At 32.6% G+C, this 142,660-nt stretch overlaps 16 protein-coding genes, 1 long non-coding RNA gene and 2 pseudogenes across 30 annotated transcripts in view; 13 read left to right on the forward strand and 6 right to left on the reverse strand.

Moving 5' to 3' along the window:
- The first annotated feature begins 2,867 nt into the window (after positions 1–2,867).
- On the forward strand, positions 2,868–6,362 carry LOC123923983. Its single transcript, XM_045976739.1, has 2 exons — positions 2,868–3,183; positions 3,730–6,362. The coding sequence occupies exon 2, from the start codon at positions 3,851–3,853 to the stop codon at positions 5,897–5,899; it is 2,049 nt and encodes a 682-aa protein (XP_045832695.1). The 5' UTR covers positions 2,868–3,183; positions 3,730–3,850; the 3' UTR covers positions 5,900–6,362.
- A 3,802-nt stretch (positions 6,363–10,164) lies between these two features.
- LOC123924605 (serine carboxypeptidase-like 50) lies at positions 10,165–12,029 on the forward strand. The gene has a single exon (XM_045977552.1). The coding sequence runs from the start codon at positions 10,266–10,268 to the stop codon at positions 11,637–11,639; it is 1,374 nt and encodes a 457-aa protein (XP_045833508.1). The 5' UTR covers positions 10,165–10,265; the 3' UTR covers positions 11,640–12,029.
- A 3,823-nt stretch (positions 12,030–15,852) lies between these two features.
- Positions 15,853–17,779, reverse strand: LOC123921813 (40S ribosomal protein S26-3-like). The gene is made up of 5 exons (XM_045974493.1): positions 17,637–17,779; positions 17,447–17,539; positions 17,253–17,337; positions 16,932–17,065; positions 15,853–16,153 (listed from the first exon to the last, which is right to left on the reverse strand). The coding sequence occupies exons 1-5, from the start codon at positions 17,637–17,639 to the stop codon at positions 16,076–16,078; spliced, it is 393 nt and encodes a 130-aa protein (XP_045830449.1). The 5' UTR covers positions 17,640–17,779; the 3' UTR covers positions 15,853–16,075.
- Positions 17,780–21,200: 3,421 nt separating this feature from the next.
- LOC123920847 lies at positions 21,201–34,163 on the forward strand. The gene is made up of 14 exons (XM_045973173.1): positions 21,201–21,293; positions 22,327–22,881; positions 23,579–24,802; positions 24,935–25,262; positions 25,450–25,705; positions 25,820–26,036; positions 26,143–26,495; positions 26,575–27,105; positions 28,038–29,205; positions 29,289–29,642; positions 29,873–30,110; positions 30,443–33,000; positions 33,115–33,317; positions 33,494–34,163. The coding sequence occupies exons 1-14, from the start codon at positions 21,201–21,203 to the stop codon at positions 33,966–33,968; spliced, it is 8,553 nt and encodes a 2,850-aa protein (XP_045829129.1). The 3' UTR covers positions 33,969–34,163.
- Positions 34,164–39,107: 4,944 nt separating this feature from the next.
- Positions 39,108–42,677, forward strand: LOC123919499 (crooked neck-like protein 1). Its single transcript, XM_045971417.1, has 4 exons — positions 39,108–40,394; positions 40,498–40,563; positions 41,372–41,516; positions 41,613–42,677. Exons 1-4 carry the CDS (start codon positions 39,640–39,642, stop codon positions 42,321–42,323), a joined length of 1,677 nt encoding a protein of 558 aa, XP_045827373.1. The 5' UTR covers positions 39,108–39,639; the 3' UTR covers positions 42,324–42,677.
- LOC123919500 (crooked neck-like protein 1) lies at positions 39,244–39,573 on the forward strand. Its single transcript, XM_045971418.1, has one exon. The coding sequence runs from the start codon at positions 39,244–39,246 to the stop codon at positions 39,571–39,573; it is 330 nt and encodes a 109-aa protein (XP_045827374.1).
- A 489-nt stretch (positions 42,678–43,166) lies between the features above and the next one.
- Positions 43,167–46,414, reverse strand: LOC123921789. Its single transcript, XM_045974466.1, has 3 exons — positions 46,327–46,414; positions 45,943–46,174; positions 43,167–43,937 (listed from the first exon to the last, which is right to left on the reverse strand). The coding sequence occupies exons 2-3, from the start codon at positions 46,108–46,110 to the stop codon at positions 43,713–43,715; spliced, it is 393 nt and encodes a 130-aa protein (XP_045830422.1). The 5' UTR covers positions 46,111–46,174; positions 46,327–46,414; the 3' UTR covers positions 43,167–43,712.
- Positions 46,415–48,065: 1,651 nt separating this feature from the next.
- On the forward strand, positions 48,066–52,485 carry LOC123924657. Its single transcript, XM_045977611.1, has 4 exons — positions 48,066–48,303; positions 48,567–48,648; positions 50,524–50,716; positions 52,098–52,485. Exons 2-4 carry the CDS (start codon positions 48,595–48,597, stop codon positions 52,226–52,228), a joined length of 378 nt encoding a protein of 125 aa, XP_045833567.1. The 5' UTR covers positions 48,066–48,303; positions 48,567–48,594; the 3' UTR covers positions 52,229–52,485.
- Positions 52,486–55,061: 2,576 nt separating this feature from the next.
- On the forward strand, positions 55,062–63,878 carry LOC123921065 (nuclear pore complex protein NUP133-like). The gene is made up of 8 exons (XM_045973462.1): positions 55,062–55,460; positions 55,560–55,690; positions 56,625–58,421; positions 59,174–59,892; positions 59,975–60,127; positions 60,921–61,248; positions 62,090–62,160; positions 63,233–63,878. Exons 1-8 carry the CDS (start codon positions 55,273–55,275, stop codon positions 63,782–63,784), a joined length of 3,939 nt encoding a protein of 1,312 aa, XP_045829418.1. The 5' UTR covers positions 55,062–55,272; the 3' UTR covers positions 63,785–63,878.
- On the reverse strand, positions 62,873–65,600 carry LOC123921066. The gene is made up of 2 exons (XR_006813906.1): positions 64,655–65,600; positions 62,873–64,123 (listed from the first exon to the last, which is right to left on the reverse strand). It is a non-coding gene; the product is annotated as an uncharacterized LOC123921066 (long non-coding RNA).
- A 1,377-nt stretch (positions 65,601–66,977) lies between these two features.
- Positions 66,978–73,159, forward strand: LOC123920848 (histidine kinase CKI1-like). Its single transcript, XM_045973174.1, has 7 exons — positions 66,978–67,016; positions 67,207–67,443; positions 67,666–68,331; positions 69,289–69,688; positions 70,313–70,890; positions 71,180–72,373; positions 72,953–73,159. The coding sequence occupies exons 1-7, from the start codon at positions 66,978–66,980 to the stop codon at positions 73,157–73,159; spliced, it is 3,321 nt and encodes a 1,106-aa protein (XP_045829130.1).
- Positions 72,662–77,654, reverse strand: LOC123921415 (putative calcium-transporting ATPase 13, plasma membrane-type). 4 transcript variants are annotated; one of them, XM_045973942.1, is made up of 3 exons: positions 76,872–77,654; positions 74,083–76,383; positions 73,465–73,932 (listed from the first exon to the last, which is right to left on the reverse strand). In XM_045973942.1, exons 1-3 carry the CDS (start codon positions 77,286–77,288, stop codon positions 73,684–73,686), a joined length of 2,967 nt encoding a protein of 988 aa, XP_045829898.1. In that variant the 5' UTR covers positions 77,289–77,654; the 3' UTR covers positions 73,465–73,683. The 4 variants fall into 4 exon arrangements, with proteins under 4 accessions (XP_045829897.1, XP_045829896.1, XP_045829898.1 ...); XM_045973943.1 differs by having other exon boundaries at positions 73,469–73,932; positions 74,083–76,380; positions 76,872–77,650; XM_045973941.1 differs by having other exon boundaries at positions 72,662–76,380.
- A 9,816-nt stretch (positions 77,655–87,470) lies between these two features.
- LOC123921416 lies at positions 87,471–93,597 on the reverse strand. Of its 11 annotated transcripts, none has more exons than XM_045973951.1 (10): positions 93,084–93,597; positions 92,225–92,253; positions 91,816–92,132; positions 91,594–91,683; positions 91,350–91,385; positions 90,846–90,905; positions 90,206–90,242; positions 88,771–88,889; positions 88,259–88,339; positions 87,471–87,814 (listed from the first exon to the last, which is right to left on the reverse strand). In XM_045973951.1, exons 3-9 carry the CDS (start codon positions 91,906–91,908, stop codon positions 88,298–88,300), a joined length of 477 nt encoding a protein of 158 aa, XP_045829907.1. In that variant the 5' UTR covers positions 91,909–92,132; positions 92,225–92,253; positions 93,084–93,597; the 3' UTR covers positions 87,471–87,814; positions 88,259–88,297. The 11 variants fall into 11 exon arrangements, 9 of the variants coding, with proteins under 9 accessions (XP_045829907.1, XP_045829906.1, XP_045829905.1 ...); XM_045973950.1 differs by having other exon boundaries at positions 91,816–92,043; positions 92,225–92,289; positions 93,084–93,595; XM_045973949.1 differs by having other exon boundaries at positions 92,225–92,289; positions 93,084–93,591.
- Positions 93,598–98,212: 4,615 nt separating this feature from the next.
- On the forward strand, positions 98,213–99,756 carry LOC123920458 (chlorophyll a-b binding protein 215, chloroplastic). Its single transcript, XM_045972710.1, has 2 exons — positions 98,213–98,450; positions 98,927–99,756. Exons 1-2 carry the CDS (start codon positions 98,305–98,307, stop codon positions 99,576–99,578), a joined length of 798 nt encoding a protein of 265 aa, XP_045828666.1. The 5' UTR covers positions 98,213–98,304; the 3' UTR covers positions 99,579–99,756.
- Positions 99,757–102,441: 2,685 nt separating this feature from the next.
- On the reverse strand, positions 102,442–109,623 carry LOC123920855 (annotated as a pseudogene).
- A 9,127-nt stretch (positions 109,624–118,750) lies between these two features.
- Positions 118,751–123,848, forward strand: LOC123881407 (histone H3-like centromeric protein HTR12). The gene is made up of 5 exons (XM_045930090.1): positions 118,751–118,942; positions 119,039–119,160; positions 120,395–120,469; positions 122,667–122,742; positions 123,534–123,848. The coding sequence occupies exons 1-5, from the start codon at positions 118,894–118,896 to the stop codon at positions 123,587–123,589; spliced, it is 378 nt and encodes a 125-aa protein (XP_045786046.1). The 5' UTR covers positions 118,751–118,893; the 3' UTR covers positions 123,590–123,848.
- A 1,877-nt stretch (positions 123,849–125,725) lies between these two features.
- Positions 125,726–126,677, forward strand: LOC123920857 (annotated as a pseudogene).
- Positions 126,678–130,020: 3,343 nt separating this feature from the next.
- On the forward strand, positions 130,021–132,135 carry LOC123882056 (F-box protein CPR1-like). Its single transcript, XM_045930841.1, has 2 exons — positions 130,021–130,347; positions 130,680–132,135. Exons 1-2 carry the CDS (start codon positions 130,256–130,258, stop codon positions 131,947–131,949), a joined length of 1,362 nt encoding a protein of 453 aa, XP_045786797.1. The 5' UTR covers positions 130,021–130,255; the 3' UTR covers positions 131,950–132,135.
- Positions 132,136–139,154: 7,019 nt separating this feature from the next.
- LOC123920461 (heat shock protein 90-6, mitochondrial-like) overlaps positions 139,155–142,660 on the forward strand; it is a 5,751-nt gene continuing 2,245 nt past the window's right edge. The window contains exons 1-12 of the mRNA XM_045972713.1: positions 139,155–139,439; positions 139,909–140,088; positions 140,165–140,238; positions 140,809–140,934; positions 141,018–141,111; positions 141,210–141,293; positions 141,385–141,528; positions 141,629–141,742; positions 141,882–142,010; positions 142,106–142,210; positions 142,370–142,510; positions 142,608–142,660. The exon at positions 142,608–142,660 is cut by the window's right edge and continues 40 nt beyond it. Of these exons, the coding sequence (XP_045828669.1) occupies positions 139,332–139,439; positions 139,909–140,088; positions 140,165–140,238; positions 140,809–140,934; positions 141,018–141,111; positions 141,210–141,293; positions 141,385–141,528; positions 141,629–141,742; positions 141,882–142,010; positions 142,106–142,210; positions 142,370–142,510; positions 142,608–142,660 (1,352 nt within the window). The 5' untranslated portion in view covers positions 139,155–139,331. The remainder of the gene's footprint in view (positions 139,440–139,908; positions 140,089–140,164; positions 140,239–140,808; positions 140,935–141,017; positions 141,112–141,209; positions 141,294–141,384; positions 141,529–141,628; positions 141,743–141,881; positions 142,011–142,105; positions 142,211–142,369; positions 142,511–142,607) is intronic.

Below are 142,660 nucleotides of genomic sequence, written 5' to 3' on the forward strand. Positions count from 1 at the left end.
ATATTTGCTAAAATATAAAAATGTGTAGTTATAAAAGGTCATTTAGTTGTGTATTATGTTCCCTTGGAAATCCTTAGTCCTATGGATGATCGTATCCCGCAAATCGAACTAATCCAAACCGAAATCACAGAAAATCGCATTTAGTTTTAACCGCACGGATCATTTTTCTTCTACACCACGCAGTTTAATTTGGTTTGCGGTTTTTATTTCAGAAAACTGAACCAAACCAAATCAAACCGCAATATTTAACTTAACTTTTCAATTATTGATAATCAACCCAAATTAAGTCCATAAAACAGTAGGCTGTCAAAATATATCATTTCATGCGATCTAGAACTATATTTTTGGTATTAAAAATAAGTTATTATATATATGCAATTATTATATATGCATATTGTATAATGTAAACAATAAAATAAATTAAAATTTTTTATATTTATTTTGTAACAAATTGGAAATATTGTCATTTTTTTTATATCGTGATAAACCGCACAAACTAAACCAACCTAACCGCATTGGTTTGGTTTGATTTGGATGAATTTTTAAAAACCAACCGAACCAAACTGAACCGCATGCATTTTTATCTCGCGGTTAGAATGACTTTTATATTCAAAATCGAACCAAACTGCACCGCGAACACCCCTACTTGATCCCAAATAGGTCGTTTTCTTATTCGTCCATCTCCTCTCACATGGCTTATGTAAATAGATACTATAGTACAACATTATTGAGTGCAACCAATTAAAAACTTAATTTGTGTCAAAAAATATAGGTCTAAGAATTTCATATTTCATGTAGGTCTAAGAATTTTATATTTTATAGTATTTCATATAGGTCTAAGAATTTTATATTTTATATAAAAACCACCTGATTTAGACTTTAGAGACTCATATAAAAAGTGTGAATAACACTATCCTATTGTAAAATTTCTCTCCAACAATTTTGCAAGTCTATATATATTAATTGACATTAGCAACTTCACATCAGAAATCTCATGTCCTGAAAAACTGGTCGTTATACCACTCAGAATTGGTTAAATCGTACTCCTCGACAGAAATGGTGAAAGGTTCCAAAATCAATCTTCATATCTAGAGATATCAATTTATGACAATAAAAATACGCACTATTTAATAGTACTAACCAATTCAAATGCCCATCTAAAACAGTTATATTACATATTAGTATTTGTATGTTTCCTTTTTAAAATAGAAACAAAGTAGTGCAAATAAATGATGAAAAATATTATTTCGTGGTGGAACTTTAGATTACAAGATTCATTTTTCTTGAAAATCAGAGGAGAGTTAATAAAAAAAAAGTACATATGATCTGCATCTAAAGATTTACGAATGTTCTTTTTAAAAATATTAGAAAAAAAAAACTAAAGAAATGGACGATACTTGCCTCATAGAAGAAGCATAAGATACCTTTCTTTTTTTATTTATTTCTGGGAAGTAATATAGATGCTACTAGTAATTTGGTATAAGGTTTTTACCGCTGTAGTTAATTTTAATGGGTGTCCAGGACATATAATAAAAGGATATTCACTCAAATTTAACACTGCTAAAATCCTGAAAATGTTGAATTTACAAACAAACTCACATCATTCAAGTAAATAGTAGAATACACATATGTCTTTAGATTAAATGAGATGAAATCAAACAACGTTGAATTGAGACAACAAAATCATTAAAAAAAAAAAGTAAACCTAAAAATCATCTAATATATATGTCGAAACCACTTATTTAAATTAAAGGAGATAAAAATATGCACATGGGTGATTTCAGATAAGAAAAAACCCGAAATCATCTATTTCCTACGAAAAAATACGAAAAACTTAGAGAGAATGCGGAACTTAATTCTCCTGATAAAAATTAGGGCGGACACAAAAGATAAGACTTTTACTACTTGAATGAGTTGATTGTTAATTACTACGGTAGTAATTTCTCTCAAGGTGAGATTATTACTATCTTCTTGTGTTTCATATAATAAAGAAGAAAAATTTAGTTCATTAAAACCATTGATGTGCAATTAATGTTATATTTTTGAAATTTATCAGAAATATAAATTCATTAATAATTTTTGAAAAAATTATTGTTATATTTTTTGAAATCATCAACAAAAAAATATAATTTTTGAAATTTTCCTCTAAATATAATTTTGAGTTTAAATAATAGACAAAATTGACCAACAATTAGGTAAGTGATATATGTCTCTTATAGAGATGATCAATAAATTATTCGAAAAAGATTATTCGACTCTATAACGACAATAAAAACTTTATACTAGTATATAAAAGTAATAGATAAAATTGGGATAAACCTAAAACTAAAATCAAATAATGTGTACAATAATTTGTAATATAACCATTTTTTAATGTAATAGTAAAATGTAGAAGATATCAACCGTGTTTTTTTTTTCTTTTTTCTGTTTATAACATAGTTGATCGAACTATGATCTTTACTTCTTTAATATACTATTCAAATCTCTTATCATCAGACCAAATAGAGTCGCTTATCAACCATATTTAAGCATAAGAGGATGCAATATAATTATTTTATTTTAATTCTAACTCAAATAAAAAAAAAAAATCTAACTAAAATTCACTAGCTATCACTAATATTGCTCCAAACCATTATCCAACTTAGCACTAACTACACAACACGATCTCTAACTTCTAACACCCACCAAAACCATAAATAAATTTATTCTCCAATAAAATAAAATAAAAAACTAAACACAAAACAAATGTTTTTAATATATATTTATTTATTATTAAAAAAAAAGGTAAATTTATAATTTCCATTATTACGCACCAACGGTTCACATTAGCATGTTCCAACAACCTCAGTAATAAACAGCGTTTACTTCGTTTGAAAATTATTATAATTTCTTTTTTTAATTTTAATTATTTTTCTTTACCTTGTCTTTCTAATCTCGGCGATTGTCTTGTCGGAAATTCATAACCACCACTTTGTTCCAAATCCGACCCACTTCACTTTCTTCACAACCCGGATCCATTTCAATTCGACCCATTTTCCACTATCATTCAATCTTCAACCTTTACCACAAATCTCACTCTTTTCAGTGAAGTTTAGATTCAGCTTTTTTTTGCTTCAGATTTCAATTACACGTGGCGATCTGGGTCTTCTTCTTCAACACTTCATTTTATCATTTTCAATCTCAGTGAGTATTTTTCTTTTTATTTATTTATTTTTTGAATTTTTGAATGTTTTGTTAGCGCTTATTTTAACTGCATCTGGGTGGTAGTTTTTTTTTTTAAAAAAATAAATAAATAAAATTAAATATGATAAAAAAATTGGAGTTTTTTGTAATGGGGTTTCGATCTATGTGCAAAAGATTTAAATTTTTTTGTTTGTTTGTTAAATCTAGGTGAATTAGTTGTTAACAAAAAAAATTGTTTTTTTATTAATTTGTAAAAATGATGAATTATGAGATGCTACTTGATTTTGAATATGGAAAGTATTTGGCTACTTGTAAGATTTAGGAAATAGATGGAAAAAGAAAGTCGTGTTTAGCTACTTTTATGATTTACTTAATTTATATGTAAGATAGAAAATTGTGTTTCAACTTAATGTCTTGATCTGTTCATTTTAATCCATAATTTAGGTTTGTTTATGTTGGTTAGTTTAGTGAAAATGTTTGTGATTTGGTGTTTTTTGATGAATGTTGTGTTAGATTCATAATTAACATTTCTCACTTTTTGCTTAGTTCATTCTAAAACTGTTGGAAAACATGGAAATGAGGTTGTATATGACATTCGAAACGTTGTTGGGCCGATCGTAGCTTATTTTTCAAGTTGAGTTGAGTTGTGAAGTGATTTGGTTCCTACATGGAAGCAAATAAAGAGGAGGCACTTAAGGCAGTAGAGATTGCTGAGAAGAAATATGCTCAGAGAGACTTTGCAGGCGCAAAAAACTATGCTTTAAAGGCGAAAACACTTTGTCCTGAGTTGGAGGGTATATCTCAAATGGTGTCCACATTTGATGTTTACATTGCTTCTGAGTTCAGACATAATGGTGAACTCGATTATTATTCAGTTCTCGGATTAAAACCTACTGCAGATAAAGAAGCGGTTAAAAGACAGTACAAGAAGTTGGCAGTGTTACTTCATCCTGATAAGAACAAATGTGTGGGAGCTGATGGTGCATTTAAGCTTGTTTCCGAGGCGTGGACTTGGCTTGACAATGCCATGCGTAGTTCTTACGATCGTAAGAGAAATTATGCTTCTTTTCATGCTACAGGTTATAACAAATGTTCCAATTTGTCAGCCTCTCGTAATAGACTAGACACGTTTTGGACAATTTGTACTTCTTGTAAGGTTCAGTATGAGTATCTACGTAAGTATGTGAATAAAAAACTCTCATGTAAGAACTGCCGTGGCATTTTCATCGCTGTTGAAACTGGAGCAGCCCCAGCAAATGGTTCGTTTCCATATACACCTTTGCCGTATGTGCCAGGAAATGGTTATGGAAATCATTCATTTGACGGGGTTACATATGTTCCTACTAATGCCACCTATTTTAATGGGAATGGTGTCCCAGGATACCGTTCTGGACACGGTTACGAGTATGTTTCAAATGTTTCGTTTCAGTTGGGCTCTGCTGGACTTATCCATCAAAATGGATCGGCCACTACCTTACCTGCTGGTTCCGTATATCGGGTTAATGGACATACAAAGAGGGGAAGACCAAAGGTCAAATCAGGAGTCAATGGAAGGCATCCTATGGTGGAGACTGTGGTCAATATAAACTCGCATGTATCTTTTTCCAGCAATGAACCACAGGAAGTTAAGCCAGGTAGACCTGAAAAGAAACGCAAAGTTACGGTGGGATCCGATTTCAGAAATGGCTATGTCGAGAAGGGTTCAAAATGTGCTTCGGAAGCAGTGGTTTCAAATGGCCAGAAGGTTTCCTGTGTAAATGAAATTCAAACCAAACATTGTTTCATGCCACCTCCATTTGATGCGAGAAAATTATTGATTGAGAAAGCCAGGACAGTTATTAGGAAGAAACTCGAAGAGATGAAGCTGTCATCTGAAGTTGCAACTCTGAATGAGAAAGAAAAAGCACAAGTTGATGTTTGTCCAGTCAAAAAAGAGACATGTAGGAGAGCACCTCTGAATGTTTCTGGCCTTCCGTTGGAGCAAGGAAAAGTCAATCCGATCTCAATAACTGTCCCTGATTCTGACTTTCATGACTTCGATAAAGATAGGACAGAGGAATGTTTCAAGCCAAAGCAAATATGGGCCTTATATGATGAGGAAGATGGAATGCCGCGATTGTATTGTCTGATCCGCGAGGTTATATCTGTTAATCCATTTAAGATTCATATCAGTTACTTGAATTCCAAAACTGATAGCGAATTCGGCTCAGTAAACTGGCTTGAATCAGGTTTTACCAAATCTTGTGGAAATTTCAGGGCTTGGACTTCAGATATTGTCGACCAAGTTAACATATTTTCTCATATTCTAAGCCGAGAGAAGGCTGGTCGAGGTGGTTGTGTTCGCATATATCCGAGAAGTGGAGATATTTGGGCTGTTTATCGAAATTGGTCACCAGATTGGAACCGATCTACACCAGACAAAGTAAGGCATGAATATGACATGGTGGAGGTGCTTTATGATTACTCCGAGGATCTTGGTGTTTGTGTTTGTCCCCTTATTAAATTATCCGGATTTAAAACAGTATACAAAAGGAATCCTGACAACGGTGCCGAAAGATGGATACCGAGAAGAGAAATGGTACGCTTTTCTCACCAAGTTCCGTATTGGTTACTCAAAGGGGAGGAAAGCAATTTGCCGGATCGGTGTTTTGACCTTGATCCAGCTGCAACTCCAGACGGGCTTCTTCATAATGCTACAGAAGGAAATGCTTTGTAGGTTATATTATAAAATGGTGAAACAATTATTTAAGTTTGCACTTTTAGCATTCATGTTATTTTAGATTTAACTGCACACTATGTCACATTTGGTAACATATCAATGTGATTTGAGATTAACATAAGACATTTTAGGAGGGTGATACTTTGATTTGTAAGATTTGTCTTAGACTTTAAGATCTAGTGATTGCTTGTTGCCATATGAGGTGTAAGGTAACTCTTGATGTAAGACTTAAGGACACATTGGCATTGTAACAGTGTTTCTGACCAGCTGACCAGTATTTGCTGGTTAGGAATTGATTCAATCAAAGGCTGAAACCAAATTTAAATCCTACAATCTTGATGTGACTGATTCTTCTTTATTGCAAGTTTTTTTTAGCTGTATCTCATTAGTGGTATGAGTATGATTATAGAGTTACCACATCAGTTTCTCTTTATTTTTAAGTTACATTCGTAAATTATGATATTTTCAACTTCTCTTAATGACAATCTCCAACATAACAAGCAGCAACCTTTTTTAACTGATATACTCTTTTTTAACTTTTATAACTCTAAAATATAAGCTAAAACCGGTTAACAAAAGTTGATGTATTCTGTGTAAAATTTAAACTAAATTTATTAAATTTTGCAGACTTATTTTTGTTTATATTTTGAGATAGAGAGAACATTAATATTGAACTCCTTACTCTAACAATTGAAAAAGAACATACATGCATGATTTTCTAAAAGAATCTTCATTTTAAAAATTCATCAAATTTTGTTATTTAAACAATAGCATTTACGTGGAAATGCTCTAAATAGAAAATGACCGATTAATTGGTTAAGGTATTTACAGCACATTATTCTCCACATAAACTTACCTGAATCATATGAATTTCGGATTACTTGGCAAGTAGAGGTGGGAATAGGCTAGGCCGAGCTAGGCTTTGCCAAGCCTGAGCCTGGCCTGTCAAAAAATCGAAGGTCTGAGCCTGGCCTGTGGCTTATCATAGGCTTAAATTCTAGGCTTGAGCCTGACCTTTTGAAAGTCTGATGTGGCCTGTTAGCCTGTTTAAAAGCCTATTTCATATGAACATATTTAAATAAATAATTATATTTATTTTGAAATATACTTATGAACTAATAAAATAATGTTCCATTTGATATTTTAGAGAATTTGACTATATATGTCATCATATTTCAATTCTAGTTTATAATAATACATTTATATATGTTAAAAACTAATGTAGATTAATAAACTTAAATTACTTAAAAAGTTAATAGATTTATAATTTAATCAAAGTATAAATTTTAATATATAAATAATAATCGTAATAAAAATATTATTCATGTTAACTTAAATAGGTCGGCCTAGTAGGCCTCAAAGGCTTTTTTAATGGCCTGCGGCCTAGCCTTTTTAGCTAAATAGGCTTATAAAAAAGCATTGGCCTGCTCTATTTAAAGAAATAGGCTGGCCTGGCCTGAGCCTATGTAGGCTAGGCCTTAAGGCCATGTAGGCAGGCCTGGCCTGTTCCCACCTCTATTGGCAAGGTAGGTATTTAGCAGTTAGCACATTATGTGATGGAATTTTATTTTTTCACTTGCTTCCTCTCTCACTCTTGTCCTGCTAATTCAGCCCCAAAACCATCAATATTCCCAATTGTTCTTATAGGCCTTCAAGAAATTAAGTTGCATGCAACTCATTAGTATAGAGTAAGTTTCCTTGTAGTTGTTAGAAAGAGTTGTGTACAAGTTTTTTTAGCTGTATCTGATTAATTGATGTATGAGTATGTGTAAAAGCTGAAGCATGGTTATAGAGTTACCACATCATTTTCTCTTTATTTTTAAGTTACATTTGTAAACTATGATATTTTCAACTTCTCTTAATTACACTAGCCACCTCCTTTCAACATTATTAAGAAGGCTTGATTAGTAAAATGGTCCTTAAAGATATTTTTGGTTTTAGATTGGTCCCTTAAAGAAAAAAGGTCCAAATAAGTCCCTTAAAGAAAAAAAAAGTCTGAATAGGTCCCTTAGAGTGTGTTTGGATGAGGGAATTTTTTGAGGTAAAGTAATGTTTTGAGGGAATTCAAATGATTTGAGGTGAATTCCATTGTTTGGATGAAAATTTGAAGAATTTTCAAAATGATTGAAATTTATGAAGTATTTTTTTTTTTTTGATAATCAATTTATGAAGTATTTTGTTCAAGTTAAATTTAGAGAATTTCAAAATGACACCTAAAACCAAAGAATTTGAAATTCCTTCTTCTCTATAAACTTTTAAAAATTACTAATTGATCGTAAAACCTAAAATTAGCCGAAAAACCTAAAATCGACGATAAACGCTAAATCGGCCGAAAATCCAAAAAATCGGCAGAAAAACCTAAAATCGGCCAAAAGCCCAAAAATCGACTATAAATCCTAAAATCGGCCGAAAACTCAAAAAATCGGCAGAAAAACCTAAAATCGGCCAAAATTCCAAAAATCGACTATAAACCCTAAAATCGGCTGAAAATCCAAAAAATCGGCCGAAAAACCAAAAATCGACCGAAAACCCAAAAAATCGGCCGAAAACCTAAAATCGGCCAAAATCCAAAAAATCGACTATAAACCCTAAAATCGGCCGGCAACCCGAAAAATCGGCAGAAAAACCTAAAATCGGCCAAAATTCCAAAAATCAACTATAAACCCTAAAATCGGCCGAAAACCCGAAAAACCAAAAATCGACCGAAAACCCAAAATCGGCCAACATCCAAAAAATCGGCCGAAGAATCTAAAATCGTCCCTAAACCCAAGAAAACTCGGCCGAAAACCTAAAATCGACCCAAAATCCTGAAATCGGCTATAAACCCCAAAATCGACCGATAAACCTAAAATCGACTATAAACTCATTTTTCGGCCGATATTAGGGTTTATAGTCGATTTTTGGGTTTTTCGGTCGATTTTAGGGTTTATAGTCGATTTTTGAGTTTTTTGCCGATTTTAGGTTTTTCGGCCGATTTTTTGGGTTTAGGGTCGATTTTTGGGTTTTCGATTAATTTTTTGGGTTTTCAGCCGATTTTAGAGTTTATAGTCGATTTTAGGGCATTTGGTCGATTTTAGGTTTTTCAGCCGATTTTTGGTTTTTGACCGAATTTAGGTTTTTCCGCCGATTTTTCAGGTTTTCTGCCAATTTTTGGGTTTATGGTCGATTTTATTGAAATAAATAAAATTAAATGAAGGAAATTCAATTACATTATCCAAACAAAGAATTTTACAATTGATGGAATTTCAACACTTTATCCAAACACTGGAATTTGAAAATCAAGGGAATTCAATTGAATCAATTGAATTGCCTAGTATTTAAAATCCCTTGAATTTCTAGAATCCCTCATCCAAACACACTCTTAAAGACATCTTCGTTAATCAGTTTGGTCCCTAAAAAGAGGTCTAAATAGGACCAAACTGATTAACGGAAATGTCTTTAAGGGACCTATTCGGACTTTTTTTTCTTTAAGGGACCTATTTGGATATTTTTTTTCTTTAAGGGACCAATCTGAAACCAAAAATGTCTTTAAGGGACCATTTTATTAATTAAGCCTTATTAAAAAATTAATTTCAGAGTGTTTTTTAAAATAAGGGTCGTGTTAAACTGTATCTCCGACGCACTTGTTAAACATACTAATATGTATAGTGTTGTACAAAGCACTTCACCAAATTTATTTATACTAATTGTTAAATGTGATTAGATGTCTCTCTCCTTAGCTCAAATAGTAAAAGTGGTGAAACACGTGCATATCGAAATTTACATCGAGGTTGACAGAATTACAGGAAAAAGTACTCCCTCCGTCCCAAATTATAAGGGAAAAAATGCCATTTTTTTGTCTCAAATTATAAGAGAAAAAATCATTTTCAAGAATGTTTTTTCCTTATTTTCATAAAATTAAATGCAAATTGCATTTAATTTCTTCTCTCTCTCATTTTCTCAATAAACAACAACCAATAAAAATTATTTTTACATCTTCCCATACAACTTATTCCAAGGAAAACCCACAAAATCATACTTCAAATTCTCATATTTTACTTTTTCTTAATAAGTGTGATTTTTTTATTTTCCCTTATAATTTGGGACGGAGGGAGTATATTGTGATTCAACATCAAACATGCACAACTAATAGTAGGGTGACACTGCAATCCAACCTCAGTGCAGAAAATACTTTAGGGATCAAAAGTTGTTGAAAATTTTTAAAGGACTAAAAATGAAATTTAAAATATTTATAGGGACAAACATATTTAACAATTTTTATTTATAATAAAATAATGTTTCATATACTGCTGGAAGTCAACGGGGAGAGACAAGACACCCTCATGTGTGTTTCATATTTCTTGTCCTTTGTAGATTAGATTAGATGAAGATGAAGAAGAAAAACTCAAAAACCCTCTTCATCAATACACTCATTTTCTTCTCCTTAATACAATTTCAAACCTCACTCTCACTCTCAGATTCTTCAACATCATTTCCCAAAGAAGCACTTCCTACAAAATCAGGTTATCTACCAATAAGTCCTACATCAACTTCCTCAATTTTCTACACATTTTATGAAGCAAAAAACTCAACTTCACCTCTCTCACAAACACCACTTCTCATTTGGCTTCAAGGTGGCCCTGGTTGCTCTTCCATGGTTGGCAACTTCTATGAACTAGGACCATATCTTATCACCAATTCACTCACCCTTCAACCTAACCATGCTTCTTGGAATAGAATATTTGGCCTTCTTTTTCTAGATAATCCCATTGGAACTGGATTCAGTGTAGCATCTACCCTACAAGAGATTCCAACCGATCAAACCACGGTCGCGGAACATCTTTTCGCGGCTATAACAAGGTTTGTTAAACTTGATCCTGTTTTTAAACATCGTCCTATTTATATTACTGGTGAAAGTTATGCTGGAAAATATGTTCCTGCAATTGGTTACTATATTTTAGAGAAAAATGCTAAGTTGAAAGATTTTGAGAGAGTGAATTTAGCTGGTGTTGCAATTGGTAATGGTTTAACTGATCCTGTGACTCAAATGGTTACTCATGCTGATAATGCTTATTATGTTGGATTAATCAATGAGAGGCAAAAAAATGAGTTGGTAAAAGCTCAAGTTGAAGCTGTTGAGTTGGTAGAGAGAAGGAATTGGAGTGAAGCAACTGATGCGCGAAACCGTGTCTTGAATCTGTTGCAAAATATGACAGGGTTGGCTACTTTGTATGATTATTCGCGGAAAATTCCTTACGAAGACTATTTGGTTGCGAAGTTCTTGAATATTGATGAGGTGAGAAAGGCCTTAGGAGTGAATGTTGATGAATCGTTTGTTTACGAGAAATGCAGTCACGTAGTTGGGGCTGCATTGCATGCTGATTTGATGAAGAGTGTAAAGTATATGGTGGAGAAATTATTGAATGAGGGGATGAGGGTTTTGTTGTATCAAGGTCAGCGCGATTTGAGGGTCGGTGTGGTTCAAGTCGAGGCTTGGGTGAAGACTATGAAGTGGGAAGGGATAGTTGAGTATGTGAATGCTGAGAGGGAGATTTGGAAGGTAAATGGAGAGGTAGCTGGTTATGTACAAAAATGGAAGTCATTTACTAATGTTGTGGTTTTAGGAGGTGGACATCTTTTGCCTACTGACCAACCTTTGAATTCGCAAGCTATGATTGAAGATTGGGTTTTGGAAAAGGGTTTGTTTGGAAATGTGTTGTACTCAAATGTATCCACAAAATCTTTGTATGATGAGTGATGTCTAACAATTTGTGATTGTTGAGTATGGTTCATAGACAGAGAAGGTCGACAAGGGGCCGTGGGGGAGCCGAGCGAGCGTAGCAAGTGAGGCGAGACACACTTTGCCGAACTGCGTAACCAAGTAATCGTGTTCGTTGTTTGCTATTTGCATGTCCTATTTCTCTTTTGTTAATAGTTGCTGTTCTAACAGACGAAATTTTAAAGGTAATAAAAAGGTTTAAGTTTTGTTTCTTGTCAATAAAGACCTTGAGCGAAAACCACTAATAATAAGGACATTCCAATCATTGGAAAATTTACTCAACAATACCAGGGTTCTGAGTTTTGTTATAATCTGAATTTCATTCACAAGTTTATATTTCTATGTGATTTTTGTCAACTATGCATCACACTTTCTAATCTTGAAAATAACAAAGACTATAACCTGAATAACTTCTCTCTCAAGGGATTGGTATTCAGATTCTGACCAATATATTTGTGCATAATTGTCCAAAACTCTCGTTAACTATGACAAACTACTGTTGAGGACATGCTGCAGAGTTATAATCTTATAATTGCGGTACACGCTATATATTAATGCATTGTTTGGCCTTCTCATCAAGTTCATGATTCTTAGACTTTGTTATTTCAGACAGGGAAATTGATTTCTTTTACTGTTGTGACTTACTCAACATACGTGATTTCATAAAGAAAGAGAGTTTTGAAAAGGATCAATCGGAGTCAGGAAGCGAGATTTCTCTAAGTTAGCATTCTCTTCTTGTCTCTCTTCCATGATCCATCCTATATGTATATACCTCATCATAAAACTCCTTCCACTTTTAGCAGATTATGCAGATACTTCTAGTAGCAATTATTTGACCATTGCAGTGTTGAGGACATATAAGGACTTTGATGATATGGGTGATGCACAAATTGTTCTGCTTGCACAAGCAATAACAATGTATGAATGTATCAATGACTATTACATTTAAGCCATGGATTAGGAGCCGGAATTGTTAATTAAGACTTAAGCACGCGAGGAGAACTCAACCCAAAAGACTAATCCAATAGGTGGGAGAGCCTCGTGGCTTAAGAACCAGTACCACATCGACCACTTCTATCCACTCAATGTGGGAAGGATTGGAACAAGTGTGTTCGATAAGAGTTGGTTCAGCTCAAAACTCCGCTTGAGTTCAACATAAACACTTTTTCCAGTTCAAAACTCGGCTTGATTTTTATACATTAGTTAAGAAAATTATTAGGTTGACAGTAGCCAGGTTATCCTAGCAGAATTTCCTGGTGTATCAAAGGATAAAAAAAACATAAACGGTCAACACAGTATATTAGGATAAACTAAGACTATGTACTTTTAAATATTTGGATACTATGTTGTTTTAATTATTTCAGTGTTGAATTTAAGTCAATCATACTGCTATAGTAAATTTGAATTAAATAATGTGGTTGAACTGATAAGTATCCAAGTTTGTTGAACTATTTGGAGCCAAATGCATTTTTTACCGAAAATAAGGTACTAAAACAGCACGTTATTTCTCAAACCAGCGATTCCGAATCCATTTCGTTTGCAAAGAACGCTGTTTCTTTGTATTCAATTAAAGCTTAGAGGTTGAGGATTGTACTAATAACAGAAGAAAAAATAGAGGTTGAGGAATGTACTAATAACAGAAGAAATCTCAATATACCAGTCTCTCCTAATGTACATTACTAATGGAAGCAGTGATTAAATCATATTGGTACATACTATATATTAATGCATGTCTTGATTATTTGGCCTTCTCATCAAGTTCATAATTCTTAAACTGTTATTTCAGACAGGGAAATTTATTTCTTTGTCCATTGTGACTTACTCAACATACACGATTTTGTAAGGAGAGTTTCGAAAAGGATCAAATGGAGTCAGGAAGTGAGATTTCTCTAAGTTAGCATTCTCTTCTGGTCTCACGTCCATGATCTATCCTATATGTATATATCTCATCCTAGAACTCCTTCAACTTTTAGCAGATTATGCAGATACTTTCTAGTAGCAGTTCTATGACCATTGCAGAGTTGAGGACACACAGGGATTTTGATGATATGGTTGATGCACAAATTGTTCTTCTTGCACAAGCAATAACAATGTGTCAATGACTATTACATTTAAGCCATAGATTAGTAGCGGGAATCGTTAAGACTTAGCACATGACAAGAATCCAACCTAAAAGATTAATCTAATAGGTGAGAGAGTGTCATGACTTAAGTACCGTTACACATTGAGCACTTCTATCCACTCAATGTGGGAAGGAAAAGAGTCGAACCAGTGAGCTCGACTCGATAAGAGTTGGTTTAACTCAAAAACATGTCATTTTTTTTAGAGCTAAAATCAAAATTTGACATATTTTATCTATGGCCATAAGCATAACACTAAGGGGGATAGTACTACTCAGGCTAAGTCTTCTATCTAAACTTAATGTCTTAGTTTGATGACTACACTAAAATAATTGGTATTCTTTTCTTCCACTTCAACTATGAGAGTACAATGTACACACTCATCCCCTGTATCAACATCCTCCATATTAACCCTAGTCATAATTTTTAGGTTCTGTACTTAAGATTGTGACTTTATATAACCATTGAAAATGAAAATTTTGTAACTTATAAACAGATTAATTCACTTCCAGCAACTACTGAATATATGGGTGATGGATATATCATAGTCCCAATACTAATGAGGGAAGAAACATCAGCAGTTGAAACATCATCAGGTCAGGTGTTGTTAATTGAACAGAAGATGTAGTTTGGTTGATGAAAGTATCACCAACCATCCTAACAACCCAGCTGTTTTGAAAAGATGGATACTCAAACTCAAAGATGGATACTTTTTTTTGACAGTATCAAAACAAGAGTTAATCTAATTTGTTTATATTTATTATTTTTTTAAACATCAAAACAAGAGTCAAATGGGTTGGCCCGGCCCAGCCCGGTCCGGTGGGCCAGTCAAAATAAATGGGTTAGGCTGCCTGACCCGATTATTATTGGGCTAGCAATTATCAAGCCCGGACCGACCCTTCTGGGCCTTGTGGGCTAAAGGGTCAGTCTAGCCCATTTCATTTTACCTTTTTTTTTTTTTTTCTTTTTATTCAATATTTTTTATATCATTTCAATGTATTAGTTCTTCGTAATTATCAATTTTATTGAAATATTATTTGATGCAAGTGTAAATAATTTTTACATCAACACTAAATATCAATTAAACTCTAATTTTAGGTAAATATACCCCATTTTATTAAACTTACACATTTAAACAGATTTTTATAATAACTTATCAATTAAATTATAATTTTTCACTATTATTGTTTTTACAAAAATCACATTAATATGTTTTTATCAATTAAATGATGTGCTAATGGGCCAGCCAAAGCCTGGTGGGCTAGCCCAGCCCAGCCCGATGTTCATATGAGCTAAATGGATTTGACCCGAAAAAGCCCGATTGTATTTTGGGCTAGATTTTTTAGGCCCAGCCCACACAAGACCCGTTGGCTAATGGGCCGACCCATCAACCCGACCCATTTTTTACTGCTCATGACATGCTATTGTGATGAATAATTAGTTGTACACTTTGTCAAAAAAACTACAAGCTCAAGTGGTTAATGAACTTAAGTGTTAGCATATAAACAAAGGAATTTGAATTGTTATTCGTGATACAAATACTTTTAGCCTATGTTTGGATTTGCATTTTGTGCTCAATTATCACATCCCAAGGTGATTTCAACGTGATATTAGCGAAGCAACCTTTCGTAGCTTTAAATATGTGTCTGGTGGCTTTTGGACATGGTTCCAAACAGCTTATTGATGGCATTCAAGCAAAATCAAAGACTTATCTTTTTTTGATTTAGTTATTGCTAATTATCAAAATATTAATAGACTAGTGTATTATCTTATACTTCGAATCATGTTTAAGGTTCTGTTAATGGATCGATACATATGGAGAGAAAGAGAAGGATGTGGTACAGATCAAAAATAGTGTTAAATGAGAAAAAATAGAATGTGTTACTAATTTTTATTAGTTAATATTTTAGTCAAATTCATAGTTTAACTTCAAAAGTGGCTTACTTAATAGAAGTGACTTCTCTGTTCTTGTAGTAGTTAAGTCTCAGCCAAAATGAGGAAGCCATTACTCAAGTTTTATAAATTTTAATTTTTTTTCCCAAAGGTTTTATAAATTTCTACAGATGAAACAATTTCAAAGGGCCATATCATTCAATTGATAAAGGAAATAGAATACTGTGAGATTCATAATATAGTTCAAAAACTAAACATATATTAAATGATCCAAAATAAAGGCCTCGCAATAACTAAAGTTCACAATTGCACGTCTACACGAAACCAAAAATTTTAAAAACAAGCAAAGGAAATTGGGTTCTTGACATAACACTGATCAAACACAACCAAAACTCTTTGTTTCTAGGTACGGACGGGAGCTCCTCCAGCTACAGCAGGGCGAGGCGCTTGTCCAGGCTGACCTGGTCTTGGTGCGTCATCCTTTTAAAAAACAAACAATAAGTAACATTATTAGACACCAAAAAAGTAAGCCAAATATACAAATATATAATTACAAAAAAAAATGATCAACAATTTCCAATAACTTCACATCCACAGAATCAAAGATGATGATTGAAATAAGGATGGAGTGGAGGAATATAAGATATATTGTTTGGTTGTAACCAGTAAGAAATGGGATAAGAGATAAGCCTCTCTTTGCAGAAAAAGGTTTAATTAACTTTCTATGTCCTAATAGTTGTATTACAAGCTAACAAAGAATAATTATTGGACCAACGCCTATAAGATTTAATTAGCTTTTTTACATTTAATCAAAGAAAACTTATTGGTCTAATGCATACAAGATCTAGTACTCAAGGGAGCTAGAATCGTAAAGGATTTTGCTCCCGGCAACTCACTATGTAAAGCAAATTGAAAGTGAACATATCACTCTTATGCACTCAAAAGCAACAATATCTATGTCTTCGCATTCTAGATTACGGCATGAAAGACACTGAAAATCTACAAAAACTATAATGTGCAACGGATAAAGCATTTGAAAAAGAACATAAGAGAAACCAAAGTTTCATATATCTGATTAATCTCATATTTGTATAGCTAAAAACCCAACAATGGAACATACACATCCTTTTTCAATTAGATTATATTAGAGCCTAATCTAAGTCATTGCCATTATCAAAGTTAATGTTCAAAAGGTGATTCAATGACTTAACTTATTGATAACAAAACAGAAAATGTAAAAAGAGAGTTAGTTAATTACCCTGCGCCTGACGAAGCGCTGTGGAGGGTCACGCTTCCTCCTATCGGTGCGAGATCTAACCCTCACAACATGAGAGTGAATAGCACATGAAACACAGTACTGCATCTTCACATACAGCTTGGGAAGAGTGTATTCTACAAATCACATTAAAATAACATAATAATCAATTAATAAAACAACATATGCATGAATCAAAAACATAATCAATTAATTAATGAAACAACATGCGTATGAATCAAAAACATAACCAATTGAGCAAACAACATAGTATTCATCAAAAGCTAAAATTAACAAAAACAAAGATACAGATAAGAATCATACGGTCATAGACACAAGCTTCCTGAACATCTCTAACCGCAGCTTGTTCAACAATGTTCCTAACCAAAAATCTCTTGATAGCCTTGTCCTGATTTTTAACAACCAAACACCAAAACATGTTCAATTTTCGATTCAACGATAAACAAAAACAGAACTGCAAAGATGGAGAAGTAAAATTAACACACATATATATATACCTTGGGACAGCATTTACCACAGTTGGAACAACGAATGAATTTGACATGGCCACGACCATGTTTGTTACGACCACCATTCCTACGTTTGAATGTCTGAAAAAACAAATTGATAAAAAATATGTTAAGATCTGAAAGTGAATAATAATAATAATATAGAAAATGATGAAGAATGAAGATCTATCTCACTAACCATGGTTGAATTGAAAAAGCTTCAAGTTTGCTATCTCCTTCGCTGGTTCGCGGCTAGGGTTCTGCAGAACTTGAATAACTGTGATGAAATCTGGTTCTGTTTTTTTTTATATATCGATGGGTATAAAGCCCAAATGCTAGGGTTTTTTAGTTTTCAGGCCCAATTTTCCTAGTACTATATTGTTAAATAAACAAAAACAAAAAAAAACTTCTCTATAATTAATTTCTCTATAATATATCACCAAAAAAAACAAGGGTCTAATAATAATAGACGATGGATGTATATAAAGGTGAACTTATAACGTCGATGAATCGAAGGAGAAGGATGAAGTAATAAAAATAATACTAATAAAATAGTTTAGGATTATTTTTAAGATTTAATTGATATGCACTGACGGTGTAAAACTTGGTTGATATGACACAGCAAAATGGTGATTATTTATTGGACGATCGTGTAAAACTATTTTACACCGTCATTTCATATCAATTAAACTCTTATTTTTATTATGAAAATCAAACAACTATGATCGTGCGAATGTAGTTGAGAGGAAATTAAGATATTATGATTATGATTGTTTAGACTTTTTAGTTCTACTCCATGAGATAGAGAAAATTAAAAAGGTTATGGAGACTCGGGTGGAATGATGTGAATTTGTTAAACTTTTTGAGAGAAAAATTGATTTTAAACCTTGTACGTTTTAATGGAGGGCTTTGAATAGGTAAACTTATTTTTTTCTCTTTTTAATTAAAGACACTATTTTTTAAATCAATTAAATGTGATTGAAATATTATATGACCATTTATCATGTTATTTTTTCGATTTTTCAAAAGATCAAATATATTTTAAATATAGACTTGAACTTCCAAAATTCTACACTTCAAAAAGTCCTCGAAACAAACTCTTAGAAATTAGACTCAAATGGACATGGCTGAGAAAAGGGATCATTATCATTCCTTAATCTTGGTTGAGGATTTTTCCATGTCATTTTCACTAGTGAAGAAGACCATTAAGATTTTGACTTTCTATGAAGGATCATGTTTTAACAAAGATTTAACTTTATAATTTATTTATATTTTTCAAAAATGCATTTCATTAAGCAACTAAATCAACTTGAACTTACGTCAAAAAAAATAAAAATCAACTTGAACTAACGAGCCAATACAAGGAGTATAATCTTTTTAAGCCAGACCAAATTTATAGAATCTATCACAAACCTAGCTAATAAATGATGAGCAGGAACATTAACAAAACCTTTAACATTGATTCAAAGTAAAAGAATGAAAGTATTTAACAATCAACCAACAACTAAACCAAAATAAGAGAAGTATTTCAATTTTGCATGAAAGAATGAAAGTATTTAACAACCGATGGCTCGTGGGACTAATTCTTCGCTTCACAGTAAGTGCAATAAGTGGTAGATCTAATTAAAAAGACGTTAAATTATATTAAAAATAAGAGTTTAATTATTATGTACTAGTAGTGTTTTACGGTGTCAATGTACCCAAAAAAAAAGTGTTTTACGGTGTCATTCAATCACATCGTTCAAATTTGACAAATATGATTAAATTTTAAATTAAAAATATTTAAAATGGGAAATGAATTAATGTGATTGAATGATTGTGATTTTTTATTTATAAATGAGTCTTTTAATGTTGAGTGTTAGTATGAAAAAATTTCATGCTAAACCTGTAGATTGTTAATGGGTTTCTTGTGTCTTTTTCTTTGTAGAGTTACATAGCTCATTCATAACTCATATAAGTCCCTTTCCTTGCTAGCTCCTTTTTTGATGGTTTCTCTCCCAACCCCCCTCAATTCTTTTCTACCCCCTGAATTTCCGTTTTTACCCCTGGAGGGTACTGCGGTTTATATAAACCGAAATAAGCTGACATTCTGATAAATTTCGGTAACCACTTACCGAAATCTGAGACATTTCGGTTCGCAGGTACCGAAACAATTATTTCGGTAAACTTCTACCGAAAATGGCCTAATTCCAACGACCAACGTACCGAAATCTATGACATTTCGGTTCGCAGATACCGAACAAACTGACGTTCGTTTTTTGTGTACCGAAAACGCTAATGTTCGGTTTGCAGTTACCGAAATGGTCTAATATTTGGCTTCGGTGAATACGAACCGAAGTTTTTTGGCAAAAATGTTTCAAACCGCAAGGGGCAAATTTGGATTTTTGGGGGGTAGAAAAGAATTGAGGGGGGTTGGGAGAGAAACCATCTCCTTTTTTTATGTATGGCCTATTTGGTGCAATCTTTGGCTTCTAGTACCTGCCTGCACCCATGCTCAAAACAGTGAAACACATGACTATATATGAACCATGAAAAGGTTTTTATGGCCTGTTTCGTTATAGTTTCAAAACTAGTTTTAAATTTTAAAAAATTGAATTTTTGTGTGGAAATGAAGCACATTTTATGAGTTATGACCAGTTGTTTATCACTCAGTGCAAGAAGAAGTGATTAGTCACTACGGTTGGCTCAATTGATAAGGATAGACTACTTCCCTCAGAAGTTGTGTTTTGAATCCCGTTACCGATGTGAGAGCAGTGTTTCTGAGCGATTTGTAAGTACCTTTGTAAGCGATCGAAGGTCTCGAAAGCCTATCTTGGTCCGTGGTGGTGACTTTAGCCGAACTCACCCAAACTTTAAGTTACAAATAAACTATATAGATTTTAGCGTAATAATGATAAATCTTAGTGAAAGTGAATGTAATTTGCCTGAGTATTAATAAAATCTCAACAATGAAAGGAAAATTAAAGAGTCAAAATTAATAAGAGAAATAAATCACATATTAAAATGTTAGAAGTAATTATTATTAAAAAAAATTAATATTACTTCATACCCATTTTAAAGTGACAAATATATAAAAAAAATGATGAGTTATCAAAGACAATCATATATTAATGCTACCAGAAAAAAAAATAAATCACACTACTGTATTTCTAAAACCAGCATATGAATGTTAAAAAAAAGTTCATATACTCTTTTCCGACGTGATTTTGGATGCGTTTGATTTGCAAAATTGTAAATACCAGACATACCGGTATATTAACAGAACAAGATAGTATCAGACATGACAAAACTACACCGAAAAAAAAATTATATTTCAAAATAAAATAAGTATTTTTGTATTTTTTATATTTATCATGTGGATAAAAAATTGTCAAGTACAGTGTAGTTCAATAAAAAAAACTATTGTTTTTATCTATCTCTTATGATCTTATTTTGTCCAGTGGTTACAACAAAAGCTTACTGCATTTTTTAAGGGATAAATCGCACCCTAATAAATGCTGCAGCTTACTAGTAATAATTTTTTACAGATAAGGTGGAAAAGTAAAAAACACAAAACAACAAAAGAATGAATTTTGAAGGCCAGCCTTATAGACTTAGTCCCCAAGTCTCTCTGCACACTGAAAGTTGATGCACACTGAAACAATATTTACAAAAATCCATTGGACAAATGAACCACTTTTAAGAATCATCACACTATTGAAACCATTTTGAGATATTTGGTTACAAAGGAAGCACAAATCTTGTTCCATCTTCAACCAAGAAGATGACAACAACAAATGATGATCCAAACTTTACAGATATCATGTTTTCTTGGTCTCTTCAAGACATTTTCAACCAAGATTTGTACAAAGATCAGGTTTGATGTTTACTAAACACTTTTGTTCTTGTTAAAGGTGTCACCTTTTCTTAATCAAATACTATGTTTGGTTTAGTAATGTCACCCACAACCACAACAGTAGTAGCATTTATTGTGAAATGAAAAGTTAAAAACTTTTTATGGTGTTTCTACTAAGACCAACATGCCATTAGTTTGTTTCACCTCCATTTTTAAAAAGCTTTTGTAAAATTGCATTTGGTTCAGTGTGAAAGGGAAAAGTTACAAACTTGGTGTTGTGTGTGGTTTGTAAGATTGCATTTGGTTGAGTAGGAAGTGAAAAGTTTCAAACTTTGTATGGTGTTTCTAGTTTCTAGTAATAGCAACATACCATTAGTTTGTTTGCGTTTGGTTCATTGGGAAGGAAAAGTTACAAACTTTTTAGGGTGTTTCTACTAAGACCAACATGCCATAGACCAACATGCCATTAGTTTGCTTCACCTCCATTTTAAAAAAGCTTTTGTAAAATTGCATTTGGTTCAGTGGGAAAGGGAAAAGTTACAAACTTTGCATGATGTTTCTAGACCAACATGGCATCAGTTTTTCTTAGGCTCTGTTTGGTAAAATTAAGCTATAAGTTGATAAGTTAGCTGATGGCTGAAAAACTAGTAGAGTGAAATTAAAGTGTTTGATAAATTTAGCTTTTATAAATATAAAACGACATAAAAGTACATGATTATTTTATGTGAGTGAGTAGTTATTTTTGTGAGTGAGTTTGTGAAATAGTGGCTGGTTCAGTGGGAAGGGAAAAGTTACAAACTTTGTGTTGTGTGTGGGTTTGTAAAATTGCATTTGGTTCAGTTGGAAGGGAAACGTTTCAAACTTTGTATGTGTTTCTCTAGTAATAGCAACATGCCATTGGTTTGCTTCATCTCCATTATAAAAAACTTTTGTATTGTGTGACACTGCTAAACCAAAAATCTATGATTTTGAACATGCTATTAGTTTGTAAAACACAAAAAAGCTATGATTTTGAACATGCTATTAGTTTTAAAATATTGTTTGTGTTTTACAGGTGAAATGTATTGAGCTAAGATTCAAGTCTGCTAGTCATTATTTTGGGTCCTATGTGTATCCATTACTGGAAGAAACTCGAACACAACTGTGCTCGAGTATGGAAATCTTACAAAGTTCACCTTTTGCGGAAGTAGTTTCACTTAAAGAGGCACCTGATACTAAGAATAGGATGTTCTACAATGTTAGAACTAACAGATGGAGAAACAGGTCATCAGGTCATGGAAATCAAATGTACAAAACATTGACTGGCGATGTTTTTATTTTAGCTGATTTTAAGCCTGAAATTGTCGACGATTTACAAAGGACGGGAAAAATGTGGACTTTGGTAGTGTCAGCTGGGGTTGTGGAGGAGGAGACCAATGATCATAATGTGGAACTTATGTCTTCTTTCAAAATTCTTCCATCGAAAGATATTGATCTCGTTGAAGTAGGGCAGAAGTCTATGTTTATGATATTTTTGACAAATATAACCCCCAATAGAAGAATATGGGAAGCCTTGCATATGTCGCGAAATTCAAAGCTAATCGAGAAAATTTTATGTGCTGGTGAAGAGGTAAGAGTTAATTTTATGTTACTTGTTTTTTCTATGTTTCACGTGTTTTTTACTGTTTCCTTTTGTGTCCTTGAGATTTGGTGAATGAGAAGATTTCACTGGAATGTATTAGTCTTTACTCTATATGATATATATCACTAACAGATTTTGCATTAACAAGTATATAACTTAACAATTGCTAATATTGTCATGTTGGAAGAAAAAGTACTGCATAGTTGTTATTTCACAAGTGCCACAACCTTGCACGCTTACAGGTATATGAATTATGCATTGTGTATACATAATCTCGTAAAGATAAAGGATTATAATAATGAATACGTGAAATTGAGTTACACTTATATTAAAGAAACAGTTGAGTTTATCACTATCAAGTTGCTGTAAGAAACAATAATGAATGAAACTACATACTACCCAATATCTTCTGATTGACATCATAAATGAAATTGAAAAAAACAAGTAACATTATAAATTATTTGAGATCAAACATTGATAGTGTTAACCTATATCAAAGCATAACAATGTAATAATGTCAGGTTTTTAATTGATATTGTTTTGATATTCAGTGTTGATTTCTTATGTTGCATCACTCTTTTTACTATGAAGTTTATTATTGTTGTTATGTGGACTGCAATGTCTAAGTACAACAATTTTTCAAATTTAATTTTTTTTATGACTGATGGATATATGCTTGGCACAGGTTGAGGAAAATTGTGATTACTGCCATCTGCAGACTGATGTTCTAAGTCTAAAGGATGACACGGCATATCAAAGGTTAATATCTGATTTGAATGAGTCCCAGAAAAATGCAATTTCTGCTTGCCTTTCTTCCTCTCAATGCAATCATCAGTCGACCGTGGATCTTATCTGGGGTCCCCCAGGAACTGGAAAAACCAAAACTTTGGGCACTTTGCTTTTTGCCCTACTGAAGACGAACTGTAGGACTCTTGTTTGTACCCCCACAAATGTTGCCATTAAGGAAGTTGCATCTCGTGTCTTAAGCATGGTGAGGTCATCCTTTGATGGAAATTCTGATGATTTGTTCTGTCCATTAGGAGACATTCTATTATTTGGGAACCACGATGAACTTAAAGTCGAGGAGGAAATCAAAGACATTTATTTGGACTATCGCGTCGAACAGCTTTCTATGTGCTTTAGACCTCCTATTGATTGGAGATATTGTTTTGGTTCAATGACTGATCTTCTTGAAAATTGTGTTCCGCACTATCATACATTCATTGAAAATGAGTTGAGAAAGAAACAAGAGGGAATTGATGATAAGAAGACTAATTGGACTAAAGATGATAAGGCTTCTGATTGTAGTGAGAGCATGTGCAAATCTTTTCTTGAGTTTGTGAGGGAAAGGTTTCTTGAAATAGCATTACCACTCAGAAAATGTATATCTGTCCTACGTACCCATGTATCCAAAAGTTATATCGGGGAAGATATCATTGAAGGTTTAGTCTGCCTTGTTCACTCCATTGATTCCTTTCAATCTTTGTTGCTGCAAACTAATATTGTTTCTGAAGTATTGGAACAACTATTTTGTCCTCCTGAAAGGCAACAACCTTTTTCTTTTGAGTCTTCTGAGGGTGCTGAATACTTATTGAACAATAGAAGAATTGAATGCCTGTATTCTTTAATAACCCTGGAAGATTCACTTGGTAAACTCGACTGGCCGGATGTTACACATGAAGAAACAATCAGAGTATTCTGTTTACAAACATCCTCATTAATATTTTCCACTGCTTCTAGTTCTTTCAAGTTGCACTCTGTTGCCATGAAACCACTAAACGTTTTAGTGGTTGATGAAGCTGCACAATTGAAGGAATGCGAATCAATCATACCTCTACTACTAAAAGACATAAACCATGGAATTCTTGTTGGAGATGAACGCCAGCTACCAGCTATGGTTGAAAGTAATGTATGTATTCTGAATTTATTTCATTTTACTAAATCTAATATCCATGGTCTCTACATCTCCATTTATTCGAACATAGATAAGTTATCAGTTTCCAGTTAACACTAATGCTTGCTTATCCATTATTTGTTTTAGGTTTCTCTTGGAGTTGGTTATGGAAGAAGCCTATTTGAAAGGTTGGATTTATTGAATTATCCAAATCACTTTCTCAATATGCAATACCGAATGCATCCGGCAATAAGTTCCTTTCCAAATTCACAGTTCTATTTAAACCAAATTCTTGATGGTCCAAATGTTATGAGTAAGAACTATAGAAAGAATTATCTCCCAGCGCCAATGTTTGGTCCATATGCCTTTATTAATATAGTTGGTGGCAGAGAAGGATTTGATGATGCTGGGCGAAGCCGGAAAAATATGGTTGAGGTTGCTGTTGCTATAAAAATAATTCGGAAGTGTTTCAAAGGTTTGTGTTTGTTTTTGGATTTTCTTTTTCCTTGCAATGAAATATGGAGAATAATTGATTGTAAAACTACATGGCTGTGAGTGGCTTAATTTCTGGAGTTGTGCCTTCGGGTTTAGGGTGATTACTATGAATGCTTTTATATAATTCTGTAGTTGTTAATATTCTGCCTTTTTTGCCTGGTCTGTAGTGTGGCTTGACTCAAAAGAGAAGCTCAGTATAGGTGTAGTTTCTCCATATGCCGCCCAAGTTGTTGCTATTCAGGATGCACTTGGACAAAAGTATGATAGGTATGATGGATTTGATATAAAAGTGAAAACAATTGATGGCTTCCAGGGCGGAGAACAGGACATTATTATTTTATCAACTGTGAGAGCTAATGCCAGTGCGTCACTTAAGTTCATCTCCAATCACCAGAGGACCAATGTTTCTCTTACAAGGGCAAGGTAGAACTTAAGTTTGTATTTGTTTTTGTTCATTCCCAGTCACCTGAGGACTGGTATTTTTCTTACAAAGGCAAAAGACGTATGCATTAATGTCGGTGTTCTGATATTCAACAGGCACAACTTGTGGATTTTGGGAAATGAAAAGACCCTAGTAAGTCTGGATAATGTCTGGAAAGATTTGGTCCTTGATGCAAAAAAGCGTCAATGTTTCTTTGATGCTGATGAAGACAAAGATTTGGCAAAAAGCATTTTGGATACCAAGAAAGAGCTAAATCAGCTTGATGACTTGCTTAATGCAGATAGTGTCATTTTCAAAAATTCCATGTGGAAGGTACTTGGATTATAAATCTTGTAATTTTACTTATTGTTCGTGTTCTTGATATCCTAATCATCTACTTGAACTTTAGTTTTCATTCTCACCTTCCACAATTTTTTAGGTTCTTTTCAGTGACAACTTCTTTAAATCATTTAAAAGACTGCGATCCGAGCAGAAAAAGAAGTCTATCATTGGACTCTTGTATAAACTTTCTAGTGGATGGAGACCAAAAAGGATTGAAGTGGACTTACATTGTGGAAGTTCATCACAAATGTTAAAACAATTCAAAGTTGAAGGTCTCTTTATTGTTTGTTCGAAGGATATCGTAAAAGAATCAAGGTACACTCAAGTTTTGAAGATATGGGATATCTTGCCTCTAGAGGATATCCCAAAAGTAGTGAAGAATCTTGATAATATATTTGCAAGCTACACTGATGATTTTATTAAACGCTGCAGTGAGCAATGTTTAGAGGGGTAAGTTTTTTGAGCTATATTCTATATCAACAGAGCTGTTTTTAGCCAACTCATAGAATGTGTTTTGCTTCTTTTCTAGGAAAATTGAGGCCCCGCTGACTTGGGAAAGAACAACAGATATTATCAAGTTTAAGAACATTGATAATCTTGGAAATGAAGCTGAAGTGAGTAATTGTGATGAAAGACTTTATGTTGAGAATTCAAAAGTTGAGGAGAGCTTGTTATTGATGAAATTCTACTCATTATCACCAGTTGTGGTTAGTCACTTGCTTTCTCATCATAACATCGATGACTTAGATCTGCCGTTTGAAGTATCTGATGAAGAGCGTGAGATAATTCACTTTTCTAGAAGTACATTTATATTGGGGCGCTCTGGTACCGGCAAAACCACTATTTTGACCATGAAGTTATTTCAAAAAGAGAACTTGCACCATATGGCTCTTGAAGCAACATATGGAATTAAAAGTAGTGAATTTCCTTGTTTGAATGATGATAAAGAGCATGAAGAAAGCTCTAATGGGAATGACAGACCTATCTTACGCCAATTATTTGTGACAGTGAGTCCTAAACTATGTCAGGCGGTAAAAGATCATGTTGTTCGATTGAAAAGGTGTTCGTCCTCTACATCAAACTATCTTTATTTCTTAGTTTCTTTATTTAATTATTTCTTTGTTTCTTTCCTTTTCAATATAAATAATGTGAAAAATATTGTTTGAATTAGGCACGAGCTGGCTAAGTTTGGAATAATCTCCTTTATAGTCTATCTGATCCTTATTTGCATGTGTCTATATGTTTGACTTTTGATGTTCTTCGGATTTATTAAAACTGAATTATTTAATTATCATTGTATTTTATACATATCTTCAAAGTAAAAAAGAACTTGTTGAAAGTTTTTTATTATATTTCTGTCCTTTTTTACATGTTGATCGTTGAATTTGTTTTCATCAGGATAGCGAACTTTTGTGAAACTTGGAGTTATGTAAATTTTAAGCGTATGACTATATTGATGTGATGTTTAGGGAAAGGCTATTCCATCTGTAAAAACAATATGTTTTAGGATAGCGTTTAGCGAAAGACTTTTCTACTAATCAATATTTATTAGTAGGCATCAATAAGCTTTTTGTTGGTATGAATAATTTCACAGATTGTTTTGATTTCCCTATGGACAGAAGGTGGAAACAATGAGAAATGGTTTTTTTTTAGAGATTTTTTTTTAAACTATTGTAATATTTTTAATATAACAAATATGGTTCCAAAGTGAACAAGAAATCAAATATGGTTCCAAAGTGAACTGCATGATATGATACTGCTTAATTTTTGACACATGAATTGGTGTATCCAAAGTGAACAGCATGGTAATTCTTCAATGAGATAATAATTTTCATGTTGTTTAAGTTTTAGAAATTATGCAATGGTGTTGAAGTTACTCTATTTTGAGTCTTTAACTCTAGTAATCATTATAGTATAATGTGTGCAAGTCTGTTAAATACTTGAAATAATGTGATTCTCATGTGGTATTAATAGATCATGTTTTGGATGCAGATCCATATGTGGTAGCAATGTCTCTGCTGAAAGTAGTCCTATTGAGGAAGATGTTGATGTTGATACATCAATCCAGTTTAAGAATATACCAGATACTTTGATTAATCTTCCAGCCAACTCATACCCACTTGTGATAACATTTCAGAAGTTTCTAATGATGCTTGATGGGAGTTTAGGGGATTCATATTTTGAAAGATTTGGTGTAGAATCTGTTGCTTTAGAGACCTTGATGAGGAAGAAGGAGGTGACTTATGACAGGTTTGATACAATATATTGGCCGCATTTCAATTCCCAGTATACTAAGACTCTAGATCCATCTAGAGTTTTCTCTGAGATCATGTCTCATATAAAAGGGGGTATGCAAGCACTAGAGCATGGTGATGGTAAGCTAAGTCGCGAGAGTTATGTTTCCTTGTCTGAAAACCGAGCATCAAGTTTGAGCAAACAGAAAAGAGAGGTGATATATAATCTTTATCAAAGCTATGAAAAAATGAAGATGCTCAGAGGGGATTTTGATTTAGCTGATATTGTATCTGATCTTCATCTTAGACTCAGAACTAAAAGATACGCGGGTGATGAGCTTCATTTTGTGTATATTGATGAGGTGCAAGATCTAACCATGAGCCAAATAGCTTTGTTTAAATATGTATGCTCAAATGTAGAAGAGGGTTTTGTTTTCTGCGGGGATACTGCACAAACAATAGCAAGAGGAATTGATTTTAGGTTCCAAGATATAAAATCTCTCTTTTACAACAAGTTTGTTCTGGAATCCAGGAAAAGTTCATATAATCAGGGAAATGAAAAAGGACTGGTTTCAGATACTTTTTTATTGAATCAAAACTTTCGGACTCATGCTGGAGTGCTGAAATTATCCCAAAGCATCATTGAGCTTCTTTCTCGATTTTTTCCTCATTCTATTGATTCTCTCAAGCCTGAGACCAGCCTCATTTATGGGGAAGCTCCCGTTGTTCTTGAATGTGGAAATAGGGAAAATGCAATTGTAACGATTTTTGGCAATAGTGGACTTGTCGATGGGAAAGTTGTTGGCTTTGGAGCTGAACAAGTAATTTTGGTACGTGATGATTCGGCGCGGAAGGAAATTTTAAGCTATGTAGGGAAACAAGCTCTTGTTTTAACCATTTTAGAGTGCAAAGGCCTCGAGTTTCAGGTTGTTAAAAGATCATGATATCTAATTCAAATTATGTTATTTTTTATGTCTTTTTTGTGATGGTATTCTTTGTTCTTTCCCAGGATGTGTTGCTCTACAACTTTTTCGGCGCTTCACCTTTGAAAAATCGCTGGAGGGTGATTTATGAGTACATGAATGAACAAGATATGCTGGAACCTGCAGAATCAAAGTCTTATCCAAGTTTCAGTGATTCCAAACACAATATTTTGTGTTCTGAACTCAAGCAGCTTTATGTTTCTATAACTCGTACAAGGCAAAGGTTATGGATATGTGAGAATACAGAGGAGTTCTCAATACCTATGTTTGACTACTGGAAAAAGAAGGGTCTTGTGCAATTCAAAGAATTGGATGATTCTCTTGCCCAGGCAATGAAAGTTGCAAGTAGTCCAGACGAATGGAAGTCGCGTGGCAAAAAGGTTTGCTTTGCTTCCATAATGAACTAATATTTTCGTTATGATTTCATAGTACTGAATTAAATTAGTTTATCCTACACTTTTTGCTTTAGCTCGAATCCTACTTCAGTCATCATGATTTATTGGGTTCTTATTATAGTTTGATTTGCAACTTACAATATATGTGTACCTCAGATTATCTATCTACTTTTTCCCTCCAAATGATAATGTATCATTTGACCACTTCTTTGCAGCTATATTATCAAAACAACTTTGAAATGGCAACAATGTGTTTTGAAAGAGCAGGAGACTCTTATTGGGAGAAAAAGTCTAAAGCTGCTGGTCTTAGGGCAACTGCAAACCGTTTGCATGATTTTAATCCTGAGGGTGCAAATGCAACCCTTAGAGAGGCTGCTGAAATTTTTGAAGACATAGGAATGGCGAATTCTGCTGCCCAATGTTTTTCTGATTTAGGAGACTTTGAAAGAGCTGGTATGAGCTTTTGAGCTTTGGTACTTTAGTGTTAAATTTTGTGTTATTTTACAATAATTATGTAGTAGCATTAGAGTTTTATATGTTTGTCTACTAAGAAATCATTTTACAACACAAACAACAAGTTTATCTTGAATGGTTAGATCCCGTGTTCATTGGCTGAGGTTACCTAGGCTGTAGACTGGAACTTGCTCAGCAACAGTGAATAAGGAAGAATGTTTTTGTTTTGTTCTTCTGTTCATTCTCTACTATTTTTCTCTTACACATTTTTTATGCTCTCTTATATTAATGATAAATATTGTTGCTAAGATCATTCTCGTTTCTGCTTTCAGGGAAGCTTTATTTGCAAACATGTGAAGAGTCTGATTTGAAAAGAGCAGCGGATTGCTTCAACTTAGCTGGATGTTATGAAACAGCCGCTCAAGTTTATGCTAGAGGCAGTTTCTTCTCAGATTGTTTGACGGTTTGTGCAAACGGAAGATTGTTTGAGATTGGCTTCTCTTACATTCAACATTGGAAACAAAACAAAAATGATGACCGTGGTATGATTAAAAGTCTTGATCTCAACACAATAGAACAAAAATTCCTGGAAAGTTGTGCTCAAAATTATCTTGATCATAAAGATACCAGTTCCGTGATGAAGCTTGTTAAAACTTTTCACACAATGGATTCGAAGCGTGTCTTCTTACAATCATTGAATTTACTGGATGAGCTTCTTGTGTTAGAAGAGGAATCAGGGAACTTTCTGGAGGCAGTAAACGTTGCTATGATGTTGGGTGATATTCAACGTGAGGTTGATCTTCTTGGAAAAGCTGGTAAATTCAAGGAAGCTTTTGAACTTCTGCTTTTCTATATACTTGCGAATTCTATTTGGTCTTCAGGAAGCAAAGGGTGGCCTGTAAAGCAGTTTGCACAGAAGGCTGAGCTTTTAGGAAGAGCCTTGTCATTCGCAAAACAAGAGTCAGACAGCTTCTACGAGCATGCATGTATGGAAGCTGAAATATTATCAAATGATCATAAAAAGACTTCTGAAATAATGATTCGTTTGAAATCTTCTCGCATCCATGAGAGTATCAGAGGTGAAATATTATGTTTGTGGCAACTTTTGGATGTCCACTGTCATCTGAATAACTCTAAATACGTTTGGCATGACAGTGTGATTAATGATGCTGCTGTTGAGGGAATGATTTTGGAGAACCATCTTTCTATGGAGACATTGTTTCGTTGTTGGACATGTTGGAAGGATACCATTGTTCTCATATTGGAATGTCTTCCAAGTTTTAAATCCCCGGATACTCAACAGCTTAGCAGTTATGCAAAATTTGCATTGAATTATTTGGGTGTTCGGAAGCTAACTTGTAATCTGAATGAGGTTTACTCTTTGCTCGTCCCTGATGCTAACTGGGTTATAAAATTGGGTGATAGGTTTCAAAAGAAGGATGGAAGGCTAGTTTCTGTTGATGTTGATTCATTAGTTTCTTCTGCCCAGAGCTATTGGAGTTCAGAACTTCTTTCTGTTGGCATCGCTGTTTTGCGCAACCTTGATGCACTATACAAGTTTTCAGTTAATACAGACCTTTCTGATTTTCAGCAGTTTCAGTCTTTGTTGCATATCTACGAAGTCTCGGAATTTCTTCTTGGATCCAAATGTTTTAGCCACACCCATGGTAACTTGAAGACTTTGGACAAATTTCGCAGACTTCCAATCGACCGTTTACTTCGGTACATAGTTCACCTAGACTGGAAGAAATCTCTAACAAAAGGCATGGTCTTTATAAGGACAACTGAGGCTTGTAAAGATCTGGTGAAAAAGACCATCTGCGAGAACATTAGGCTGAAAGATAGGCTAACATACGGTCAAATTGGAAGGGTTGCAGTTATGATTCTTGGTACAGCTGGTCTGCTTAATGAACTGTATGCGGAAATTATGACCAGATTTGAACATAACATACCCTGGAAAAAATTCATTCAGCAGTGGAATTCATCTCAAGAAATTTCACAAGGAAGTGATTCATCTGCAGAGCTGAATTGCGTGCTCAGTCTTTATGAAGCTCTGGAGTATACTTACAATGTGAACTGGATGAAGGAAACTGATTATCTATCACCGAGTTGTTTTATGTATCTGGTTGAACGGCTTCTGCTCTTGGCATCATGCAGAAAGGGGCTCATGTTTGCTACTAAGTCATCTTTCATTGAATGGCTTAATTACCAGGATGAAAATTCACTAGCAAATTTGAGTTTAACTCCAGGTATGAATATGACAAAGGCGCATAAGTTCATTGCGCGTATCATCCAAGAGTTGATTAATAATCAAAATGGTAGCATAAATTGGCTGAGGAAGTCAAACTTAGATGTGAAGAGTTGTTTACCACTGTTTGTCCTGAGATTGGTTGTCTCATTATGTTTGCTTCACCTCAGCACAAGGAAGTATTTAGAGCCACTTTCCACTTTGTTGGGAAAGAGCCATATCACCTCGCAACTGCCGTTGGAATTTTGCAATGTTCTTAAGAGAGGAAGGGAAGTCATGGATTTGAAAGTCATTGCTGAGGCACTTAAAGTGATTGACAATCCCTTGGTTATTGTCAAGTTAGGCAACAGTTCTTCAAAAATTATTTGTCCTGATGCTGTGTTTGTAGATTTGATGGTCTGCCGGCAAAAAGAGCTCATATTGCAGATGTTGTTTCCGGATAAAGTCGACAGTGTTGATCGGGAAAATGCAGAAGTTATGGTTGAATCTTCTGACTCAAGCCATGTTTCTGTTTCAACGGACATGTATACAAATTTTGACTTGGTATGGGATAGCTTGGAAGACTTACTTTCAACAATTGAGAAAGCCGATTTTAATAGGGAGTCTCCTGATTCCAATACGATGAAAGCCTTAATTATAAAGGTAAGCCAAATACTTTTTGCAGATTAAATACAAAGTTATAATAGGCTTCTTCTATCAAGGGTTTATCAAAATTGTTGTTTATTTTGTGTCCTCACTTTTTTCATTTTCTCTCAGGGTTGGTTGAAGTTGAAGTCATCCCATCTTCTGGATCTGTTGGATACCTGCTTAAAATTTCTGGCTCAAGAATATAAATTTAATTTTCTTGTGCAACAAATCCCTGGTGCTACCCTTGAAAAACAAATTGAAGCAGCCGAGGAGTTGGCCTTCTTTGATGAAATTAAGCAACTTTTTTCCGCATTGAATGCGAGAAATGTGAGGTAATAGTTAGATTAGTTTTTGCATTTCTGTTATGTAACAATTTGTAATTAATGTCAGTAGTTACTTAGTTAATAACTAACTTATAGTTACTTTCTGTCCTAGCAGCAAGCAATTTTTGAATTTTGTAGTCACGGAATTGCTTTTTTGTTTGTTTGTTTGCTTGTTTCTTCTTCAGTATGACAAAGACTAAGAGGATTGCAAACAGCATTTTAGTTGAAGAACTCGCGAAGAAAATTCTTGCAAAACGACCAAAAGTTGAGAAAAATTTGAAGAAGCTTACAGGAAAAAGGACTGCAGCAGGGAATGATGATGAGGTGCAAAATGTCGACTCAGATGCTGACTCAGATGTTGACTCGAATGTCGACTCAGATGAATCAGAAGAAGATAGCATAAATGATGTTCAGGTGCAAAAAGGTGTTCAGGTTCAAAATGTGGCCAAGAATTTCCATGGAAAAGGGAAGAAGAAAAACAATAATCCCAAGAAAAACAAGGGAGGGAGAAAGAGCTGTAAGATGGAATGTCCTTCGGAATGTGCTTCGTGCATGCGATACCATGATGATCCAGAAGCTCAGAGGAGTATCCGGACATTTAAACTCATTCAGCCTAGGGAAAATGTTAACATGTTCGTTCGGGACTGTGGGGGAAGCTAGCTTTATGTAGCACTGCAGTATCAAGACTTTGACATTTTCTGAAGTATTACTATTAGTAGTAGTTTGACATTTGAACTCTAAATGCAGTGGAAATTAAACATGCTTATATGCTTATTAGTATTACTTTATCATTTCCAATCAAATTTAACAGGTTTCTCATTTTCTATTAATGCATTGATTCCTCTATTCCTTCAATTATCACAACTAGAGGTTGAAATATGTTGGGTTAGGCCAGATTTTTGTCTAAAATGGCTTTACTTAAAGGGGTGATAGTATTGATTCACTACAGAATTTAATTCCGCCAAATGCCAATCTCATAGAGGTTGCCTCATTTGTTAGAATCCCATTGAATCTGACTCTAAAGGCAATATTAGCATAGCTGACATTTATAACATAATCTTAGATTGTTCTGATATTTTATCTATGCTTTCTAATTGTAGTGTAGCTTTTATTAGAAGATGCTAAAATGTAGCTGACACATAGCTTGGTGGGGTTAGGAAAGAAATTTGGTTCTAGTTCTTGGGTGGATATGTCCCAAAACCTGCAACTACTGCTGTTTGTAAGGATTTGCATTCTATCAATTGAATGAAAATGTCTCGGTCTTTTACTTGCATTTTTTTTAGATTGTTTCAATCTACCATTATCTTGCATTTTCCTTTTAGAATTTTAAGTTCAAAAAGTCATTTGAATATATCATTTTGTATAATTGTTTCAAATTGTGCCAACAAATAAGAATATAAAAGAATAATAAATTTGTTTGGTAGACTTGAATAGTTTAGAATGATTTCCTTATTATTCACAATGAGGTTATGCAAACTTATATACAAGGGATTATCTCTCTATAAGGAAAACTAGAAAATAAGGAAACTATATCAATGCTAATAAATGGAGAATCATCAACAGGTAGTACTGTAGTTTTTGTGATTAGTAATTACACAAAGGTTGGTTTCTAAAAGATTCAAAACCCGGAGTCGCTGGTGGCTAAGGTGCTAAAAGGCAAGGTATTTCCCAAAATCAACCTTTCTTGAAGCTAACCTTGGTCACAACCCGAGTTATGCGTTGAAGAGTTTATGGAATGCTAGACATGTCATGTTGCATGGCTGTAGATGGGTGGTTGGCGATGGAAGCAATATTAGTGTCATGGGAAATAAGGTATAGAAAGGGAATGGATTCTATGATGGCCTTTAGTACTACTTAAGCATCACATTTAGGCATGCTATTGCTGTCATTTTTCAGGTTCTGGTGCACATAAAATTGGTAACAATCCTGCCACATATTATACGCTTGTTTCCCCATATGTTCCGTGATTAATATATCATTATTCCACACCCAATTATTCCGATCTGCAACAGTATCCACACCATTACTGCCACCCGACCTGCTACTAGACAGTCCTCACAGTTTCATATTTTCGAACAACACTGCTGCAGCAGATTGATGATTACAAACATGATGCTGAACCACGTTCAACAAACCTGCAATCTGCCAACATTCTTTGCTCTGGCAACAATCATAGAAAACATTGTGGATTGACTTTAAGATAGATATTTTTCTTCCTAATCCTTAAAGTTAGATACAAATTTGTAACATAGGTAATAAATTAGTTGTAATTGAGCTAGAGTTAGATACAAAGTTGGGTTATATTTCTACTCCAGCTGAATGTGCTCATCATTTCAAACTACTAATATGATATATGGAAGGAAAAATATGTTCTTTTGATGTAAGGTTAAACTTAAAAGTTAAGACCATTTGATTACAGAAAAAAGCCTGTGGATATGAGATTTAGGCAAAGTCTGTATGCTATAGGATAAACTGCAATCATGAAGAAAAAACAGTGGATTACAACACAATACAATTAAATGCAATTCAGGCGAAGTTTGTTGTTGCGTGCTCTATTGTGACTTCCTTCAGATACATTTGATTTCTTTCACAGTAATTCTCAAAACAACGAAGAGTGAAGGAGAAGACTAAGCACAGTTGGAGAAGTTGACTTGTTGCTCAAGAAATGGATACATTCACCACAACAACAATCAACCTATAACATATATGTGAGTAACTTATTGGTGGAAGGAGAGAAGAAATGGGATGTTGCAAAGATACAATCATTGTTTTCTCCTGATATGGCTGAATCTATCATGGATGTACCCTTATTTCCCATGATTAATCATGATAAGTTAATTTGCGATGGAGACAAGAATGGTATGTACACTGTGCGTGCAGGTTACAAGCTGGTTATGAAAGAACTGTTAAGGAGAGATAGCAGCTGTGTACATGGTAATTGGTCAGCACTGTGGCATGTTCAAGCCCCGTCGAAGGCTTGCCATCTAGCATGGAGAGTGTGCAGAAACTGTATCCCGACGCAAGAAAGGTTAATACAGCGACATGTTGAGTGTTCACCGTGTTGTCCTCTGTGTGATGAGCATGTTGAGGATGCAGTTCATGTGTTTCTTACCTGTTCAATCTCTGTAATATTTTCTTTTTGATCATTAATAATTCTTTTCTATTTTCTCTAAAATTTGGTTCCTAACAAATGGTTTTCCTTGAAGCAATTTCATTTGTTGTGCAAAATGGATGGGATAAGATCATATTTGAAAGTGATTCACAAATCTTGGTTGATTGTATTCATGCTAATCAAGTGGGAGTGTCTGAGTTTAGTTATATCACTGATAGAATAAGAGCTAGTTTATCTCGTATTAACAACTTTGAGGTAAAGTTCGTTCGGCGACAAGCGAATATAGTTACTCACTTGCGAAGGCAGCCATGTCTTAGGCTAGTCACCATGTGTTAGATATGAGTTCTCCTTGTATTGAATCCTTGCATTTGACCACAATTTCTATAAGTAAATGTAAATAATAAAGATAGAAAAGTCAAGATAGTAATGATTATTGTGCCTCTCATATTGGAAATCTTAACCAAGACTTAGAAGTTCAATGTAGAAATATTGATGTACATAGAAGACGACAGAAGAACCAACGCTATGAGTGCAACTTTGCATCCAAGAATCAGGAACCATACATTCTAAATATGAACACAAAAAAACAAGGCAATGTTTATTGAAATTTGAAAGCAAATAACATTAATTTATATTCATCTAATATAATGGATGAGTCACTACTAACTACTACACAAGATTAGTTACAAAAATTGGTGACATAACATAATTCCTCGCAAACGAAATAAGAGACAAAGATTTATCTCTCATGAAACTCAAATTGATGAACATTAAGGATGGAATTTGTAACAAAAAATTGTCTCTCTGATTAAGCTCATAACTTCTTTTTTTTTTTTAAGGTAAACACATTTCATTAATTAGCAGCAAAGGAAGGTACAGGAGGTAGATCAGCTTGAAGCTGATGTGGGAGAGATTCCATCCAAGTTTTGGAGCCAATACTCCTAGATAAACCTACTAGCTTATGAACTACAACACATTAGAGCTCCTTCTAACATAATAAACAGATACAAATTCAAATTGTTTCATCAACATTTTACAATCTAAAATAATAGAATCAATAGCAGCTATGCAGCACTTGATGTTGAGACTGTTGACAACTACAAGCTGCATCAGAGGCTAGGGAAATGCGCTTCATATTATGATTAATAGCAAATTGTAGGCACCAACGGACACCCAAAGCTTCCGCCACTAACAGCTCAACTTCAATGTTGTTGAAAAGGCATGCCGAAGCTCGGACAGCAGCAGATCCGTCGAGACAGACCAGTCCCTAACCAGTGGTACCACCTGCAAAACAGCCAGCATCAACAAATAGACAATTTTCTGCTACACTAGGTTCAAGGTTGCAGTCCAAATTGTTAGGATGTGTAGGGATATTGATCTTTTTGCTGCATGTACCCAGTTCATTAACAAAATCCATGGCTTGTTGAGCGATATCAATTGGGTTGAGAGGCTTGTTTTTAAAAACACATTGATTTCTACCATTCCAAAATTTCCAAAGAGTAGTGCAAAAATTCTCATAGCCATGTGCTCATTACATTGCAGTCCCTGTAACAACCATGCATTTATATTCATATTTTGAGGAATGTGATGGCCTAGCTGAGAAGAACTTGCTAATTGACAATGCATAAAGACTCATTCCACTTTGACATAGAGGGCAAATATTTTCCAAAAGAATTCCTTTTTTTGACGGATTATCTCTAGTTGGAAGGATATTCTTAGCTAATCTGCACATGAAATTTCTAACTCTATTTCGGATTGGGGCTCTCGAAATTTCTTTCCAGAGGGTGGAGTTATGTGAGATTGATTAAAGATACTCATTCACTTCCAATAATTGATAGAATATGCAAATACAAATTCAACTCATCCAACATTAATAGCATACAACGACAAAATACCTACGAATAATATGATAAAATCAAAATGACCGAAATATTCATATTTTCGGATATGCAAACATTGACGTCCAAATCATTAGTTTGATCTTTCAATATGAACTTGATAGGGAGGACCACAGTTCGATCCCCGCAACTACGATCGGAAGGGGGCTGCTGGAACAACGGAAAAAAAACGCCGCACTAAGACGATGAAATAAAAAAAATAAAAAAACTAAAATACTTTATTTTTTTGACAAAAAAGAAAAACCTAAAATACTTAATTATGTGAAAATCCAAACTATTTATTTGTTTCTACTCAAATAAAAAAAATAAAAAAATAAAAAAAAACATTTTTTTCGCAAAAGATTTGATGAAAAAAAAATTTAAAAACCGGTTTAAGATTTGATGAAAAAGATTTTGTTTCTACTCAAATAAAACATTTTTTTTCGCAAAAGATTTGATGACTAAAAAAAATAGCCAATACGTATCGGCTATTTTTAGGGAGTTAGGATATTGGGCTAAGATATAAAAACCAGTTTAATTAATTTAAGAAAGATTTGATAAAAAAATACTACTCCGTCCCAAAATATAAGCAAAAGTAGGTCAACAAAAATAAATGTATTTGGTCCAAATCTTTAACCAAATACATCAAGTTTTTTTGACCCATATTTACTTATATTTTGAGACGGAGGGAGTAATGTTCAACAAGATTGTGTCAATCTTTTTTTTAAGAAAGATTTGATCAAAAAATAATCTTTTTTTAAACCGTCATATAATGATATAAATACTCACAAGTTGTGTTGTGTTGTGGTCACAACTCACAACACCCTTTCTTCTAACTTCTACTTTCTACTTTCAGTCTCCCAATTCGCGCAGTTTTCTTCCAAATACAATTCCACTCCGATTTGCCGCCGCACCGGAGATTATTCCGCCGCGATCTACATCACCAATGACTTCATCTCCTGCGTTGCGTTATCTCACTCCAAAAGACACTGATGTGAAGCTACCTCGACAAATTCATGTTAAGAACAAAACACCAGCTCCGATCCAAATCACCGCAGAACAGCTTCTTCGCGAAGCTAGGGTTCATCAAGACTCTGTTATCCGTCCTCCAAATCAGAAAATCAATGATCAAATTGAACTCAATGAGTATCGTCTCCGAAAACGGAAACATTTTGAGGATTTAATCCGGCGAAATCGATGGAATGTAAGTGTTTGGGTTAAATATGCTGAGTGGGAAGATTCGCAACAAGATTTTGAACGCGCACGATCTGTTTGAGAAAATGCCTTAAAAGAAATTAATTATAGAAATCATACATTATGGTTAAGATATGCTGAGTTTGAGATGAAGAATAAGTTTATAGATCATGCTAGGAATGTTTGGGACCGTGCTGTTACTCTCTTGCCGCGAGTTGATCAGTTGTGGTTTAAGTATGTTCATATGGAGGAGATGTTAGGTAATGTTGCTGGTGCTAGAGAGGTTTTTGAGAGGTGGATGAAATGGATGCCAATTCAGTATGGATGGTTGTGTTACATTAAATTTGAACTTAGGTACAATGAAATCGAACGGGCCAGAATGATATTCGAGAGGTTTGTTATGTGCCATCCAAGCGTTGATGCTTGGATTCGTTATGCTAATTTTGAGGTGAAGAATGGCGAGGTTGTTAAGGCAAGGAATGTGTATGAAAGAGGGGTTGAGAAGGTTGCAGAGGATGAGGAGGAAGCTGAGAAGCTTTTTGTGGCTTTTGCTGCTTTTGAGGAAAGATGCAAGGAGGTAGAGCGTGCTAGATGTATATACAAATTTGCGCTTGATCGTATACCAAAGGGAAAGGCGGAAGAACTATTTAGCAAGTTTGTGGCATTTGAGAAACAGTATGGTGATAAGGAAGGGATTGAGGATGCCCTCATCGGGAAAAGAAGGTTCCAGTACGAAGAGGAAGTGCGAAAAAATCCTTTGAATTATGATGCTTGGTTTGATTATATTGGATTAGAAGAAAGCGCGGGGAACAAAGAAAGAACTAGGGATGTTTACGAGAGGGCGATAGCTAATGTGCCTCCAGCTGAGGAGAAGCGATACTGGCAGCGATATATTTATTTATGGTATGTTGATTTGTTTGAGTTCTGTTTTCTTATTTTGTCGATTATTTATTTAATGATTTTGCATTTTCTTACCGTGTTTATTATTGGTTTGTGTGTAACTTAGGATTAATTATGCACTCTATGAAGAGCTTGATGCCGGAGATATGGAGCGAACAAGAGTCGTTTACAGGTAAGCGTCCGTTTATGAAATTCCATGTATTGTGTTTAAATCTGTTTCATTCATCATTATGATAGTACTTTGGGTTCATGCTTTTCCTGAATCATGTGTAGATTTGTTATGTGAGATATTTGCGGTTAACCTTTAGTTGGATAAGTCATCAAAAAAGAAAACCTTGCTAGTATAATAATCATATTTTTTAAGTTAAAAGTAACCGCAAGCTTCTTATACCAATGAAGGGAATTCTTAATATTTTTCTCAATTTTTGTCATATTGATTTTCAAAGGCTTCCACCTGACTCCTTTTGCTTACTGGTTTTTGTTTGTATCTTACTACTTTTGTTATTTTTGTACTTTGCTATTCATGAAAGCTGAAACCTTAATATTGAACCTATTCATGTGACACTAGCTTAAATAATTTTGGATTATCAAAATGGCAAAATTTAGGCTTCTTTTCCTTAGTTGTGGTGAGGTGTGTTGGAGAAATCAAAGTCACAACCTCTGTTTTTCCTTTGTTCCTTTAATACCTCTTTTAGGACTTGTGTTTGTTTGATATTTGTAAAGTGTTGCTATTTGTGAGTTTCTGGTGTATATTATATAGATTGAGATATGTTTATGTACTATTTATTTCCTTTTGGTTCTTCTGTCACATTTGATTTGGATAATTCATTTGATTCTGATTTGTTATCTTTGTCCTTTGACTTATTGTTTTTATCTTTTTTGGTTCAGCTCTATCGCAATCCTTTACTAAATTATCTCAAAAAAATTAACAAATTTATCATTGCAGTATTGTATTGACACTTTGACTTTCATTTATTTAGGGAATGTCTCAACCAGATACCTCACCACAAGTTCTCGTTTGCAAAAGTATGGCTTCTGGCAGCCCAATTTGAAATACGTCAGTTGAATCTCAAGGGTGCTCGTCAAATATTAGGAAATGCGATTGGAAAGGCTCCTAAAAGCAAGGTAATATATTGGTATCTGTCTAGATGAAAATATTATATAGCTTCTTTTCATTGCTGAACGGTTAACTTAACATATACCTTTCCTCTTTGACAACAGATATTTAAGAAGTATATAGAGATGGAACTGCAGCTTAGCAATATAGATCGATGCAGAAAACTGTACGAAAAGTATCTGCAGTGGTCACCTGAAAATTGCTATGCCTGGAGCAAATATGCAGAACTGGAGAGATCTCTATCGGAGACGGATCGGGCTCGAGCAATATTTGATCTTGCAATTGGTCAACCGGCATTGGACATGCCTGAGTTGTTGTGGAAGACGTACATTGATTTTGAAATTTCCGAGTTTGAATTCGAGAGAGCGCGGGGGCTTTATGAAAGGCTTCTTGATCGAACAAAGCACCTGAAGGTATGGATAAGTTATGCAGATTTTGAAGCAACAGCCACTGATAAGAGGTGTTTAGATTTATCAGAACAAGAACAAAAGAAGCAATGCATTCAGCGCGCTAGAAGGGTGTTTGAGGAAGCTCTAAACTACTTCAGATCATCAGCTCCAGATTTAAAAGAAGAAAGGGCAATGCTACTGGATAAATGGATCGATTTGGAGGTTTCATCTGGGGAACTAGGTGATGTTAGCTTGGTCCAGTCTAAGCTGCCCAAGAAGCTCAAGAAGAGACGGCAAGTTAGCACTGAAGAAGACGGTTCTTCTAGAATTGAAGAATTTATCGACTATCTATTCCCTGAAGAAACTCAAACCACCAATCTCAAGATATTGGAAGCTGCTTACAAATGGAAGAAGCAGAAATTGTGATTCACTACAGAATTTAATTCTGCCAAATGCCAATCTCAGAGGTTGCCTCATCTGTTAGCCATTGAATCCGACTCTAAAGGCAATATTAGCATAGCTGACATTGATAACATAAACTGTTCTGATATTTTATCTATGCTTTCTAATTGTAGTGTAGCTTTTATTAGAAGATGCTAAAATGTATCTGACCATAGCTTAGTGGGGTTAGCAAAGAAATTTGGTTCAAGTTCTTAGGTGGGATATGTCCCAGAACCAGCAGCTGCTACTGTTTGTAAGGATTTGCATTCTATCAAGCATCAATTGAATGAATATGTCTCAGTCTTGCCAGAAAAAATAAAACCATGTCATTTACTTGCATTTTTCTTTAGTGTGTTTTAATCTACCGTTAAGTTGCATTTTCCTTTTAAGTTAAATAACTCTAGTTTTGAACATGTCATTTTGTATAATTGTTTCGTGCCAACAAATAAGAGTATAAAATAAAAGAATAATAAAACTGTTTGGTAGTATTGTAGTTTATGTGATGTGATTAGTAATTTCACGGGTTGGATTTGAAAAGATTCATACGAGTCACTACTAGTACTAAATACACAATATTTAGTTACAAAAAATCAGTGACAGAACAAAATCCCTCAACAATTGCGACGAAATATGAGACAACAAGATTTATCTATTTGAAACTCGAATTGATGAACATTAACGATGAAATTTCTTGACACAATAAAAAAGTTTGCAAAATATATTAACGATGAAGCTCATAACCACATGACACTTATGGATGCTATCTTATTTGTATCTGATATATTTAGTTATATATTATATTTTAAACATGCAAAAAAGTTTGCAATATATATTTGATTTATAATTCTTGTTGAATATTAATATTTACATATGGAAACAATTCAGCTGATACGCATTGTAGTTAAAAAAAAAAAAATTGACTACTAATTATCATTTGAAGATCAATAACAAGTCAATACCTATTTGTTTACAAATTTTGTTTTGGAAGGTCATAATTACCTAAACCTGCCTAATATTTGAAACATGTGTTGAGTCCTGGTGAAAATATTTGAACCAATTTAAAACTGAAGCTTCCAAACATGCCATTCCTACTTTTCAAATAACTAGGCAGAGAGAATAAGCCAATACCTAATGCTAACAATAAGAAAAAACAATTGGCCAAAGCACCAATACATAGTGCTATAGTAGTAATCAACTAGTTTTGCATTAATGAAGAACATAGGAACAGATGCAACACAATCAGGAAGATCAAATTTAACTGAACCAACCATATGAACCAATATTCAAATTCCTCATTAGTGACACTAAAATTATACTATAGTCTTCCATTATTCTTCCCATCCTCTCGAGTCTTGGCTATTGATGATAAAATTTTCAAGATCGTACTGGCTTTTTCTTTGGAGGAATGTTTCCCATTGTTGTTGTCGTTGTAGTTGTAGCTTGAGCAGTAGTACCTGGTTTGGTAAACCAAGTGGTATAGAGGAATTGTTTATGAGCTCCTACATGGTTGCAAACAAGACGAAGCTTCTGTCTCTCCCTCATCCATCTCAAAACTACTTTCATGTGATTCTTGCTTGTCAAATCTTTCAATCCAACTTCCTGGAAAAACATTGAAGGTGATGATAACTCAATCAGTCGATAGAAATCCAACAGATGCACAAATCTGTAACATTCATAAGGTTTCCATCACAAGTAAACAAAATTGTGTGCATATTGATAGAGAGAAAATACTAATCAGTCTGATTATTCATTTTTTCGAGAAGCAATTCAAATTATTCCTTGAAACCCTTGAGGTAGATTACTCAAGTTTACAAGGTGATAAACAAGTTTTCAAGTTGCTACAAAAATTGTAATCTTGTCTAACATAGTTAATAAATTGTTGGAATATCGTATTCAACATAGGGCAAGAGATCCCGATTCATGCAAATTATTGTGTCCTATTGCTTCCAATGTAGTTTGTGCATGCATTTTATTCAAAAATCCAACACACTAATCCTCTTCATAGCATAAAATGTGGAAAGATTTAGTTTTCCCCGCTAACACAATAGATATTTCATGTGCAGTGCTACCAATCGCAGGAAATTTCAAATTTTAAAATTCCGCTACTCTATAGTACTATATCGCCGCTACAACTCCTATTTCACAACACTTTGTACTAGTGTATCTGGGAACTATAGTGATTATAATTTTACCATGCTATAGTGCCACTATTGCATCTTTTTTATAAAAAAATAAAAATAAATTATATTAAAACCAACACCCCAAGGATAATATGTACTTCAGAGCTGCAACAGTGCATATACAGAATTCATACAAATTTCTCAACCACCCAAGCACCCCCAATGCTACAAACTAATAACAGCATCTTCTCTACACTACGTTACATTAGCACGACAGCCAAAAACATTCACCTAACCCAACACGATTGATGCCAACATTGCCAAGCCCAAACAAGGAATCAACGAGCACAGCAGTTAATATAATACACCATTCCAGTCCCAGATGGAGAGAATAGCACTTGCCAGTGCAAAATATAAAGCACCTTTCAATTGCTATGACCAACCTCAGGGGAAATACTTACTTAGGCACAACCATAAATTAGAGGTGTTAGGCACACACACAATAATGAAAAAAAATAAAGAGAAATAAATAAAATGATGTGACTAAATTATTTTTCTATTAATTTTACTTATTTATGTGAGTGTGCCTAAATATTTTCTATTTGTGTTTGTGCCCAAATAAGACTTCCTCCCAACCTCAGACCTTAACCAACCAAAACAGCTCCTCCCCAAAAGAGAACTACCACAGAACCAACTTTGTGTAGCAAACGTAACCCAATTTGAGTGTGTAGTGGTAATTAATTGTCTCGATCCCTCCACAACCTCCTATGCACTCCAGTAAATTACCACTGATAATTCCTCTCCTGCCAAGATTGTCTTTTGATGGCATCCTCTTATGAAATACTTGCCAAGCAAACACCAATAATTTCAACAGCATCCTCTTATTCCATAATTTCTTCCATAGAATCTCCTCTTCCCGAATGCATCACTATGACTAAAAAACACGTTGTAAGCTGACTTAACAATATACTAACATTTGGAATCCTCCTCCTCGCCCCACGCTAAGCAAACTCTATTCCCACCATTGAAGTTAACCATATATAGCATTTCCCCCTCTCACTCAAAAAGGTCTCGTCTCCATCTTAACTCCCATCCCCACCTACCTCCTCCCGCTCTCCTCACCTCTGCTACCTTCGCCTCTTCTTTAATGACTCCCCTCCCACCCACTACCCTTGTTTTTTTGGTACTAACCCTCTAGTTCTCAGGTGAATGAGGCGAGGCCCTGGTAATCCAGAGTAGGTGCAACAAAGACTTCCTAGAGGTCACCCATCCTAGTACTATCGAATCTATTTGACAACACCGCGTATGATTCAAAAATAAAACAAATTTACTACATCTATTACTACAAACAAAATTAACTAAAATAGTTGCATCAAAGTAGAGTTGAAAAATAGACACAGGAAAATTAACAAACAGCATGTGTGCATAATATTTTCCATTCATCAAAACATAACACACCAACAATTAAATTAATTGATTGTTACCTTAACACGTTCCCAGGTATTAGAAACAGTAATTGGACCATGTTCCTTAACAATATCAAAGAGAGTCCTTGTTATTGTTTGTCTTTGTTCCGGCGGTGTTTTCAGCGTAACAGCTCCCATTTTAGGTTTCAGTTTCTTAGCTACATTTCTAATCGCTGTTCCAAACATTTCTCTACTCAAACCCTAATTTCTTACAACTCTATTTTTTTTTTCTATTCTATAGTATTCTGATCTGCAAACATTAACGTTACAACAGAAAATTAATTAATATGTATATCAATGGTATGAATCAATTATGAATAAATCAAAAAAAATTCATTTCATAATAATAATAATAAGAATAAGGATTCGAAATTCGAAATATGATAGATGAGTGACATTTACCTTCTTCACTTCACTCTTGTTGTTCGCTGATAGAATAGAGACTGTGTGGGTGGTAAAGGAAAATGCATTTAGAGTGGACTGCTAAATGGGCTGGGCTAGGATGGCCCAACGTTTCCTTTAGGTCGTTAAAACACGCGAAAAAATTCGATTTCTATTTACCGAAGGTTTTTTAGCGTAAGTTTTACACTAAAAAAAATCGGGTTCTAGAAACCGAATTTCTCGTGTTTTTTAGGGCCTAAAAGAAATGTGGGCCTAAGTATCATTGTCGTTATTTGATTTGGATGGGAATTGCTATTTGCCACACGATATGATCGTTATTGTGTATTGTCGATGGTTTTTTTTTATTTGCACGAAGTTTAGTTGATAGACTCACATAATTTGAGTGTAAAAAAATGAGAAATTCAAAGTTCAAACTAAGGCCTATGCAAATCAATGTCTTTGGCAGCTATCAACTAAGTTTTATTTACGAGATTGTCACTTGTATTTTTAAAAATAACTTTTTCATAACTCGATTAGGGAATTTGATTATTGGGTCACTAGTTGGACTGTTGATTCATTGGTTGAATCGTACGATTGTATCAACACATGAAAGCGCCCTCTTTTTGTCATCCCTGCTGCTTTCCAGATTATGTATTGAACGTATGGCGGAGCTAGGATCTTAAAATCATGTTTGAGCCTCGCCTATCCTATGTTCAAACCAACCAAACCCACCCAGTCAGGAAGAATAGGTTGAGTTTTTTTTTTGTTATGGAAAGTTAAAGTAATTTCGTTTAGTATGAGATCGGTAAGGGGGCCAGCTCGGCAAGTAAAGGATATAAGGAATAGTAAATATGAGAAGAGGAATAATATCATAGAGAAGAAACTATACTATAGAGGGACATTATTGTAAAACTCTATCAACAATTATACATAAAATGAGTGTTGGGAAAAAGAAAAGAAAACAATTTTAGTAAATAGGAGCAAGCTGCTCCTACCTTACTTATCGATAAGGAGTACTGGGACTGAGTAGACTTCTTGTAGTTCTCTTTTCAAGTGACTCGTTCATAGAATTTGGTCTATATAAGGGTGATTTGAAGAAAAAAAATTAATTATTAGGTTTTCATTCTAAATAAATAATATTCTATAAAGGTAACTTAGTAATTTGTCTAACCCGATTATAGTTCCAAGTTCAAAAAAATAAATTAAAAAGACAAATGCAAGGTACGTTTTCATTATTTGTACGGTATGAGAATGACGATTTGAAGTATTTGAAGGAATAGTGTCTACAAACACTAACATTAAGATGACTCAGGGATAAATGAGAATAACGCTTACGTTGCTTTTGAAGGAAAAAAACTTCTTATATAGTGATATGTTTGAGATAAAATGATAAGACCGTCAAGAACAATATGATGTTCATTAATTATGAATGTTAATATTTTTATTTTTTTTGGTAAAGTGTTAATATTTTTCTTCTTCATCAAAACTTGAATTCCGATCATTTCACTCCTTAACACTTTTAACTCAAATCAATTAAACTACACAACTATCAAATATCAAAATTCAAATAGTTAAGAGGACTGTCCAAAATATTCCATGTACAAAGTTGCACAATAGACTTGAAAATCCAATTTGAATGAAGTTTATCTTGGTAATAAATATAATCATAATTTTGATGTTCAAACTAACAACAAGAGTGACTAAGAAACTACGACATGCTTACAAAGAGAAAGGGGGATGAATGAATGAGCTAATGTGTCATGTGGATGTGATGAGTAATGAGTGGCGCGTGTCTTTATAACGCAATTAAGTCGCGTGGCATGTTAAACATGAAACATGCAATTCTGAAAAAGTTTCTATCTCTCTAAACAAACAACTCTCATCACTTTCCTCTCTTCTGTCTCTCTTCTCTTCTTCTCTTTCATCTCAAATGTGGAATTTTTCCTTCTACTTCTTATTTTTATAATTTTTACCTCTATTTTTACCTACACAAAATTGGTAAGCTTATTTTTTTATTAATTTATTTTTATTTGATTTTTCTTTAATTTTTTTTTATATTTTTTCCAAAAATTGAGATCTTGCAGTCTTAGTTAGATGTCTAATTTTCTTCTTGTAAATTTGACCCTTTATCATTTTCTTAACTGGGAAAAGTCTGTTATGAATTTTCTCGAGAAAAAAAATCTTTTTTTTTTCATTTTGGTTTTTTTAATGATTTTTTTTTTACAGTGGTTTAGTTAATGATGTTTTTTGTCTATGTTCAGGTGAATTTGGGGAAGTTTGATTTGTGAAATGAACAAAGGACAGTCACCAGAGCCACTTGATTTCTTCATCTGGACTGTTGAGGTTGATTAATTATTCATTTACTCAATTGATTTATACTTTTTAATTATTGTTATTTTGTGAAGGAAAAAAAACCATGATTTATGATACCCTTTTAGTTAATCAGATCTTGCTGTATGGTAAATTAGTAATCTGAGTTATTATGTTTCTGGTTGTGTATGAGTATGAGTATGATTGTTTCTTTCTTTCATTAATTATTAGTTAATTGATTTGAATTTGATATCTACCGTGTTTGGATTGAGTTATTTGAGTTTATCTACTGACATAAGCACTTCTGAGACAGTTTGAAACAAATTATGAAAACAACTTGTGACATGTTCATAAGTTGTTTTCAGCTTATTTTCATAAGCTATCCGACATAGCTTATGAAAACAACTTATTGCTTATAAGAAAACAATTTAACTTGATTGTATATGTTGTTATAGAAATAGCTTATACATAACATTCACACTTATCATGTTAAGCGCTTATGCTATAATCTGTAAATTAAGTTGTTTATCCAAATTCCGAACAGGGCCATAATGTTTGTGTATTTATGTTTCCGTTTGCATACTTCTTTAAATTATAACAACTTTGAAGTAGAAAGTTTTGGTTCTTATATTTCACAAGATGCAAAGCTTATATTAACTGGTTAAACCTGAGATAAAAAATCTTGGTGGATGATGTTCAAGTCCTTCTCCGTTAAGGGAAATAATTGCTAATCATTCTTATTATTCATGCACTATTGAACTTGCTTGTGAATCTCATCATCTTTATTAAACTATTGGTTATGTTTGTGAGCACAAGTTATCTAGTTTTAAATTAAATTTCTAATTAATGGCAGACAACCTTCTTCAATTTGACACTCAAAGTTTAAACTCTCATTTAAATAATGAGGTTAACATTATTTTCTCTAACAAAATAATGATTAAATAGCTTTTTAGTCCCGCAATGTACAGTCATATCTTTCTCTGCAGCATATAGCATGTGCTGCAGATATTTCTGAGATATTTGCACTCATGTCTTGTAATATAGAATGTGAAACTAGAGGTCTGTTTATTATCGGTCTTGGTTATGCCCTTAGCCATCTTCTTTATCGGGGATATGACAATATTGATATGTTTATTTATGATTTATCTTTGTCACTGCTCAGTTGAGTAGGTTACTAGAGCCATATCGATCTGGAATGTTTTTTTTGGTTCTTTCTAACTCGCTGTAATTAGGATCTTTGACCCTCAATAGGCGCCCTAAGGTATCTCTATAGCTTAGGCCCTAAGGCTTGCTATGAGAGTAATCCTTGAGTCAGTAGCGAGACATGTAGTTTTTTTTTTACCTGGGCTTGACTACCTCCTAAATGGACAACTCTAAGAATCAAACTCGGGTTCTTTTCCTAGATGAGAGTCATGTTGTCAAATCTCCCAAGTCCCAACACCATGTTGGTATATCAATCTGGAATATAAACAAGAGAGATGCTATGTATTATTATAGATAAATATTTATCGTCTTGTTATTCTTTTTTGGTTCTGCATTGTGTGTCAAGATCTCAAGATAGCAGTAGGGTTCTGCATATGTAACTTTAAATGTTTAAGCACTTTCCTACCCGGGAGTGTTTCATATGTCTAGATTCTACTACAATGTAATTGATGCTATGTTCTTAATGACTGATATAACGTTGTATTCTTGGGAATGCTCTACTATGTCTTTCTTTTTAATTCATTTGTGTTACTGTCGGTGCTATGAATTGTGCATAAAATAACATTCATAAAAAAAAATGGCGCATATTTATATGAGATGTGTTGATGAAGACCTAATCTTTTGTGGATGATATTGTCTTTTGAGACTACCGAGCGTATTAACTTACAAAACCTCATTTTGTTCACCTTTTGACTGTTTTATCAGGATGTTGGCATGTGGTTGGAGACAATAAATCTTGGTAGCTATCGGCAAATTTTTAAGGAAAACGGTGTTAATGGAGAATACTTGGAAGGGATGTCTATGTTCACTACTGAACAAATCCTTCGTTTCATTAGACGTTGTCACATGAAGTGGGGAGACTTCATCACATTGTGCAAGGAATTGAGACGGATTAAAGGTTTACCTCTTTCCCTTGAACAGTAAAAAGACAAAAACATAAACTCATTCGATTTTTTTACCAATCTGTTTTGTGCTCTTCACCGAATTAGGTAAGGTTTAGACATCATTGTTATGATAATCTGTTTCATTTCATACCATGTATGAAGCCAATATACTCCAAAATTGTTAGCGTTTCGGTTTCATGCCATAACCAATATCAATATGCATATGATACTCCTATATACATATCCTCTAATGCATTTAATCTTTTTAAAAGAAAATATTGATTGATATGTTTGGGATACCACTTTGATACATTGGTTTACAACTCCAAAAAGTTGTCTCAAAGCTTTTTTTATACAACTTTGTTCTTCATCATGTTGTGACTTGTGAGTGGAATTTGAGTGTGTATCCTCCTTTATTCATTTTGTTTTTAAAAGCGCTCCTTTATTAATTTGACGGTGGTGGTGACCACATCTTTAATTGGAAGTATTGTCTCCTAGTGAATTTGACTTGGAAGCAAAGCCTTTTTTGGATGATGAGAATGGTGGGCGAAAATGATACAATTGAATAGTAAACAATTGAAAAGAGTCAAGACTTGTTTTAAATGCAACTAATACTTGTTTTGTGACACTTTGATATTAGTTGGGAAATAAATACATTTGTGACATTTACAATGGAAAAAAAACATGTTTTTGATACGAATAAAAGAGAGATACGATGTCTTTGCTTTTATGTTATGAGCACATGTATCTTTCTGTAAGTTGTGATCATCATCTGCATATGTAGTTATATATATTAATTAAAAAAACATCAATCTCTTCTTACAAATATTATGCATTTATGCGAAGAAGTATGTACATTAGAAATTTGTGTTGATGTACCTAGGCCGTGTATGGTGTATCGTATTTAGTTTTTAAGAATGATCCTGTATCCCCATATCTGTTTTGTACTCATAGAATATGAGTAATCTAATATAACATGAATATACTAGATGAGAGATTGAAGTATATGTTTATGCTATAGAACATATTAAAGATTCCAATCCATTATTTCAAAAGTTTATGGATTAGTTAAAAGATTGATGATATCATGCATCTTTCATAAAGAGGTTATCTTCTTATTACCACATAAATTCTTAACATTGTTAGGCAATGTATCATATTCTAAATGCAAATTACATTTTCTCGTAAAGTTTGTTGATTCAAATACTCAATTGTCAAAACGTCGTCTCCTTGAACATGTGACATGTTTAATGGATAAGGAGACAAACATGAAACATACATATGCTTTTGTATTGTTGTATTTAGACTTTTTGTGCACAAAGATAGTTAGACACTATTCTGTTTTATTTTATCTACCTGCCTCTAACTTATGTGTGCCGTTGTTGACGTCTGTAGTGGCTTGTTTGAAAGGGGAGCAAAAGGTGCGACGGCCTTGGTGGGCACCAGCATGCCTATCTACTGTGTTCTTAAAGGTTGCAAAATCCAACAGACAATCAAGAGTTGTTTCCTTGAAGCTGGAACCATGATGACGACGACGATACTAAACAACGTCTGCATGTGTTTAAAACATAGTAATCTCTCTTTAATCTTTATTTAGAAAACAGAATATAGGAAAGAACTATTTTTAGCCTTTTCTTCTCTCTTTTTTTCAATTCCAAAGTGTGGTTGTTTATTCTCCTCTGGAGAAATCTTATGTAGAAGGTCATTGTGCACTAAAATCTGGTGCTGTGTAATTATGTATCTCCTATATGAACATAAATACAATATATGTTGTTTTCTTCAAGTTCAATTTATATATTTTTGTCAAAAAAAAAAAAAACAGTTCATTCTAAGTATATTGTTTTCTACATTCTATCAACAGCCAAAGTGGAGAGTAATAACAATAATGATGTTAGTTTAGACTGCATTTTCATCTGCAATAAGAAAGGACTGGATAGAACATTACATGATAGAACACACATGACTAAGTTATCCATTGCCAAACTTATTTTTAAATTGTTATTCCAACTAAGTTGCTAGCTACATAGACATTTTATGGAGGGGCCGGTGTTTGTACTTCGAATTTCTTATTTATCTATATTTAAGATGCATGAGTCTAACTATTAACTAACAAAAAAAACATTAAAATTTATATGCCACCCTCTCAACATTAACATTTTTTTCACTAAGGATCTGTTTGGTTCGAGGTAAATGGATGAGAGGTAATAATTTTAAGTATTTGTGTTTGGTTCAATTTTTAGGTGGGGTGAGGAGGGGAGCAAAATCCCCCCATGAGTCAATTTTTGCTCCTCTAAATTGGGGGGATTTGGAGGGGAAGGGGGAGGTAACTTGTTTATATTTTTATTATATTTACAAAATTATCCTCAATTTTATATTAAAATTCCAAAACTGTCCTTATTGATTAAATTACAGTATCTCTTTTTGTTAGTATTTTTTACGTGTACGTGTTCCTAAACATTTTTCTTCTTTCTTACGAAAATTTTCTTCTCTTGTCTCGTTTCTTCCTAACATTATAGGCTATGTTTTGTTTTGGTTATTTAAATTAATTTTTCCTAGGCAGTAATGCAGCATGCTTATTTTTTTTTTTGTGGTTACTAGCAACATGCTTATTCTATTTCTTGTATGTTGAAGTTAATTGGGAATTAGATGGATAAATTAAAATTACGGTAAAAATTGTTACAAAGTAAAATTCGAGAACTTCACGAGATGATAGATTAAAATGATAATAAAAACAAAGTTTAACATATATATTTGCTCTGTCAGTGTAAATTAATTTTACTCTTACGCCTATTTTTTCATAAAAGGTATATGTTTTTAAAACATGAATATATAAAGATAAAAAAGTAAATTAGTTTTAAAATTCCTCGCATCCCCTCTTGAACCAAACATATATATAATTAAAATATCTCACCTCCCCTCCCCTTCCTTCTTTCGAGCCAAACATATGTGTAACTACAAATTTCACCTCCCTTCCCCTTCATTAAAATACCTCCCCTCCCCTATGTTGAACCAAACATACCCTAAGTTTTTTTCTAGGTTAACATTAAATTATGAATAATTCATCCAACACTCAAAAAAAAAAAAGCTACATATATAGTAAATTTGCAAGTGATACTCATAACTAATATTCATTCCACTTTCATAACTAATACTCATAACTAATATTCATTCCATTAATTAATTACATCGTAAAATTTAGTATAATTTTATTTTTATTATTTTTTTGACTAATTTAATTTTACTTTTAAGAAATTTCAATTTGGAAAGACAACTTCTCAATTAGTATAATTTTGTTTTTATTTTAAAGGTTATACTTATATATATTTTTAATCTCTATAAAATTTGGACCTTTTAAGTTTATTTTAAATGTCAAATTAATGTAATTGAAAATAAATTTTTAAATGCTCAATTTTATTTAATAGTATTGTTTAAATTTGTTGTTAATTATTTAATTAAAACATTATAAATTAATTAAACTATTAATAAACAAATACTTACTAACTAAATAATATTGTATCCGTCAACAAAAAAAAAAAACTAAATAATATTGTAGAAATCAATAAAATAGATCATGGCAATAACCAGGATTGTGAAATAATTATAAAATATTTGGTAAAAAAAAAAGCCATTAAAGAATTTTTTGATAATTATTAACAAAAAAACCTTGTACTGATACTAATATTGTACAAAAAAAGTAATATTTATTTATAAGTATAAAGATCTTGTACTAATACTAATATTGTAAACAAAAAAAAAAAAACTCTTGTATATTATAAGTTATAACCTAACAAACTTAATGATATTTAAAAAAATATAATAGTGCATATAAATACTAACTAATATGATGCAGGTAAAAAGTAAGTAACAACGTTAATTTTCTATAAAAAAAAATAACAACGTTGATTCAAAAAATTATATGAACTTTACAAGATAACAATGTAATACAAAAAAAATTAGCACAACAGTTTATGAATATAAAAAGACATGCGTAACAATAAAAAAAAGTTTGAAAAAAAAATTAGAACTAAAAAATGGATAATTTTGGCATTTAAAAATAATTATGAGGACAATTATGTCAAAATAATTAAAATGGTAATGATATATTTCTCCTTCCCTCCCCTCCAAATCCCCCCAATTTGGGAGGAAACAAAAATTGGAATTTGGAGGTATTTTGCTCACCTCCTCTTACCTCCTAAAAATTGAACCAAACACAATTAATTTAAAATATCCCCCCACCTCCCCTCCCCTCCAAAACCCCCCGAACCAAACAGACCTTAATGGAAATTAGTTAAAAAAAAAAGGTGAGCAAAATGGGAGATCAAAATTGTATTTAACCAAAATTTAATTTGGATCAAATTCATATTTGAGGAGAAAAAATGAAAAACTTTTTTTTGACTAAAAAAAAATGGAAAGTAAAAAATAAGCTTACATACAACTTATACTTAACTTTCCCCCATTTGATTTCCCTCTTATGATTCAAAATTTTTCATTCTTTGTTCCTTAACTAGCTTAATACTTAAGTGTGACTGTAACTGAAAAACCCTTATAAACCCTAAATTTCTCCCCAATCATGTTTTCTTGTGGAACGAAGAAGAAGAACAATGCCAGAGATCAATTTCGAACTCCAACAGTATTAGATTCTCCAGTTACTCCTTCACCTCACCGCAGATCTCCTTTCAACGATAACAACGCCATCCCTAATCGTCCACTCACCGGAACTCCTGCTCCGTGGACTCCTCGCTTATCTGTACTCGCTAGGTTTTGATTGAATTTCATTTCTGTTTCTCGATTCAATTTGAATTTTGTTTCTTCATTTTCTGATTGATTTAGTGATTTTTGATTGTTTTGTATGTGTAGGGTTCCTCAGGTGAATAGAAATGGAAAAGAGGATAATAATGATGATGATCCAATTAAACCTGTTTTTGTTTCTGAATTTCCACAACTTGTTTGTGATGAACAAGCTACTACTTTGCATAAACGAATTCCATGTGAGAATTATTATTATTGCATTTATGGCCCCTTTTTTGTTGAATTAATTTGGGTCTGTTTGGATTGACTTGTTTGAAGTTATGTGCTATATAAGCTGCAAATAAGCTCATATAAGTTCTACAATATAGCTTATGAAAACAGTACATAACATATATATAAAGTTTATCTTAATTTTATCTTTGCTAAAAAAATAGCTTATGTAAGCTTATACATAAGCGCTTGTGCTATAAGCTGCAAATAAGTTGTTTATCCAAACAGGCTCTTAACTTGCTGCTTATATAGTATAAGTGCTTATATAGCTTATCACAATTTTCATAAGTTTGTTTCAGCTTATTTTCATAAGTTCTACAATATAGCTTATGAAAACAGTTCATATATAAGCTTATACATAAGCGCTTGTGCTATATAAGCTGCAAATAAACTGTTTATCCAAACAGGCTCTTAACTTGCTGCTTATATAGTACAAGTGCTTATGTATAAGCTATTCCTGTAATGAAAGATAAAATAAAGTTAAATTGTTTTTGTATGAGCTATAAGTTGTTTTCTTAGCGTCTGTTTGGATTGACTTATCTTAGCTTATTTACCAATATAGGTTTTGTGAGATTGTTTGAGAGAACTTATAAAAGAAGCTTATGCCATTTTTTTCATTTTTCAGCTTATTTTCGTAAGTTCTTCCCATATAGCTTTTGAAAGCAGCTTATAGCATATACAAAAACAATTTAAGTTAATCTTATCTATTGCTATAGAAATAGCTTATGTAAGCTTATACACAAGCACTTATCGTTATAAACACTTTTACTGTAAGCTATAAATGAACTGTTTATCCAAACAGTTATAATGTGTAGTATTCATATTTTCGTACTCCTTCATTGCTTTAGAGTTTTGATGTTTTTATTTATATTTATTTATGTATGATGTAATGCTGTGATGCAGTGGAAGAATGTGGCGGCTCTGGCGGGATTGACAAGAGTACATCACTTGCTTGGATTATTTGTGGAAGCAAGGTCTTTCTTTGGAGTTACTTGTCACCTGCGTCTTCTATGAATTGTGTTGTTCTTGAGATTCCTTTTAATCGGGATGTTGCCAATTATGATGCTGGTAGTTGGTTGGTTTCTGTGGTTAATTGTGATAGTTCCTCTTTTGGATCGAATAGAGTTGCAAAACATGTTGCGGTTGTTTTGTGTAATAGAAAGACTCGGGCTGTTATATACTGGCCAGACATCTATTCTCATTCGGGCACATTCACTAGTCTTGCGTCTCCTGATGAGTTGGAGGCTGCTGGTGAGAAAACACCCTCAAAGAGGCAGACGCGGCAAAGTAAGCAGGAAACGGATTTGAATGGATTGAACGTATTCAACTCTGTGATTGCTTCTGCGGTTCCTGGTTGTAGCATGGCATGTGTTGCTCTTGCCTGTAGCTCAAGTGGTGAGCTTTGGCAATTTGAATGCAGTCCTACTGGCATTCGTCGAAGGAAAGTATATGAAATTACTTCTCATTTGCCACTCAAAGGGGGTGATTTGGGTAAACTCGTGAGCAACAAAGGGTATCCGAGGTCTTTGACATGGCGTTTTCCAGATCATTCTAGTAAGGAATCACATCGGCAGTTTTTGGTGTTGACAGACTGTGAGATACAGTGTTTTAGAGTAGAGTTTAGTTCTGGTATGCATGTTTCAAGGCTTTGGTCTCAGGAAATTGTTGGAACAGATGCTGAGCTTGGCATTAAGAAAGACCTGGCAGGTCAAAAGGGAATCTGGCCTCTTGATGTGCAGGTAGATGATCATGGTAAAGTGATTACCATTCTTGTCGCAACCTTTTGTAAGGATCGGATCAGCAGTTCAAGCTACATGCAGTATTCTCTTTTGACCATGCAATATAAATCAGGATTAGATGTAGAGAGTACAAATGAGAGGATTTTGGAGAAGAAAGTCCCTATTGAAGTGTTAATCCCAAAAGCTAGAGTTGAAGATGAAGATTTTTTGTTTTCAATGAGGCTTCGAATAGGGGGGAAGCCATCAGGATCAACAGTCATAATATCTGGAGATGGAACATCAACTGTCTCCCATTATCATAGAAACGCTACACGTCTCTATCAATTTGATTTACCATATGACGGTGGAAAAGTACTAGATGCTTCAGTGCTTCCTTCTGCAGATGATTATGAAGAAGGTGCATGGGTTGTATTAACAGAGAAAGCAGGAATATGGGTAATACCAGAAAAGGCTGTCGTACTTGGAGGGGTTGAACCACCTGAGCGGAGCTTGTCACGCAAAGGCAGCTCAAATGAAAGATCTGCACAAGAAGAGATAAGGAATCTTACATTTACTGGTAATTTTGCTCCAAGAAGGGCTAGCTCTGAAGCATGGGGCACTGGAGATAGACAAAGGGCCGCTTTCAGTGGGATTACACGTCGAACTGCACAAGATGAAGAATCAGAAGCTTCACTGAATAATTTTTTCAACGAATTTTTGTCATCTGGGCAAGTTGACCGGTCCCTTGAAAAACTAGAAACTTCTGGTTCATTTGAAAGGGATGGAGAAACCAATGTTTTTGTGCGGATGAGCAAATCAATCATTGACACCTTAGCCAAACATTGGACAACAACCAGAGGTGCTGAGATTTTGTCCATGGCCGTTGTTTCCACCCAACTCTTGGAAAAACAACAGAAGCATCAAAAGTTCCTTCACTTTCTTGCCTTATCCAAATGTCACGAGGAGCTGTGTTCCAGGCAGAGTATGGAATTTGTAGTCTATTCTCCAAAAGTTCATGTTTTGATTTAATTTTCAAACCACCCCTTTCACAATACTACCATATCCAACTAACTTTTTTGCTTGTGTTTTAAGCCGATTGTTTCATGATGTTTCATGGTTTCATTATAAAATAGAATAAATGTGCTACCTAATAATTACCGGCTTATCAGTTTATTACGGATTTCTCAAACGTTAAACTAATCATACTTCTTGGAAACAATTCCTGTGAAGTATGCTGCAAGGAGTGTTTTTTTTTTCTTTTTCTTTTCCTCTTTCGCTGATTGCATATTTTTATAAGTTGACTTTATACCTAATAGAAGCTAAGTTGTCACCTTTTCTGCCTTCATAGTTTGATTACTGGTATAGAGGATTAATTACCTTCTCCTACTTGCCTCTCACGCGAGATTTAAAAATAATATAAACTTTATTAGAGAGGAAGGCAGTGGATAAATGAATAAAACAGACTTGAAAGTTGTTGACTAGATGATTTTCTTTTAGACTTCAGATTTTAGATATGCATGTGAATTATGAACTCTGATTGGCATTAGGTTGCGGTTTAATGTGAGAATAATTTATGATTGAACAAAAATGATTTTGTTTTCTATGCCTTTTATCAGATTGAAAGAATAAATTATGGTTTTAAAATAAATAATTATAGGTTCTGGAAACAAGAAAAACATGTAGTCGACAATAGTTAGACATTCTGTAACTAAAATATGTTTTTCAAATTGACAGGACATGCCTTGCAAATTATCTTGGAACATGGTGAAAAGTTATCTGCAATGATACAGCTGAGGGAACTGCAAAATCTGATTAGCCAGAACCGTTCAACTAGTGTTGGATCCTCAAATTCTAATGTAGATATTCAGATGTCAGGTGCCCTTTGGGACATGATACAGTTAGTTGGTGATAGAGCTCGCCGGAATACTGTCCTCCTGATGGACAGGGATAATGCCGAAGTGTTCTACAGTAAGGTTTCGGATCTTGAAAATTTCTTTCACTGTTTAGATGCAGAGTTGGAATATGTTATAAGACCAGAGCATACGTTTGTAATCCAGATGCAGAGGGCATGTGAGCTCTCAAATGCATGTGTTTCCATAATTAGGACATGCTTTGACTATAAGAATGAGAACCGTTTATGGTATCCACCTCCCGAAGGTTTAACACCTTGGTATTGTCAACCTGTTGTCCGTAAGGGAATATGGAGTGTTGGCTCTGTCTTGCTTCAGTTGTTAAATGATACATCTAGGCTTGATAGAACAGCAAAGTTAGAGTTGTATAATCATTTAGAAGCACTTGCCGAAGTGCTACTTGAGGCCTATTCTGGTGCTGTTACTGCTAAAATTGAGCGTGAAGAAGAACACAAAGGTCTATTAAATGAGTATTGGGAGCGACGAGATGCGCTACTTGAATCTCTTTATCAACAAGTTAAAGAATTTGAAGCTACTTATAAGGTTGTTATTCAATTTTGCTCATCTTATCCTTGTAACCATGGTGTGGAATAAGAGTATATTCTTCAATTAATTACTTTTGCAGGATTCTATTGAAGGAGCTGAAGAGTTGAATGAAGAAGCCACTATGAAGATTACTTCGCATCTGCTATCAATTGCTAAACGGCATGGATGCTACAAAGTTATGTGGACAATATGCTGTGATGTAAATGACTCAGAGTTACTGAGAAATGTTATGGTACGAGTATGATTTCTCCTTGTGTATTGCTTTTGTTTACATTTTTCCAGATATTTGCAGTGATGAATTTCTCAGCGTAGTGGCCCAAAGCTTTTGTTATTAATAGTATTTGTTTCATAGTATTGTAAGGGGGAATTGGATTTCATTGCAAACAAATATCTGCAGCGAGACTGACGTCCATAAGGAAACAATATATATATATATATATATATATATATATATATATATATATATATATATATATATATATATATTTTTTACAATAAGGAAACAATATTAACACTCCTATTCTATAGCTAGAGTTAGCCAATGGTCCTGAAACATCTCTGACCTAACCAGAAACTGCAAAGTGCATCAAACTCACTGAGCTCCACCACATAAATTTCCTTCCTTCTTCCATTTAAACCTTTAAAAATATTGTTGGAAAGAGCTTTTGTATATCAAAAGCCTTACACTGCATTCCCCACCATTACACAATCTAGAAAAGGTGCCTTATTACACGCCTCCTGAAAAGAATCATTTTTATTCATCTAAATAAGTTGTTTATACGAGTACCATCTAAAGTAGCAATGTTAAATATAACCTAACCTAAGCCTTCCACACAAGATTGGGCAGTGGAGCAATAGTTTATGGTTTCTATTTGATGGTATTTGAGCGTAAAGATTCTTTATGTACTATTGTTGCCTGTTTTTAAGATGTGTATTCTTGATAGTATTGATGTACTACACTCACAGATGTCTGCTTTCTTCAAATGTTCTTTGCCCTCAATAATGTCCCCGTGGTTTGTGTGCAGCATGAGAGTTTGGGACCTACTGGGGGATTCAGTTACTATGTTTTTAAGAAACTTCACGAAAGCAAACAATTCTCTGAGCTGTTAAGGCTAGGGGAAGAATTTCCAGAAGAGCTGTCTATTTTCCTGAAGGAGCATCCAGATCTTCTTTGGCTTCATGATTTGTTCCTTCACCATTTTTCCTCTGCTTCAGAAACACTTCATGCATTGGCTCTCACACAAAACATGCAGTCTACTACAGTTACTGAAGAGGAAGAACAGGTGGATATGAAGTTGAAACTGTCAGACAGAAAGAATCTTTTATATATATCCAAGATTGCAGCCTTTGCAGGTATGGCTGCTGTGTAGTTTTTCATGCCTTATGCATATTATTTCCTTTCCCTTTATACCATTTTTTATTTCTCTAGATGTTTTCATTCTGTGATAGATATTATTGTGAGATTTTGGGTTGTTTTTATTCTCCCTGTGAATTGAAGTTCATCTCCCTCTTGCACTCTACTATAAGATATTTGGTTATCCGGTAGCCGTTAGGTAGCGCTAGCAATTCTGTTAGTTGCCCAATTAAAGTTATTTAAATTTAGTTAGTCTGAAATAGTTAAGAGAAGTTAGGATATGATGATAGTAGTGTGTGTATTTAATAGGAGGGCAAGCCTCAAGAGATTGAGTGGAATATCCTTGTAGTTCTTTAGTATATTTTTATAAAAAATGAAAAATAAAATTGGCGGCAGTTCATCCTTCTTTCTTGGAATAAAATACCCGATTCGTATCAATATCATGTGAGGTTTCAGGCTATATGATAATACCAATTATTGCATTGGCATAATGGCAGCAGCATTGCTGTTTCACATTTGCTTATGGTTGGGAATTGTTGGATCACGAAGTGTGTTCTGTGCTGACGTTCTATGTGCTTAATCATGGCCTATTCTGCTTAATATTCATATATAAAACAAAATTGCCACAGTCTTTAAGCATCAACTTATCCTGTGCTTTATGGGTGATCTGTTAGCCACAGCTTTATATTGTGTTAGCATTTAGATCTAGTTTTTAATCACCGGAAAAAGACCGGTGTTTTATTTTAAGACCTTCATTTTTCTCATGTATATGCAATTCAACAATAGATGCCTAATAAAGTGCATTTATGATAAATACTATTACCTTCTCTTGTTCACCAGCTGGTAAAGATGCTGGTACTCAGGATAAGGTGGACCGCATTGAGGCTGATTTGAAGATTCTAAAGTTGCAGGTACATTTGAGTATAATTGAAATTTTCAATTTGGGTTTGAAGATTTTTTTTTCTTGATTGCATTCATCATGATTCATTGTAAAGAATAATCACGAGCCAACTTGGACTATAACGAAACTTGGACTTCATAAATCTGAAGTTTGAGAGCCAACTTGCTATGTTGAAAGAATAATCACGAGCCTCGATGCTAAAATGCCGAGTTTAGAAAGTCCTATAGGTGTTAGGTAACCCTACGTCCCCACCTAATTAGTTGTTACTCAATAAGGTAGTTCGTAGGGAATAATTAGGTCGAGTTAGACGGTGAGGCTGTGATGTATATGAAGAAGAAGGGATTGGAGGAAAGCCATCCTCTCATTTGCAGAAGTACTGGGGACTTCGGACATAAGTTTACAAATCCTCGAAGTTGTACAAACTAAACAGTAATTATTAGGACATCATCCCTAAATTTCTAAAGGTGCTAGTGACACTCACTCTAACATTCTCTTTCTAACAATTTCTCTTTTATTGGATGAAAATCATGTAGATCACTCCACTTTATGTGGGACCATTCCCAAAATGGTGGGACTTACTCCCTTTGGTCTCGAATACAATCAACAAAAGTTTTATTTTGTGATCTTAAATATAAGCAAATATTAACTTCTTATATCATATTTAATGCTATTATTCCTAAATTACCCTTTAATCAATTTAAATTTTATTTTGAAATAAACCATTTATACTCATGGAAGAAGTCCCCAAGAGGAGCAATTTGGAAAATATAATTACTTATTTGATTACTTTAAGAAAATAAAATGACACTAACTACGTTTCTTAACAGGTGTTAGAGTGAGTGTTGTTGCTAGCACTCTTCATTTTCTAATAGTATGTCAGGTTCTTATCAATTGGTATTAATTCTTAATACACGTTTTGCAAATAAATTGTCTGCCTAATGGAAGTTGAAGTTTTGTCATCTGAAATCAGTATTTGCTTTGGTTCATGAGAACTTGCAGAACCATGCATTGATATATAAGCCTTTTCACATCCTTGTAAGAATCCTTTTGATATGTTTTTCACTAATACACTAAGCCTGCAGGAGGAAGTAATGAAACGTCTTGCTTCTATTGAAGATAAGCAACTTGTGGATGATCAGCTGCTGCATCCAGAGGACTTGATTAAATTGTGTTTAGAAGGTGAAGACCCAGAGCTCTCATTGTGGACCTTTGATGTGTTTGCATGGACCAGTTCCTCATTTCGCAAGAACCACAGAAAACTTTTGGAGGATTGCTGGAAGAAGGCTGCCAGTCAGGATGATTGGAGTAAATTCCATGATGCATACATGATTGAAGGATGGAGTGATGAGGAAACTCTACAGAACTTGAAAAATACTGCACTTTTCCAGGCTTCAAGCAGGTGTTATGCACTCCAAAGTGTAACTTTTGAAGAAGGGTTTGATCAAGTATTGCCCTTGAGACAAGAAAACATGGAGACTTCAACTTTGGGGGATATGAGCTCTTCAGTTGAAACAATATTAATGCAGCACAAAGATTTTCCAGTTGCTGGCAAGCTGATGCTAATGGCAGTCATGTTAGGTAGCGAGCATAGTGGCGATAACAGAATAGAAGAAGGGCCTTCCCCTATGGAATAGTGTGGCCAAAGATCATCTCTAACTGTAATACAAGCTGATACAGGTTTTGTGCTATCATGACATGTGAAATGCAGGTTTTGTGTTCATTCCTCTATTCTATTATTACATTCACATTTATGCCAGTATCAAAAGTCAAGAGAAATGGTTAAATATAAAAAGCAATGTTTCTTGTGCACCATTTTAACACACCATTACTTACACATAATGTTGAAATGAAGCAGTGTGAACTGAAACATGGCTTACTATTTGTGTTCAAATGAGGTGATGCTTCACTTCTGTATCATATGCCGAGTTAAAATGCCGATGTTGAAAAAATTGCCTCATTGGAAAATATATATCCTGTAATTAAAATATCATACCAATTAGCAAAATTCAATAAACAAGTTACTAGCTAGAGTATAAAACCAAGTCAATCAAGTGGTTGAACTTGGTTAAACCCGAGTTAAAAATAATCATCGACTAGACTTTACTTATATTCAGATGTACTATCGATTAAGTAGTAAGTTCTATTTCTCGACAAACTTTATTTAAGTTTATATAAGTACTTATGAGATTGTTTGACAAAACTAATGGAAAACGTCTATGACATCTATATCGGCTGTTTTTAGCTTATTTTCATAAGCTCTTTAGAATAGCTTATCAAAAACAGTTAAATTTTATTTTATTATAAAAGGAGCTTATACATAAACACGAAGATGAAACTTATAAAACCCAATTGGTGTTAATAAAGAGTGAGTGTGAAATGTCAAAATTGCTAGTTCGGATGTCATGACCGGGGTTTGAACTGTGTGTGTGAATTTCAAATATTTTATGATTTGGTCTATCTATTAAAAAAGAAAAAAGAAAAAGAGTTAGTGGGAAGAAATGAACCTGCAGAATCCAATGAGTAGACAGCAGAAGGTGGCTTGACATAGAGCAACATAAGCTTACTATTGTTGTTGGTATCAGAAATAAGGTTGGTGATGGACCAAGAAAGTGCATACATACTCTCTTCACTCTCATCAACAGCCACCATAATCTTCCGTTCTCTATTTTCCATTATGTGTTAACTATTATTGATTTCAAACTTGAGAAATTTGTGTGTGTGTGTGTGTTTTGTGTTGTAGATAATAGAAAAGGAAGCAAGTGATGAATGAATTATATAGAAAGTTTCATGTGGTACATAGAATAGTAGATTATGGTTTAAACCTGTGGGTTCTTTGTCGTTGTTTTCAAATTACAGCGGTGTTAATTAAGTCAAACCGATACTTTTTCAATGGTTTCTTTCCAAAATAAAATTTAATATCTGCTTGTATAGATATTTTTTTTTGCTTATTTTAAAGTTTAAAGTAATATAAAACTGTCACACTTGGTAACCAAAAAAAAAAAAAACTGTCACACTTGAGAGTAGTAGGAAAAATACCCAAAAAAATATCCAAGTGAGCATGATAACAAGAGAAACACTTGTGTGACTATAAAAGTTTGGTCGTAAAATTTAATCACTCATATAAAATCGAAGAAAAGTAGAATAAGAAAGGATTAAATAATGTATATTTTTAAATAATTAAATAAAATGTATTTTTATATGACAAAAATTTGTGACCAAACTATTATATGTTCGTTCAAATATTTTTCTGATAACAATTAACTAACTATTTCATTCATCCTCTATTACAAGAAAGTGCATGGTTTATTTCCTGTTCCCCAAATTACTTTTTATATTTAAATATTTTTTAAGTGAATTTTGGATTAAATTTATTTTATAGTGTAAAAGTAGTGTAAAAGAGTTATCAAAGAGTTTCTCTCTCACAAAAAAAGAGTGTATTTAGACAAACTCAAAATCTAAATTGAATAAAAATAAGATGAATTTATAATGTTTTTGAAGAGATGAGAAATGAGAAATAGGAAATATAAATATCTTATTAGATATTCTTCTTGGAAAAAAAAATCCTATCCTATCCTATCCTATCCTATCCTATCCTATCCTATCCTATCCTATCATACTAAAGGTTGGTGGACTTTGCCAACCCAAACCCTAATTCCCTCATCAAAACCCTAATGCCTTATGTCATGTGTGATATCATCATGTCCAACCAATGCTTGACAACTTTGTATCATGTCCAATTGTATCTTGCCAACATTGAGTTGCCTTCATCCAATTAGCACTTGACATATTTGAATGATGGGGTGACAAATGGCAAACTAGAAATACATGCATTGGGGCTCAATTTCCTGGTTAATGCAAACAATAGGCTGTTTGATGGTTTACCCAAACAATGAGTTTGACACCAGATAAATGAAACCTACTTAGGAGCCCATTTTTCTCAAGTATATAAACACTTAGTCAGACCATCTCTCGATGTGAGACTTTTAACATAAAATTATCTTCAGTGGAAGGAATGTGTGAATTTTTTTATCATTGAGATATTAAAGATTACAAATTTTTTGAGCCAAAAGGAAAATTGCAATATTTGGAAAAATAATATATTATATATTTTTAAATGGTACACTGTTCTATTTAAAAAGACAATGAATTTTTGTTTACTGAATAGGCCATAGGGAGTTCCAGCAACATACAACATCAAGTTAATAAAAGACAATGCAGAGACCAATGTTTTTGTCTGGCTTTGTGTAATATATTAATAAAAATAAATAAAAATTGGTATGTGTTTAAATATTGTTCTAGCAAGGAAAATTTTGAAGTTATGATTATATTAGTAAACACGAAATAATTTGTATTATTTTTTTTGGTAGATATGAGTAATGAACAAGATTGAGTCGCGATTATGAAGAATATATTTTGCAAAAAAAATCAAATAATATCTTTGAGAGATTTTCTCCTAATCATAATAATGATATAGATATGCATAAAAAATAAAACAATTCTATACAATTTTTGTTGCCTAAAAATTTACTATTTGTGAAAATCCACGGTATTTTAGACGAGAATTCTTTAACTTTAATCTCTTTACTTTTTTCTCTATCTTTTTCATATAGTTTTCCTCTCATCATTCTCTTTTCATACTATACATTAATTTTTCGCTATAATTTTATCACAACTTTGTCTAAAGTCGTCGAACTTTTGCTGCCTAAAGGTAGACAGTCCAAATCCTAATATTTTCATCTTTGATTTTATGGAGTTTCCATTGCAAACAAATTAGATAGAGCAAGTTGATTATCACATCCACCTTACTCAATGAATTATAGTTTATCAATGGCATTGCTTCGACCTTCATCTTTCCTAATCTTATTGGTATGTCTTTATATTTATCAATATTTATCAATTTATGCTATTTTTTTTATGTTTCCAAGCACTCTTTATTTTTTCTTCAATTTAATTTGTAACAAAAATTAAGAAACAATTAGGATTCATAAACTTAGTTTCACTCTTTATAATGGATATATTTATTGAACAAATATTTGTTGTATATATTATATTGTAGGCATATGGTGCACTAATAGTCATAGCCACATTGACACCATGTTGGTATGTCATGGTCACACATATTGAGAAACATGTGAATTTGCACTCAGCAAATATTGTGTCCCAATTGCAATCACAAGTTGAGTACTCTAATCAACTCTTACAACCAATTAAATCATCATCAACAAATTTATCAAGATTATTGAGTTCAACCCTTAATTCTACTAACATCACTTTCTTTGATGTTAACACCAAGGTTAGTTTTTCCCTTCAAAATCATATATACATTGTTTGATTTTTTTTTTTCTATATATAAAAAATAGTTTTTGTTACCGGACTTTCGTGGTCGCGCGAAATCCGCGAAGGAAATTCACTATTTACGAGAAAAAACTCTTAAATATACTTTAGATCCGCAAAGGGATTAAGTTTCCGCGCGAAAAAATAAATTAAAACGGTTTAATCTGTTTGCACATTTTAGGTTGCTCCGGTGTTATTTCAAGCGTTGAAGACAATTCCTCAATTAACACAAATCTCATACTTGGGAGTGGAAGGTCTTTTTTTCACACATTACAAGGATGGTGATCAAGTTCTAGCAATGTACTCTAACTCATCAAGTCGGGGTATATCAAATAAAACCATATACTATATTCAACCCGTAAATCCTGACACCGGAGAGATTATTGGTGAAGCCCTGATTTCTAATATGACTATCAATATTGATGCAAGTTGGATAAATGGAGCAAATAATATTTCACAAGAATTTGTATCATTGGGAACAAAGTTGAGCAATGTTAGTGATCTTTTGTTCATAAATTCAGCTAGAATCAATAGAATAGGAGGGATCTCTCTTGGATTTTCGGCAAACACATTAACCGATTATGTGACTCGCACTGTCGATCGTCAAGGGACAAAATCGTATTTGGCTACCAAAGACGGGAAAGTTATTGCAAAAGGAATTCAAAATATTCGTTTGATGGTTTTTAACGATAGTGTTTCTTTACAATCTTTGAATGCTAATGGTGATCTAATAAAGAATGAGGGAATTGTATCTTGCAAGGATCAAGTTGATGGTTCAAGTTTGAATATTCAAGATACTCAATATTTGATTCATTGCTACCCCATTGATATTATGGGAATAGAAACGGTACGTTTTTATATTTTTTTCATATTATTTTGATTACAATGCTATATTTTAGGTTAATTCCAATAGTGTATGTATATTAACTAATTAAGAAAAATAGTACCCAAAAGAACATATTACTATTTTCACGATACTATTTGCATATTGGTTTGGTGGCATATTGACTCATAGTTTATTATTTTTATTCTATTTTGACCAAACTTCTCACTTGGTCTTACATCTTATTTATAGCTCTTTTCTAAATTTTCTTTTTTATGTCAAATTATTTGTTTAAATAAACACTGTTTACAGTCTTATTTTAGAAAAAAAAATGTTTTTTTTTAAGCTAGAAAAATATTAGCAACATTCATTTTAACAATCTATTTCTTAACACCCACGTAAAATTTATGTGGGTCGCACATAAAATTGTGAGATCAACATAAATTTTACTAAGTAGAAGAGTTAAAAAGATGAAAAGAGATTGTGTTAGAATGAGATTTGGTAGGATTATTATTTATTTTTAAATGTTTAATAAAATATCTGTTTTTATTTAAAAATCAAATAAGAATTCAAAATTTGAAAAAAGAAAAAAACGTATAAACATCTTCTTTCATATCATCTTATATTTAAGTTGGTTAGTTAAATTAAATTTTCAGCTCTCACAATTAAAGTTACTTTTGTCAAACATATATAACCATAATATTTTTAATTGAAAGAAAAAAAAAAACAAAGAGAAAACAAAATCAAGTAATAATGGTCCACAAATCCTAGTTCAATTGGCATAAATGTCAAAATTGTTAGGTTGAACGTCATGACTGGAGTTTAAATTCCGGCCCCTTCACTTTGTATGTGTGAGTTTCTATTGACTTTCTATGTAACACACAAAATATCAAGTAATAATGACTTCAATTAACATGTGTATAATTATTCATATTAGTATAATTATCCATATTAATCTCTAATTTGATCATTAAATTTCAGGTATATGTATTGGCTGTCCCACAAAATGAAATTCTCAGCATTAATCCAAGTTACTACAAACAAAAGGGATTAATACTCATGATTGTGATGATGGTTGTAATATTCATGTCTCTCTTGAGTTTTCTATTCATGAATGTTGGAGTCAAAAGAAGAGAAATGCAATTATGTGCTTCACTCATAAAACAAATGGAAGCAACAGAACAAGCTGAAAGAAAACATATGAACAAGAGTCTTGCTTTTGCTAGTGCTAGCCATGATGTTCGTGCTTATCTTGCTGGTCTTGTTGGTTTGATTGAGATGTCTTCTAAATTAGTTGTTTCTAATTCAGAATTAGACAAACCACATTCTGAATTAGAGACTAATTTAAAACAAATGGATAATTGTGCACAAGACTTGCTAGGTAGGTAACATTGTTATAGGTTCATATTACTCATCAAATTTTGTGTCATTGTTGTATAAATAATTGAATGACAAGAAATTAGTGAAGCAAAAAATTAAATTTATATGTAATTTGAATTTAATTTGTATACACTGACAGTGTAAATATTTTTTACACGTGCATTCAATAAAATCACGCCATGTAGATATTTATGGAGATATTACTTGGAAAAGTAGCACTGTGGTGTATTTTGAGTGGATGCATGTGTAAAAAAAATTGCACCGTCAGTGTATAACAACTGAATTCATCTAATTTTAGCGTCTCTAATATTTGGCATGCAATTAGAGATATATTTCATGTTTTTCTGTCTTCAGTTTTTTTTCTTGTTAATTTAATTTCAAATTCAATATATTTTTGACCAAGTTTTGGTTCTACCTTTTATAAAAACGGGTGCAGTTAGTCCTTACAAATGATCTAAAAACACCGTTTAAGTACTAAAAATCGATAATTTTTTCATCGGAACTAAAATAAAAAAATGAATATTTTAAAGGTCTAAAAGTATATTTTTAAATTTTTTTTATAGTAGTTATTTGTGTCAGGTGAAATTTCAAGCCATTAACTCTTATTTTTTTGTTGATATCTTAGGATTGTTAAATTCTATACTTGACACAAGCAAAATTGAGGCAGGAAAAATGCAACTAGAGGAAGAGGAATTTGATTTATCATATCTCCTTGAAGATGTAGTTGATTTGTACTATCCAATTGCAATGAAGAAAGGTGTAGAACTTGTATTGGATCCTTGTAATGGTTCTGTTATCAAATACTCACATGTGAAAGGTGATAGAAGAAAATTGAAGCAAGTTTTGTGTAACTTGTTAAGCAATGCTGTTAAATTTACTGATGAAGGACATATAACAGTTAGAGCATGGACTCAGAAAGCAACATTGCAAAATTCAATTATCAAGACCAACCAAAATATAAGTGTTGTGAAACCTTTTTCTTGGTTGTTTGATAAGAAAAATAAGGAATCTGAGGACATTGAAGCTGTGAATTCTATTCAACATGATCCTTGTTTTATGGATTTTGTATTTGAAGTGGATGATACAGGGAAAGGAATTCCTAAAGAGAATCATAAGTCAGTGTTTGAGAATTATGTTCAAGTTAAAGAGAATTCTGTTGGTCAAGTTGGAACTGGCTTAGGACTTGGAATTGTGCAGTCATTGGTAAGCATATTTTATTAGTTATTATTATTGTTATTATCATTATTCTCAAATAATTGTGAGTTAATATTTCACTTAGTAACTCGCTTGGGTTGGCCTAGTCGTGTTGGCTTGGGACCTTGGAATGTGTTCCTATTAAGGTCTCAGGTTCGATTCCATCTGGTGCCAATTTCAGTGGGCTAGTCAATACAAAGCAAAAAATACTCTGGCCAACCTGCTTAAACTGCGTACAATAGGCCAACCCGCTTAAATGTAAATTCATTTACTAAAAATCTTATATGATTTTCTCTAGGTACGTTTGATGCATGGAGATATTGCAATTGTGGACAAAGAAGTTGGCAAAAAAGGAACATGCTTCAAGTTCAATGTACTTCTCACTACATGTGAGAATGAGACAGTAACTTATAGCTTAAGGGAAGGTTTTGAGTATGGATCAACCTCAGGTAACAAAAACCAAACTCAAGATAGAAAAACCCTTCACTCTACTAGTTCTGGTTCAAGCATTTGTTCATCGAGTCCAAGATTACAAATTTGTCCCTCTTCTAGTACTACTAAGCCTGAGCCTTCACATGTTATTCTCTACCTTGCTGATGAAGAAAGAAGAAGAACTTCACAGTTGTTCATAGAAAGCTTAGGGATTAAAGTTATGGTTATCAAGAATAGGAAACATCTAACTCATACTCTCAAGAAGTTCAAAAAACCAAAGGGTCATCAAATCAGTGATCAAAGTTCATCAGAATCTTCAGAAATAAGTTCTAGGTGTACATCTTATAGTTCTTCTTATAGTAGAAGATTTCCTTTGAGGGCTATGGATCATGGAAATGAATTTGTATCGTCGATGTTCAACAAGACAAATATTGGAGCTGCACCAAGTTTTGTTTTGATTATCATTGATACAAATGTAGGACCATTTTCTAAGCTTAGTAAGATTGTGTCAAATTTTAAGAAAGATGTTCTTAATCCTAGTAAAGTTGTTTGGTTAGAAAAGCCTTTTGAAAATAGTGTTGATTTCAAGAAAATTGATCAAGATGATATTGTGATATCAAAACCATTTCATGGTAGTAGATTGTTTCAAGTTATAAAGCTTCTTCCTGAATTTGGTGGTAATTGGAAAAGCAATAATTCTAGTAAATCAAGAAGAGAATTTAGATCACAATCTAATGATGAAAGTGTGTGTCTAAGTGTGGAACAATATTGTTGGAAGGGAAGTCAAAAATCTTATAAGGGGAAAAAATATTCTGTTCATCAAGGTGAAATACAAGAATGTGGTGACTCAAGTAATTCTAAACCTTTGAGTGGAAAGAAATTTTTGGTTGCTGATGATGATAAAATCTCGAGAAAGATTGCTATGGCTAAATTGAGGTCACTTGGTGTGAGTACTATTGACCAATGTGAGAATGGTGTAGAGGGTGTGAGATTAGTTGAAGAGGGTTTAACTAAGGATTTTTCTAATCCTCCTTATGATTACATCATAATGGATTTCCAGGTAATTAATCATTATAGATTATTGTTCATTTTGTTATTTTATGACTTTATTTAGAGAGCTTTTTTTCTTCGTGATTTCTAAAATATCACCCAGGCGTGTTCAGAAGTATACTTTCATACAAAAACACAATTTATTTTTATCCGAAAATAATGTTTTTTTTTTAAGTATACTTCTGAAACAATTGTGGAGGATAGGAAAAAAAAAATTCTCTTTGTGAATTAAATTCTTCACCATGAATAACAAAGTTCATCAATTTTATTTTGTCTAGCAAGTTAGACTCAATATCCATTTCTTCTTATTTTTACTTGACACTTGCTACTTTGTATGCCTATTTTTTATTTGATTGAATTTCATTTCATTTTGTGCTCTATTTAATTAGATTATGACTTGAATGTTCTTCTCCTAGTCTCCTTTTAAATAACTATTATATGACCTAAATAATTTTGTTTTCAAGATACATTAAACTTTAATGGTTAATATTTGCTTGGTCATCATAATAATAAGATATTATTCTCACTTATACATACATGTTTTTCTTCTCTCTTTTTTTTCTCATTATTCATATGATGAATTGAACAGATGCCAGAGATGGATGGGTTTGAGGCAACAAGGAAGATAAGAGAGATGGGGAAAAGATGTGGCCTTCACATTCCTATCATTGCATTATCTGCTGAAATTGATAAATTGACCACAGAAACTGGAATGGACTTTCACATAACCAAGCCTATTAACGAGGAGCATTTACTCAAAGCAATTACATGCATAGAAAATAGTGACATAATGTAGGAAAAAAAGCTAGATAGCTATACATTTCTCTAGATTTATCAATTCGGATTAGAAAATACACAGTTTATTCTGAGTCTAAATAGACAAATTTAGAAGAAAACTGTGTTTTTCTGTCCAGATGGATAAAGCTAGATGAAAACAATTTTTAAGAATTATAGATGGTAAAAGAAAACTTTTTCTTATTTTTATGTATGTAGTCTCTAGGATAAAGGAAGTCTATTAACCATTTTGGCATTCCTTTTTAAAACTAGAGTTAGGATGATTTATTGAAAAGATATAACAATGATAACTTTTTAGTCAAGTTATGAATTATAGAAAGAAAATTTGCTATTATGATGACAGGATATATATAGTTTGTTTAATATATTTTAGAGTTGAATGGATATATTTCGTTTGTCTAGCAACATTGGTAGCAGTGTGAACTCATCCTACACTATTTTACATAAAGATGACCTGCAACTAACTATCAATGAAATGTCATACCTGCTAGTCCTATAGGGAACAAAAGAAGCATTTTGGCTTGTTCAAAAAAAAGGGAACAAAAGAAGCATCATAAATGGAAGCCCCCAATAAAGATAGAACAAAGGTTGTGGGGTTGACTCTGGAGAGTCCAAGGGTGAACTATAATTGGTGCTGAAAAAAACCGAAAAAATCTTCTTCAAGGTCCATTCAAGTACCCATGGAACAGCACTGACCAGTACACAGATAGCCCATCGAGCGGCATTCAGCCGCATGCAATCTGCTAAGCCTTTTGCATACTCAATTACCACAACCTGCATAACAACACAACCACCTAAAGCCACTAAGAAACAGGACTTCTGAACATCAATCTTGAAAATATCTGCTTTCAAGAAACCCATGATATTGAGCAGATTGAAGAGCTGGCATAGAAAGAATGTATTGAAGATCATGATTTTCCTTACTTGCTTTTCACTGTCAGTTACGTGTCCCCCGAACTCAAGTATCATACATGCAGAAGCTTGATAGAAAACCTGAAAAACTATGTTTTTCCATATTTTCTTGGTTATAATTGGTTGATTCCTACCAGATGGTTGTTTTTGTTCATCCTCACTACTTAATTCCATCACCATCATTAGACCGCCCAGAATACACATTAGCATGTTCACCCAAATCAATTGGATTGCTGTTAAGGGAGAGTTTCCTGTGAATATTATTGTAATCAAGGTTATGAGTAACCCTGATATACCAACTGTCATCTGAAGTTGAATGAACTTTTGAATGCTGTGATATTTACTTCTGCCAGCCTTAATGATTGGTACCAGTGCACCGAAACATGTGATAGTTATACCAGATTTCTCTCTACCATCAATTGTTCTTCTTAGAGAGTTATGAACTATCCCTACATCAGCTAGCTTTAGAACTTCTGAATTATGATTGGTCATCAACCTTTCTTGGTCAATGAATGCAACCACATCACCTTTGTCTTGCAAACACCTAACCATGAGATGCTTGTCTTTAGGACTGAAACTTCCCATTGCAATGGCTTGTTCCACTTTAACTAATCTTTCTTTGGCATTCAAATCTTGAAGCTCTTTTCCTTCAAGGTGACTGTTTACCGGCACTTCTATTCTCAGTTCACAAGCCATGTCTTTCACTACCATGATGTCATCCTCCGAGACCAATTTGATTTCTATTCCATTATTCTTGAGATTTTGCAAAGCTAATTTTGTTGATTCTTGACACTTGAATTCGAGACCTACCAGTGCTAACAAGGTCAATTCATCTTGCTCCAGTTGTTGCACTTGTGTTTCTCTACAAGCAAATGCAATTGACTTAAGGCCATTATCCTCCATCTTTTGAATCGCCTGCCTAAATTTAAGTTTCTGATTTCCTATGGAATGACATGCTCCTTCACTATCATAGTATTGTGAACACATTTCCAATATCGTGGGTGCATCCCCGCTCCAGTGCATGTGCATAATTTGTTCATCGACCCTAACGTTTCTTGCCAAAACTCCACTACCCTCTTGGTCAGAATCCAGTTTGCTATGCTTAAGAATGTGAAAATCTTCTCTGAAAGATAAAATGTCCATTTTCCATGTTTTTTCTGCCCACGAAACAAGTGAATTGGACACAGGAGAAGGAGATAGTCCTGGTGCAAGAACTGATAAACCAAGTCCTTGTTTAAGCTTGTCAAGTACAAGACATGTTTCTGATTCCTCAACCTTGCTCATATCTCTCTCCCCCTCTCCCACCCAGATTTTGCTAACCTCCATTGGTTTTGATATGATCCCACCAGATACATCAATGCAGATAACAGTTACCAACCCCATTGTTGTACAACCTGACAAATCATTAAGAACAACTTCTTGATTAACCAATACTTTATCATTCTGGTAATGGAGAGATAAAGTAACCATAAGTGGCACTCCATGTTGTACACACAACATTACAACACTAAAGAGTCCTGCTAAAATGGAAATATTTCCTCGTGGTCTCAAAAAAATGTTCTCAAGGAGTTGCGCCAACAGGCCAATTGAAACATTATTCCCTTTAATATCCGGCAATCCGCCACCATCTCCATCTTTTTTACAAATTAGGCGAATGAACAATACAAATGAAACGAGTGTAAAGATCAAAAGAGAGGCTTTGTCAAGGTTAGAAATTGGCTTCTCAATTAGACTGTACAAAAGGCCTTTCTTTTCAAAATTACAATTCATTGAGCCTTTCATCTCAGCCACATTCAGCTTGTTTTCAACTGATGTCACAACCATCTGTCCATGACCCTCAATCACCTTTGAACCAGCTATAAGAAATGGGTTCTCCCTACAATCAATTTTTTCATTTTGTATTCCATCATCCAGCACAAGGACGTCGCCACTCACAAGCAAACCATCAGCAGGAACCTCATCACGGGGACTCAAACACACGATGTCACCCACAACAATATCGTATACGGGAAGAACAAGATCATGTTCACCTCTTTTAACATTGAACTTCACCTCCTGGCCTTTTCTCTTTGCCAATTTCACCATTTTTCGTTCGCACCAAAAGTTAGTTATTGAAGAGAATGCGAGCAGAAGTAAAACAAAAAAAACCATAGCAACACCATCATGCCAACCATATTTCGGTCCCTCCTGCTTGAGTTCCGTGGCAAAGGACAATGAGGCCGAAATCAACATCATTGAAATTGTGTAACGATTGTGTTTGCAGCTATTCCATAAAATGCTAGAGAAGCTTGTTCCAAGGTTCCCAGTGATCTTCTGTTCCATAAAACCAAAATTCTATCAACAACAAAAAAATACATCTTTCTCAAGCAGCTGAAAACAACTGATAATACCATATTTTGAGCCTATAGCTTACAAGCTCATATGATAACAGAAATCTATTTGGCAAACATTTTTCTAAGAGTTTATAGTTTATTTTACTAGCTTATAGCTTATTTTATCAAACGTTATTTCAAGTAGCTTATGAGCTTACAACTTATCATTTTTTCTTCCAATTTTACCCCTGTCATATTTGAAAAAAATTAAATATTAATTAAAGATATCTTTTTTATGTCATTTCATACTTATAAACTAGTTCAACCGCTAATTTTACCAAACACTACAAATTCAATTAGATAGCTTATTCGCTATAAGCTCATTCACTATAAGCTAACTTATCAGCTATTCGCTATTTTTTACCAAACAGAGTCTTAATAAAATTTAGTTTGGTAACCAGAAAGGATCTATGAAGAGGATTAGGATACCTCTAATGGGTGATGAGTTTGACCATGTAGAATTTCACAAACGCGATCAACCCCACCAAACTTAAGAAGAGATATTAAGTCCTTCTTCTTCACAATTTCAGCAATATACCCCTCTTGAGTATGAGAAGGTATATCGATTCCAACAAATGATTTGGCAGAGGATGTTCTAGCAGGAGAACTAGGAAGTAATGAAGTGTTTGGTAGTGGTGATGGTGGAAGAGATTCTTCATAATTGTCACTAGAAGTTGTATCCTTCCTCAAGGAGATAATGACTTTTATGTATAGTAGTATCTTGCTTCTATGCCATATCTTATTGTATTTGCTGCTGCTAGTAGTAGTAGTAGTAGCAAGTAGTAAACTAGCACCAAGTTCTATGTTGCCACCATCTGATTCTGAGGACATGCTTGCTTGTGACATGTTTGTTACTAGTGAGTTGTGACTTGTGACAGTTATTTAGTGGTGAAGTCAGGAAGAACAAGAATGATTGAATTCAACAACCTTTGTGGTATTATAATTCAAATTGAAACAAATTTACAATTGTTGGTAATACTTGTTCTTAAGAAATGGGGTTTTTGTTTTCACAAATATGGACCACAGTGGCTTAGGTGTTAGGTGGAATGAGAATCACAAATGTGGTCTAAAAGTTTAGTTATCATGGAAAAGTTAAGCTCAAATTGGAGTGATTATTTAGTTATAAAAAAAGGGAATGAGAGTGATGATTTTAAGCCAAGAAAGAGCATCTAAAAGCTTAAACTCTTAACCAAACAACATTTAGCTATGTTTGAATTAGAGAATGCTTGGGGCCTTTTTTATAGGCACATTTTTGGACATCAAAGGGTAATGCAATTAAGATGTTAACAAAACGCGTTACGCGTTTAATGTGGAAAAAATTGGCACTGCTACATAAGCAATTTAGCTTAGTATAATCAAAATTTGAGTGTAAATATTGTACTCTGACTCTGAGGTAACTGTGTCAAAAAAAATGTGCTAAAACAGTCTTTACCGTTACTGGTCGGTTTCATTTGTTTTAGCCACCACAAAATTAAAAAATGTAAATGTAGCAAATTGCTCACACCAATTTTCTCCTTGAGTTTTATGCACTATATGCAAAGAGAAAAATATAAATCAAACTTTGACATGAAAAAATAATTAATTGATAATTTTTCATTGACCACTTAATTAAGGAAACAAGACTCTTATTATTTGAACTAATTTATTATTGATAATTAAAGATACTTCTACTTCTATACTACTCCCTCCGTCCCAAATTGAGTGACACAGTTGACTGTTTTACGCATATCGATGCATAACTTTGACGATTAATATTTTTAATTATATTATAGTAAAAATTTATAAAAATTTGATATTTTGAAAATACTCATCGAGACTAATCCAATAACATTTTATATGCTAATATTTACTTTTATTTATTAGTAGAAAAATATGATCAAAACAATATGTATGAATAGTGCAATATAGTCAACCGTGTCACTCTATTTGGGATGGATGGAGTAATATATAGGAATGTCAATGAGTATGATATGAGTAGGGTACTATAATATTTATCCCCGTACATGTAGTTTTTTTTTTTTAAAATAATAATAATTGAGAATGATTACATTTTAATTCTGTCAAAAAAATTGAGAACGAATAAAATTATTCTAAAATTGATTCTAAAATTACACAAACTTATGGAATTGGCCAAGTTACCTACAATAATAAGGGGGCCAAAAGTGGTATACTACTTCTTATTATACCCAAATTAAACCTGCTGAACCTCATGAGTCTCTAGATGCTTTCATTATCTTTTTTTGTTCTTATGGAGCATAAGAAAAGTGGTTGTTTGATCCATATTATTGTTGATAAATGCTTTCTTATCTTTCTTATCTCTAGATGCTTTCTTATCTTTCTTATCTTTTTTTCTTCCTTATCCATATGTTTTTCGATGGAGATTAGTCATCGTTAACGATGGTGGAAAATTCATACCAATATCATGGTAACCGGAAGAAAAAAAACACAAATTTGTATTTAACATATCCCAAATTTGTGATGGTTGTAATAAGATAGGATAAAATGGTTTTTGTCCAAATATTTATATGATCCCTTGCTGGAAAAAGATATCATAGTGTGTGTACATTTCAATAATATATAGTAGACTTTTTTTTTTATCAGTTCAATAATACAGTACGTAGTACTCCCTCCGTCCCAAAATATAAGCAAAAGTGAGTCAACAAAAGTTAATGTATTTGGACTAAATTTTACACCAAATACATCAACTTTTGTTGACTAGTTTTTGCTTATATTTTGGGACGGAGGCAGTATATAGGTAACAATTTTACCCTAAATTCGTTTCCTTTTTACCCTAAATTTCTACTATATAGGTAACAAATTTATTTTACCAATTATTGACATAGCGAGAAAAATCATCCCAAATTCATCGTGAATTTTTGTAATTGGTTAGTTGGTATAGTAGTAATTGACGCAAGACCATGATTTAATTTCTCGCAACTGTGATCGGAAGTGAGCTGAAGCCACTTGATATTAGAACTGATTGACAAACTAAATTAGACGGTCCAGTGCATCGGATACTAATAATGAGAAAACAAAAAACTATTCATAAAGTAAATATTATTCCTCAATCGATCCCACGCACAAACACAAAGAAACAACAATATAGATACTATAGTCGCAAAACTACTTTGGGATTAAGTGTTTCTTCAACCATCCCCATACACTCACGCGTAAACATGCACTTAATTAGTATTTAAAATAATTGAACTAATTTATATCACCAAAATGTTTGTTTCTTGTTTTCTCATATTTTCACCATATGAGAAGATCAAATATTGTGGCAGGAAGATAAAAAAAAATACGAGCAAGTAATTTTCAAAAATAAATCATAGCCATACATATATGTTATAACATTTTTTTTTTAATTTGAAATTTGAAAAGCCTCATTTTACAAAATAAGTTGATTTTTTTTTTTGGAAAACTCTAAAATTAGAGAAACTAATATAAATATAAGGACATCCTAACAAAAAATCATTATTTTTCTATATTTTTTTTAAATCCCTGATAATAATACTATAATTAAGAAAAAAAATCGTATTTAACTAATTAGTATATTTTTTTTAAAAAAAAAATCCCTTTTTTAGAGTGTTTAGTTTTGATTAGGTCTTCTGTATTTTTTTTCTTTTCAATTAAGGTATTGTAAAAAATTTCAATTAAGGTGTTTTCCACTTTAAGTATCTTATCTTTCATTTAACCCTAATATCATTTACCACGTTTGGTTTGATGCATATTATTCTTGAATAAGTGAATTTTCAACCCTCCACCTTGGTGTGTGGATTTCAACAATAGTAGACAAGAAACGAAAAAGTAGTCCAACGGAAAAAAAAATTGGTTTCCTTTTTACCCTAAATTTCCACTATACAGATAAGATATTTATTTAACAAAAATTATAGTTAGTGAATGCATTTGAAATTAGAAAATTGTAAAATAACCTTATTTTATATTAATTATTGACATATATTAATTTTTATAATAACAATTTTTATTTACCAATAATTGATCACATATATTAATTTTTTATAAACAAATTAAAAGAGAAGTCATGGAATAGATATATAAAAGAGTCTTTCAAAAAAGAAAATCTGTGTAAAAGAGAAATATGTATACTATGACTCTATGAGGTAGCAAGGATTTTAATTATTCAATTTTTATTTAAGTTTTTACAAGTTCGTTTTCAAATTTAACACGCTTATAAGCGTGGACTGTTGCTATTAGCTTCTTCTTTTGGGATAAATGTTGTTCTTATCTTTAGCTAAGTAGTTTTATGTTCTATAGTTTCGTCAAGAAAAAGTTTGATGTTCTATAGTTTGGTGTTGACATTGAGGTGCATGTAGCCTACCACGCGGTTTAATTAGTACAAGTGATCATATGAAAATTTGGACGAGTAAATATATTTTAGGATGTGAGAATATTGTTGATGGAGTAATATATGTAAGGACTTCCATATGATTGATTAAAAGAAATTACTCCTATTTATTTTAAGGCTTACTCGGATCTTATTCCTATGGAAAATTTCTCAACGCACCTCAACATTTCTCCCCCACTCCCTAGCACACCTAAAAAAATTCGAAAAATACGTTCCGAACTGTTTTTTAGTGTAAAATTTACACTATAAAAAATTCGGAAAACGTTTTCCGAATTTTTTGGGGAGTGGGGGAGAAATTAGGTGGGTGCATTGAGAAATTTTCATTCCTATGAGCCATTGGTACCTATCCACCTAGATATTTTTCTTTTTAGTCTCGAAGCAAAAATTATGTAAAAGAAAATTGATATATTTGTTCTAAAATTTGGATCAAATGGATCCCGAACACTCCACTTATTACTAGCCACTAGGCTACTTGAAAAAAAAATATTAGTAATATATTTTTGTAAAAAAATTCAAACATGAATATAATGGAGTAAAACTAGCAAACTTTGCCTTCATAATTTTTTTGTTTATTTTGATGTCCACGTAAATTTTATTTCATTTAATTGATTGTTATATTATTGGTGTTTGAAATATATTTTCCTCACCATTTTTAGTGTTTTAATTTTAATATTTTTTTTGTAAAATAGCCTAGTGGCTAGAAAATTCACCTTAACAGTAAATAAGTGGAGTGTCCCGGGTTCGAACCCGGGCTCATGCACATATAGTGTGATATCCCTACCAACTGAGTTAAATTCACGGGGACTTGGTGTTTTAAATTTAATTAAGGTCTTATGACAACAAAAATGAGGAGAAACATCGATATATAAAGAGGATACAAAAGTTTTGATGTGAATTTTTCATAATACCAATAATAATACCGTTATTTTTTTTTAATAGCAACAAAAATATTTTATTAACAAACTCACCATAACATTAGACACATACTTTTTTTTAGCATAAAAAATCTTTTATTAACAAACTCATCATAACATAAGACATGTCTTTTTTTATGACATAAGTTAGACATAGGGTGTGAAATGCACCTATCTGGCCCGCTAGTATCCAATAAAATTTATATCAATCTGAAATTCATAATTGAAGGAATACCTTTTTTTAAGATGTGTTGGTGATTTCGTTCCACACTCCCATTTTGTTGTGACGTTTCCACACAACTAGTTTGGTGATTATGCACAGAAAATAACCCAAGTGTATCTAGTAAAATCATCAACTGCAGTCAGAAAATAAGAGTGATTATGCACAGATCGATTTTAATTTTATAGAGATAGGACCCCATATGTCAAAATGAATAGGATAATATGGTTGTGAAGCTTTATTATAACTGTGAGTATAAGATGATTTTCTATGTTTAGCAAAGTGACATATGTCACATACAACTTTTGTATCACTAGTAACAAAGGGAAATTGAGATTGCAACTGTAAAAGCCTAGAATGAGAAAGATGGCCTTGCCTAAAGTGCCACAGGGCTACATCAGGTAAAGTAGGGGTAGGGGAAATATTGTTGATGCTTGGTGAAGCATCTTCCTTATTTGACATGTTTAGGTAGTAAAGTCCATCAGTCCTATTAGCCAAACCAATCGACTTCAGTGATCTCGGCTCCTTTATGGTGCAGTGAGAATCAGTAAAAGACACTATAAACATTGCAAATCATGACACAAAGTGGAAACAGATATTAAGTTGACATGGAAACACTAGTACAGAAAACACTTTTTACATCTGGCCAAAACCCCATTTTACATCTGAACCCAGTCAGAGGTAGACGTACAAGAAGTAGTAAGTTTACGCTTTTTACATCTGACATTCGCCAGATGTAAAATTATCCCCTTTTACCTCTGTTCTCGTGTTTCAGCTGACCAATTTTTTTTTTTTAATTAAATTGGACCTTTTACATCTGACCAAGTCACCAGATGTGAAATAGTAACTTTATTTAATTTTTTTTTTCAAAATCCTGCGTTTTTTTTTATATTTTAAATCCTATTTTGTAATTAAAAAAAACCAAAATAGCATTACAATTCAACATTCAACCAAAATACAATTACATTCAACCAAGTCATTACAATTCAAATAAAATACCAAGTCTTACAATTCAAGCAAAATACCAACTCATTCATCCAAAATGTTATAACACTAGATTTCCGACCCGTGCAACGCACGGGCAAGCAGTTGTTATATATTTTAATTGTTAGTACCATGATAAATAATTAGGCATAATATTAAGATATCAAACATTGACCTAAAAATAATCGAATAATACGAAATAGTAAAATAATAATGACATAGGTCAATCAATAATACAACACATGATTTTTAAAGTAGAATTTGAAACTCATACTAATCAAAATATAATAAAACAACACATGGTTCAAACCATAATAAAACATCACATGGTTCTTAAAACATAAGCTAAACTGAACAAATGATAAATAGAGTTAATCATGTTGGTCGATGATTCCAACATTCAAAATTTCTGGTGGATCTAAAAGAGTAATCCTAAGCCTGGAACCGATGTTGATATTAGCTTGTTTGATAAATGCAATCCACCCTTGATTTATATACTTCTCATTCATATTCTTTGGTGATGTATGAATCATGCAATTCACAGAAATGCAACGCACGGGGAAGAATTTGTATATATGATATGGTTTTATATTTCGTTTGTTAGTACAATCAATAAATAATTTCATATAATTTCCCGATATCATTATAAATTAAACTAAATATAATACGACATTGTCATTAGATTAGAGGAATAATATTTATCTGATTAACTACAACACTTAAGATTATATGATTAAATAATGACATACGCTTTTTTAAATATAATAATTAGACATCTGTTAATTATTAACATAATAAAACCATATAATAAGGAAAATATAATAAAGGCTACATAAAATCATACAGCTCCCGTGCGTATTTTAGAGATATAAAATTTGAAAATTAATATTAAATTTAATGGATAAAAAAATCGATACACAAAACATAGAGCGTATAATAAAGGCTACATAAAATCTTACGGTCCCCGTGCAGTTTGTAGAGATATAGAATTTGAAAATTAATATTAAATTTAATGGATAAACAAAATGATACACAAATCATAGAGCGTATAATAAAGGCTACATAAAATCTTACAGTCCCCGTGCGTTTTTTTAGAGATATAAAATTTGAAAATTAATATTAAATTTAATGGCTAAACAAAATGGAAAAACAAAACATAGAGCGTATAATAAAGGCTACATAAAATCTTACATTCCCCGTGCATTTTTTAGAGATATAAAATTTGAAAATTAATATTAAATTTAATCGATAAACAAAATGGATACACAAAACATAGAGCGTATAATAAAGGCTGTATAAAATCTTACCGTCCCCGTGCGGTTTGTAGAGATATAGAATTTGAAAATTAATATTAAATTTAATGGATACACAAATCATAGAGCGTATAATAAAGATTACATAAAATCTTACAGTCCCCGTGCATTTTTGAGAGATACGAAATTTGAAATTTATTTATGGTAAAACATATATCATATTACACGGTTACATTATTAAATTATAAATTTCATAAAAAATTAATGTAATCTTGAATGGATAGACAAAAATGGATACACAAAACATAGATCGTATAATAAAGTCTAAATAAAATCATACAGTCCCCGTGCATTTTTGAGAGATACGAAATTTGAAATTTATTTATGGTAAAAGATATATCATATTACACGGTTACATTATGAAATTATAAATTCAATTAAAAAATTAATGTAATCTTGAATGGATAGACAAAAATGGATACACAAAACATAGAGCGTATAATAAAGTCTGCATAAAATCATACAGTCCCCGTGCATTTTTGAGAGATACGAAATTTGAAATTTATCTATGGTAAAACATATATCATATTACACGGTTACATTATGAAATTATAAATTCAATTAAAAAATTAATGTAATCTTGAATGGATAGACAAAATGGATACACAAAACATAGAGCGTATGATAAAGTCTACATAAAATCATACAGTCCCCGTGCATTTTTGAGAGATACGAAATTTGAAATTTATTTATGGTAAAACATATATCATATTACACGGTTACATTATGAAATTATAAATTTCATAAAAAATTAATGTAATCTTGAATAGATAAACAAAAATGGATACACAAAACATAGAGCGTATAATAAAGTCTACATAAAATCATACAGTCCCCGTGCATTGTTGAGAGATAAGAAATTTGAAATTTATTTATGATTAAACATAAATCATATTACACGGTTACATTATGAAATTATAAATTCAATTAAAAAATTAATGTAATCTTGAATGGATAGACAAATGGATACACAAAATATAGAGCGTATGATAAAGTCTACATAAAATCATACAGTCCCCGTGCATTGTTGAGAGATACTAAATTTGAAATTTATTTATGGTAAAACATATATCATATTACACGGTTACATTATGAAATTATAAATTCAATTAAAAAATTAATTGTAATCTTGAATGGATAGACAAAAATGGATACACAAAACATAGAGCGTATAATAAAGTCTACATAAAATCATACAGTCCCCGTGCATTTTTGAGATATACGAAATTTGAAATTTATTTATGGTAAAACATAAATCATATTACACGGTTACATTATGAAATTATAAATTCAATTAAAAAATTAATGTAATCTTGAATGGATAGACAAATGGATACACAAAATATAGAGCGTATGATAAAGTCTACATAAAATCATACAGTCCCCGTGCATTGTTGAGAGATACTAAATTTGAAATTTATTTATGGTAAAACATATATCATATTACACGGTTACATTATGAAATTATAAATTCAATTAAAAAATTAATGTAATCTTGAATGGATAGACAAAAATGGATACACAAAACATAGAGCGTATGATAAAGTCTACATAAAATCATACAGTCCCCGTGCATTTTTGAGAGATACTAAATTTGAAATTTATTTATGGTAAAACATATATCATATTACACGGTTACATTATGAAATTATAAATTCAATTAAAAAATTAATGTAATCTTGAATGGATAGACAAAAATGGATACACAAAACATAGAGCGTATAATAAAGTCTACATAAAATCATATAGTCCCCGTGCATTTTTGAGAGATACGAAATTTGAAATTTATTTATGGTAAAACATATATCATATTACACGGTTACATTATGAAATTATAAATTCAATTAAAAAATTAATGTAATCTTGAATGGATAGACAAAATGGATACACAAAACATAGAGCGTATGATAAAGTCTACATAAAATCATACGGTCCCCGTGCATTTTTGAGAGATACGAAATTTGAAATTTATTTATGGTAAAAGATATATCATATTACACGGTTACATTATGAAATTATAAATTCAATTAAAAAATTAATGTAATCTTGAATGGATAGACAAAATGGATACACAAAACATAGAGCGTATGATAAAGTCTACATAAAATCATACAGTCCCCGTGCATTTTTGAGAGATACGAAATTTGAAATTTATTTATGGTAAAAGATATATCATATTACACGGTTACATTATGAAATTATAAATTCAATTAAAAAATTAATGTAATCTTGAATGGATAGACAAAATGGATACACAAAACATAGAGCGTATGATAAAGTCTACATAAAATAATACAGTCCCCGTGCATTTTTGAGAGATACGAAATTTGAAATTTATTTATGGTAAAACATATATCATATTACACGGTTACATTATGAAATTATAAATTTCATAAAAAATTAATGTAATCTTGAATGGATACACAAAACATAGAGCGTATGATAAAGTCTACATAAAATCATACAGTCCCCGTGAGTTAGATGAGATTGAACTATTTTATCATTAAAATTGGAATTCTTATGTCGTGAATCGTTAATACATAGAAGTTAGAATTACTAAATTATAGTTAGTCTAATTAAGTGAGAAATATTACTCCATTTCCTTGTGATATGAAATTCATGCTCTAATATTATTGGTAAATTAATGTTTGGTCCATTTTGTTTTTCCTCTCCATTTAGATGACGTATTTAGATGACGTATTTTGTAGTTACCCTTAAAATTTTGTTAGATAACTATCAACATTGTTCATAAGCTCATGTGGATATATGTTGCAAGTTTGTGTGAAGAGTAAATGTTATGTGATAAATATAAGTTGTTAGCAAAATGAAATCTCTTGAACCAAGAAAAACTTAATGAATGGAACCCAATATTAGGAGATTTCCGATTACCTTCAAATTTATATTGTCATAAAATAACATTTTTATGATAATAATGAGAAACTAATGTCTTTTTTCAAAAATCAAAGCTTTTTGACATCTTTTTATACCAATTTTTTGAAAAAATTATATATACAACACAAAACTAATATGTCTCTTGTTTTAATTCATTTGGTTTACACTACTTCACCTATTTAAAAAACTATGCCGTAATTTACATAAGTTTTTCAATGTGCAAGCACTTTGCTTTCATTTTTTTCACTAAAACTATCCCCAAAAACATTGTAAGGAAAACAACATATAAAAAGAGAAGTATGGAAAAAAAAAACTTCTTTATCATTGAAAAATATTCGGATTTACATAATCATTAACTACTTTAGTTATGCTACAAATCATATCTAAAAAGATTACAAATAGATCACATGCTAGAAAAGATTCAAGGCCTAGTTCCCATACAATCTCTATCATGACAGTAGGAGTAACAATAGGCTAGTGGTATGCTCTTAATGTCCTCTATAGTTATAATTCTTGCACGTAGTAGTAATAATAAAATGAAATTAAGTAATGGAAAGGAAAATCAAAGAAATAATACACACTATAATAAAACTAAATATAATCCTCAAAATTATCTCATTGTTCTGTAACAATTTGTGTTGGCGCTATCTCCCTTTGTAACCTCCCTTCATCTTACCTCTTTCCTGCAACCATTCCACACTCATGTCAAAAATAGTTGATGACAAAATTATAACAGAAGACAATGGGCTGGTGATGATAAAACTAAAAGCAAAACCTTAGACTACCAAACACCCTTCAAAGTAAGGTATATGAGAGATTATACTACTCTCGATCAAATAGAATCACATTTGATTCCTTTTCAATAAGCCTTACATGATTTAGCTTCTTAAAAAAAAATAAAAAAATAAGCCTTACATCAAATAAATGGCAGATTCTTTGCAACCTTACAACATTCCACAAAATTTATCTTATAATCTTACATTGCAGTTGAGGCCTATAAACCTTCAATCAAGCATTATATACTAAAAAATGAATTATTCTATAACATTAAGCTTAAATACCATAAATTGGGTGAACCTCTATTCTATCAATAAAGTAAACTAAAAAATAAGATGCATCTTACTTACTTATGAGCATCTGGAACAACCATTCAACTATTCTCTTGATCATCTTGTCATATCATATGGATGTAGGATTCTTTCATAAACCTTCAATCAAGCCATATACCCAACAATGAAACTAACAACTAAAATATCAATCAATATAGGAGAAAACATATAATCTCGTAATAACAATATAAAATGTAATTGAAGCAACTTGCAATTATATCTCAAAGGACCTAAATTCAACATATGTTGTGAATCTGGATGCAAGCAAACATACTAATACTAATCACTACAAAACAATTGAATTGTTGACTTTGTTATTTTCCTTTTTTCTATGGCACAACAAAGACACATGTGAAGGAAATCCATCCACTAATTTCAAATATCACAGTCACAATGTGAAGCACCATGTAAACAAAAAGTAACATATTTACTTTTTAAGACTTAAAATTTACAAAATGGATGATAGAGACAAACAAAAGTAACAACAAATTCTAGGTAAGTAGTTTATTTAGCTTCTAATGATAGATTACCAGTAAGCATGTGGTGGATAGAATGGTGAAGGCATGAAAGGCCTCCTTGCTCGTAAACCAGCAGGTCTTCTTCCAAAATACTGCTTCAATCCAGGCACATTTGTACATTTCGCAGACGCCTGAAGGAAAAACCATAATTCAAGTAAAAATGAATGTAAACATGGAGTGATTAATTGAATAAAAAAAAAGAAATAAAACTGATTGTGTTCAACAATAAAAGCAAGAACAGGGAAAAAAATTTATATAGATCTCACCTGATTGTGTTCAAGACATTAATCAACCAAAGTGAGGATGAAAATGTACCCCATCTCACCTATTATTGGAGATGGAGGAGGCAAAAAAAACAGAGAAGAGGGAGAATCCTTATAATATATGCAAATTAAAATGATCTGACCTTACCAATTTTTTTTGTTTGTGTTGGGAATTAAACTGGGCTTACGAAAAATATGGCCCATTACAACATTACACGATAACAATTGCTTCTCAATGGTCAATTCAAAAAATTGTCCAAAAGAGGAATCATAAAGGAAGAAAAAGAGGAGTCACAAAGGTAAGCATTGTTTTTTAAACTTCGGAGGGATTTTTGAAATTTGAATTTTGAAAACATTTGTCACAGCTTGTAGAATAAGATTGCAAAGTAACAGCTTTTGGTTTTTCACCAAAATGGGATGGTCAAGATGCACAAAGAAAAGAAGAAAAGCAGAGCTGAAAGTGACACAACACTGTGTGTTCTGCCTTGCCAATTTTTTTTTGTTTGACTGTGAAAGAATTACCAAAAGTAGGAGTTCAAGGTCAAAACGTGAAGTCTGCCAAAAAATGCATCCTTTCATTCAATATCATTAAAACAGGTGGTTTGGTTGTTAAAAATTAGAGCTTCAAATTAGCACAACACTACTTAGTGTTATTAAAAGCATTATGTTTCAACACACAAACCAATTAACTCATTCAAGTATTGTTCTAACCAATCAACCAATGAAAGTATTGATGAAAAATATCTTATGCAACTTCTTTTACATGTGATAGAAATAAACTTTGCATCATCATAATCAAAATTCCTAGAAATCTAAGGATTAAAGTTTTCAGAAATCTTTATCCTATAATTAATCATAAAGTAAAAAAAAAAAGTATGCAACTAAAGTAAAATTGTAAAATTGATCAGGAAAAAATAAAAAAATTCCAAAAATAATCATATTTTTTCATATTCATTACACTAATTCAAGCAAATCTAATTCATATAAATATAGTTTCATAAAAAACTAATCCATGGAAATTCATAAACTTGACCCCTCAATTTGATAGTCTTCATCCCCTCAATTTAAATAAGATATTTCGAAATAAACAGGATGGAACAAAAAAACCTTGAGAAAAGATGAAACAAATTCTCATCACGTTAGAAAGAAATTGGATAGTTGTTTTGATTGTTAACATGGCATACCTTTATTTATCCTCAAATTGATGAGCAGCAAGAACCTCTGATTGCACATGAAAACAAAAAAAATAAAGCAAAGATCTAAGTAGAGCAGAAAGCAACATCATTACAAATTGAAGGAATAAAATATAATGATATGAAATACAAAAATGAATGAAACACAATAATGAGAAACATCTTTTTTCATAATCCAAAGCTGGTTGACATTTTTTTATACCATATTTTTCTTTAAATGTAAATATGAGAGATTGAGAGTTCTTAATTTTTCTTAGGCTTATAAATAACAGAACAATAAAACTAACATCAACTAAAACTGTCACAAAGCACACCATCAAACCAAAACACCATAAAAAAAAAAATTAACAATAATAATATCACTTGAACTGGTTCCTGCTATGTGTCCTTGCTAATAGGAGATCCGACGGTGTACTGGATTTTGATGCAAAATACAAATACAAGTCATTACAATTCAAAACATCATAATGTACATGTACTGGATTAAGAGAATTTTGGATAAACTAGTACATGAGATGACTAAGGTTTTTTTTATACATGTACCGGATTAAGTAGATATCATAAATGAACTCCGTTGCTGAATACAGACACACACAAAAACATCATAAAGAAACTCCATTGTTGAATATACCTTAACCAAGTGCACAGGGATGTCTATGATTTTGATGTCGTCCTTAACCAAGTCAACTTCCTGCAAATCAAAACAAGGAACATAAGCATTGTTTAAATAGATTTTCAATTCAAAAAAGGCACAGAGAAGAAACTCAAGTATTGTGCAAATATATAGTTGTGAAGCATAAGTCAAGATAAGATGTGTTACTTTGAATTTATTAACAGGAAAATCCCAAGATAACTCAACCACATCAAACAAAAACATGAGTGAAGTAATAAAAAAGACAAGCAGAAAGATAAGAGTGAAAAGAAAAAATTAAATCACTAAGTACCAGACAAAAAATAAATCATTCAGTTGGATCCAATGATCATCCAACAAAAACTAAAACACCAAGTACCAGACGAGTTTTGTGAAAAGAATGTGAAAAGATACCTGGATGAGAAGATTAGTAAAACACCAAGAACACATTAATGAGAAGATTAGTAATTAAATAGTAAACCAAAGCAAGCAAACACTAATTACCTGGATCAATAACAGATACAAATTAAGCAACCTACACTGTTCAAGAAACAATTAAAAGCGCATGAGTTTTTTTCCTTTTAAAAGTGCACGCGTGCGTGCGCACACACACACACACACTGACACACACAATAATTCAACCAGTTAACAAACCAAATTCCAATTATAGGAATCAACAAGCCTAACTGAATCTCAAGGTTAACTAATAATGAATTCATAAAGACCAAGCATGTGTTTGAAGGAGTACCTTGTCAACATTCATATGGCTGGTAAGAGCTGAACCAGAAGTTGGACCAAAACCAGACACAATATTAAGAACCTCAAGTAGAAGGTCAACCTATCACAAAACAAGAATTTTAAGATATCTCCTTGGACCACATTTAGTTTCTCTAACAAGGATAACATTGCATATGTCATGCTAACAACAAAATCTACATTATTATCATAGTGACATTAAGGTAGTAACAACCTGCATCTGATATGATCGCATTCCAACAAAATTAAGCCACCATTTTGAGTTATTGTAAAGGAAAACTTGAAGCCACATACAGAGGCAGAGCATGCTGCTGTCCTCGCTAGGCGATGATGCTTCTCACTAGACGAGCTGTTCAGTAACAGAAACGCAGCATTTGCTGCCACTCCACTTGTTCTTAAACAACCCTTAATTTTCTTCTAAAAAAAAAGAGTCTAAAACTAACTAAAAAAACAGAAAAAAGCTGCAGAGCCTTAGTGTTATACATTAGTGAATATGAAAGCTAAAATTGCATCAAAACCTAGTCCTACAAGCTGAAATCAAAGAGGCATAACAAAATCAAACTACTACCTGAAAAAAAGAGTCATGGTGACTGATTATACTAGAGTAAATGTAGAAGACAAACCTTGTTGAAGAGATGCTATTAGTCAATGACTGGATCAAAAACCATATGACCCCTGTTAGCAAACACTAGTAGAAAAAACACTTTTATTGTGTTAATATTATTAGGCTTTCTCCAAAACTAGTACATGAGAAGCAAGGCAGGACAAACTACAGCCTAAAACAAGGATTTAAATACGGTGATTTGCATTTTCACTTCAAATGACAATACAATATACATGGTTCTAACTCATCAAGCCAGTAATAACAATCATGGACTCGCTAACGTAATTTCCAACTTTATGGATCTAAATCCAGTAGCCAAAATCAAAGACTGATAATTTCATGATCAGGCATTGACACTCAGCAATTGTGTAAATAAAAATCAACATAAAGAGCAAAACGTCTTTGAGAAATGGAATTATGATAAATATAAAATCACTGTGAAGAGCTTCAAATTTCTCCACTACCACTAACCAGTTTTCTAATTTAATTTACTAGTTCAACATATACATAATTTGGCCAATTATTAAAGTAACAAGAGAGTACATTCAAAGGGCAACCATTACCCACAGGCCACAAGAACTTTCACAATCATTCCAGGCAAAACATAAAACGCAGTAAGTGAAATATGGAGGTATTACAAAGATGGTGACAACACATAAAACACACAGAATCACAGTGAAAAACGCACATAAAACCCAGAATACATATTCACAACCCCAGAATCACAGTGCAAAAAACGCACATAAACGCACATAAAACCCAGAATACATATTCACAACCCCAGAAACACAGTGCAAAAAATGCACATAAAACCCCAAAAATTACAAACTTTAACCAAACAAAAAGAAATTAAAAAAATTTGAGAATAGAATCAGTACCTGTTTGTGTTTTCAGTTGTAGGGAGAAGAACGATCTGAGAGAAGCTTTAATTTGTTTCACCCACCTTCGATTTGGGACCTAGGGTTCGTGAACCACCGAGAGATGACGAAATTGAGAGAACGAATGAGAGAGGACGAGTGAGAGTGAGGGATTGTCGTGATTGAGAGAGTTTCGAATCGAGAGAGGAATTGAGGGTTTGTTGTTCTTGATGATTTGGGAAAATCGCGTGACTGTTCTTGACTGTTCTTGAGGGTTTGTTGGCGAAGAGTGTGTATGAATCGTACGCTTGAGTGTTTTTCTCACTTAACAGTTTGTCCAAAAAAGTTTTTTTTTTTTTTACTCAACATGACGTCTTACATCTGACTCTATATATGGCCAGATATATATTTATTTTAGATAATTTTCACCATAATTACAATATTGCCACCGCGTTCAATTTTATTTCTGGTGATATTAGAACCAGATGTAATAAGTTATGTCTATATATTTTTCCCTTCCGTGGATATTAGTACCAGATGTAAAGGTTACTCCATATAGCGTTTTACATCTGACATATGCTCGTCAGATGTAAATTACTAGTGTAATATGTCATATTTGTACTAGTGAAATCAGGCACATATAAGACATTATCTATCTTAAGAGTAGGTGAAAACACAATTGTGCCAGAAAATTTGGTGATAACTTGATGCATTAGGCAATTTAATCATCATAGGAGTGATTTCATTATAAGAATGAAACCAGTGAAGTGTGGCACAAATGTGATAACTGGCACCAGAATCTATGATCCAAGTGCCTAGATGTATAGTGTTACAGCATAAAGAACAAAGGGAATGTATACCTTGCTTAGCTATTGATGAAGGACCAATAGGTTTGAATGAGCAAACCTGATTGGAAGCAGCATGACCAGAACCATGACTAATACCAGAAGTTTGAATGAGATGTATCAACTTATCAAATTGATCTTGAGTAATGTGTGCAGAACCTGAGTTAGTAGATGCAGAGTTGCTAGAATTGCCTTTGTGATCCTGAACTACATTCAATTGATCATCACCAGAATTGGACCCCTCAAGGCTCAAAAGCATCATTAGCAGAACCTGAATTCCATTTTTGCATATGAGATGGAACACCATGTTTCTTGAAACAATTCTCAACAATGTGGTTAGAGCGATGACAGAAAGTGCAATAACGCTTGGTACCAGAAGGAATTGCAGGAGATTTACCCATGGCGCGAGAATTCTTACTCTCAGAAGCATTGATGACTGATGAGAGCTTTGGAATCATCACAGTAAACAAATCCACTTTGCTCCTCGTGTTGCAAAACCATAGAGAAGATCTTATTCATAGGAGGCAAGGGATCAAGAAGTAAGATCTGAGACTTAACAAATAAAGAATCATTCAAACCAGTCAACTGGATCCACCAGCTAATAAATCTCTTGCTGTAGATTGCACTCTTGCTTCTTCGTCTTTGTACCGGTTGTCAACTGGATCCACCAGCTATATAAGGCTAAGAATGTTAACATGAAGATTAGAGAAGAAAATATAACCTGTTTTAGATCTTCGAGTTTTTCAAAATAAGTATGTATTGTTTCATCATTGCCTTCATTATAAAGCCATTTCTCATTCTCTTCGAGGCTCCTGGATATTTCATCCTTCTCTTGTTTAAGAGCTATTCACAAATTATTAAACGCCGGTCAGTCTGTAAAGATAGAACACACACACATACATAAAGCTAGATATGAAATGTGTGACAAAACCGTGTCTGCATCTTATTAAGCTAATGAACCCTATACCTTATTCCTCGTGTCGTAGACGTATGACTCCAAAGTGTTCCTCTTGTTTTTGGTTAACTCCATTAACTCCATTGATACATTCTTCTGGATTAACTGACGTTCTTTTTCTTGTGCTTCCATGAGTTCAGCTCCGGTCAAATTATTACATATATTGTGATAGCATTCCTTGAAAATGGAGAAAAAAATCAATCACAAAATGGATTTATCTTAAATTATTGGTTTATTACCAAGAACGCTTAGACGAGATGACATAGGTCTCTTATAGCTTAATTAAGGTCCTGGGTTCGATCCCTGGTATGGGCATGCAGCAACGTTAAAACTCTTAGAGAGAGTTTTCCACCCATTTGGGTCCCACAAGACTCGAAAGATTAGTCTCTACAGTTGCACGCAAAGGATACTTGATTTACACCAAATTATTGGTTTATCTATTTAGTTATAATTTTACTTGTGATATTAATGGCAAGTTTTCATTTTGATGTGTTTGTTTCCAACTTTTATGTCTCTTAATAGCTATGGATGAAGCTTATGATTTTGGGCCAGCTTTGTTGTAGAATTTTGTGAAGGTTTTGAATTTAGGGTTGTTGGTGAAGTATACGTAGAAAGGATAGATTGGATTGGTAAAGGGATATAGTGAGTTGAAATGAGTGTAGCAGGGTTTGATATTGGAAATGAGAATTGTGTAATTGCTGTAGTGAAGCAAGGTGGGGTTGATGTTTTGTTGAATGGTGAATCGAACCGTGAAACCCCTGCAATCGTTTGCTTCGGAGAGAAGCAACGTTTTTTTGGGTCTTCTGGGGCTGCTTCTGCTATGATGCACCCGAAATCGAAAGTATCTCAAGTAAAGACTAATAGGACGGAGATTTGATGACCCTGATGTTCAAAATGACCTAAAAATGCTCCCTGTTGAAACTTCTGAAGGTCCAGCTGGCGGCATTTTATCCACTTGAAATACTTAAAGGAGGATCATAAGTTTATGCCGGTTCAAATATTAACAATGCTCTTTGCTAATTTGAAGGCTATAGCTGAAAATGATCTGGGGACCACTGTTTCGGATTGTGTTATCGGAGTTCCATTATACTTTACTGACTTGCAGAGACGAGAACATCTCGACGCGGCAACAATTGTTGGGTTGAATCCCTTGAAGTTGATTGATGATTGCACTGCAAATTCTGCAATAGGTCTTTGTTATGGTGTTTACAAAACAGATTTTCCTGATAGAGGTCCTATTTATGTTGCCTTTATTGACATATTTCCCTAAAAATAAAAAGTTAACATTAATAGTGTGTCGAGTAACGGTTCATCATACTTCCGGTACAAATGGGTCTCCATTTAGTTGTGGCAGTGAAATATTTGGTGGAGCAGTAGTATTAGTTGGTCACACACCACGGAGGGTAAAAAAGGCATGTGGGGGTGGAACTTTACAATATGTTATTGGTGTGCAATAGCCACTTGGATTGGATATATGGCTGCAACTTCATTTGCATCATATCATATCCCACAACACCATAACTACTGATCACTATGCATGTAACAAAAAATAAATGAAAATATATTAAATGTGCCATTGCTATGCAGATTACAAGAGTGTTTGTCTTTGAAAGAATTTATTCCACATAGTCATTAGTTACTCATGTGTACCTTTTTTGTTAGAAGTAGTTGATAAATGTGAGTTTTGTTATATTGTGTTTAATCTAAAATTGTTCTTGAAACCAGATAAATTGACGGGTAAAAGACTAGATAAAAATTAAAAATTTTGTCTTTCACTAAATAATAGAATTTAATTTATATGCACCGTCGGTGTAAAGTTATTTTGCACATGCATTCAATAATATACCGACACATCATGTATGGTCATTAAAAACACATGATGTGTCACATTCATTAAATGATGTAGCAACACATTATTGGATGTATGTGTAAAAAAAATTTACACCGACGATGCACAACAATTAAACATGACAATATTTTGTCTCAAATATAAGTTGTCTAACATGTAGAATTATAGATTCTATACCAATTAAGTTTAAAAACAAAGATTTCAATATGAATAAGAAACAAGTTTCTTCAAAAGAAAAAAAGAGAAACAAGTGGACAACAAGCTCCATGTTTAAACTAATCATCTCTTTTTTCTTTTTTTTTTTTTAAACCAAAGATATCATCCGCGCGCAACTGTAGATACTAATTTCCTCAAGGTAACTGAGATTCATTTAAGGGATTGACCTCTTCCAAGAAATGCTTCTCCATACGCACCGGCCAGAGATTGAGCCCGGACCAAATGATTAAGGGACCCAAGTATCTACCATTTGTGTCACCCTATATTGATATCATCTCATTTTATTTATTTATGAAGATACACATATCCAACAAAATTTTAATAAATTTGGAATTCATAATTGAAGAACCTAGCCTCTTACATTATTAATATTCCAAAAAAAAAATCCAAAAATGATTTCAGGAATACAAAATGTTAAGGCTTAAATGAAGATACACATTTTTTTAGTTTTTTTTACAAAATTATCCTACAACTCTATTAACTCGATCTAAAAATTACAGTAATTAATCCAAAATATAAAAGGAATAATGTTAGCAACACACTCTTTAACAAACACACTCCAACACACTCTCTTTTATTGGTTGAAATTCACATGGGTCCCATAAAAAAATGTGGACCCATATAACTTTTATGGTACCCATATAAATTTTAACCAATAAAAAAGAATGTGTTAGAGTGTGTTTGTTATTGAAGTGTGTTGCTAGCACTCCTCATATAAAAGATGTGATGGGCAATGGAGTTGCACTATAGCACAAGCACAAATACAGACCAAGATTGTCTGAAGTCAATGATTTCATGCAGTCACGTTGTCGATTTACGGTGGTCGTTAGATTGAAAGCATACGGTCGTTAGATTGAAAGCATACGGTTCAAATTTTAAACTCGATGTTTTCTATCTTTAAAAAAACAAAATCTTCATTAAAATTCGAACCATTGTCTCTCGATCCAACGATTACGATCGAGCCAACTGCAAAACTACATCAATATTTTGACAGCAGGAAATCTTATCTTATTTTCCCTAATACCCAATCCAAACTCTATTCCAAGTTTCTGTTTTTCTTAACTTTGGTGGACCTAATTTCCTTGGCTCACATTCACCCTCTTCAAAACGTATAAGCAACAAGATCACAGTGTCCAAATGGCACAAAGAGAGCCACAATATCAATACAAAATATCAGGTTGAGAATCCACATCCAAATTCAGCACCAATAAGATGTTGCTGACTTGTGCATATCCTAATCCACAAAATCTTATGATTTCCACCGTGGCCACTCTCAACACATCTATAAACCTTTGTAGCATTTCCTTCATTCTTCACAACAACACTAGCTAGCTATTAACACTAAAGAGAACAACAGCAAGAAACCTCAAAGCCCTCATGGCCACCTCTGCTATCCAACAATCAGCATTCACTGGTAAGACTGGTTTGAGACAAGGAAATGAGTTCATCAGGAGAGCTGGTAACTTTGGCCCAGCTCGCCTCACCATGCGTCGTACTGTGAAGAGTGCTCCTGAAAGCATTTGGTAAGTAGTTCAATTACAGTCAAAAAAATTCAAAATGTTTTGGTTTTTAACACTCTTATGTCTCATCATGTCTCTTAAGAACATAGTAACAAAAATTCTTAGCTTAGATGGGGAAGACCCAAAAGCCATAGATTATGCATGTGTAATGTAATAGATTAAATCAAATGTTAATAACTAACTGGTGATATAACTGCTTATAGACTATAATTTATGAATCACGGACACTCCTTGAATTAGGTCGTGTCAGACACGTAACACGACACCAACATATATGATTACATTGAATTATGTTATTTTCTCACATTATTATCGGTGTGGAAGTGTCCGTGTATTTGTGCTTCATAGCTTATAGTTAATAGTTATCATCTTGTCTTGTAAAGGTCTAATCAAATGCAACATCCTGTGCTAACATTTGAAGTAAGGTTGTGATAATTTGTTTCTGTATTTAACTTGGTATGATCTGTTGTTAAAATCAGGTATGGCCCTGACAGACCCAAGTACTTGGGTCCATTCTCAGAACAAATTCCATCATACCTGACTGGTGAATTCCCTGGTGACTACGGATGGGACACAGCTGGATTATCAGCTGACCCTGAAACTTTTGCAAAGAACCGTGAGCTTGAAGTAATTCACAGCAGATGGGCTATGCTTGGAGCATTGGGATGTACCTTCCCTGAAATCCTTGAAAAGAATGGTGTTAAATTCGGCGAGGCAGTCTGGTTTAAGGCTGGTGCCCAGATCTTCTCTGAGGGTGGCCTTGACTATTTGGGCAACCCAAACTTGATCCATGCTCAGAGCATTCTTGCAATCTGGGCTACTCAGGTTGTGCTCATGGGATTCGTTGAAGGTTACAGAATTGGTGGAGGACCACTTGGTGAAGGATTAGACCCACTTTACCCTGGTGGTGCCTTTGACCCTCTTGGTCTTGCTGATGACCCTGATGCATTTGCAGAGTTGAAGGTGAAGGAACTCAAGAACGGCCGATTGGCTATGTTCTCCATGTTTGGTTTCTTTGTTCAAGCCATTGTTACCGGCAAGGGACCTGTTCAGAACCTTTACGACCATCTTGCTGACCCTGTCGCCAACAACGCATGGGCATATGCTACTAACTTCGTCCCCGGACAATAAGAATGCCAAGATATGGCTGCCTCTTCAGCTGCAATCTTCTGCTCTCATTTGCATTTGTGTTGAGTTTAACTTCTATTTTCACCAATGTAATTACACAAGCAGAACCTGTATGTGGCTGATTATATGTTAGAAATATGGATCCTAAGAAATGTCAACTCTTGTGCATGAATTCAGAATATTGATCGAGCTGTGTTAGTCATATGCTTTTATTTAATCTCCCATAATAATTAGTTTAAATAATGCAACCAGTTCAACTACTAAAATTTGTCAAAAAACATCAACTACTTAAATGTAATTACACAAAGATTGGTATTTAGTATGAATAAGTTTGCACACGAAAAAGGCATGAATGTGTTCAAACTAGTCAGGTGGTTGGTAACCATACACCTAGATAGGTCAAATGAGAAGCAAAAAAAAAATAAAAAAATTCACTACACCATTGATTGTTTATGTTTTGTTTGTTGGAAAAAACAAATTGTTCCTTTTAGCATTTTGGTTGCACAAAAACTCTGCTTCCTGCAGAATTCAAATTTGTTATCATGTGTTTGAGAAATCAAGATTAGATCCTTCTCTTAATCTTCAAGATAACAAAATATGGTGGTTGAAACCAAAAGACTGTAAATTTCACTTCTGGGGTTATAGCAATTTTCTTAAAAATAAGATGACACTGAGAGCGCAATATTATGTAATATGATTATAGAGCATTTTCATGAGATTCATCATCTTTATTATCTCGTGAAAAAGAAGCCATAATGGGTATCAACAATATAATATATCTGTAACCATTTTTAAAATTCATACCTCGACAAGGATCCGCAACATGCCAGCAAAAGTTATTGCAAGAACATGATCCATTTTTGAAATGATGAAAGCAGATGTACTTCATTTCACGATCGTATAGATAGCTGAGAGGTGTCGGTAACTACATGGCAATCGTTACAGACTCGAAGGTTCTTTATAATGCGAATAAGAGTTCTTTCCATATCGATGAGACCAAATGAAATCGCCAACTCTCACTGCGGTTCTCTAATTCAATTTATTTTTCCTTCTCACCACCATGACACCATCAATGTTTAGCAGAACTTGGCTTGTGTCAGGAACATGTCACTCCAGTTTCAGTTTCTCCCTCATTTCCCTCAACTTTGCATATATATCCTGGGTTTGGGGATGTGATCTATCCAACACAATAAACCGATGAAGTTGACCCTTGTGCTCAATGAAGCTGCATCCAGCATCCTTTATCACTCATCTCTTTTTCATCATTTCTGTTACATGTGAAACTTTATCCCACTTCCCAGCTGCAGCATACATATTGGAAAGTACAGTATAACACCCGGTATGAGCATCTAAATCCTCCTCAATCAAATTTCAAGCAGCATATTCACCAATTTCCAAGTTTCCATGATTCCTAGCACCACAAAGCAAACTCATCCAGATAACTTTGTTGGGTCTCGCAGTCACTGGCATCCTCTCAATGATATTTTTTGCCTGTTCAAGATGCCTGGCTCAACATAAAATGTGGACGAAGCAACCATAATGTTCAACTATGAGATCAATTTTATACTCATTTATCATCATTTGAAAAACTCAGTTTTCCTCATTTACCATGCCTGCATGACTATAAGCATTCAAAAAACCTATCAAAGTTATAGCATGAGGTTTCATTCCAATTCTTTGCATTTCCATAAAAAAAGCTAAAGAGCTTGATCAGCCAAACCATGCCACAATTTGTTGTTGGCTATTGCTTTGAAAACAGACACAGCACTCTCTAATACACTGTTATGATTTGCTAAAAGTAAGAAACGCCAACGAAAAAGACATGACCCTTGCACTGAGTGAAATATTTCCACATAATTCCTGCTTTAAGTAATATAGTTCGTGTAGACAGGAAAAAACTTCCTACTCACTGTAAAACACAAATGATTTCAGATGCCCTTCAATGTGGTTGATTCTTTGCAGTGAAGGGATATAATGTAATCTCATTCCTAATGTTAGGTTACGTCCTCGTGAATAAATTCAAACAAACTGTAGTTTGTAAAAGAAACATTTACACTTAAATATACACCATGGAGGTCAGCCTGTGTAAGCATCCAGGGCTATAAATGAATTGAAAGAACAAAAAAAAGAAGAAAAAGAGGAGGGAGGAAAGCACAAATTAAGGAAAAAAAAATTGATAGCTTCTCCATGTTAAATTTCTTCAGAAATACAAAACAAATATGACAATTCAAAAATATCAAATTGGAGTCAAATTCGTAAAATTAATCATAAGTTAATTGGGTGACTTTATAAAGGAGAAAATTGTGAATAAATACACCACAGATTCACCTTATGTTAAGTGATTTGAATAGTATTTCCATTTTAGTGCCCAGAATCACTTTCACTTCGGTGGACCACTTGTGAAGATCATCCACCGTAGCATAAGCCTTGAACCTTGAATTTGTAACTCCCATATAAAATTCATAAATTAAAATTTGGAGAATGCTAGTTATCACGAAAGAAATTCACCCGAATTCCTCCCGAACTGCATTCTGTCCAGCCACTTTTTTTGACTTTTCCATCTATTTAATTAATTCCCATGAATTCTGCACTATGCTTATTTTTCATTGGCCAATTTCCACTCGGGATGCTTTCGGGATACATTCCTTCGCTATGTATAGCAATGCTCTTAAAATTTTGGTACAACTGTAAATTTTGATTTGAATTAGCAAATCATGCTATTGTGTAATGTAACTGTTTGCGGAATGGGCATTATAGAGCATTTTCATGAAATTCGTCATCTTTATTATCATGTGAAAAAGAATATCTTTAACCATTTTTAAAACTGATACCTCGACAATATAATATATCTTTATTATCATGAGTATCAACAATATAATATCAACAATAAATCTTTAGTATCATGAGTATCAACAATATAATATATCTGTAACCATTTTTAAAACTGATACCTCGACAAGGATCCACAACATGTCAGCAAAAGTTATTGCAAGAACATGATCCATTTTTGAAATGATGAAAGCAGATGTACCTCGCACTGTGATTTCACGATCGTAGATAGCTGAGAGGAGTTCGGTAACTACATGGCAATCGTTACAGACTCGAAGGTTCTTTATAATGCGAATAGGAGTTCTTTCCATATCGATGAGACCAAATGAAATGGGCAACTCTCACTGCGGTTCTCTAATTCAATTTATTTTTCCTTCTCACCATGACACCATCAATGTTTAGCAGAACTTGGCTTGTGTCAGGAACATGTCACTCCAGTTTCAGTTTCTCCCTCATCTCCCTCAACTTTGCATATATATCCTGGGTTTGGGGATGTGATCAATCTCACACAATAAATCGATGAAGTTGACCCTTGTGCTCAATGAAGCTTCATCCAGCATCCTTTATCACTCATCTCTTTTTCATCATTTCTCTTACATGTGAAACTTTATCTCACTTCCCAGCTGCAGCATACATATTGGAAAGTACAGTATAACACCCGGTATGAGCATCTAAATCCTCCTCAATCAAATTTCAAGCTGCATATTCACCAATTTCCAAGTTTCCATGATTCCTAGCACCACAAAGCAAACTCATCCAGATAACTTTGTTGGGTCTCGCAGTCACTGGCATCCTCTCAATGATATTTTTTGCCTGTTCAAGATGCCCGGCTCAACATAAAATGTGGATGAAGCAACCATAATGTTCAACTATGAGATCAATTTTATACTCATTTATCATCATTTGAAAAATTCGGTTTCCCTCATTTACCATGCCTGCCTGCATGTCTACAAACATTAAAAAAAAAAACCTATGAAAGTTATAGCATGAGGTTTCATTCCAATTCCTTGCATTTCCATAAAAAGCTCAAGAGCTTGATCAGCCAAACCATTCAATCATAAGCCCACAATTTATAGCCGTCCAATGCCACAATTTGTTTTTGGCTATTGATTTGAAAACAGACACAGCACTCTCTATACTGCCACACTTAGAATACATTTTTGTCAATGAAGTACCAAGTACACCATCCAACTCAAATCCATTCGTAACTATAAACAAATGAATCAATCTTCCATTACTAAGAACAGCCAAACCCGGAACAGCAGAAAGAGCACTCAACAACACTTCAAACAACTCCATAGCTTCATAAAAACACACATTGAGCTGATATCCAGCTATCATTGAATTCCAACTTATGACAAAACAATCCATCCGCCAAATCGATCTTACCACACTTCATATACCCATTAATCATAACATTACAAGAAAGCAAACTCTTATCAGGCATCTAAAAAAATATCTCTCTGGCAACCTTAACCTTTCCACATTTACACAACCCGTCGAGCAAAACAGTTCAAGTAAACTTATCCCTACTAGGCATTTCATCGAACACCTTCAACGCGAACTCAACATCACTGTTCTTAGCACACCCATCAACCAAAGAATTCCATGACACTAAATCTTTATCAACCTTATCAAACTACTCACTCTGCACAAACTTATCAAAACCAAACTCAATTGTAAAACCAATCCAAGTGATAATTGTCATAACTGTTGCTGTCTTACATTTTTCTGAGTTCAAGAGTGCACATGTTAGAAGTTAAGTACTGTATTTAAAGGTGACATTAAATAATAATTTAATATTTAAAAAGTATAATTACCATTTTCAAAAATAAATATTGTCACATTTGTGTTTTTAACCCGCGCTATAAGTCCATGTTAACATTTTCCTAAAAATATTTTGTTGGAAAGAAAGAACAAGGTTTTTAATCAACCAAACAAAAGAATTTAATTATTACATGTGTGGTTGACTGATCTTTAACTTGTTTAGGGATTACCAATAAGTAATTTGTTGTTTGATTTACTTTTGTTAAATTAGACACACTTTATGCTTAATCTTTTTAATATAATTAAGTTGGTTTTATTAAAAAAAAAATGTACTCTTATAAGTTATAATAAATGGTGGCATATTTTTTTTCTCTAAAGTAGTCAAATAATATATTAATAAAACCTGATTAAATATAAGGTGTTCTTAGGTACCGTTTGGCCCGACTTTTTTATTGCCTAAAAGTTACTTTAAAAATAAGCTCAAAATAAGTGCTTTAGAAATAAAGTTAAAGTTGTTTGGTGATTTCATTTTTTGGAAAACTTTAAATAAACTATTTTTTAAGATCTGTTTGATTAAATATTTTGTAAAAGTTTTTATAATATCAAAAATCATTATAAATAAATAAAATGATTTAAAAATATATTAAACAAATATTAACATTTTGTGTGTCTATATATAACATTTTTTTACGCAATCTATATATAACATTTTACTTAATAGTGTTTTATAAAATCTACCGTTTGATTAGAACTAGAAGTATATATTATTTAGATCTTCTATGTCAAATTTTACACAAATTTAAAATAATTTGATACGTTATTGATATTCATAAAAATTAAAAATGTTCAATAAAGATGCAGAAATCTTTAATTTTAACGAACCTCGGTAACATATAAAATAATTTTAGCTTTGTGTAAAATGTAATACAAATAATCTAAATGATATAAACTTTAAATTCATCGTAAATTTTATAAATTTATATTTGTTAAAATATTATTACATGACATAACAAATTATCAACTGTTTAATTTTATCTACCACAAATATACTGATTAAAATGAATGATTATTTTTTATTATTTTTATTTAATGAATAGTAGTATGCACTTTTACTGTGATGATGAAAATTAATAATAGTGCATTTTCTATGTGTAAAAATAATACAAATAATAATAGCAATAGTGCACATGATATCAAGGTGATGCATATAAATGAATATCTCACTTAAATCTGAATTATTTGCGTTGCATATACAAATGAATAATTGCTATATATAAGATTGTTATGAAAGACGATGCATATATATAAGATTTAATCACGTGTGTCAAAAAATAATATATAACAATATCACTTAAATATTTTTGCTTTCTCAGGGATTCGAAGAGGTTAGGGAGCGAAAAGCTGTTTTGGCCTAAAAAAAGTTCCATATATTAACTTTCCTAAAAGTTGATTATTGATATATTTTACACATACAAATTAAGTTACTTTTTTTTATTAAGTACTTCTAAAAAATACTGTTTGGCCTGACTTCTCCTTTTTTGGAGTAAAAAGTCAGAAATAAGCTGGGCCAAACGGTACTCGGGGAAGAAAAAGACATTCAAGAGAGCATCTAATCAAAAAAATCCTAACCCCGGTAGTACATGATAAGATTGGACCACACCACAGAATTTAAATCATAATAGGAAACTTTTTTTCCCCTTTTGTCAAGTATTCTGGTTGATATTCTAAGCGTAGAGAAATGGAGAATTTTGGGTTCAAACATAGTTTTTTTTCAAAAATATCTCTCTGATAACCACCAACTAAGCTACATTTAACCACCATCAAATCAGAACTTTTACTTTGTTAAGCAACAATTCAGTTGATATCTCATTTTGTGCGAACACCTTATTATTTCTTTCTTTTCAAATAATCCAGACTATCCAAATTGTAAAAAAAAGTGGCGACGAACTTCTTTGCCAAAAAGATAATTGCTACAAAATTGAATAACGTGAATTTGGACATCATTCGAAAAAATGCTTGATAATCCTAACCAATTTAAAATTGATGTCCAAATATTAGAGGAAAAATCACAATCAAATAACAAATGATTAACGAATTCATTTCTTTCACATTCACATGAACAAAGTATGAATCCAATGTTAAGAAGTCTCACATCAGTTGCGAGATGGCCGATACTCAATCACAAAAACTAGTTCGAGAGTTGAGGTTTTCACTACACTTATAAAGGTTATCTTTATCATATCTCTAGCTAATATAAAACTTCTAACATGTTGAGTTAGGCTCAATACTCAATTCTAATATGGTAGCAGAGTCTCCTCCACGATACACTGAACCACCATTTATATCCATGCCAAATTAAATTATCTTTTCCAGATAACCTGGTTAGTTAAAAATAATCTCCTCACAACTCATAAATAGAGACGCACTTTCAAATAAATTATTTTTTTTCCTTATAACCTCCTTATGCTCACACCCTCCCAATAATTGAATCTAAATTTAGTTATTAGTTAAATGTTTGGAGGATGTCTAAATGCATGTCATAGATTCCATTATAGAATGGTTATGATTAATTGCGTGAATATATTATATCTAGCATGTCTAATGTCTAATTAATAATAGAGTAATCTATGTTAAAAGATGCAGAAACAAGGCTGCACTTAGTCTAGTTGGTAGTATATCAAAAATTTAAAGCCTTGGTTCAATAATTTGGGTGGGTAATGTCTTATGAACCCTTATCTATCATTTGTACTGATCTTTTGTCTTCTGGTGAATGAATTACTTTGTTGTAAAAATATTTAAGACCAAATCAACCATTCACTCAAAGCTACTGAGTTTTAAGCATACTCTTTCCCTAATAAAATATACTCCTAAGCAAAAAGTATAAATATAGTCCAAAATTAAATCAATAGTATTTTTTTGCTTATATATATTTTCTTTTGTATTAACAAGCTGGTTTTCAGGGAAAGGAGTTCCGATAATTCAGAGTTTGGCTACAAAATAAAAAAAAGAGATACACATGTATGATACATGCATACTTAATTCAAGTATATATATATATATATACACTAAATTTAATATCATTTTTAATATCAATCAATACAACTAAATTAAGTAGGTGTTATTACCAATATGTCATGGCTCATGCATGCCCTACACTACTGGAAGAACAAACATTCTTTATTATGTGGGGTGAGGAATTTGAAAGAGATGCACGGGAGTCATCATCATTATCTTTCTTAAAGTCTCAAAACACATGATTATGTTTTTATAATAATTTAGTACTTTAGTAAAAAAAAATAAAAATAGTACTGTATTAAACTTGTTAAATTTAGTTCTCCTACTTATTTTAAAGTGAGGAATTTACATGTACAAAACGTATTATGTTCAACTAAATTGAAATACTTCATTTATTTAATATATTTTTACATATTTTATTTCTTCAATTTTTTTTTGCATATTTTATTATAATTGATAATTTCTTTTTTGTTTGTATTAATCTCCTGTTTTCAGGGAAATGAGGCTCCATAATCTGCGAAATAAGTAAAATCTGATCAATAAGTTAAACTCGAATTCTATCGAACGATTCGTTCTAGAAAAAGTTCATTTGCTTAATGTTTGCCATCCTTTTATAAGAGTGTAATATTTTATTTTAGAGAGTTTGAAACAAATTGACGAGAGAGACGTTAATTGATGCAACAATTGCACATGACTACATAATCCACACCATTGATCGGTCTATGAGATAGAACAGTACATAATTTGTATTTTATATTGTTTTCATTGTCACAATGGACTATAGCTTATGAAAGTAGCTAGAGAGTATAGTCGAACAAACCATATAATTTTACACATTGAGTTCTCTCTCTTTCTTTGATGGACATGGACAGTATTGGACACTAATCACTAATTAATGATTGATGGCAAATTCCAAAAATATTCCTTGCCAATTCCTTTTGTCTATTCCCCACAGCAAGACCTCACCTTCCAAGCTCCAAAACAACAACAACACGGTCGATCGTTAGATGATTTAGTGGTGATTGATATTGAATTTGGTATTGAAGATCACGGTTCGATCATCGCAACTACGATTGGAAGGGGGCTGAAACCACTTGATGTAAGAACTGACCTCCAAACTAGATTAGGTGGTCCAATGAAACAGATATTGATGATGAAAAAAATATATATATGCATTTCCTTTTGTATTATAAAATAATAAAGGTGGCTACTTCTCTACTCTCACATAAATTGAGGGTATATGCCCTATGCTGACATGACCAATCAAATTCAGACATATATGTGTCCAAGTCAAACATAAATAATTTTTTACCAAAATATAATTTTGACTACTTTAATTTTCAAATAATTATACTTTAGGTTACTACTTTTCATTAATTATATTTTAAGTTACACATATTCTTATCATTTACTAAAAAACACTTTTAACAAATCCTATTCATCTTTTCTTACGTATTCATATTTTCTTAAGATCAAATTTTTTCGTCGGCGCTTCGCTTGTCGCCGCCGCTTCACTTGTCGTCGTCGCTTCGATTTAATTCCTTGAGGGATTTGTAATTGCTATTTGAATTGTTAAATTGACAAATAGTGATTAAAACATACAAGAGAATAAAAAATAAAATCAATGTTATCTAGATGAACCGATTCTGGAACAAACGTAGCCGAAACAAAATTCTGAAAAACAATTTGTGAAGAGACTGATGATAGAGAAGTGATTCCGGGGCCTAAGGAAGCGGCGATCTTCAAGGATCACAAGTGAAGCAGCGACGACGACAAGTGAAGCAGCGGCGACAAGCGAAGCGCCGGCGAAAAAATTTGATCTTACGAAGAAAAGATGAATCCGTAAGAAAAGATGAATAATATTTTCGAAAAATATTTTTTTAGTAAATGATAAGAATATGTGTAAGCTAAAATATAATTAGTAAAAAGTAGTTACCTAAAATATAATTATTTGAAAATTAAAGTAGTCAAAAAAATTTTTGGTAAAAAATTATTTGTGTTTGACTTAGACACATATGGCTGAATTTAATTGGTGTTATGTCAGCATAGGGCGTTTACCCTCAATTTATGTGAGGGTTAATTAGAAAAAACCAATAAATAATTACGATATTTTATTACTTATAGTAATATTAATGACTATATTTTACCTGTCTCTAAAAGAATTTGAACTCTTTCTTAAAATTTTAAGATCGAAATCTCATCACTAAACTGACACCTCATAAAGGAAAACATTATGTTTCAATAGTTGAAAACTTACAAAAACAAAAAAGAAGTAACACACCATAAAGACCAAACAAAGATGTACATACCATTCCTAAACAAATAGTGGTCTAAAATTGACAAGTACAGATAAGCAATTACCTAACCATTTATTCTCCAAAATACTCAATTCCAATTGCTACTCTGCATCATCAATTTGGACTTTACCTCTTACCATTTTCCTCATTCAAAAAGTCCCTTTGGCTACACATGAAGCTACCCTTCCTTCTCCCTATACTAACTTCAACAACTATCTCTTTGTCTTTTTGTCAAACATCACTTGATTCTAATCTATGTTGCTTTCATCAGGAATCAATTAGAAGGACCCAAATACTAAAAAATAATGTTAAATACTCTGGTACACATCTTATCTAAATATATATAGGTATATTGTTGACGTGGATAACTCTGATAGGTCTATGATTGGTGTTTAATATAAAAAAATTAATAAACACTAATTATGAACCTATTATAATTGTCCATATCAGCGAATATACCGATACATATTTAAATAAAATATACACGAAAGAATTCACAAAAAATAATATGCTCAACAGCTAAAAAAAATGATCTTCAAATATATGCATTTCCTTTTGTATTATATATCACTTCCAAAACACAATATGCCAAACCCACCAAAATATAGATGTCAATTCTTCCCCTCCTCTCCACTCTACTCCACTGCCTCCCAATTTCTTCCCAAAGATTGAAACTTTACTCACAACTTTCAAATGGGTAGGCAAGATAATGATCCAACCATGGTGAACTCTTCCATTGCTCTTCTTCAAGAAAGGTTTAGACAATTGGAGAAAGTGAAAGAAAGGAGAGAAGGTAAACAACTTCTTACATTGTTGTCATCAGAGAGCAACACCTTAGCATCACAACAAAGGTTGGTAGTTCCAAATAATAAGCAAACTCATCATGATTCTCTTTCTCTTGGACTAAACTTGACAAGCAAGCAAGGTGATATGAACACCATGAAATCAAACACATCTTTGAGTTCATGGTCACATGGTGGATCATCAACATCAAGAAATTTTGATACCTCTGAAATAGATACTTCACTTCATCTGTAAATTAATTAATCACTTATATATTTATTTATGCTTGTATTTTGATTCCATAATCTCCACTATTTTATAGTATGTATGTGTTTGTGTATATGTGCATATTAATAGTGTCCTATATGTTCTTAATCATTTTGTAGCATTAATTATTTTTCCTTGAAAGCATGTGAATGATAATTGATAAATGCAAAATAATTGGCAAATGAACAAATATATAAACAAGACTAAAATTATGAATTATTAACAGCAAATAGTTTTGAAATAGGGTAAATTGTATAATATATGGACAAGGTCCACAGTATTTTTATGTCGATAAAAATGTTCAAAATATCAACAATGATAAATATCGCCTATTTTGATTTAGAGGTTTTTTTGAACAATATTTGATTTAGAGGTTGATGATCTACATAATTTTTATAATTAAAAAATTACTTTTTTTTTACTAATAAAAAATTACTTAAATGGAGTACTAATTTGATTAAAATAACAAAAAAAATATATGCATTTAATATTGAACCATTATCGATTAGATCACCGTCTAAGCTGACAAAATATGAGGATCGTGAGTTTTTATTTCAAAAAGTATCGTCGACAATTATTAGAATTTTTAATAATTTTTTATATTGATCTACGGTGGACCATCCGAATATTCAGGAGGTCCATATTAACACTTGCCTTAGACGTTTTTTTTTTCTAAGTGAATCCCATGCAAAATAAAAAATAAAAAATTGAGGGCCTAAAGGCTACTTTTGGTTCTGCATCGAGAAAAAATATTTGTGTGTGTGAAATCTTAGATGTGCTTAGTGTTTATCCCTCCAGACCATAATAAATATTAAAAAAAAAATAACAAGTTCTTTTTCAACATACTAGCATAATATTATAACCAAAGACATGAGGACTGAATACATTTTTTTTTTCAACTCGAGACGACATTTGTGCATTCATTCATGAGCTTAATTTGACGACATGTTGACATGTTCCTTAGCTCCTAACTCCTAAGTATCTTCTATTTTACAATGAAATAAAATATGAGTTTCTTTATTCCGAATTGCTTACGATAACCTTGTGTCTAAGATTCCTTTAAAAACAAAATGAAATAAAATTAAAAAAAAAAAATATATATATATCTTTTAAATAACTAACTAATCTTAAATTCTAGACAAATTCTAAATATTCTTACCAGAACATATTATTTTAAATTCTTATATCATAACACTAATACGAAACCTTGATTCATCACTGTATTCTCCCCCTTTTCTTGGTACGTGTTGTGAATTTGGATTGAATCACACCAATAATCTTGATGTGTGGAGCAAATCGAATCTATATATATAAATCCTAGATAGTTGTGAAATTGCTTATCTAAACCCTAATCCACAAACCAATGAAAACCTTTCATTTAACCACATCATCCACTTACATCTATTTAATGTGGGGTACTAATTGTAATTATTATTATTATTATTATTATTATTATTATTATTATTTTGGGTTATTATTCATTTTAAATTTTTTTTGTTCATTTTATTATTTTGTGTATTTTATTTTATTTTTTTCAAAAAAAATAATGTTTTTGCTAATAATCTTTTGTCCAATCTTTGTGAATATAAGGAGTTGGCCGATTGTCAGGACCACTTTCTAATGTTTAATAAAAAAAAAGATAAAATAAAATTTACTAATGATTGTTATGCCCTGTATGATTTTTATCATATTCAATATTTGAGTATGAGTTAGGTTGGTTTATCTTTGCTCTAATAAATTTCAAATTAATATAAATGTCAAATTTGATAATACAGTAGTTTTTTTGTAAGAGATAATGAAGTAGTTTATCCAACTCAGAATCCTCCAATGAGATTTATAATATAAATAAAAATTTATGTTTCAACATCGATTGTTTTTCATTGTCAATTATATGTTGTCATTTCCATAGTTATTTTGAAGAATGAGTTAAAGATATTGCTAATCAATGTTAATGAAGAAGATACCAAAGTAACTTCAAATGTGATGTATAAATAAGTTTTTTAAATGTATAAACGTCTATATATATAATTCTTAGATAGTTGTGCAACCACTAATCTCCCTAATCCACGTCAGCCACTTATATCCAATTAAACCACTCAATAATGCCACATCACTTCTACTTACATCATTGTCATCTCTATACACTTTTCCATATGCCTACATTTATATATCTATAACTTTTCATTATACACCCACTCAACTAATAATAATAGTTTTTACTAAATTATACGCACTAATTAATCTTTTATACTATATATTGAATTATAGTGTCCAATTAAGAATCAAATGCACAGTGTATGAGTATGACCACAAACCGTTTTCATAGCGACATGACAATTTATGAATTACCAACTTATTTTGATAGATGCAATAGGATCCATTGTAATCTTTTCGAAATGTATAAACACATCTTTAATATGTACCTTATATTTACATAACTTTTTTAATTATTATTATTATTTTGTTGTTGTTGATGTTATTATTATAATTTTCATAATACTTATTGTTTCAATTTATAAGAATGATTTTTCAACATTATAATATAAATACCGCATAACACCCGTGCATCGCACGAGTGTGGGACTAGCAATAATAATCTTGATGTGTGGAGCAAATCGAATAAGCAATCAAAACGTGGAAATAGCAATAATAATTACGAACAAAAGATAAGCAATAAAACTGTAAAGAACACGAAGCAATTGTTTACCCAATTCAGTCAAAACTGACCTCAATCTTTTCATGTTGACATGTTCCTTCAGTCAAAACTGACCCACTATCAATGAAAAGCTTGATTACAACGAGATTCAATACAAAAGAGTTGCAAGAATTAGACTTCAACCCTAATTCTACCATTTTCCCTAATGTCTTCCCGTGATCAAGAGATTTCAATGATAAGTGATTACAAGATGAAAGAATCAACACTCAAAACCTAGATATGAACAAAGAGTAACCCTCTTAACCCTAGCCGCCGTTTTGGTGAAAGAAACCCTCAAAACTTGATGTCAAAAAACAGAAAACGTGACCCTTTAAATACTCTGCAGCAAACTGCTTTGAGCTTAATGAAACTATGTACTTTATTTCCATTTTTGTGACCAAAGTATAAATCTCGCCCTCAGGAAAAAGAACGGTGGTGGTAAAGTGCGAGAGCGAGAGGCTCTAACATCAGGAAGGCAAAGAAGGGCCCATAGTAGTTACATAAGAGTAGCAGTGGAATTAAACTAGTGGTATAAAAAACGACATTGTTAATCTATAAAAAATAGAAGTGTTTCGGAGAAAGATGTTAGCCCACTGAGTAATGTTCGGTCCGGTGGTATGTTGTATGTAAACTTTTGAGGTTCTATCTGATACGTCTTGTGCTAGTCAGAATTTCTATATGATGTTAATATATTCCATTTTTGCTTGTTAAAAAAATAAATATTTTTTAATAAAATTTTATTAACAAAAAAGTTAAATAGTCCCCGTGAGCTTATTTTAATGGCTTAAATGTAGTTTTGGTCCCCCTATTTCACTAAATCAACGATTTTTTCTCTATAAAAAAATAGCAATTTTGGTCTCTTTCTTTTCTTTTCCGTAATTTTGGTCTCCCTATTTTTAAAAATTCATATATTTGGTCCTTTAATTTTTGATGATTTGTCACATCATGAAATGACATGGCATTTTAAGCTATAAGTCAGTAAAATAAAATATAAGCTCGTGATAAAATATGATTACAATTTTTTGGATTTTGCAAGGGTGTTAAAAAAAATTGTTACAATAAAAAGATTGTGATATGTCAAACGATTGTACCAACCGTGACTAACAAATTTTTAATTTCTTAATTCAATCGTTCAGTCTAGCATAATATCGACTTGATTATAAAAATTTACCTTTCTCAATTCGAATGTTCACTCTCACATAATAAGATTAACAATCAATTAGGAATCAACTCATATGTATATCCTTAAAAATTTTGATTTTTTTTTTCAATTAGTACATTATAGAAATCTCTTTTGAAAAGGGTTAATTTTGATTTTTTCTCCCACAACCATTTTTAGTACATTATAGAAATCTCTCTTGAAAAAGGTTAATTTCTTATAAATAAATGTTATATTTTTGGTGCTTAAAACTTCATATTTAATTCATCATTTGTTAAAAAATTCTAAATTTGTATGGGACAAATTCTTATGATATTATGAATATGAAGAGCACATATGGGTTGCCTAAAATCAGGGACTAAAAGTTGTGATGTCACATAGTTTGGGGAACCAAAACTTATTGAAATTTTTTTATAGTGACTAAAAACAAAATTTGAGGTATTTTTATATAAAAATAATTGACAACGAGATGTTTATATAACTAAAAATTATAAAACTCATACTAATATAACCACAAATTTGAGTTGTCAAAAAATATATTAATACTTCATCAAAAATAATAATATTAATACTTGATAATTATAATAAAAAAAAACAAGATACATATTTGTCATTAATAGTGATTAAACTTTATCAACGATGTCTAACATATTTTCTTAAAATCATGTCAAATCCTCCTTACTGTACTTTGAAAATTTATAACGATCTTTAATTTATTTTTGACTTAAATGCAATTTTAGTCCCCTTATTAACCAGATTCTCACAACTCTCTCGTGCATTTTCAATAAAAATTATCTATGTGACGTTTAATTAGAGCTTCGCTAATACTATATATATTTTTTTGTAGAAACTCTAATATTAGATTTTTGTTGTAGAAGCTCTAATATTATATATTAATATTTTAATGTTATTGCTTAAGTGTCGTTATTAGAGTTTCTCTATTTTTTTTTTATAGAAACTCTAATATTATATTTCTTTTAGAAACTCTAATATTTTAATATTATTATTTAGAAAATTGTGACTTTTTTTTATACAGAGAAAAATGTGACCTAAGAACCCTATCTCCAATGAAAATATTGTGAACGTAAATTTCAACAATCTAACGCTTCATTCTCAAGTAGTCAGATTATCTGTGACTTAAGAAACATAAGTTTTATGAAATAACAATATCGACTGTGACTAAAAAATTTAAATTTTCTAAATGCAAGTAATTTTATTCATTGTTGAGTACAAATATTACTATGCGACATTCAACACGATGTCATATTTTTATAGTAATTTATATTAAATTGAATTTACATTTTTTGACTAAAAAATAAAATTTACCTTTTTTTTAAGGAAAAAATAAAATTTACCTTTTTTTTTGGCGTGTGGTAGTAGCGCTACGAAGTAACCGCTTGACCCATCGAGAGAGATCACGGTAGATAAGAGGGAAGAAGGGAGCAAGGTGGTCATCTCGACCATGGGGAAGGGTTCACGTGCACGGCGGTCGTGGACGGAGCAGACCACTTTCTTCTTCTTCTCCTCCGATATTGTTTTTTCTTTATAATGTTTTTTTTATTATCTTTTAATTATATTACAATTAAAAAATAATATTATAAAAACTTTAAATAGGTCCTTTAGAAAAAACTTTAAATAGAGGTGTTTTTTTTAACAGGACTTTAAATAGAGGTGTTGAATAAAAAGAAGAAAGAAAATAGTTTTTTTATGAAAATTTTTATTAGTTATAACTTGTGTCGCATATGATAATTATTTTGATTTTTTTATCAGTGATAATTTATCTCGTATATGATAGTTCAAATTTTTGTCGTTATAACTTATCCGGTAAAAAATAGTTTTTTTTTTTTTTTAAGTTTTATTAGTTAGAACTTGTCTCGCATATGATAATTTTTTGAAATTTTTATCAGTAATAGTTTATCTCGTATATATGTGATAGTTAAAATTTATGTCAGTTAGAATTGCCCCATATATCATAGTTAGTTTGAAATTTATATTAGTTAGAACTTATCACGTATAAAATAGTTTTTTTATGAAATTTTAATTAGTTATAACTTGTGTCACATATGATAATTATTTTGAATTTTTGATCCGTGATAATTTATCTCGTATACGATAATTCAAATTTATGACGGTTATAACTTACCCCTTAAAAAGTTTTTTTTTTTTTAAAGTTTTATTAGTTATCACATATGATAATTTTTTAAAATTTTTATCAGTGATAGTTTATCTCGTATAAGATAGTTAATTTTTTTTTGTTGATTATGATAGTTAAAATTTATGTCAGTTATAACTTATCCCGTGTAAAATAGTCTTTTTGAAAATTTTATTAGTTAGAATTTATCTCGCATATGATATTTTTTTTGAAATTTTTAATGGTTACATTCTCATCATCCATAATTATTTTAATGGCTCGAAACTTCAAAATGAATACGTTTTTTAAAAAAAAAAAACTTTTGAGTTCACCATAAGTCATGTCTTGACTATGAAACATAATTTTTGTATGTGAACAATGTATTGCCATAAGAAACCATTTAAGATGCATAATTTATGGTAGTAACCACAACTTATTCAAAAAATCCCGTCTACGGATAATTATTTTAAAATTTTGATCAGTGATAATTTATTCGATATATGATAGTTAAAATTTATACATCGTAATTTATCCCGTGTAAAATAATTTTTTTAAATTTTTTATTATTTATAACTTGTCTCATATATGATAATTATTTTGAATTTTTTTATTAATGATATTTTGTCTCATATACGATAGTTAAAATATTTGTTTAGAGACATTCAATTGAATAGAATTTTGAATAAGTAAAGAGAGGGAAAAAAATTGAATTTGAAATTTGGTGTCATACATTGGAAACCGAAATTGGAAGAAGTTAAAATAGTCAAAACCAGTGATGTCACATGTCATATGGTTCATTTGCAACTCGAAGTGTCATTTTCATGTGGTTGACTTAGATGGCTTGGTCCAATCTCAATGATACATTTCCTTTTCACTCACAAAAATGTCATATGGCTTAGATGACTTGGTTAGTTTTGTACATTTAGTTTAGTTACCAAATTTTTTGACACTAATTGCCCTTACTTTGAACACATGGCAGCATCTTAAATAAGAACAATTGAGAGTTTTTCAGAATAATCAACTTTCTTATATAGATTAGATTCATTTTAAATAATATAAAGTATTAGTAATATTATATATTGATAAATAAATTAATCATCGATATTATTTGTTTACATGCATAGAGAAAATCATGAATGATTGAAATATTTTTGTTGTCAGGTAATCAAGTGACTAAAAGATCCACCTTAAAGGTGAATAAGTGAAGTGTCTCAGGTTCGAACGAGCTCCTATACATATAGTATGATGTGCTTACCAACTGAGCTAAACTCATCGTTCCAAATTGCAATTTTTTATTCTCCTATTTTATTGACTACTTACTTTAGATTTGTCACATCCAAACTCTTACTATGACCAAACTACCCTTTTGAAATGACCGATATACTTCTGAGCAGTGTTTTAAAAACCGGACCGGTCATCGAACCGGCGAGGGTATTGGGTCACTGGTTCATTGGTCGAACCACTGGGTCACTGGTCGAACCGCATGATAAACCGGATTAAACCGAATTAAACCGGTGGAATGAACCGGTCTCTATAATAAAACTACATAGTTATTAAACCGCTCGAATCGGATAATTCGGTCTTTAAAAAAATCATAAAAAATATGAAATTTTGAAAATTTCATAAAAAGAATGCCATAAATTCTATAAAACAAGACATATTAACAATACCCTTGATTTCTTTTTAGTAGCAAAAAAAATCTTTTATTAACAAACTCACCATAACATAAGGCACATTTTTTTTAAGCAGCAAAAATCTTTTATTAACAAACTGACCATAACATAAGACATATCTTTTTTTTGTGTGGACATAAGTTAGACACAGGCATGCGCCGAACGCGCCCTGTCTGGCCCGCTAGTACTATATATATAGAGAATACATGAACTTTGGTGTGAACTTTTCATAATACTAACAATACCCTTAATTTTTTAGTAGAAAAAAAAAATATTAACAAACTCACCTAAACTTAAGTCACATACAAATAAATTAATATTGTTTAGATATTTTTTTTACAACATTGTTTATAGCTTTTAAAAGGTCACAAATGTATCTTATAAAAAAAAAGCACAAATGCATCTTATAAAAAAAAAAAAGGACACAAATATATTGTAAAAAAAAAAAGCAATAAAAATAATATAAAAAAGACCATATAAATAGTTTGAAATTGGGCCATAAAAGAAGCCCATAAAAATAAAAATAATAAGAGTCCAAAATAACACCATATATGACATTCTTTCTTGTACGAAAACCCTAGATACTCGGTTCTGAGTAAAAATAAGTCTTGTTTGGTTGGTTGCATAATATTACAAAATCCAAAAATTCGCGGTTCCAAAAATTACTTCTCCAACTTCACTCACTCACTGCTCCAAAAATCAATGGCGAGAATTAAGCAGAAACCTCGTCCCAGTCCCAGTACACGCACTCGTATGTTCCAATTTCAAAACCCTCGTTTCTCAAATTCACACTTAATTTTTCTATTTTGTTTAATCTATAATTTGTTCTGTTTCAATGTTGTTTCAGCAAATGAGGCTCAGGGAACGAATAAAAGACGGTTTAAGCCTGGAACAGTAGCACTTCGTGAGATTCGTAAATTTCAAAAAACTGTTAATTTACTTATACCTTGTGCTCCGTTTGTAAGATGTGTAAGTTCTTTTCATTCTATATATTTTTATAAATTGTAGTAACTTTTATATAAGTAACAAATCAAAATTGGATTTGTGTTTTTAATATGCTGTTAATTAGGTTTTAGTTACTAGCTGTGAAACACGAACACCAGACACGTCACTTATACATATACCTGATAGTAATTTAAGAGAATTTGGGTGTGTTCGATCTGCTAAAAAATAAGGAATTGAGAGTAAGACAACTCTAGTTGTATTGTGTTTGATCTCCTAACTATTAGCATTGACATTTTCAGAAACTACATGTGTCAATATTAGGTACTAAAACATGTCAGACTTTGACACGTGTAATGTATGTGAGACATGGGATATTGGAGATGCTTTCAATTTGAAGTGTTGGTGCTACATAGCTACTAAGTCTAAACATTGATATTTTTCTAGTTTATATGAACAAACTTAGGAAAAAAAGGAAAGACTTTGTTTTGGGGAGTGTTTGCATTTTTGTTGTCACAGTTTGGTTGTTATTTTGTTTGTTTTTCACAGGAAATTTTTGGGTGAACTTTATCAATTTTTATGTGGTTTGATTGATGAGCATGCTTTATATGGAATTAGTGGCTTGCTATTAATTAAGATATGATTTGATAAGAAAAGTCGAAAGGAGTTGCAATGACTGCGAGTCTTTTTAATAATAAATTGCGAAATTAGTTGAAATCAATTTCTGCATCTTAATTTCAGTTTGGGTGTTTTTTGTCATCTAATATCTCTATAACCAGATATGATGAGAACTTTTCTCTCAAGTTAGAGTTAGTTACTTAGGGTTTAGTTCGGATAAACTTCTCCATAATCACTTTTGTAAAAAAGAATTACTGAAAGAATCTTATGATAATTATGAGTTTTTTAAACAATTCCTCTTTTTATATAGTCGAAATTAGCCTGTGTATCTTACTTTGTTTAGAAGGTCTCTCATTTAACTTCTCTATAAAAATCAAGATTATACTGCCATTTTTGAAAGTGAAGAAGATGCACTTATTTTAATTGAAAAGCCCCCATAAGTTATAACTTAGAAGATAATTAAACCTGGTCCTTATACCTGTTGAGAAGCTTCAGTAATCTAGAAGATAATTCAAACTGGACCCTATGATTTGTTGGCATGATATCATGTCACATATTTGGCTGAATGAATTGGATCTTATGGGCAGTTTGTTCTCAGTTCTCACTGTTGTTGCAATGCCTTTTCTTTTACTTGTGCCTGCAGGTCAGACAGATTACAAACCAATTTTCAACCCAGGTCACGCGCTGGACGGCTGAAGCCTTACAAGCACTTCAGGAGGTATGTAACTTATTTCATACTCATTTGAGTATTAACTAGAGGGTGTGCAAGATGTAACTTACCTCATTTGTCTTGCAAATGTATTCTTTAAGGAAAAGATTATTTGAATTCAATCATTTCCTGGTTTAGATATTAAATTTTTTTATACTTAGAATATTTCCATTCATTTTATTCTAATCCCCTACAATTTTGAATATTTATTTTAGTGCATTCTTATATGGTTATGTGATCAGTTAAAGAATGCTGGAATATTACCAAGTCTGCTTTCATACTATCCATTGATTATCAATGATTGAGATTTAGAGACTATATGTCCGAGCATAAGAATGCTCTCATTTCAGAGTCTCAACAAAATAAAGTTAATATTAAGTAACATGATTCCCCCCCTTAATAAGCATTTGATCAGACATCCAAGTGAAACAAAGAGTTGGTTTGAAGGCTCAATTATATTTTTAATATGCATTACATGCATTACAATACTATTTAAAGTATGACGAATCCAGCAGTTATATTTCAGGCATACATGGCATGTCTGTTTTTGGTTTTAGGGGAAAACTAAAGGAAGTGGAGTAAAATTGTGGGGTTTAAACCTTCCAATTTCCTTGCATGTCCCATAACTTTTCCAGCGAAGTTGTCGAAAGGGGACTTAATTAAATAATAAAAGATGAAAAACTGATTTGAGAATGTAGAGTTGTTTTAAAACATTTAAGAATGGGAACTTTATTATTGCTGTTTCTGTCACCGGTAGGTACCCCTGAACAATAGCTGGATTGGTTAAGACAGTTATAGTTAGTTGATGTTCAGTCATGGCAGTTTCATGATTGTAATATATGTTATGTTATAACCTTAACCTACCTTGTATGCGAAAAGAGCATCTTACAGTTTGAGAGTAAGAGTAAATGAGTAATACAACACTTGTAAGTTGTAACCAAATTTTCTCCAAGAAGGAATTCTCCAACCGTTCAACCATTTTCCTTTGTTTCTTTTCCTCATGGCATCAGAGCTTCTTCCTCTATTGATTTTTGTCTTTCCTATGAAAAAATTTAGCCATGGATACTTCACATCCTATTGTCATGCACCCAAATGAGAATCTTGTTACCACTCTCACTGTAGATGCCAGTTGTATGAGATGAAAGTGATATCAGTCATCGGTATCCTAACAAACAATGGTCATTTGGACCAATGGCCTGTAAATCTCCAACGAAATATCTAGTTGTTTGTAACCCTATAGCTCTCATAGCTTCTGGATGAGAGGGGGGGGGGGGGGGGGCATGCTTGACTCTTCTACAGAGCTAGTAATTTAGCCTTAATGAACTTTTTCAACATTCCTGCTGCACAGCTTCTTTATATGCATGTGGAAATGATTAAACTTTAAAGAGTTGGTTGTTAGATGTAGAAAAATGTGTGATATGAGTGGGAATTGGGTGTATGATTTCTGAATATGGTTAAGTTTATGAAATGATCAGGGAGCAATGATGGTATGCTAAATATGAAGGCCTCTTGACTCTTTGAGTGTCTTGTCAGAGGATATTGGTATTTGGGGATTGTGGGAGTACATTATTATTGTCATGTCTGTAGTATGTGGGTTAGTGGTAGTGAGAGTATCTTCTAGTGCAAGTACAGGAGCTGAGATGACATTTTAGGGGAGATATCAAAGATGAGAGACGTGATATGGATGGCTGACAGGCAATATAGTCAAAATTGTGATCTTATGACAATATTGCTTAATTTAGTGTTTATGTATCAGCACTTTTTCAATAGCGTGGGATTGACAATATTGCTTGTAAGATTGGTGGGATCAGCAAGTACTTTGGTGGGATATCTAGAATTTGACTACTTAATTTTAGTGTTTATGTATCAGCACTTTTTCAAAACTGTGTTTTGTATTTTGCATATTCAAAGTTGTTAAGTTCTTGTTAATATTCTAGCTAAGTGGTGACTTATGAATTGTGTATCTTATGGATTTTGAATTTAAGTTTAATATAATTGTTTGTAGTGAGTGTATAAGTGAAGGGCATAGTAAGAATTTAATCAATAACATTAATTGTAATTGTAATTCTTAACTTGTGTGCTATTATCTTAAATAGCCCTTAGAAAGGAAAAGATGGAGTATTTTTTTCACCTGTTTTAATATTACATTTCGTATGGAACATGATCCTTCTCTGGTTTTTTTGTTTGTTTGTTGAAAACCCTGTAGGCAGCTGAGGACTATCTGGTTCGTATGTTTGAATGTGGAATGCTCTGTGCACTTCACGCAAGGCGTGTTACGCTTAGTAAGTTGATTTAATTTATTTTTTTTGTTGGTCAAGTGGCTAATGGCTAGAAATTCACCTCTTGGGGTGAATAAGTGGGAGATCCCGGGTTCGAACCCCGGCTCTGCACATAAAATGCATAAAATGCAATATCCCTACCAAATGAGCTATGCTCACGGGTGCAAATTTCTTTTCATCAATCACATTATTCACGATTTATCATGTAGAAAATATACTTCTTTTTATTTTGATGAATGAATCTTTATCTTGGTTACATTCATACATATGATGAACTCTTCTGTAACTAATATTAATTAGATTCAAACAATATTCTACAGTCAGTAATCTTTATACTAGAGAAAGAGGAAAATTGCAGGAGTGTAGTTGCTGGGAACATCACACATTGTTTTAAGCCTAGCGCTTGATATGTCAATTTTTAAAGAATGTCACTAATGGCTGTACCATGCAAAGGGTACTTGCAACAGTTGCAAAATGCAAAAAAGAAAGTGATAAATGTTCATTGTGAACTCTCTGCGTCTTGCGACCTCTGGTCATGTAAAGGGTTGCAGTCGCAGATAACATTAACAGGAATAATCAAGTCATTCTTAAGCAGGGATATTTTTATGCTGTCTTCTGGTTGATAAATAAAGTTTTTGATGAGCTGAAGACGCAAAAAGAGATTTATGTATCTAGACGAAAATAATGGATAGAATACAAAACAGAACTTTGTTTATCTAGTATAGTGGGTATTTTCCTTAGACCATTATGAATTTTTTTTTAACTAACCTCTGTTATTTGATTTTTTGCCTCAGTGAAAAAGGATATTGAGTTGACACGTAGGCTTACCGGAATAGGAAGGCCTTTGTGAGAGCACAGACCGACAGTGAAAAACATTGTTGCTATATATAAACTTGACATTCTTCGAAGAAGCCATTGCTACTTGTATGCCTGAATTTGAAATTTAAATTAGGTACTAGGCTAACTCGCATATTGTCGATAGTAATGTTTGTAGGTGAAAAATCTTTTGTAGATGAACCATCATTGTAGATAAATGGTTTACTACCGAGTCTGACTGAGAATTGATGAGTAACTTGCAATTTAAATTGTAGCCATTGTATTATTTCAAAGATTATTGTCGTTCATATATTTACTTCATGTGGTAGAAGGAATTCATGTAGTTTAAGTGCTTGTTTGTTTACTATTCTGAAAATACATTCTTTCAAGTTTGTCTTCTGTATCTTTTCTTACTATCACAATTGTTACTATATGATCTTTTATCTCATTGTTAGTAATGTAATATATGAACATAAGTTTTAGTAAATTTTTTTTTTTAAGCAAAATTGGAAACGTAGAAGTGATAAAATAATTTGATGATATCCTAACAGAGATGGAACACCATCAAACCAACCACCAACAACAACACCCCAAAGATAACATTGATAAGAAATAAAGAAAACAAAAAAGATGGGGGGCTACACCAAACCCATCAAAGAAGATCAACAAAAACGAAAATTAGGGAGACCGGCTCTATTACGGAAAAAGTCATCCCTAATGCAATTTGGTAAAAAATCCCACCAAATAATCCCATTACAATGAAAACCCATATTAGCTAACTTATCAGCACAATTGTTACCTTCTCTATCTATATATATAAATCCTAGATAGTTGTGGAAAACCCTAATCTATAAATCCTAGATTGTTACCTTCTTTATTCAATGGATTAATCTTAATCAACAATTAAAATAATAAATGAATACCTCATCTATTAAATTCTAATTATAATTATGTTTGACTGTAATTTGGAATAACCATGAGTTGATCTATTCTCATATGTAATTAAAATAATAGCATGATTTTTTTTTTCTTTTGAGATTGAATATATCATAGTAGAGGTGTTAGTAGCAACATATATAAAAAAATCTGATGTCACGTTTTAGGATATCGGCCTCCCAAAGAAAAATTTGATTTTTTTTCCATCCACTATTTAAGTAGAAAACGAAATGAAAGTGTTAGCTACTTGAGTAATGAACGGAGTGAATGTGTTTGCTATTTAAGTAGCATACGAATCCAAGATATATAAAAAATCCCACCACCTTCCTTTCATTCCATCGGTTTTTAAAAAATCATAACTTTTCTAAAAAGATTCCCAACTCTAAAAAAACTCTTGTAATATCTACTCTTAATATATATATATATATATATATCTGATATTCTGATTAACATAAAACTTACATTACATAACAAACAGTTTTTATTTAATGTCAAATTTAAATATTAAAAGAAAATCAATTAATACATTCAACGGGTTTATATTGAAAATGCACGAGAAAGTTCCGCGAAAATTTCATAATGTATATTATATTATATAGTATAGAGAACATATCCAGGAAATAGAAATCTAGAAACATGTTATGTTATTGCAAAATTATCTTTTCTCTCAACCAATTACCATGCCTTTACAAAAAGAATTCCTTAGCTCCTAACTCCTAAGTATCTCCTATTTTACAATGAAATAAAATATGAGTTTCTTTATTCCGAATTGCTTACGATAACCTTGTGTCTAAGATTCCTTTAAAAACAAAATGAAATAAAATTAAAAAAAAATATATATCTTTTAAATAACTAACTAATCTTAAATTCTAGACAAATTCTAAATATTCTTACCAGAACATATTATTTTAAATTCTTATATCATAACACTAATACGAAACCTTGATTCATCACTGTCTTCTCCCCCTTTTCTTGGTACGTTTTGATTTCGACTTGTTTCTGTGATCCGTATTTAGTTAAGAAATAAAATTCTACTTTTTTCTTTATTCATCAATTCTCGGATTCCCACAGAAAATAATACCACTAATTGTCTAATTCAGAGTTCGACCAGGAAGACTAAAAAATTGTTCACAAAAAATCGAACTGAGTTCTGGGAGCTCATTAATCCTTTGAACCCAATTACTTGTTGGTTACCGCTGCACACTCTTCGTTGTTGGAGATTGAGAAATTGTTGATGACTACAACAAATGTTGAGGTTAGCAATCATATACCCGATGATATTGTTTTCTCCATTCTCTCCAAACTTCATCTCAAATCCTTGAAGCGGTTTGGATGCGTATGCAAATCGTGGTCCCTCTTATTTGACGACAATTGTTTCATGACTATGTTCCGGAACAATCTCTTAACAACAGATCATCCTTATTATGACTATACATCTGTCCTTATACAAACGAGAGGTGGTGGTGGCTTGCATTCTCTTTCTGGTGACAACATTGTCGAATTAGATTGGCCGAATCCATTTCCATGTCCAATTCAAGAGGAGGATAACCATCCCCCATCATCTGAAGAAGAAGAAGAACAAGATGATGATGAAGAGTCGGAGGGTAACCACCCACGACCAGTTAGACGTTTTTCAATTGTGGGCTCGGTTAGTATTAATGGCACTCTTTGTCTGCACAATCGGTATAGTAAAGGCGAACTTTTATTGTGGAATCCAACTACAAACAAATTCAAGTTCATTCCTTCCAGTCCTTTTCTATCTGCACCTTATTACTTTGTTTGGCCCGATAGCAGCCAGTTACACGTTGGTTATGACCGTGTTAAAGATGACTATAAGGTGATTTGGGAAATACTTGCTCGTCCGAACCTTGAATCGCCATACCTTGAATTTTGGGAGATATATAGTCTAAATAGTAACACTTGAAGTACAATTGATGCCGATGTTCCCCGTTCTTATGGCGGTGTAGATGTGTAGACGTATGGAGTGTGCCATTGGTGGGGTAAAAGAGAAAAGCATTCATATTTGGTGTCATTTGACTTTAGCAATGAATCTTTCATTACAACACTCATACCCTCGTACGTGGATGATAGTGATGTGGTCTCGAAATGCTTGGTGCTACTAAATGGGTCTATTGCTGTACTCTTAAATAATTCAAGGACATCTATGATTTACATATCAATTTTAGGTGAGCTTGGTATAAAGGATTCATGGACTAAACTCTTCATTATTGGACCCTTACCTTGCCTCTGGATTCCAATTGGCGCGGTTCCGAAGAACAAATTATTGTTCGAAACAAAAGACGATGGATTAGCCTTGTTTGATTTAAGTAACAGGACTATTGAGGAAATTGGTGTTCTAGCAAACTTAAGTAAAACAGTACTCCATAAAGAAAGCAATCTTCCAATTGGAGGAATAAATAATTGATTTATTTCTTCTGTTTTCTCTCACGAGTTATGCTTGCTAAGATTTTACCAAATTAAGAAACCATTTGATAATATGAATTGTGCTTTATTGTTTTTATTTTGAAAGTTTACTCTTTTTTCATCTGCAAACTGATCAGGTTTCTATTTCAATTCTATGAATGCTCTTTTACTGATATTTTAGAAGCTGGATAGTCTACTTTAAATATCTGATAGTTTCACCATGCTGTCCATTTTGTGTTGTCAACCTGTATCTTGGCACTATTTAATCAAGTTAATTAGAATGCAATATTCATATTACTAACTAGAAATTTTGACGAGTGATTTGAAAAACAGTTAAAAGTAGTAAATAAGTGGAAACACACACTTCTGCAAATTGCAAAATAATATGGATAGAGTGTTGCACAAGTATTAGACCTGATTAGAAATGTGATCATATTAGAATGATTGATCCTAGATACCATTTGTTTAATCTAAGCTTCTCTGAAACCATTAAATGTTATCTTTAGCTCTGATGCACGCAGTTTATAATTATATCGGTAATGCCAAAACATGTTTCAGTTTCTTCTTTATACAGGTAATGACAAAACCAAAAGGCAATCCTTTGACAGAACAGTTTCTTATGTGGTATTGCCAATGGCTATAATAAAAGAAAGCAGTTTTAAACTTATGACATCTTCTTGACACAATATCAATATTCCATTAAACATGTTAGAGCTTGATTCTATGCAACAAAATGTCAATAATATGAAACTCATTTTACACTATTAAATCCTAATGTAATATCTCTATAATTTCACTTAAAGCTTGAAGTTTTAAAAGCCAAATAGTTTTGGTGTAACTCTTAGTATAAAACTATTTGAACTATACCTATGTTTGGATAATCCTTCAAATTCTGTAACCTTGATGGGACTTCTGGTACTTTCTCTTTTATGACATGACTTATTGGTTGTATCAATTACTGTCGGTTCTCTTTTTCCTCTTCAAAACACTAGTCTCCCAACATATGATTGTGCCTAGTAGTACTACTAATATTCATGTCGAACACTGTTAAAATGATGTCAAGTTAATAGTCATAATAGAATTGATGCTTAATATCTGCACTGAATATTTTATGGTGAAAGTCAAATGTGAATACATGTAGGTGTTTCACTTACCAAATAAATAAAGAAGACACTTACCGGAGGTTCAGAACCGACGTGTTCCGAAGCGAAAATGGGCGTCTCCCCCAACTGGTTTTGGCAAACTGATTATTGATGCAGGATGTGGGTTGGATGGTTTAGTAAGTTGGGGTCTAGTCATCCGAAACCATAGAGAAGTGATTTTGGCAGCTTGCAATAAGACAGATTTTGTGGCAATGCCTGTGGTTGCTGAAACATTAGGACTGAGATGGGATCTTCAAACTATTATGGATCTTAATTTAAGCTAGTATTGATCCCCTTTATCTTAGATTGTAAAGATTTGCTTGTTAATTTAGTTGTAATAAGGCTGCACATCAGCTTGCTCAAGTAGCTAAAACTGTTGGCTCCCTTTTCTCTGTTGTAATCTTCTCTTAATACAAGCAGGTTTGAACTTCAAAAAAAAAAGAAGACAAGAATGTTAGGATTTCTCTTGCAAATTCATACGTTCAAGTTCAATGCATCACATGGCCACCTTCAACTCTCCCTCCAAAAATGGAAGCATCCATGCCATGATTCTTCCAAAACTCTTAATAAAAGCATACTTGTTCCAAAATATCTGAAACTGTTCAATTTGTCTGGATGACTATTTTCAAAATATAAAATTTTCATATTTTTTTATAATAGATAATTAAAAATATTAGTGATCAAAGTTGTGCATTAACATGTGCGCAGTGATCTAAAACGACACTTAAAAATGAACGGATAGAGTATTAGTCAAAGCATAAATGGCGGTTGTTGTTATTTTAGAGGTGCTTCCATGACTATTGTGAATTTGTGTAAACTAGAAAATATACATGGACAATTTTATATCTCTATAAAAGTAAAATTTGACCCCTCCAAAAGAATGCAGCCAGCCAGCCACCATAATTAATGGATTAAATATATTTATAGTCCTTATATTTTGCTTTATGTTTAAAAATGGCGTGAAAATACCCTATAATTTGTTGAGAAATGTATAATGGTATGCCTGACCATTTCACGAAACATTGAACAGTTTATTTGCAGAAAAAACAGTCAAATCTCTGGCTTTCTCGAAGCCACTAGATTTAATCTATTGGTGAAGAATTTGAGTAGTATGCATGCATGAAGTCTTAGGTTCAATCCTAAAAAAAAAAAAAACTCTGGCTTTCTCTCTTCTTCACCTGGCCATCTCTAATTTCAAAACTAACCCAACTAACCAGGAAAGCAAACTTACTCATGAATGTTAATCAAAATCAATCCACTTACATGCGAGATATTTGATTGTTTCCTTGAATGGTTTGCCCATTTTTCTCATGTTTTTTAGAATTTTTTTTTTTTTTGGAATAAAGTATCTAAAAATAAAATCAGTGCTTTGTAGCAATACTTGAAATGGAGTAAACGGACTACAGAAGTGAGGTAGTATAGAGGTGGCGATGGTGGTGGTCCGGATAATGACTAGTTATGGTTGGTTGTGAAGTTTTGGCACAAGAGAAGTATGATTTATGGCTGTATTGTTCTGTGATCCTTGTGGTTTTTATTTTTTATTTTTTTATTTTTTTGGTCAGGTAGCCTAGTGGCTTGAAATTCCACCTTTAAAGATGGATAAGTGGAGTGTCCAGGGTTCGAACCCTGGCTCCTGCATATAAAATGCTGATGTCCCAACCAATTGAGCTAAGCTCATGGGGACTGGTTTTTATTTAATTATATATTTTGAAAATATTCGACAAATCAAACATTTCATATATAATATTTTAATATACATACAATAATTCAATTCAATTCAACTCAATTTTCATTTTTTCTGTTTACCATAAATTGATAATAGTAGATATATAGATTGTAGCTAGTTACATTACATGAATTAACAACACAATAATATTTGAACGAAGATTAATACAATTCTGAAATCAAACACATAATATATATATATATATATATATATATATATATATATATATATAATACCATGGAGAGGTTTTGATAAAAAGTTATGAAACGGTTTTAGCGGTGGTGGATGCGGCGGATTGAGTGGTGCTGTGACGGCGTTGTTATCATCGTCGGGATCATAATCTGGATTGAGATTACGATCTATAGCTTGACGACCTTGTTCAAGACAAGGTTTACATGAGATCTCGATTGTGATCCAACCTAATTTCAGCATAACGATTAGTGTAGCTTATTATACTTGTCTATAAATCCATATGTTGAAAGAAAACAAACGCACATCACCAGCTTTCATAACGGACGAATCGGTTTACGCAAACTCCCATCAAAACCGAAACCCTAATTTTTGGTGCATTTTCATTTCGATTTGTTTCTGTCATTTGTGTTTCATATTTTGTCCTTAATTTCCTCTACTTTTATCCTTGTTAGCATTATCTATCATCTAGTATTAGTTCAGAAATAAAATTCTAAAAAAAAAAATCCTCTGGTTCCCATGGGAAATAATCCCACTAATTTAGAGTTCCGCCGCGAAGACTAGGAAACTGTTCTAACCAGAAATCAAACTCAGATTCTGGGAGCTCATTAATCCTTTGAATCCAATTACTTGTTGAAATTCTACTATTTTATTAAAGCTAGTTTGCGAATTTCACTGATTGCTTATGTTTTTTTTGTTTGTGGCAGCCTGAAAACGTTGGTTACCGCTGCAAACTCTTCGTTGTTGGAGATGGAGAAATCGTTGTTGACTGCAATAAATGTTGAGGTTAGCAATCATATACCCGATGATATTGTTTTCTTTATTCTCTCCAAACTTCCTCTCAAATCCTTGAAGCGATTTGGTTGCGTACGCAAATCATGGTCCCTCTTGTTTGATGACAATTGTTTCATGACTATGTTCCGGAGCAATCTCTTAACAAAAGATCATCCTTATTATGATTATACATCTGTCTTCGTACAAACCAAACATGGTGCTTACTATGACAATTATAGATATCGATTGCATTCTCTTTCGGGTGACAACATTGTCGAATTAGATTGGCCGAATCCATTTCCATGTCCAATTCAAGAGGAGGATAACTACTCCCCATCTTCATCTGAAGAAGAAGATGAAGAGTCAGAGGATAACCGCGTGCCACCAGTTACACGTTTTCTTATTGTGGGCTCAGTTAGTATTAATGGCACTCTTTGTCTGGACAATCAGTATAGTAAAGCCGAACTTTGTTTGTGGAAACCAACTACAAACGAATTCAAGGTCATTCCTTCCAGCCCAATTCTATCTATACCTTATTACCGTGTTTCGCCCGTTCACGCTCAGGTTGGTTATGACCATGTTAAAGATGACTATAAGGTGATTCGGAGCATGGGTGCTTTTCCAAACCCTAAATTACCACCCGTTTACTTTTGGGATTTATATAGTCTAAATAGTAACACTTGGAGTACAATTGAGGCCGATGTTCCCCGTTCTATTGACAATGTAGACGTGTACACTGATGGAGTTTGTCATTGGTGGGGTGAAAGAGAAAAGCATGCATATTTGGTGTCATTTGACTTCAGCAATGAATCTTTCATTACAACACTCATACCCTCATACGTGGATGATAGTGATGCTTTTAATTATGCAGTTGGGAGAACTTTGGTGCTACTAAATGGGTCTATTGCTTTAATCTTAACTCATTCAGAGACATATATGTTTCACATATCAATTTTGGGTGAGCTTGGTATAAAGGATTCATGGACTAAACTCTTCATTATTGGACCATTACCTCCCCTCTGGAATCCAATTGGATCTGCTAAGAAGAACAAAATACTGTTCCAAAATAAATACGGTGGATTAGCCTTGTTTGATCTAAGTAACAAGACTATTGAGGAGATTTGTGTTATACCAAATACTACTTTTTGTAAAACAGTACTCCATAAAGAAAGCGATCTTCCAATTGGAGGAATAAATAATTGATTTATTTCTTCGGTTTTCTCTCACGAGTTATGCTTGCTAGGATTTTAACTTGTAGAGTGGCTTGTCAAATGCGCATGTCATAATTATTATCAACTATGTACCAAATTAAGAAACCATTTGATAATATGAATTGTGCTTTATTGTTTTTATTTTGAAAGTTTACTCTTTTTTCATCTGCAAACTGATCAGGTTTCTATTTCAATTGTATGAATGCTCTTTTGCTGATTTTATGTAGAAATAGCTTATATTTTAGAAATATCTGAGTTTCGCCATGCTGTCCACTTTGTGTTGTCAGCCTGTATCTTGGCAATATTTAATCAACTTAATTAGAATGCAATATTCATATTACTAACCAGAAATTTTGATGGGTGATTTGAAAAACAGTTAAAAGTAGCAAATAAGTGGAAGCACACGCTTCTGCAAAATAATATGGACAAAGAGTGTTGCACAAGTATTAGACCTGATTAGAAAGGTGATCATATTAAAATAAGGGTCTTGCTAACGAGTGCCCCCGGGGCACTCTTTAAGCATTCCATTTAAAGAAACTTTTTATTCAAAAAGTTAAACATTACAATTTCCAATGCATTGACTTTACGCATTCCGATAAAAATTATATAAAAAACTTACTATTTAAGGGCTTAAAGAGTGCCCCGGGGGCACTATTTAGCATTTGCCTTAAAATAATTGATCCTACATACCATTTCTTTAATCTAAGCTTCTCTGAAACCATCAAATGTTATCTTTAGCTCTGATGCACGCAGTTTATAATTATATCGGTAATGCCAAAACATGTTTCAGTTTCTTCTTTATACAGGTAATGACAGAACAAATGAGCTATGTAGTTTATATTTGCTTAGAAACAAATCCTTTGACAGAACAGTTTCTTATATATGTGGTATTGCCAATGGCTATAATAAAAGAAAGCAGTTTTAAACTTATGACATCTTCTTGACACAATATCAATATTCCATTAAACATGTTAGAGCTTGATTCTATGCAAAAAAATGTCAATATTATGAAACTCATTTTACACTATCAAATCATAATGAAAAGAATATTGGTTACAGTAAATGATACTATGTCTCTATGAAAATGACCTCTGATATTTGTGATTACATTGCTTGTGTAACAATCAATCAAATGGCCAAAGTGGAGGATGACTATCGTCAAGCTGAAGCTGCAGATGTAGCAAAATCTCAGGTTCTATATCTGTCTAGGATAGTTGCTTTCTCTAATGCAACATAATTATTAGTCTAATGACATGTCCTCTCGGCTCTCGTGCTTCATGTATGGTTTACCTCTTTTCTGGGCGTTAGACGACCTCCCCCTTTCTTATCTTAATCTCTGGTTGCTGCAATGGATAGAAAGCAAAGAACCGATTGTGTCCCAACTGTTTTGATCCAGTGTCTAGCTGCTCTAGAGTTTGTAGGGGAGTTTAATTATGTTAATCCGAAGCCGGAGGTTCAGAACAGACGCGTTCTGAAGCCAAATTGGGCGTCTCGCCCAAAGTTTGGTTTTTGCAAAATGAATATTGATGCTGGATGTGGGTTGGATGGTTTAGTAAGTTGGGGTCTAGTCATCCAAAACCATAGAGGAGAAGTGATTTTAGAGGTGCTTCCATGACAAGAGAAGTTGATCCTAGTAAGTGTTCAATGTTCATGATAACCACACTCTATTATTTTGAGTTTTTTTTTTACACTACTATTGTGAGTTGAGTTTGTGTAAAACTAGGAAATGTACATGTTCACATGACAATGAGTGCAAAAAAGGAATAGGTTTAATTAGTTTTTTGGTCCCTTAAAGACATTTTTAGTTTCATATTGGTCCTTTAAAGAATAAAAGTTTCGCTTTGGTCCTTTAAAGACATCACCGTTAGCCATTTTGGTCCCTTCCGTTAATTTTTGAGAAAAAAACTGTTAACTTGACTTTCAAAAAAAAATCCAGAATTTTTTTTTTAAAAAAAAAACATCTTTATCACCATCTTCATAACATTCATCATCTCTATAAAAAAAATCCAGAAATTTTAAAATCATTCCTACAAGAACAACATCCAAATTTTCCTCCCTTTCTGCAAAATCATTGCAGCAAACCCCAAATTTTCTAGGTTTAATTAATTTCCAGTTCTTCATAAACTTCATGAAAATGTCCAAATCTTCAACCAACATTCAAACCCAAATGTCCAAATGTTGCTGAGATTACAAGAGGATAACCCCATTTGAGGATGATTACTAAATCTTAGAATCAAACATCCATTAATTTCTGATCAAACACAAACAAAATCCAAAACTCCGCAACAAAAATGTTACAGTATCACATAATCACAAACCAACATTCCCATCATCATTTAAACATTACCATAAACCCCTAATAAACAAGATTCAATCTTTATACAAATATGAACAAGATTCACGTTCCATATGTTTGGCAGCTTTGGAAAATTGGCAGCATGAAAAACCTTTCTTTCAATTTAACAATTTGGGGATTTTTTTTTCTGGGTTGGTTGAAGACCTACGATTATTTCATTGATTTTGTAGATGGTAATTTTTTGGATTTTGAAGAAAAAATTCTGAATTTTTAATGAATATTATGAAGATGGTGATGAAGATGAAGAGGAAGAAGATGAAAAAAAGTAAAAGTGTTGGTAGTTCATTATCAGATATTATAAACTAGCAAGATCCAAAGGTATAACTTTTAAGAAAAATATCAAATGGTTATAATTAAAGTTTTAGTGAGATCTATGGTGGACCATCTAAAGTGTTGGTCCACCTTATTCATTTAGAGTTAAAATTTAACGGAAGGGACTTTTTTGGTTAACGGAGATGTCTTTAAGGGACCAAAGCGGACCTTTTATTCTTTAAGAGCCCGTTTGGTGCACAGGATAAGAGACAGGATAGGATAACTGTATCATATCCTGCCGCAATCCAGTGTTTGGTGATACAGCAGGATATGATAAGTTAATCCTGAAGCTTATCTTATCCTGTCTCTCTAGTTATAATTCTTATCCTGAATTTGAGCTGGGTTACCAGCAGGATAGGATAAGAAGAAAAAAAAATTACTGATTTATTTTATAAAATATATTTAAAATACATAAAATAAAATAAATAAAATATAAATAATTAAATAATTAATTTTTAAATATATATGTGATTTTCTCACAGGGGTAATTTTGTAATTTATATATTCTAAAAAATCAAAATTTTACTAAAATTACAATATTTTAAAGTAAAATGATTATTAAAAAATTGACAAATAGGGATATTAATTTAAATTTTATAAAAAATTGAATATAATTCTTTTGCAATAATAGTTTTATTATTTACGTATGAGATATATCATATATTTATTTGGCTTATCTAACATGTATATATTATTGAGTTATTTATTTGATCATGATTCATATAAAAAATTAAACTTGATTATTTTCTCATGATTTTTATTTTAAATTATATAAAGTTATTTGATTACTTATTTATATTTTTTATTTATAAAATTCAAAGTATTACAAAATAATTTTAAAAAAATAACAATTGTTTTACAAGAGTAATTTTGTCAATTAAATATGTTATACATCTTATCATATTATTATGGCAAGTATGTATTAAAAACAAAATATAATAGTTATCATGTTTGTTATCCTGTGTGCACCAAACATAGGATATGATAACTGAGTATAACTGTTATCCTGCTGTTATCCTATCCTATCCTTATCCTGTTTCATATCCTATCCTGTCACTATGCTATCCTGCGCACCAAACGGGCCCTAAGGGACCGATGTGAAACCAAAAATATCTTTAAGGGACCAAAGAAGTAATTAAGCCAAAGGAATATGGAAAAGGTTTATACATTACATGTATCATCAAGGAAAATTATGTGGACAATTTTATATCTTTAAAATCAATTTTGCCCCCTCCAAAATTGAAACCAAACATTAAGTTGATCTAAATTATAATTGTGATTGTTATATATTATATAGTACTAAGTCTTAGGTGTGGAAAACATGAACAACCAAAGCTCTTAATGACATTGTAATGTGGAATGGTGTTAAAGAGAGCATGGTAAGAAGTAAAGTTGTTCAACTTTTGTGTGAAGCTATGATCTCAATACTTACTTGAAAGGCATTCATTTACTAGAACCATATACTACTTTGTAGTATGTAGTATTTATTTGTGCTTAATTTCCTCTACTTTTATCCTCGTTAGCATCACCTATCATCTAGTGTTAGTTAAGAAATGAAATTCTACCTTTTTTTAAATTTATTATTTTTTTAAAATTTGGTATCCGGCCCTATGACCGACTAATCCAAGGAGACCAATCTCACCGCCCACTTGCGGGGGGCCCATTTAAAGCCAAAGTTTTTTGCTATGTATGGACTAACCCACCGAAATTGCCACGCGAGAATCGAACCCGAGACCTTTTTTAATTTATTTAATAATCACTTGATTCCCACATGAAAGAGTCCCAATAATTCAGAGTTCATCCGCAAGACTAGAAAAATTTGATAAAACATCATTCTCACTAAAAATTGAACTCGGGTTCTGTGAAACTCATTAATCCTTTAAACTCGATTACTTGGTTGAAATTCTACTATTTTATTGCGAAACTCAACTACAAACGAATTGTATCTCAAAAAAACTACAAATGAATTGAAGTTGATTCCTTCTAGCCCTATTCTATCTATACCTTATAACCGAAACTACATTTTTTAACGTGAAAACCAATTCTAAAATTAGAAACTACATTTTTTAACTTCAAGTAGAATTATTTCTTAAAACAAATTCAAATATACTCTAAAAAAATAATTTAATTTATATATAGTACTAGTGTAAAGTTATTTTACACATGCGTCAAATACTAATAATATACCAACATATCATGTATTGTTTTTAAAAATACATAATGTGTCATGTTCATTAAATGATGAGGCAACACATCATTGAATGCATGTGTAAAAAAAATTTGCACTAACAGTGCACAACGAATAAACTCCTAAAAAATTAAATATGTCAAAATCAATTTTATATCTCTAAAATGAGAACCAAACATACAGTTGATCTAAAATTATAATTTGTAATCGTTATACAGTACTAAGTCCCATGGTATGGAAAAATAAGCAAAGGTATCTAGTTCCAAATTCATTTATGTTAGCCTTTTGAGTTACATACCACGACAGTACTAAAATCAACAAATAATGATGATTGTAAATGTAAGAAAATTATCACTTATAATATGTAGCTAAAGTACGTGGTTTAAATGAAAACCATATAAAATTACATACTAATATTTTATTTTATTTTTTGACAAAAAATATTTTATTTTATGTGGACCATAATACATGTGTTGCTGGTCTACAAGTTTTATTTAGGGGTGAGCATGAACCCGAGACCCAACTCGAAACCGATATAACAGACAACATATTGAAGCATTCGGTCGGATGCGGGTCGGGTCACGGGTCAACAAAAATTGCGAAAACCGGGCATGAACGGTTGCATACGGGCGGGTGCGGGTCTCTAAAATTCAATTTCTCAACCGACCGAACAACTATTAGATGCAAATTAATTTTTTTCCTTCTCTCCCTCTCAATCTCATATACTCTTCTCTTTGTTATTTTTATCCATCTTTGATATAAGATAAAAATGTTATATTTTACAAAGCTTATAATTAATAATATGGTGATGAAGAAGGTGAGAAAAATATTCTAATATATATATTCTAGATCTATTTTAATTTCTACGTCTCTTTTACTTGATATTTTATTGTGTTTAGATTTACATATTGAAAGAAAGCAACTGCATCTAACCCTCTTTGTTTTTTAATTTACTTCGTCTATCTTTTGTTGCATTGTGACGAGGTATTAAACTATTCGAAAATTAGGAATTTTTGGAGAATTGATGAGTTTTAGATGTAAACAAAGTTTCGATATAACCCATAATAACCGACCCGTTCAACCGCCACCCGTATGACCCGAACCCGAACAAACCGAAGATATAGACGGTCGGAATTGGGTCCAAATTAAATGGTTGCGATTTTTATCGATTTAGTGATTTTCGGCCCGAACCCGACCGAAACCGACCGATGCTCAGGCCTAGTTTTATCTACCACACCACAAGGTACGAAATTATTCATATTAAAACAAAAGCGAATATCTAATAATTCATGTTTGTTTACTTTTCCTCTACAAGTAAGTTAGGCACAACGCTTAGTTCATTTGGCAGAATATTACATTATATATGTAAGAGTAGAGTTCGAACTTCGATCATCTCATTTATCCACCTTTAAGATGGAATTTCTAACCAATTAACTACTTAGACAGAAAAAAAGTATAGGTACAACTCCCTCCATTTGTTTTGCTAGTAGGCTTTCAAAAGTACTTATAAGTTTTGGGGTATTACTTGTAACAATACCAGCATTTGCAAGTCTAGCATCTAGTTTACAAACCTCCCAAAGTTGCAAGCACTTCCAAAAGTAATTCATTTGATTCAAACCGGAACACTTTTCATGATCATTCCATCGATGTTCCCGACTTAAATTTAATAATAACGTTAGTCAAGATAATAAAATTAATGATAATAGTAAAATTGTTAAGATAATTTTACCGACTTAAATTTGTCTGCATATTTGAACATTTTGGCGGTCTAATTTTGCTATTAGTATTAGTCGGCCACACACACCATGCACACTAAAAGAGTTACCCTTGTGGATTTACGCATGTTATTGGAGGCCTGCAAACGGTCGGGGGCCATTGAGCAACCACCATATAAGCGTCGAATGCATGAGTATTGGTGGTGGATGTAACAAAAAGTAACATAGTAAGTAGCTTGAACCAATGAGCCATTGTAGAAAACTTAGGTTTGTTTGGTTTACGTTTTGAAATTGACTTATGTGCGTGCATGCGTGTGTGTGCGTGCGTGCGTGTGTGTGTACATGCATCCGTAAGACACCCAAAATCTCACGAGCGACCTTACATAATACTACTATTATTATTATAAATAATAACCCATCCCCAATTTTAAAAAGAAAAGAATTAAGATGATATTTTTACTTCACCCTCTTTCGTCATGTGCATTCTATTTACTGTTGCAACCTTTATGTATGATTTTTATATAAAAACATCCTGATTTTTAATTAATATATAAAAGAAATCCTGATATTTTATTACAAGAAAATATGCGTATATATATTTTAACAAAAAAATTAAATAAAATAGAAGTGATTTTGTCTCCCATAAAAAAAGAAGCGAATTTTGGAAAGAAAGAGAATCGAGAAGGTTCTGAAAACCCCTATTTTGTGGTAACACAACACAAAGCCCTTCTAAAACCCTACTAACCAAACCAATTCTCTCTTCATTTCAACAACGCACTTTTCGAATCTCCAATCAATTCACTATGCACAGACTCTCCAATCGTTCTTCCTCCGTCTCCGCCTTAATCCGTTACGGCGGCGCACTTCACCGTGGCGCAGTTGCTCCACTTTCATCTTCTATCTCACATTCGGTATCCACTTTCATTCTTCTCTTAATAATCGATTCATTTTTTAATTTTTCTGCTTATTGTGTTTTGTTATCAATTATTACTATCATTACAAGTTTGTTAGTTTTATGCTGTGTATATGTGTTACTTCACATCACAATCACAATTATATGTGTTAGGTGATGACAATGGGTCTCTTTGGATAAATAGGTTATAGCACAAGCGCTTATCATCATAAGCGCTTATGTAGCTGTTTTTATAGCAAAAGATAAAATAACGATAAATTGTTTTTGTACATGGTTAGAGTTGTTTTTCATTAGATATATTGGAGATCTTATGAAAATAAGCTGGAAATTTTTTATGAAAATTGTCATAAGCTTTGTGTTTTCTTAAGTAATCACAAATGGTCTCACAAAACTTATGTCAGTAGATAAGCTAAAAGTCAATCCAAAGGCTTAAAATTGTCTTATTTTTTTCTTTTTCCTTTGAGCAGGTGGGTGAGAATGAAACAAAACCCAGATGGTATTCCATATTAGGTTCTGAGAAATCCAGCAGTGTTAACCAGCTAAATTTGAAAAGAGATTTCTTTTTGGGAAAAAGATATGAATCAACTGCTACAGAATCTAATGCATCCAGTTCCCCATCGGCTGAGAAATTTGAGTACCAAGCAGAGGTATTACTTTCTTTCATATGTGTGTGGTTTGTTGCCTCTAGTGCATTTGATATATATGATGAACTTTGTTTTGCAGGTTAGTCGGCTCATGGACCTCATTGTTAATAGTTTATATAGTAACAAGGAAGTATTTCTCAGGGAACTTATTAGGTATGATCCAGCCTTTTTGCATTTCTAAACTTTTTTGCCACAACTAGAATCGGTTCAATAGCTAACTATAATTTGTTCAATCGCTAGGTGATTACTATATAGTTTGAGCATTGGTGAATGTTATGTTTCAGTGTTATCGAATATAGTCAATTATGTTCATAATAATACTAATTTAGCTTGGTCTTTTAAAGGTTTACCCTGGTTCTGCTTTTCCCCTTCCTCTAATATATTTACGCAAGTTTAAGTATTTATTTTTGAAAAAGTTACTTACGCTTCTCTCTCTCTCTACAAGAAAACTATTTCTAGAAATCAGGGCAATCTAGTGTTATAAATCTCCTATAATGGCAGCATCTTGGGAAGGGCCAGACCTGTTATAGATTTATTGTTTATATGTTGTTATACCTTGAATTCTTCAGAGGCTAATTCCACTATCTGAACCTTTGACCTCAAAGTACCACTGTGCCCAAGCTCCGCTTCAAAACTGGATCTATAAATATTGTTTAGATGTTGATACTGATTAGATGTTGCATTGCCTTATCTAGTTTATTAATCCGTGCACTTTTTTCACAGCAATGCAAGTGATGCCTTGGATAAGCTGCGGTTTTTGAGTGTTACGGAGCCTGAACTGATGAAGGATGCTGTGGATTTTGATATTCGAATTCTTGCTGATAAAGATAATGGGATTATCACCATTACGTAAGATAATTAGCTTTTGATTATTATTTTTTTTCGTTTTTTTCTTTCGATGCAGTTGGTGCTGTAACTTTTGCTTTATGCAGTGATACAGGCATTGGTATGACTAAGCAGGAACTGGTTGACTGTCTTGGAACTATTGCTCAAAGTGGAACTGCAAAGTTTTTGAAGGCCGTAAAGGTCTTGCCTCTTCTGGAGAATGATTTAGGATTATATTGACCTTATTCTATTTTGCTATTATGTATCTTGTGTGCTGACAAAGGTGTTTCTTTCAACAGGATAATAAGGGTGCTGGTGGTGACAACAACTTAATTGGTCAATTTGGCGTGGGATTTTATTCTGCTTTTCTAGTTGCTGATCGGGTATGCATTTAAATAAAAGTTACGATGATGTGGTACTTCATTTTAAGATTTTTTCCTGGAAGTTTATATGTATATTTTTTGTGGTTCGAAGGTGGTTGTCTCAACCAAGAGTCCAAAATCCGATAAACAATATGTTTGGGAAGGAGAGGTAAATGCTAGCTCATATACCATATCTGAGGAGACAGATCCTGAGAAGCTGATTCCAAGAGGAACTCGGCTTACACTCCATCTTAAGGTATGTCGAAAATTCCCCTTTTAGACCTTCTGCTAGTATATTAGTTCTTTATTCTGGAGCTTACGGTTGTTTGTGCATTCTACCCGCTCCTATTTTTCAGAGGGATGATAAAGGTTTTGCTCATCCAGAGCGGATTGAGAAGCTTGTGAAAAACTACTCCCAGTTTGTCTCATTCCCAATATACACTTGGAAGGAAAAGGGATTCACCAAAGAAGTATGACTATGCACTCCAATTCTTTTAGCTTTAATGACACTATGTCTGTCTTTGAGATTGTTTCATTCCCTAGCCGTTTCTTGACTGCTAGATATGAAGTTTGATTTTTGAGCTTTTATCAAAATTTCTCTAATTTCAGGTGGAGGTTGATGAGGATCCAGCTGAGGCGAAAAAGGATGACCAAGATGAGAAGAAGAAGAAGAAAACTAAGACTGTTGTTGAGAAGTACTGGGATTGGGATCTCACAAATGAGACCCAACCAATCTGGGTTTGTTTTATGCTTTCTAACTACAATTCTTATGCTTAAAGTGAAAGTTGGATATTAAGATGGAGTTTAATTTAGACATTAATCTATTCGTGCAGCTTCGTAATCCTAAAGAAGTCACCAAAGAGGACTATAACGAGTTTTACAAGAAAACATTTAATGAATACCTGGAGCCATTGGCATCGTCACACTTTACCACGGAGGTAAAAAAATTATTTCTCAAGTGCAATCTTGTTATGTGTGAAGATATTTTATGTATATATTTTTTAAGCTGGAAGATATAGCTTGATAACCTCAATTGTTTGCTAAACATGAATCTTAATACTAATTTGACAGCTAATGTTCTGGAGGTGATGTTGCAGGGTGAAGTAGAATTTAGGTCTATACTTTATGTTCCTCCCTATGCTCCTTCTGGGAAGGATGACATAATCAATCCCAAGACCAAGAATATAAGACTATATGTGAAGAGAGTATTCATTTCAGACGACTTTGATGGAGAACTGGTATATAGAAACTCTGCTGTACTATCTTGACTTCTTGAGTAACCAGATAGTATTTTGATTATTTTATCCTGCTCTGATATATTATTTACTTGAACAGTTCCCGAGATACTTAAGTTTTGTCAAAGGTGTGGTGGACTCAAATGATCTTCC

This window comes from Trifolium pratense, linkage group LG4 (genome assembly GCF_020283565.1).
Source record: "Trifolium pratense cultivar HEN17-A07 linkage group LG4, ARS_RC_1.1, whole genome shotgun sequence".
Taxonomy (NCBI): domain Eukaryota; kingdom Viridiplantae; phylum Streptophyta; class Magnoliopsida; order Fabales; family Fabaceae; genus Trifolium; species Trifolium pratense.

Excerpts from the sequence above, each read along its gene's own strand:
- LOC123921415 (XM_045973940.1), bottom strand. The coding sequence starts at position 77,288 with ATGTCACAAGCAAGCATGTCCTCAGAATCAGATGGTGGCAACATAGAA. Across the intron at positions 76,384-76,871 it reads AAACTCATCACCCATTAGAG|AAGATCACTGGGAACCTTGG; the intron begins GTATCCTAATCC and ends TTTATGGAACAG.
- LOC123921813 (XM_045974493.1), bottom strand. Across the intron at positions 17,338-17,446 it reads GTGGTAAATGCTGTCCCAAG|GACAAGGCTATCAAGAGATT; the intron begins GTATATATATAT and ends GTTAAAAATCAG. Across the intron at positions 16,154-16,931 it reads AGCGCTTCGTCAGGCGCAGG|GATGACGCACCAAGACCAGG; the intron begins GTAATTAACTAA and ends GTTTTTTAAAAG.
- LOC123923983 (XM_045976739.1), top strand. The coding sequence starts at position 3,851 with ATGGAAGCAAATAAAGAGGAGGCACTTAAGGCAGTAGAGATTGCTGAG.
- LOC123920458 (XM_045972710.1), top strand. The coding sequence starts at position 98,305 with ATGGCCACCTCTGCTATCCAACAATCAGCATTCACTGGTAAGACTGGT. Across the intron at positions 98,451-98,926 it reads AGTGCTCCTGAAAGCATTTG|GTATGGCCCTGACAGACCCA; the intron begins GTAAGTAGTTCA and ends TGTTAAAATCAG.
- LOC123919500 (XM_045971418.1), top strand. The coding sequence starts at position 39,244 with ATGACTTCATCTCCTGCGTTGCGTTATCTCACTCCAAAAGACACTGAT.
- LOC123921789 (XM_045974466.1), bottom strand. The coding sequence starts at position 46,110 with ATGTTTGGAACAGCGATTAGAAATGTAGCTAAGAAACTGAAACCTAAA. Across the intron at positions 43,938-45,942 it reads ATACCTGGGAACGTGTTAAG|GAAGTTGGATTGAAAGATTT; the intron begins GTAACAATCAAT and ends ATGTTTTTCCAG.
- LOC123921065 (XM_045973462.1), top strand. The coding sequence starts at position 55,273 with ATGTTTTCTTGTGGAACGAAGAAGAAGAACAATGCCAGAGATCAATTT. Across the intron at positions 55,691-56,624 it reads TTTGCATAAACGAATTCCAT|TGGAAGAATGTGGCGGCTCT; the intron begins GTGAGAATTATT and ends GCTGTGATGCAG. Across the intron at positions 58,422-59,173 it reads GGAGCTGTGTTCCAGGCAGA|GACATGCCTTGCAAATTATC; the intron begins GTATGGAATTTG and ends TCAAATTGACAG.
- LOC123920848 (XM_045973174.1), top strand. The coding sequence starts at position 66,978 with ATGGCATTGCTTCGACCTTCATCTTTCCTAATCTTATTG. Across the intron at positions 68,332-69,288 it reads ATATTATGGGAATAGAAACG|GTATATGTATTGGCTGTCCC; the intron begins GTACGTTTTTAT and ends ATTAAATTTCAG. Across the intron at positions 69,689-70,312 it reads TTGTGCACAAGACTTGCTAG|GATTGTTAAATTCTATACTT; the intron begins GTAGGTAACATT and ends TTGATATCTTAG.
- LOC123881407 (XM_045930090.1), top strand. The coding sequence starts at position 118,894 with ATGGCGAGAATTAAGCAGAAACCTCGTCCCAGTCCCAGTACACGCACT. Across the intron at positions 118,943-119,038 it reads CAGTCCCAGTACACGCACTC|CAAATGAGGCTCAGGGAACG; the intron begins GTATGTTCCAAT and ends ATGTTGTTTCAG. Across the intron at positions 119,161-120,394 it reads GTGCTCCGTTTGTAAGATGT|GTCAGACAGATTACAAACCA; the intron begins GTAAGTTCTTTT and ends TTGTGCCTGCAG.
- LOC123882056 (XM_045930841.1), top strand. The coding sequence starts at position 130,256 with ATGTTGAAAGAAAACAAACGCACATCACCAGCTTTCATAACGGACGAA. Across the intron at positions 130,348-130,679 it reads AACCGAAACCCTAATTTTTG|CCTGAAAACGTTGGTTACCG; the intron begins GTGCATTTTCAT and ends TGTTTGTGGCAG.
- LOC123924605 (XM_045977552.1), top strand. The coding sequence starts at position 10,266 with ATGAAGATGAAGAAGAAAAACTCAAAAACCCTCTTCATCAATACACTC.
- LOC123919499 (XM_045971417.1), top strand. The coding sequence starts at position 39,640 with ATGAAGAATAAGTTTATAGATCATGCTAGGAATGTTTGGGACCGTGCT. Across the intron at positions 40,395-40,497 it reads CAGCGATATATTTATTTATG|GATTAATTATGCACTCTATG; the intron begins GTATGTTGATTT and ends TGTGTAACTTAG. Across the intron at positions 41,517-41,612 it reads GAAAGGCTCCTAAAAGCAAG|ATATTTAAGAAGTATATAGA; the intron begins GTAATATATTGG and ends CTTTGACAACAG.
- LOC123924657 (XM_045977611.1), top strand. The coding sequence starts at position 48,595 with ATGAACAAAGGACAGTCACCAGAGCCACTTGATTTCTTCATCTGGACT. Across the intron at positions 48,649-50,523 it reads TCTTCATCTGGACTGTTGAG|GATGTTGGCATGTGGTTGGA; the intron begins GTTGATTAATTA and ends CTGTTTTATCAG. Across the intron at positions 50,717-52,097 it reads GGAATTGAGACGGATTAAAG|TGGCTTGTTTGAAAGGGGAG; the intron begins GTTTACCTCTTT and ends TGACGTCTGTAG.
- LOC123920847 (XM_045973173.1), top strand. The coding sequence starts at position 21,201 with ATGACAACAACAAATGATGATCCAAACTTTACAGATATCATGTTTTCT. Across the intron at positions 22,882-23,578 it reads TTTTATGTGCTGGTGAAGAG|GTTGAGGAAAATTGTGATTA; the intron begins GTAAGAGTTAAT and ends TGCTTGGCACAG. Across the intron at positions 30,111-30,442 it reads AGGAGACTTTGAAAGAGCTG|GGAAGCTTTATTTGCAAACA; the intron begins GTATGAGCTTTT and ends TTCTGCTTTCAG.
- LOC123921416 (XM_045973951.1), bottom strand. The coding sequence starts at position 91,908 with ATGCTCTGCCTCTGTATGTGGCTTCAAGTTTTCCTTTACAATAACTCA. Across the intron at positions 91,386-91,593 it reads GCCATATGAATGTTGACAAG|TGTAGGTTGCTTAATTTGTA; the intron begins GTACTCCTTCAA and ends TTTCTTGAACAG. Across the intron at positions 88,340-88,770 it reads TATCCACCACATGCTTACTG|GTTTATGAAAGAATCCTACA; the intron begins GTAATCTATCAT and ends GCTTGATTGAAG.